Genomic DNA, 114,189 nt, shown 5'->3' with positions numbered 1-114,189 from the left:
AACACTTGTCATATTTTTTATGAATTTATTAATATATTTCATAATGTAAATATGAGCTTTGAAGCTCAATAGCTTCCAGGTTAGGTGACCTATTAACTCAAAATCACTGCAGAACAGTCTGTGGACACCTGCTGTATGAGACACACTTCTTTTTATAGAATTTTAACACTTCACATGTTTTTTTTATTTTTTGTTTTTTTATATATTTCATAATGTACATATGAGCATTGAAGCAGTGCAGGATCATACTTGTTCCATGAGACACACTCTTTTTTAAATCAAACCATTCTTCATATTTTATAAATACACGTTTTATATGTTTAACACCCACGTCTTATTTTGAAAACCGGAAGTGTCCACACGCTGCAGTAAGCTAGCGCTGACTTTCCGAGTCCCAGTATTTGCCATAAAGTCGGCAATAAGGGCGCACTTGAAAATGTTGGAGCGGCTGACGTGACCACGCGAAAACGAGAGACGGCTGGCGTGACCGCAGTCCAGTAGACAGGTGCGTTTTAGCCAAACTGCAGTACCCCGCCCGGTCCAGCGGTGGCGCTGTGAAGACAGACAGAGCAGAGAGCAGCAGAGGTCTGTCTTGAGTTTGACACGCTGGTGCGGGACAGCGGAAGCGCTCTATATGAAGTGATGAGCACGCTGCTGTGATCACTGTGATACTGTACACTGTAGTGTGACTCAATGAGAGCGTCACAGCTCATGACTGTGATCATAAACCGGACTGAAGACTAACGAGCCTGCTTGCATTGAGCTGCAGATGATGGACAGAGGTAACGTGCTGCTCTGTTATATGGACAATGTGATGCCAGGTTTCATTCTGCATGTATGAAGGCAGTCCTTGACTCACTGTTAATGTGTGACTCTCTTTGTGCTTTCAGACTCGGCCGTCCTTCAGGGGGCTTTCCTCCTGGCTGATCAGCTGTGTCTCCCCTCCTCCCTGTCCTCCCTTCAGAAAGCTGACTGGAGCAGGGTGGGACGTCCAGTCCTGGAGGCACTTGGAGAAATCTGTAGACTCGGTGCACACCCCACGACGACAACTATCAGCTGGACGAAGAAAGTCATTTGCGTTGTGTGGCTGAAGCTGCTGTGCAGGGAGACTGGAGAGGACCTGGAGACGGGCTGGAGGGAGAACCCCTTTTTCCCCCTCCAGAACGGCCTCCCTGACGTCAACTCCGCCGTCCTGCTGGAAGTGGTGAAGTCGACGGCGGCCGCTCAGACGTTTGCCCATTTCCTCTTGTGTCTTCCTCAGTCTCAGATCTGTGCCGAGCTCGAGAGGCTGGTGCAGCACGTGAGGAGCAGCTCCACCGCAGAGGACGATGTCCGGCTTCTCCTGGAGGTGTGGTGGGAGCTGTGGAAAGGCAGAGATGAGCAGAAAGCCGGAGAAGGGGAGAGCATAGAGGCGATGTTTGCTCGACAATACACTCGTCTCCAGTCTTCCAGTGTCCCCCCACAGGCTGCCAAGAGGTTAAAACTGGACCCATCAGAACTGAAGGCATCGTCTCCAACCTCAGATGTCCTGCACATTCTGCTTCATGCACTGAAAGACATTAAAGATCACATAACTACAACAGAGCTTTGTCTGCAGGCCCTCTCGGTTTCTCTTGATGCTCTTTACACATCTTGCCTGATAGACCAGGCAGTCGCACTTCCACCCAAAGAGAAGATCCGCGTCCTGTCTGTAATTGTCAGTATCAGAGAAAGGAACAACGAGAAACTGAGTCCTGAACTTATTCAGGAGGCCGTGAGAGACCTGCACGCTTCTCACACACCATCTCAGTTTCGATACAGCAGGATGAAGCTTGGCGAAGCCTTGAAAAATATAACGGAACTGGCTCGGTTTTGGCAAAGCAGCGAGCTCCTCAAAGTGTGTGACAGCACTAATCCGAGCTACTCAGCATTCAGACTGGAACAGAGTGTCCGTAGAGTCCTTGCAGCTCTACAGAAAGTGCCTGAAGCTATGACTGAAACAGACGATCAAGAGGCTGAGAAGGACACGCTGAGAGGTTTGCTAGAGTCACTGGCTCTCCCTGTCACAGAGAGCACCCCAGAGGTGAGCGCGAGTGTCACCGCGATCATCATCAGCCACCGCCTGGACGACTATCAGAACTTTGCGGCGTTATTTGCCAGCGAGGAAAGCTGGGCTGCCTGCGAACAGCACTGGATGGACTGCCTGGAAAAGAACCAAGCAGCCTTCCAGCAGTGCGACACGCTCATCAGACTGACCTCCACCCTCATGCGTAAACTCCAGAGCGAGAGCGCCAACGTGAGCCACTGCAAGAAGCTGATGAAAGTCATCACAGACATTTTCTCTGCACTTTCTTTAAAAGACAAGAACACAGCGTTGGCTGCTATGTTAAGGCTCTCCATAAGGGGGTTCTTCGGACGCTGCGTCCCCTCTGCTGTGACTGAAGGGTTCGAACAGGAGCTCAGCATGGCCTTCAACTGCATCATCCAAGGACGGGGTGGAGCGTCAGCAGCGGCGCTGCAGGGCAATCTGAACACGGCGGCTTCTTTGGTGGCGAGAGTTGCGTTTCAGAACCCGGAGGCCGCTCTGAGGTCTTGCTGTCATTCAGCTATTTTCAACAAAGGTGCCTTCTCTCTCATGGCGAAGATCCTGCAGCAGCTGCCTGGACTCAGGGGCGAAGAGGAAAGTATAGATGAAGGAAATGATGCTCTGAGTGGTGGTAGTCTGCTCTGCAGGTGTCTACAGGAGATCATCAACACCAAAGCACTGTCGGCCAATGAAAAAGAGCAGTTCCTCAAGTACGTGGGTCTGCTGATGAGGCCTGTCATGACAGGCGAGGTAGAAGGAAGAAGGCGAAGCTTTCTGCCACCTCAGGAGGTCGTGAACATCTTTGTCCTGCCGAATCTCTCCACCACGGGTACGTCCTGTGATCTCCATGCTGTGAAACTTCACCTGTGTTGAATGAATTAAGAATCCTATGTGGTCACAGATTCTTTTTTTATATATATATTGACACCAGCTTCAGCCAAGACAGCAATGGTTTGATAGAATGATCTTAAAGTCCACTCACTTTTTCTGGAGCTTTCAACCACATCTCACAGTCTTCATCAACAAATGAAGTTTGTCTAGTTATCCTGGACATTGGCTTAAATCGAGGACATGGTGACAGTTTGATTAGTGTTCTTAACGTGGTTTTAAACAAACATTTGCTGGGGTGTCGATTGCCTCAGTTGGTAGAGCATCCGCCCAGGGTTTGAATCCGACCTGCGGCCCTTTGCTGCATGTCATTCCCCATCTCTCTATCCCACATTCCTGTCACTCTTCAGCTGTCTCTATACAATTTAAAAAAAAAAAAAAAAGAAAGGAAAAAAGCTTGAAAAGGCCAAAAAAAAATCTTTTAAAAAACAAAACATTTGATGAAGATGTGGTTAAAAGTCTCTGAATCTTTGCAAACATACTTACACTAGATAGACTAAACTCTAGACACTGAGCAACAGTTGTGTTTATTTCGAGGCGATCACAAGTCAAACATTCACTCTCCATCTTCTCTGTGTTTTATCTCTGACACCTCCTGTGGTAAATTTCTAGCTTTTAAGTTGACAAATGTTCCACAGTGTTCAGCAGCTGGTCGCTAACTTTGTCTGTTTGTTGCCTCTGTGCTGGGCAGGTAGTGCAACATGTTGTAGTTACTGAATCCACTGTTGATGTAAGATGTTTTGGTCCGCTGCTCCTTCAGGTCAAAGCTCCTTCGACATAGAGCTGAGTCTGCAGCTCCTCCACACTGCTCTGTCTGTGGACGTCCAGGAACCAGACGGGTCGCCTCACTGGGTGTTGGACTGCTCTCCCTTTCCCCTCCTCTATGTCCTGGCTCAGTTCCACAGCCAGACTCTCAGGTTTGTTTGATACATGGCTGAACTGTTTACCTCTTTCAGTGTAACCAGCCTTTGGTTTCAACACATCTGTCAAACTCTCTGCAGTTGTTGGGAGCAGCCACCAGATGGTGCTGTCTATCACTGGTCAATGGACCTGAAGGAGCTGCTGGTGTCTGTGCTGACCACCCTGGGGAACGTGGTGGGTGCAGAGGTGGCGGCGGTCCCCAGCAGCTGGTCCAGAGCTCTGTTCTGGCTTTACAAGAAAATGGAGGATCTGGACTGGACCGTTCGTTTCCACCTGAAGGCTGTTTGGGGGGAACACTTTAAAAACGAGGTTCCCTCGTCCCTGCTGGCTGTGTGTGATCTACCTGAGCAGGTAGGGCTTGACTTATTCATCAAGTGTGTCGTGTGTTGAGTGTGAGTCGAGCACAGCTCCTCTGTTAAAGGTTTGTTGGAGAATTGCAATAAAATAATAGTTGATGATAAGTGGTGTGAACTTTGTGCTTTGAGCTGGACCAGACCAGCTGAGCTGACAGCTCACACAGTGTTCTGTTACTGAATAACCCACAGGAGGAGTGATTTGTGTGTTTTTGTTTCTTCTTTATTTCTGCACCCAAATATTCCTGCTGATAAATATTATATGTTCACTTCCTGTCTGGTCCCGTCTCCCCCTGCTCTGTAGGAGTGGTCCAGTTTGGACCTGCCTCAGTATGGTCAGGGTACAGGTCTTCTGGCCTGGATGGAGTGTTGTTCCATATCCGACTCCCTGCAGTCCACCATGCTGTCCCGTCTCTCTCTGGATCAGCGTCAGCTCGACCACGTCAGTATGTTCAGCAAAGGCCTGCTGGTGGCTCTGGCCCAGATCCTGCCCTGGTGCTCCATCTCCCAGTGGACCAGGCTGCTGAGAGCCCTGAGGGAGCTGATCACCTCAGGCCGCCTCCATGTGCCCTTCTCACTCGAGTATGTGGACTACCTGCCCCTGCTGGATCTAAGGAGGTTTTCATGTGAGCTCCGCCTGTCTGTCCTCCTGCTTCGAGTCCTTCAGCTGCTCTGCGGGTCCAGCTGCTCCGACTGGCTGTCTGCGGACGGCTGGGCACACGTCGGCAGGTTATATTCCCACGCTGTGAGGGAGATGATAAACTCAGTAAGAGACAAGCTGCCTCTTCCTTCATCCGGTGCTTTAACGTCTCCTAAAACACCAGCGTCTAAAGACTCTGACCCATCGTGCACTTCCATCACATCTCCTAAAATGTCCAAAGACTCTCAAAAAGACCTGAATCAAGCAGACGGCTCACAGGTGGAGGAGGAGGTGGGGACAGTTCCCAGCCAGGAAGTCCTTTTTGTGCTCAGCCAGCTCTTTTGCCATGTTCAGCACATTCAGGTATGAATCAATATTTTAGATGTAAGATGCCAGTAGATGATATTTTGATGTCAACTTTAGAACAGGTGTATCATTTATCTTTGTTGTTGTTCCCAGGTGATGATGCCAGGAGGTCAGTGTGAACCACTCTTCCTGTCCAGTCTGGAGATCCTCAGCCACTACGAGGCCATCATGGCCGCTTTCCCCGACAGCAGCAGCCCGCTGGAGAGCGACAACACCCGGCACTTCTTCTCCACCATCACAGACAACCTGCAGAGCCAGGAGATGAAGTCTGTGCTGCAGCAGAAGATTGCTCAGCTCGTGTCAAAGGCAGCCTGAGTAACGCTGTATTAACAGTGCTGATACAATAAGGACATCACTTCAGTTGTCAGGATCATACGCTGTACTTAGCTGATTTAGTGATGGGTAATGAGAGTGAATAAAAATCAGATATTTCACAGCAGATGTCTCTTGAATTGTTTCAGGTTCTTGAACAAAGCGTGGAGGCTCAGAGGATTTGCAGTTTATCTAGTGCACACCTGGTACATATGCAAGCCCATTTCCGCTAGTAAAAAAGAAACATGAAAACATACTCTTGATAAAATAGATAAAGATGTAATTATGAGATAAAAAGTCGAAATTATGAGACAAGAGCAGCTCTTTGTGTGAATTCTCCTAATCAGAAATGGATTGCGAATACATTGAGGACTACTTTAAACGTGGCTTTACAACAGATGAAATACTTCATTTGCTTCCTGATTCACATGGGATTGTATTAATCAAACGCACCCTTGAAAGGATTTTAAGCAAGAAGCAGCTTTGGCGTAGAAAGAATAAAACTGATGAGGCCGAGATGGCAGCCTTCATTGACCAGCAACCAAAAATGTTGGTTACACGGAATTGGTGGCTGACAGAGAAACAGTTTGAATATTGTTAGTTATTGGATGGTGAAGGTGTTGATCTGAGGTCAAGAAACAGACTGCGAAGGTGTGGTGTGTACCACAGCTGTGGTCCAAACTATGTCTGGCACATTGATGGCTATGACAAGCTTAAGCCATTTAGAATTCCATCGTTTTTTCTCATAAATTTGACTTTTTATCTCATAATTATGACTTAGCATGTGATTAAAAAAAATTTTTTTTTGCACTTTAAAATCAAGTTTTCATAATTCTTTTTTTACTGGCGGAATGGGCTTCCATAGGTACATGCTGCTGTCATCAAACAAAGAAAACCATTGTCAATGTCATTTTTATTAGTTTATTCATTAAAAAGTCGACACAAACATATTCTCTGAAAATAGTAAAGATTTAACAATGTAACAACTGGAAGAATTCACACAAAAGATACAATATAGTGCACAACAAACACTCATACTGTGTGAGGACTCTGCATGATGATGTATTAAGGCCACAAATAAAGTTTTTAGGAAAAAAGTCAGAATATTCTGACAAAATTAAGAATTTACAAAAAAAAAAGATTTCCTGAGTTTTAAAGAAACAAAAGTCCAAACATTTCTAAGAAAAATGACTCTGAATAGTGCAATATGTCACTCTTTTTATATAAAGTAATGACCCGTTTTCTCATACAATTACAACTTATTTCACAAAATATCATGAATTATTATTATTCTCTTATCCTCACAGTGGCTCTCATACTCTGTCATGTGCTCAGCTTCTGTGTCAAACCACTCTTTCATTCACAGCTGGACTCTTCAGTCTGTCTTTGGCCTGTCTTTGTCTCCCTTCCCTCTCTTCTGTCGCAGGTACAGTCTGTGAGCTTTCCTCAGCAGCAGGAGAAACCAGTAGATCTGCGGAGCCAGGATCGCCAGATTACCCACGTTGCACTGCAGCGGCAGATGGAAGACCACTCTGTGCAGGGGAATCCCAAACTGCCGGCCGTACATCCAGTACATGAAGGGGAAGACCAGGATCCGACACATGAAGAAAGTCAAGAGGACGACGACGCCGTTGATCCTGTGCAGCCTGCTGTCATCGAGGCCCAGCTGGATGTGAGGGGAGGACACGTTAGAGAAAGAATGTGAACAATAGCTCTGACAGTCTTCATAGAGATGTTCAGGTGATTTACCTGGATGAGAATCTTCCCTATGGAGACGAAAGGAGTGCTGAACTCTGTCATGAACAGGCAGCCGACGAAGAAATCTCCCAGTCCTCTTCTGAAGAACTGAAAATGAGACAGTCGGCCATTGCGTGTCTGTGAGACCAAACCCATCTATAAACACACATTCCTCTCCAGACCTACCACAGTGATGGGCATGAAAATGAGAAGCAGCACCAAGTGATGGAGGACCAGCATCTTGTCCTTCATGAGGAAAGCCTTCACCGTCTGAAGAGAGTGGCCGCCGGTCTCACCTCCTCTGACCCTCCGAGTGTGGTAGTGGCTCAGATACATGGCGTAGATATCGTGGGCCATGTAGGGAGCTCCGAACCAAACAAACCCGTCCGCCAGCCAGTGACTGAGGATGTGAAAAGACGGTAGTCCGATTTATTTTACGTTGTTATGCCACAAAAGTCTTCAATGCATAGCATGTTGACTGATTACCTGTCGGTCATGGTGTCCCTGCAGGATGTCACAATTGTGGCTCCAGCTGCAGTAGCCAGAGACGCATGGATGGCTGAGACCAGCCTGAAGAGAGTCAGTCAATATGATCAATACTACACATCCCGTATAGAGAGCTACATAAAACTCCATGTTCATTTATGTCTTCTCTTGCATCCATGTGTCAAAATACTTCACAGCCAGTGGTAGAGCTTGGTGTCTTCGACAGACAGATGCGCATTTAATGTTACAGGAAGAGAATAAACCAGCTCTTTATACACGTTAATATAAGTTAGTAAGTAACTTTTCAGAACAACAAAAATATCTCATTTGTTATATCGCAATTGTGTGTGCGTGAGTTGCTGACCTCTCACTGACAGTAATCACGTCGGCATCACTCCACTGTGTCAGAGTGTGTTTGAGCACTCTCCTGAAGCTGTAGAAAAGCCCGGGAAACGCCACAGCTCCGCAGACCAAGGCGCTCAACATGACCGCAGCCGCCGCGCCGCCGCCCTCAAGCTGAAGCGGCGTCAGTAACAGGTTAACGAGCCCCGCTCACGGAAGCTAACGCGGATAACAACAATCCACAGTGGTTATGTTTCATTAGGACGGATATGATTGGTTGAACGAGAGGCGCTTTGAGCCAATAGGAAGGACTGACCTTTACACGGAAGGGTTGACCTTACCGTGACCGTGGAGCGCTTCCTCCGTATAAAATGAATGTTTTAGGTCCCGCCCTACGCCGCCCCTGATTGGCTAGTACTGTTTGCCAACATATGTTATTGAGAATTTAATTTATGTATATTTTTATGTTATAAACATTGCAAACAAACTAATAATATACATGTTATAAATCCATAATAATGTAATAATACATTAATGGCTGCTATAATATAATATAATATAATATTTTAATCAAATATGTTGGGAAAAAAGTGCCAATCAGTTATATATTAGCAGTAATACTTATTTACATACATAAGAGGGCCTTAATATTATGTGTGTACATTATCTGCACTGCTTTTCGTGCTTCTGGTCAGAGGTTCACCTGCATTGTGTTGTCTCAGTACTTGTACTCTGCACGATGAGCTTAATGAAGTTGAATCTAATCAAATCATTGAACACCTTTGAATGGGATGTATCCTGTATAACACCACTATCTGGTATGACCTCAAAAACAAGCATAAAGTAAGATTATTATCTCTGTGATAGTGTCAACAAAACAGGACATTTATGAGTCTTGTAAATCTCTATGCAGTGACTATCTGAATGTTTTTATTCATTTATTTCTGACTACAGGTAGCATTACAGTACATTTACTGCCCTCTCCCTGTATTTTAATGTCGTTGGAATACCACGGAATCATGCTGAAGATCAACTTCGTTAATCATATATCATACAAAAAGGTGTTTTTAAATATGACTGAACTTTATTGTCATCATAGACTTCACACGTTGGACAATCTTTAATATGCACACTTTGTAACAAGGACGACTCATGTATTTTAATATATGCAAGGCAGAATTGGACATAAACCCAGTGGCATCAAACATGATCACCCTCTATGTATACATATTTACTTTTAACACAAACATAATTTATACCATAATTATAAATCAGTAGAAATATTAATTCTACAAGCCAGTGACAAGAATGAGACATATGCCAATAGATCAAAACTTGACAGACGGGGGTGATTAACTGGAATCAACTGAAATAAGTACTATACTTTGTCACCTCTTTGTCAGATGGTGTGTTGAAAAAGATGAATATAATATCTCTCTTCCATATTTTCTTTCTTTGTCATATTTCTACAGCTCCTCCACCATCTGCAGCAGCTGATCTACTGTGTTTGTATCGAATACGTGATGCCGGTCGTCACATCTGTCCAGCACCCACTGCAGAGGCTTCCCCTGCTCCTCGATGTGTTTCTCCACTGCCCTTTCTCTCAGCTCTTCAGCATAGGTGAACAACACCACGGTGCTTCTCCACACATCATTCCCCAACACGCTGAGGTACGTCTCCACGGCTCTCCTGTCCATCTCTGTGAACGAGTCCACGGGCAGAGCCAGCAGGTAGCACACTTTGTGTGTGCTCCTTACAGGGCAGAGTGAAGGGCTCCGGCTGATCTCTGACATGACTTTCTTGGGATCAGCCAGACCAAACAGACTCCACCCGGGGGTGTCCACCACTGTGACAGGCCACCCTGATACTTCACCATTGCTGACAGAGCACCTGGTGGTCTTTACGGCCACCTGAAACTCTTCTCTTTGCATGATTATGTTGCATGCTGAGGTTTTCCCTGACTTCCTCCTTCCCAGCAGGATGAGGCCAAGAGCAGGTTTGGAACCGCCTGTCCCAACTGGGAATGCTGCAATGACACACATATTTTATACATTTTATTCCAGTTATTTTTCTGATTTTATGCAACGTTAAAAATATGTAATCAAAGTTCCTCTACCTCTTAGCATAAATGACCATCTTGAGGCCATCTCCTGCCTTCCTCTTGGTCTCCCATCTTGTACATCATGCATCAGTGTCATTTCGATCTCCTCCTGTCTTCCCTGCTGCCTCCACTCCATCGTCGTGCTCACTTCTTGTCTCACCTGGGTATACATTCTGTACTGGATCTCCTTGGGACGATTGTTAGCCTTCACAATCTTCTGGATCTTCGCAAAGAGCTCTGTAAGCTGAGCCTCTGGGGCCAAGGACTGGTTGGGCATAACCTGGTACCTGTTCCCGCATCGCTCCAGCAGCCAATGAAGAGTCCGACCTTGTCGCCTTATGTGCTCCTGGATAGGCAGGTTTCCTGCAGGAGAAATAAGCTGAATGGTTACGTTAAATCCCAAAGGACGGAGCCAAAGCACCATTATTTTGAATCTGCAGCTAAACTGTAACATCAGCATGCTAAAATGAACACAATGATATTTTTTATATTGCTTGCATGGATTAAAAAAAAAGCAAGAGACAAGGCAAGGGAGAGGGACAGCCCTTAATCATGAACTGAAGTACTTTGAGTGTTTGCTCATTTGTTGACTGGCTAGCCATGTAGAAAGGAGCAAGCCATGATAGAATTTTGTATGAACTGCTGGAATAACCTCCCCGAAGAGAGAGGGAGAATGGATTCTTAAGAGAGATAACTGGCTGTTGTGCAAAATTCAAAATACAGAACACCTGACACACATCACATCAAACTTTAATGACCATTAGTTTACCTAACTGGTCTCCATACGTGAAGAGGAGCATGGCTCGCTGCCAGATTAATGTTTGGAGTAGTCTGAGTTGAGCCTCCATGGCCCTCCACTCCTCTTGGCCGAAGGTGGAGGTGATGGGCAGCACTAGCAGAATGACATCAGGCTTGGAGTGGCAGAGAGTCAGACCTCTGCAGAGCTCCCAGGACACTTTGTCTGGAGTAGTGGAGTGGGAGAGCCATCCTGGGGTGTCCACCACTGTCACCTGGGTGGTCAAAGACAGAATAAAGACACGAGTAAAGCGTAGGTTTAGATTAAAATGAGAAAATACAAAGTGCACACCTGAATATTCACCTGTATTCCAAAGACGGTGCCATTCTTCTTGAGGCTGCGAGTTGTTTTTTTGTGAAACGCTGGTTTTCCCAGGATGGTGTTTCCTGCTGAGCTCTTCCCACTTTGTTTCTCTCCCAGCAACAGCACAACCACATGGGAGAGGCTTGGATCTGGACCTGAGAAGCATTATTGATCTCCTGTTCACACATACTCAAACATATTTCTTTAAAGTCTTTTTAAAACTACTTAAAAGTAACTCACCATATGAGGCTTCCATGTAAAGGTTCCTGTTTTTTCATAACCCTCGGTCAAAGCCTCAGTCTGAAAACTCTCTCAACGGCCTCTTTTCTTTTGTCCGTCCAGTTCTGCGTTTACTTACTGCTGTTGATTCTGTGCCATTCTGTTGAATTGAATAAATGAGTATGAAGCTTTTGCTGTTATGTGGTAGGACCAGGCAGCATGTTTACGTCAGCGTTAGTTTCAAAGTTCACAGCAGGGAGATTTCTGAGAAGAAAGTAATAAAAATGACTCAGACCAAACATGCGCAAACACACACGGCAGTGATTCTCTAAAGTCATCTGGTTTGGTGATTTTTAGTATGTCTCTTAATATGTGTGATGTGATATCACAAATGTCACTCATCACGGACTCTTTGTCTACCTGACTCAGCTACTGATGTCTCACACCTGCAGCACCTGCCTGCCGACACTTCTATGATCAGCAGGAATTAAAATAACCACAAAGTAGAGACCTAATAACAGGATGATACAGCTAATTGACAAAGATATAGAAATAGTTTTTCATATAAATGATCAGTTCTAAAATGTTATTAGTCTTTTGCAAGTGTCAGATATGAGGAGTTATGACCACATCACCATCAATAAATAACACACACACAAGAGCTGGATCTCTGAATGTATGTATGAATGTAGTATTCACAATAAATTAAGTTAGAACAAAAAGGCCTTCTTTATTTACATCTCTACCAACACAATGCAAGTGTCAGTGCTTTATGTTCAGTGAATTTCTTTGTGCAGTTTTCACTCAAATTAATAAAAACTTTTATCAATATTAGAGAGTCCAAAGTGTGCGTCAGTAGTAGTGATGAAAACAGAACAGTGACATGCAGACGAGGCCTGCTGACCTTTCACATGTTCCCACTTTGTACCTGACCCTGACCCGGAGAAGAAGTAAAAGAAAAAGCAAAAAAAAGAAGGAGGAGGAGAAGAAGTAGTAGGAGAAGAAGAAGGAGAAAAAGGAGGAGGAGGAGGAGGAGGAGGAGGAGGAGGAGAAGAAGAAGGAGAGAAGGGAAGAGAAGGAGAAAAGGGAGAAGGAAGAGGAGGGGAAAGAGAAAATGAAGAAGGAGGAAAGGAGAAAAGGGAAGAGGAGGAGAAGAAGAAGGAGAAAAGGGCAGAAGGAGGAGAAAACACCTACATAGAAATGCCTCCTTCTGGACACCTCTGAGGCCCCTGCTGGAGGACCTGCCTGAGCCGGAGCCGGGTAAGTAGTAGTAGTAGTAGTAGTGGTAGTAGTAGTAGTAGTAGTGGTAGTGGTAGTAGTAGTAGTAGTGGTAGTAGTAGTAGTAGTAGTAGTGGTAGTAGTGGTATCATATGTTAATATATAATTTGTGTAATTTAAAAATTGACGAGTTGACAAAGTTTGGGTGACACTCAAACAGCTGGGACAACACAAACGGTCAACAACAAGCCCTTTCTATGTTCAGCTTCATTGCTGCTTTTGATTTTCTTGTTGCCATGAAAAACCTCCTCAAACCACTTGTTTGTTTGTCCTACAGCGCCTCCACCTGGACGAGAGGAGCAATGAGCAACAGTCAATTGAACAACTCACAGGTTTTTCTGTCAGTGATTCAATTAACTTTATCCAGACGAGAAAATCTTGAAAACACCATACAACTTCTGACAGTCACCTTTTTTTCTGTTTACCCCAAACAGGACATTCAATGAAATGATTTCTGAGGGATTTCTGTCTGATTTTGTGTCCTGCTGTGTTACTTCACCACGAGGTCTGTGACCCCTCAATGATTTCTTGTAATATTTGCCATCAGGTAGCTGTAAGAAGCACTAATGCAGGAGCTATTCTTCATTTGTTTTGTGCAAAGTACCTTATTTTCATCACAAGGGTGTAATATAGTTCTGTTTCTGTTTAATTGGTAACCACCGAGTAACCTCCCAGCACCAGGTGTATGAAATAAGGTGAAAATCAGTGTGAATTCAGGTCCAGGTGAAAGCCAGTTTATGTTAAGCTCCAGTCAACATCAACCTGCATGGTGACGTTCTGTTTTCTCATTTTTCTTGGCTGCAATAAATGGGAACCTCACCCAAAAGAGAACAAGCCTTGCACAGTATTTTGTTTTGCCTGTTTATGACATGCTCTCAAAGAAGTACAGAAGAGCTGCCCAGAAACTGACACAGTTAAACGCAAGTGTTAATGTGAGTTAACAGGTAACCATAAACTGCTATAAGAGAATTATTATCTTTAGATTTGTGGGCACAGTAATTAAAAAAATAGTATACTACAGGGTGTCCGTGTGGTATTAAAAGGTAGTAAATCAACTTAGAAAAAAGACTTCTGTCTTGAAGAGAGCCCGTCACTTTCTGGAGTTGAGGAAACCAAAGAGCCTTCAAAAGACAGTGACAGTGATATACAGCCAGATGATCCACCGTCATTTTCAGAGTGTTCAAAGTAGGCCAAATAAACAAAGAACTGATCATGGTGATCAATAAGGCAGAGTCTAATTCAAATCAAAGTTTTGCTTCTATTTTTAACATCCAGATGAAATGAACTTACCATGCTGCTCTAAATGTATTCCAGATGCTGTGCTTCTGTGTTACTGATAGCAGCCTTTGTTTGTTTCACCACCTGCAGCATTGTACTATCATCAGTCCTTTACCCAGTTTACAAATGTCTATAGATAGATACACGTCCATATATATCTATATTTATGCAAATAAATTTCAACACTTTTGCAGCACTGCTTGCTTGTACAGAATGGAGAAGAAAGCCACTTTCAAACGGTTAGATCTCAGACATTCAAGCACCTGCAGTGTTTTGCAAGATGTGTAGCACCTCGTGCACAAGTAAAGGCTCTACCACTGTTCAGTGGACACTTGAAAAATAATATCAAGGACCTGGCTCATTAAACTTATTTTGTAGCTCAGTATTCATCTACGTGGCTAAATTAATGACTATTATGAGTGCAACAAACAAGAGACTCACCTCTAGGTCTCACTAACAACTCTCATTGATGTCGTCATTTATTAGATAACCTTAGATAGCCTGTTTGATAATGTGAGATAGTGTCCGAGAACACTAGTGGCCTCAGCAGGGGGCAGGGGGTTGCAATCACCCCTCCTGGTGCCTACATGTTTAAAAAAAATGGAGCAAAAGTGTCCCACTGGATGCCCGTATGGTAGATAACGTGATAAAATGCCCTCTGGGGTGCTAACCTTCGCTAAGCTCCTCAATATACAGCTCATTGAGCAATGTCAGCTCACTGAGTGTATGTTGAAATAAATGGTTAAATACTTAATAATGTATGATTCTTTTTTACAGAGGTGCAGTTGTTATATTCACCCAATAAATCTTTCTGCACACTGGTGCCTGTTTTATATTTTCACCAGCAGTCCTCAAAAGGCCGGATCCACAACTGCAGGAGAACATTTAAAAATGTTGTTTTTAAAGAGTTCTGTTGGATGTTTGTACTGATACGAATGAAAGATGAGTCATGTGATTTTTCAAGAGGGATGACTTGCAACAAATGTCCCCAGGCTGGATATGTTTTTACATTTTTAAAACCCCTAGGCCACCAGGACACCATTTCTTGTTACTCTTTGTAGTTGTATTGCGAGGAGAAGACAATGAATGACTCAACATATGAAGAATCTCTTCAAAATGCACATGACTCTTGAAACTAACTGTACATATGTATTGCAGCTGTCCATTTAATGTGACTCAGACTTGAGCTCTGTTAGAAGTGTTGCTGAAATGTTTATAGGCCCAGTCTTGATAATTGCTGTTGCATTAATGCATATGTGAAAGGAGTGCAGTGTATTGGTCTGCTTTATATGTGCATGGGCTTCTTTTCCATCCACATCAGAGACTTTACTCTAAAAACCTAACAACGGAGAACCATATTTCAACACATTTACCAACAAAGAGCTTCATTTGAAATGTGTTCATGAAGAGCAGAAAGTGAGAATATTTGTGTATTACTGACAATCCTGCTGTCCAGAGAGACTTAATAATGCAAAACCCGAGACAATGCGTGAAGGAAACAAAACAGCTGCCTGCATAATCCTAACTGAATATTCTCTATTTCATATTCTACAACACTCTCTGCAGTTTATCTGTTATCACGCTCTCCAAAGCCATCAGTATTGACTAGTGCTAAAAATGTTTTTATAGCACAGAGTGAATTATTATTGCAATACTGAATTACCATCAAAGATCGCAGAATTACACTGAGAGAGGCAGAGAGGGAAAAGTGAACGGGAAGGCCTGCAGTCTCTACTTCAAAGCCAAGCACCAGAGATACTTGAAGAACACAAGAAAAGATGTGCTACTTGCACTGTTTCTCCTCACGACTTCAGCCATGGATTCCTGCTGCTTGCACGGCTCATCCTCACATTCGTCATCATGGCCGGTGATTGTATGGGGAGTCTCTCTCTCTTGAGCTCAGTGGAAAGCTTCAGGTTAAGTGAGATCTGAACACTGAGCTGAGTTTTTAGCTCATCCAGCTTTCTCCCAAAAATCTTCTCTTTCTTAAAGGCGTTTTGCTGCAGGACAGTGATCTCCTCGCTCCTCTGGTCACCTTTTGGCTTCCTTGGGCTCTGCATTTTCTTTGGCTGATAGAGTCTGTCAGTAAGTAATGCTGTAGGCTGCAGTTGTAGTTGCTCTCTGATGAACAGATGTATTCTGTATCAGTCGTTTGTCTTTTGCAAATTCTCTTTTTTCACATTTTGTGATGCACGTTGTAAGGTCTGAAATGATCAGACTGACTGAAGAGCCGTGGCCTTATATACAGACCTGAAGATGTCCGAATGTCACTTTAATGAGTGGTTCCATTCTATTTTGCTCTGATCTGTTTACATCCTAAATCACAAGCTGCCCCACTCTGGTAGGGCTGCCAACATGGCAACCAGAGTCAGTTCAGAAACCTGTAGGTGACATCACAGATACTACGTCCATGTTTTATACTGTCTATGGTCTGCATTAATGCATAGACTGCTATGAGACACCTGACACAAATTGACATAAAGGGCATCAAATAAAAATAGCAAATGTGAAAGAACAGGATTCCATTGTTACAAGGCTCTGTGTATCAATCCTGAAGGAGAAACCAGTTTAATGAACACCTGCGTCCAGTCCCAGTGCGTTTTTCTGCACTTTACAACACAACAGTGCATCTCCACTAGAAATACACTACTACACAGCAAAAGCATTCCAAAATATTTCATGGTTCCTATCAAAACTAAAATGTTTTCCAAATTACAACATTCTATTGTGTGGTGTTTATTAGTGTGACAAAGAACGTCGTAACAGCGATTGGCTCAGTTTCTCAGAGGACCAAAGACCCAACAATTCCCAAGTCCTCTGCCTGAACAAACGCTATGCTAATTCATGTGTCGTGGAAAACGAACACTCTTTTTTAACTTAACTTTTAAACAAAAAAAATGATTTCATAAACAACTGTACATACAGCACTTCACATTAAAGTTGCAAAAAATTCACATAACTACAGAATACATTTTGCCACAGAAATGTTGGCTTGCTTGTGTATTCAGAGAAATACACAATCTGTTTCACTATCATTCATCTTTTTACTTATTCGTATTACTTTACTTACCATAGACCATTGGAGCGCAGACCTCCATCCCTTTGAGATTTAAAAAAGAAAATAAAGAGTGCCTGAACAGACATTATATTTGAATCAATAAACATAAGATATCAACTAAACTACTGGTTTCTGTGTTGATTTATAACTCACAACAAGCAGTTACTTGAATTATTCATGTCTTCCAAATACAGAATTTTTAGAAATACACAGTGTTTCTCAATCTTTTTACTTACTGCATAGGTGACTGATTGGCGATTCATCCCTTTGAGATTTAAAAAAGAAAATAAAGAGTGCGGAACAGACATTACATGTGCATCAATAAACAAAAAATATCAACTAAACTTCTGGTTTCTGTGTTTATTCATGACTTACAACAAGCACTTAAGAGCAGTGCTTGAATTATTCATGTCTTCCAAATATTCAAAATATCCCAAAAGTGAAACTTTTTACATACAAACTCATAGACCTGGGAACAGCTGTGAACACTGAGTAAAGAACACATGCAAGCTCTCATCTCTAAATTAAACACAATTAGAACAATCAGTGTGTTCAATGATTAGTGATTTTCTAATAGAGGGTCATTTTTTTTTTTTTTTGTTTCAAACACTCACCGGGTGTTGGAACATCGGTCCTTGAATCGCCTCGCCCTCCCGTTTGTTGACAGCAATGAAGGCAGTGAAGGCACTGCTCACTCCTGATTGGACACTGAGCTCCACCACCTTCTTCTTCACTCCTCCATCTTGCTCTCCTCTGCGCTCTCTCTCCTCCATCTCCAGGGAGCGAATCAGAGTCTGAGCAGCCAACCTGTGGACTGTTAAGGACAGAGAGGTAGACACATCTGTACACACATTTGCCATAATATAAGAACCCTGCTCATTCTGTTTTTCATTCATCTGTTTTCTATACCAGTGTTCAGGAGGTCACCCACACATCATGAGTCTATAGGCCACAGCTATCCCTCTTTCATCCCACCCGTGGTTCACATGCTCAGTCCTAATGTCTGTGGCCACAGAAGGTTTCTAACCAAAAAAATAATGATATTTTGGATCTTGAGTTTGAGAGTGATTTCCATGGGAAATCGAGGATATATTGAAATCCTCAAGACTAAAAAGATGGCATTAGCCCACCTGTTGGACACTAAAGTAGAAAGTGCTAGAAAAAGAGACAAGGACAGAGGAGACAGATCCATTCTCTGCTCTCAGAAACAGGGCAGGAGCTGACAGAGCCGAACCTGATCCGACAAAGAGCTGTGGAGTTTTGCTCTTTAAGATTTAAAAGTGAATTCAAGGAGAAGGAGCAGTTGACAGAAGAGGTCTGTGGTGGATTGCATCAGATGTCCAAAGAGACCAACTCACCCACTGACTCTACAAGAGGCTCCAGACACTGACAGTGGAGTTCTGCAAGGCATTCTGGGACATCTTGGCCCATGACATCGTACAGAGACTCAACAATTCCCACCATGAGCAAGCACTTGATGACAGTGGCAAGAAAAAACTTCCATTAAGAGGGAGATGCACAGCACAGCAAACATCTCATTATTTATGAATGAACCCAACTTCCGAGTTATTTTTAAGTAAGTTTACTGGAAAGACATGATTTATTATTTATTATTAAGATATAATTTGTTACTCGATTTAGTGACTGTGTTCAATCAGTGCATTTTAGTTAATTATTTTCAGCTAATTGCTAGATCAAGAGTCCTCTAATCAGAGCACAGCAGGTCAACTTATAAAACACAATTCAACGTGATGAATGTTTCTTTTTTCTCTTTCATAAAAAACAAAATGAAATGTATTCGTGAGTAATAAATGAATCTGTACTTGAGCTTAAATTGAGTTTTTCACTCAATTACATTGCTACTTTACAATTAGTACCAATTTATGTTGTTCTTGAGTTAATTCCTTTATGTGTCACACTGAACTCCCAGCAGAGTTCATTTCATATCTGCACTTGCAGTGGACATCGTTCTGCGAAATAAGGCAGATTATGTGTCACCAAGTGACATCATTAGTCTGATGATAGGATGTATGTTCCTCCCTAAACATCAACTAATCTAAGATGAGTGAGTGTGTCACTGTATGTGGATCTTTTTTTCTTTCTTTTTTTTCAGATAGCTGATGAGGCCTTCCTCTGAGATGTGGGAGCCTGCGTGATGTCAGCCTATACAACTATTCCAGGCTGCCACCGGACCGTTTCATGGCATCAGATCACACTATGAGGCTGCAGAGCTCGGACCACAGAAATAGGCCATGTACGGATAATGGAGCAGCAGGAAGTAGGCCAGGCCGCAGCACTTCCATAATGATTACTGAGCGATCCATCAAAAGAAAAATGGTGTGTCTCTGCGGTGTTAAGCTGATAAGAGAGCCGGTTGAGCTGTCTCTGCCCAAGATGAATTATATCACTGAAGTGTGATTCTACTATGTGCAGTAGCTCAGCGTCATTAGAAGAAACTGGCAGTCAAATGATACTTTCAGATTCAATCAAACTCTTTTAGTCATTCTCATCAGAATATTTTGAATTATCTGTGTTACTATTAGTACTAGTATTTAGTTTCTTTTATATTTGATGTTTTTATAGTGGGAAATGTATACCGACATGGCTGGAAACTGGATGTTAAATTTACTGAGATGGTAAGCAGCAGAGGCAGAGATATTTACCTTGCACCCCCATGTGAGTCCTGACCTGTCTGAGTGCAGTGTAGACTCTCATAATAAAAAAAGACACCAGACTCAAAGTAAAACCACTGTTTTGTTAACTTTTATTCATATATATATATATATATATATATTTATATATTTATATACTTGACTGCCACTGTTAAAAAGTGTGACTCATCACATTTTCACCTGTAAGCATAAATAATAACTTTTTTTTCTCTCTTGAAACCTGGGAAATAAACCAACTGAAAACAGTTATGGGTCATTTTCAGCACCATTGAATAGTACATTCTCAATATTGCATCAGGATATAAAAATATACAGATATAGTGTTTGTTTTTTTTCTTTAAAACATTCTTTCCGTGTTGTTCAATGGCATGAAACAAGAGAGGAAGAAAAGACCTCATGCTGACGATGAGGATTGTTACCATTATTTTTGTTTATCTTACTAATCCATAGCAGATCTGTACTGGACTGTCCATTCATCCATTCACAGCACTTTGAAAACATCAGTAGCAGCCACACATGGGAGAAACAAATGAAATAAAAACACATGTTGGAGTGTTTTCCTCTCAAGCATGTGACGCTCACAGTACCACTGGCCTCCCATCCACTGTTTAGACAAAGAAAACAAAGTGAAGAAGATGCTGACAGAGACATGGGGAGTGTTGTAGTGCAGTGGAAGGGAAAGCTGTGAAAAGCAGGCAGGCCGGTGGGCTGTAAGCTCCTCGTAACCGTGACCAGTCCTCTTACAGTCACACGCTAAGCACAATGAATCCACAGTCCAAAGTGGTGGTGGTGACGATGATGCTCTTGGTGCTGAGGTGATAACCCCGCCCAAAACAAACAAACAAACCAAAAAATAATAATCATGAATTCAAAGCAGAAAAAAGTCAAAAAAATTGCAACAAGTCAGTTTTAATGTTTTGAGGCAAACGTGGAGACAGCTGAGGAAAAAGAAGCGAAGGTGTGTTCAGGAGGAGAGTTTGGTTTGCAGTGCATAGAGAGGGACTCTGAGATGGAGACTGATTCACTGGTTGGTCGGGTCGGTCAGATGGGATTATTGCCCTGTGTCAGCCTTGCACACTCACACACAAACGCACGCACACACACACACACACACAAAGTAAACACACATCTCCACTCAAAGTGAGCAAGACACGAGAGTAAAGACAGAGAGGGAAAGAAAGCCGGGCTGGTTGATCAGGTTCCTGTGGTTTCCAGAGTGTTCCCCGCTCCAGCTCCCTCTGCACAGAGGAGCAGCCTCCAGGCTGGTGGGGGTGTGTGCCTTTGTGTGTGTGCGTGTGTGTGGGAGTGTGTGCGTGTGTGTGATATATGTCCAAATACAAGTCCAAAATAGGCCTGGCTCCACCAACACTCTTATTTTCCATCCGTCTGTCTGTCCGTCAGTCAGAGTGGTGCTGTGGCCCGCAGTCCTGCATGAGGCTTCACATCCGCGAGGCTGAAGCCAGCTCATAGAACAAGACGTAGGCGTCGCTGCTGCGCACTTGGCTGGAGGACATTGGCGTTACTCTGGAAAGAGAGAAGAGAAAGAGGGAGAGACGGTGAGAAACGAGAGTAATAGTAAAGACAAAGATGACACGGCCTGCTTTGAATATACAAACTGCATTTTAAACTCTAGCTGTTTAAGCTCTTGAACCATCAGACTGATGGTGTAGTCACTACATGTTGTATATTGGTACTACACAAATGTTTTTTTTTATGTCTGCAGGTTTTCAGTACACCAGATGCATACTGGATGTTTCAGACAGTGTGAACACACACAAAGCCTACAAAGCTTACAATCAGTGTGCAGTCTGGATCTGGGAGTGAGTGAACTGGGGACACGTTGGAGTGCGTTTTAGTCTATATTACTTCACATCTTGGGGAGTCAGGACGCATTAACCACGTCAGACTCTTCCTGTTTGTGCTGTAACTATATATGTTGGATTACTTCCGGCGCTGAAGAAAAAGTCCACATTCAGTGGTTATGAGGAAACATTTGGAGGTTTAGGAAGCACCTCATTTAACTCTGACTGCAGTTGCATCGGTGCAGCTGTGTTTCATTAAAACAGAATTCCATACCTGACAAAACATTTATTACATCTCCCTCAGTGTTTGAGTGTACACAGCATATAGTGTATATGACACATGTTCAGTCACCACTGACAAAGAGCTGGAGGAGCACACACACGGACATGGTGTGTGTAGTCGGGTGAGGAGGAAACACTGTATGGTGGTGTCCTGACGCTCTGCTGCTGTTACTCCAGATACAATAACGAGGTTGGGGAAATGTGTGAGTTGTGTAATATACATGGTCCAGTCAGAGGTGGCGTGGTGTGTTATGAATGAGCGCAGCAGAGGAAGCCTGAAGGGAACGACTGGATGCTCAGGAGGCACCAAAGGAGATAAAAGAGCTTCTACTCTGTCAGTTACCATGACAGTGTGGTCATGGTAACTAAAAATGATTTAAGAAAATGACTAAGAAATGAGTTATCTCTTCATATGTAACGAATACGTAATTAACATGAGATTGTACACCTGATGATTGAGTTCAGTTACCTGGAGTCATTAAAGGTGTACCATTCTCCCGAGTTGGGATTGCGACAGTAGGCTGTGTAGTGACCGCCCATAGTGGTGCCTGAGTGGTTGGACACTGCATACAGGTTGTACACTGCATTTACTATAAGAGGACAGAAGAGAGAAAAAACTCAGCTCAAACAACACACACAAAAACAAAGATCAAACATCTATATATGTTTATTATTCTCAGAGTGAAGACAGACTGATGAGACTTTCTCTTCGTGATCTAAAGCTTTGTAAGACATCCAGCACAAGGAATGTTTTAGAATCTCGGTGTAAACAGAGCTGCATCTCAGGTTTGGTACTTACTGCTGTTTTCCGAGGCAAACTCCCGCAGGTCGAGATCCTTCATGGGGAAGTTAACGAAGGTGGACAGTTTGCTGGTTCTTCGTGCCTCAGAGAAACGTTTCAGGTCTGGATGAGCGGGAGAGTCAAGGAACAAGTGCTCTGTGTGTACATTTAGCTACATGACTGTGTACAAGGTTTCTTTCTGTCCTCAGACATCTTCACTCGCTGCATAGACGAGTCAAGAAGCCAGTTCTACTCCACTGGGCTTTAAACACATGTACTGTACATCGGACTGCAGTGCTTTCACACTCAATCCTCTGCATGGATGTGTCATGGAACATTTTCCCAAAGTGTTTGCAAAGCACACGAAGTTGTATTTATTCATATTATTCATAGTTCTGACAAATCTAATGCTGATTACACATCCATGCAAATGAATGCAAAACAGTCATGAGTCACTTTGTTCGGGCCTCGAGTACATCTCACTGTAATTCTTGAAGCGCTGTCGACTACAGTGTACGCTGCCATATCCTCACTGATACAGACACCTTGGTGCTCCCACAGCTCCGGGCTCCCTGCAAATGTCTAATTAACACGTCTGTATTAAACCCTGAAGTCCAGAGGAAAGGATACGCAGCACTAAGATCTTGGGGAACTTCTGTATTGTGAACTTCTTAGTGCATCTCCTCCTGGCTTTACACCTGTAGCACGTCTGTGGAGAGGAAACAGAGTTAGCTCACTCACTGTGTACTGTGTAGCTGCTGATTTGAATCCATACACACATCTACTGATATAATACTGCAATCACATGACTAATAGAAAAACAAAACACAAATGGTCAAATGAAGTGAAACATGGTTTGTAGTTCTACTAAACTGACTCCAGGAAGGATTCTGTTCTCACCGGCTTCTCATCCCCGTCGAGGACGTCTTCTTTGGTGAAGAGCCGCATGCAGTCCATCAGACTCACCTCACCGTAGCCCTTCTGAGCACAAACATAGATGCATTTACATTAGCATGCACACAGACACACACACAAAGCACACACACAAAGCAAAGCAAAGCACAAACAGAGACAAGGAGGAAACAAAAGAAGCTCATGTTAAGAGCTGCAGACAGAAGAACAAACAGAAAAGTCACCTCTGCATCACCTCACTGTTCACCTTCTGGGACTTAGGTTATGTGAGGATGATCGACATCCACCTGTCTATGTTACATCTGTGTGTGTGTGTGTGTGTGTGTGTGTGTGTGTGTGTGTGTGCGTGTGTGTGTGTGTGTGTGTTTCCTAACCTTGGCGATAGGTAGAGAGAGATCCCAAAAGGGGTCGAAGACAGTGGAGCAGAAACCACAGTGGCTGCAAGTCAGAGAGCTCTTCAGCTGCCCCACAAACAGGTCTGCAAGAGCCAAACAAAAACACCACGCTGATCATTGCATCAACATAAAACAGATTAGGAAAAGATATTTATGTATCAGTGACAAGACATTAATATTGCTGCATTTCTACTCACCGACTATCTTGCTGTCCTCTCTCTCCAGATATTTGCTCCACATCTTCTTCCCCTTCTCTTCATCCCTGAACACAGAGACAGACATTACACTGTTGTCATATAAGATAATGTGACGGGTCACAGCAGAAAACAGACACTTTTTAATGGAACACTTTAAAATGTGTTATTTTTTCCAGGTTTAGGCCGAGTGGACTTGTTTTGAGGGTAATACTGAAAGTTGCAGAGATTAACTGTGACCCTTAAACAAGCCACGGTTAGATAACTGAGAATTATATCTAACAAGAAGTGGAGCATTAAGCTGATCTGAACAGCAGAGCGGCAACGACTCAACACAGGAGGTCAAACTGTTCAACACTTCATGATGGAGCCCTAATAATGCCTGAACCAAAGACACATATACAGGCTCCTGTGGCCCTGATGTTTTTACATAATTAAGTTACAGTGTCTCAGTCTGCTCTTTCCTGTTCGTGTCTTTCATCACTTTAAACAGGTTGTTCATGGGTTAAAAACATTGCTAATAGCACCCAAACACATTCCTCAATTTAGCCTTATATCACATCAGCTAAACCTGGCCACCGACGTGTACAGGGCCAGACACACACACAGACACAGACACACAGACACAGAGACACAGAGACACAGACACACACACACACACACACACACACACACACACACACACAGTCTGTCAGGCAGATTACTTACGGCAGGTGGTCGAAGTCCTCTACAGTTCCTCTCGGCCTGACAGTGACCCTGTTGACCTCGTTGTGCAGACCGTCCAGGAGGAATCGCAGGAACTCCTGAGCATCCTGTTGGCTGTAAGACACAGAAGACAGAAACATCAGCTGATGTTGCTGTTTTCAGAGAGAATCATGATATGTGACACGCGCAGCAGCTTACTTGTATCCCACAAATCTGGGAGCATATCTCTGGATCTGAGTTTTGAATTCAGACGGGCTGACCGCCTCACTGCTGGACGACGTCCACATGGTCTGTATCAGCTTGGCAAATTCTACCAGAGCAGAGACACTCAAGTTACTCACACACTGGAGCATACACTTCACAAATTTTACAACTGTAACAGTGTATTCAAGTTGACTGTGTCCTGAAGGTAAATCCCTCGCACTTAAAGACCTAAAACATTGTCAGTGGGCCTACAGGAGGAGAACCAGTCTGCCTCTTGTCCTCGCATGTGTTCTGAAGGATGCAAATCTAATCCAGAGGTAAGGAGGTAAGAGTGTGTTGCTTGTGAGCAGCTGTGAGAGCTGTTTGTTTCGGACTCTAGGGGGCCTGTGTGACACGTCTCTCACCTTCCATGAGGGCTGTGTTGGTGCGGCTGTTGTTGTTAAGGTCTCTGCGGTGCGAGTTGTGCAGGCAGTAGTCTCGCAGGCTGTGTGTGTTGCTGAGACACTGCAGGATACTGTTCATGAAACACTGCAAGAAAAACATCACAGACAGTCTGATTCTCTGACTGAAGAAAAGACATCAAGTTTCAGTATCCTCATTCACTGATGGAAAGAAATGAAAAACTCCTTTTACACTTCAACTTGATGCACATTGACCACACCAGTATCTAATTAAAAACTTGATGTATATTTGACCTGCTGGTAGCTGATGATCACACCTTCATAGCTGATTAGTAGCAAACTAAAGGAATAGTTAAACAATAGTTGAAGCTACCAATGACAGCTGGTTAGCTTAGCTTAGCATAAAGACCGTAAACCGCTAAAACAAGCTGAGCAGAGGGTTAGCCTAGCTTAGCACGGAGGAGAAACATCTCATCTGTTTAACCTGTGCAAAACCCACTGTGTGGTGTTCTCCACTGGTTGCCTGGCAACCTCACTGCGAGAACAAAAGACATATTATTACACCAGTCCAAGAAATAGTCCTGCACAAAACCTCCCAATACCCACAGTGCTGTTTTTACAATTGACTTCTTGTTTGCATTTACAGTTTATGCTAAGCTAAGCTAACTGGCTCCAAACTCATATTTAGCGTACGGACATGAGAATGCCGTTGATCTTCTCATCGACTGAATAATGTCAATCTGCCAAAAACATGTTTATGTTCCTGTACTCGAACTCTTCCACTTTGTTGTTTATGTGTCAACAGATGCATCTGAGTGATTTCAGGTGATTGATTTAATGGGCCGCTACAATATGTGATTAAAATATATAATAAACTGCATTTAAAAAGATCTGCAGATCACAGCACTGTGTGTACTGCTCCCCCTGTGTGCCCACATGAGCCTCATGCAGTTCATTGTAGGATCAAACCAGTCAGAGAGAGAGCGTGTCCACTCCGGTCCATAGTTCAGAGCTCTCTCATTAGGTTACTGTACACACACACACACACACACACACATTAACAGAAACACACACACCACAGCACACATCGTTTATTTTAGGAGTTCTCTTTCTGCCTGTTGCCTGGTAGACTCAAACTCTGCTGGACCGCCACTCTCGTGTTTAATCCATCTGATATACAAAGTCTCAGTGTAACACCAACTGGATTATATAGGAATTTAGAGTGAGCTCTCTCTGCTGTGAAGAATACGATGCAACTATTGCAGACTTAAGACACTAGACAGATGTAATTAGCTGTATATGGTATGTTGCGGCTGTACTTACAGTGTTTCCTAGGTTCTTTAGTCCCACCAGGCCTTGGGCACTCTTTGAATTCTGAAAGACAAAGACACAACCTTTTAATCTTTTTTCAGGACAACTAGATTTATGCATTTCAGTCTACCCAAAAACAAAGAAATGTTCATCCTGACAAAACATTTCAATGTGCTGAGCCTGTTTTGAACAGTGAAACTGTAATGTCACATTCTTAAAATACATTTTTAATCAGAACGTTTCATCAGGGCGTGTGATTGTTTTGAACCTTTATCTTCTTTTGTCTTATTCCTGTGTTTGTGTGTAGAAATGTTGTTTTACCTTGTAACACTTCACAGTTCTTTATAAGACAGATGCAGACACTGAAACCACTTGTTGTCCTATCACCATATTTAGTGCTGTGTTTCTCCTCCAGGCTGGGTTTGTACTTTAACAATATCTCACGTGACAGAGATGTGATATGTACACTCTGCAATTCAGTATGTGTGTTTTGTCCGCCTAGGGATGACTGACAGGAGGCCTTTCGTGTTGAGCATTATCTTTAGAGAGGAACTTGTTTTTGTTATCTCCTGTAGTCATTTCCTCTCTTGGTAATCACTCCCGGATGGCAAAGATCTGATCAACAACAGCAGATAACACGGAATCACTGCACCTTAAGGAGTTTCTAAGCTAAACCGAGAAACACTGTACACACACTTTATCTCAGCGAGGCGTGACGGATGGCAAAGCGTGTAATCCTGGTTTCAAAACCTTAAAATGGTACAAAATGTTTTACACAACTTATGTCATCACTTGCTGCGGTTAAATTGCATTACATAAGTTGAGTGGTTATATAATTGAGCAGCTAGAGGAAGAACTAACAAAGAACATGGGGTGGATAAGGAATGCACTTGTGCCCTCTTCTAAGGAGCAGAGGCAGCAGACAATTATGCTTTAGAAAACTTGAAAAAACAAAACAAAAACAAACTGAATTCATTTTTCACATCATCTGCCTTCATGCCCTGTCAAAAGATGGCATGTGTGTGTGTTTTATAGTGGTGGTATTTCACAAACAATCAAGAACAACAGTTAAACAGTTGGACTCCTCTACCAATCTTTTTGTCAAATAATGTCTGTGTCATAACAAAGTATGTGCAGAGCAAGATAAAAAGATGATTCGAGCAGCTTCAGTTTTATGTCTAAAAACAAGCTGACTAGTGGCCCGGCAGAGAAACTCACAGCGTGGTAACTTGAGCTTGTATTTTCTAGGCAGAGAGCAACTCTGCTGGGCCAGCAGCTTAACACCAGTCACCTGATCTCACTGGCAACTGAAATCTATCTTACCCACATGCCCCCTGTTACCCTCACCTGTGGTGAAGCTAGGGCACACTCACTGAGAGCCCTGTGTATCAGGACCACCATGAAAACTGTCTGAACCCGAGGAGAGACGTGGTGATGAACAGGACATGGGTTTTAAAGGATGCTCATTGGACTGGATACAAAGTGGTGGTGATAACTTGTTCTCTTCCCATTTTTTAACAAATAAATTAACATTTCTCTACAAAGTGACTCTCAGCTCCTGGATTTAACTTCTCTGAACGCAATTACACAGTTCAATGATGTAACATCAACAATACATGCTAGAGAAGCTGGACACAGTTCACCACACCTCACATGTGACCTGACATTCATTCATTATCATACAGTACATGAGTGACCACAAACGGACTCATCGCTGCGATCATAGTGTTCAAAAAGGTATCAGTCGTCTGTTAGTTGGGGGTATTATGTGAGTGTGCTGGGAAACCTGTCACAGTATCCTCAGCCTGCTGTGCATCAACATGAACAGTCAAACTAACACAGTTCAGCTGACCTGGAGAGGGTGATGTGAGGCACAATTTTCTCATAATATCTGTGAAATGGGGAAACTCTGGATCTAATAAAAAATGAATATAAAAACAGAAAGCAGTAGTCTGAGCAGGCTTCCTTTCATATCTTCTCATGGATGTATTATTAGAACTTATAAAAAGCTTTTAATAATTCATACATCCACAGGTAGATGGTGCTTTTATAGCGTCAATCTCTTTCATAACCTCTACACTGGAGCAGGTTAGGCGTTCAGCATGTTTCCATGGCGATACCGCGGTAGGACTGACTCAGTTAATCCTGAACTTACCTCGCCTCAGAAACCAAAGTGAGTGTTAGCCGTCTGCTATACATGGCGTGAGCATGCTCATCAGTAACATGAGCCTGCAGCTTATCTAGTTATGAGGACTGATGCAGGAAGAGCTTTTTACTATTATATAAACAACCTCTGCCATCTGTCTCTTATTCAGCAGAGAGAGAGAGTCAGCACAGCAGGGAGGGAAAAAAATCTACAGTTTAATTAACTCGGGCTTATCTAAATCCTCCTCTCTGTAAATTCCACTGTAGTGAATGAAACACTTCATTAGCCACAGCCACAGAACAACGAACAACACACACACACACACACACACACACACACACACACACACACACACACACACACACACACACACACACACACACACACACACACTTCCTGTCATGTGTAACTCAGTGATTACTCCTGCAGGACAAACCATCTCTGGTCACCTAAGATTTTAATACACACACACACACACACACACACACACACACACACACACACTGTTAGAATGTGTACATCTGACTTTGCTGCACTCTGCTGAGTAACGCCACGGCCGGCCCCCCAAAATAGCAGCTTTGCTTTTAATAACGCACGCTTGTCCACTTGCGATTGGCTCTGCTCCTTCGACCAGCCTGCCTGACGTCACGACGATGACACAACGTTGCCATCTCTGTCTCCGTAGCAACTCTATTCTCGTTTTTTGCAGGATGGGAAAGCTAGAGGACATGGTGACATCACAGTGACAAGGCTGAGCGTGGAGGGAGTGTGTGTGACTCAATGTGTGAGGGAGAGTTGAGAGCGTGAGGATTTGGGAGTGAATGGTTTGGAGCAGACGTGACTTTTTGACTACGAGCGTCATCCCACGTTCTAGAATCTAGATTCTAGCTCTCTACTGAAAGTCACACTAACGACACTAACGACTTTATTTCTGGTGAGTTGGCATTTTCTTCGGGCAGGGTGAAGCAACTTTTATTGCAGCTTTGACACTGTTGAAGAAAATCAGCCACACCACACTGGAGATTTTTTGACGAGAGCAATCTAACACATGAAGGCACAATGGTCAGGGATGATCTATGTTTAGACTGGAACATGAAAGTCAAGTTACTTTATATCTAAAATAGCAACCTACTGTGTTTAAATGAACTGTTCTGTCTCATTTAATCCGACTGCCTCTATTCATTTGACAGACACTGTTGTAAAATGCAAATATAATCCAAGTCATTAAGTCCTGATTTCTAAAGCGGCGTGTCAAACAGGATTCTTTAAGGCATGTGTACAACGATCCATGAATTAGCTACTGGCTCAAGCTCTGATCCCAGCCCGTAGCATGACTATAATGACAGCTAATTCCAACATGCAAATTCAGCTGTGAGTCATCTTCATGTGCCGTTTAAAGCAGCACAGTGGGTGTATGATGAATCGACGTTATGCACAAACAGTAAAGCTGCACTACTCTAACATTTCAGCAAAATAAAAATAAAAAAGTGACTAAGGAATGATCCAACTCTTTACACATGATGATTTTAAGGAAAGTCCATCATCAGTCAGTTTGTTGCTGTTAGCAATGCGGTTATACGAAGCAGCAGCATCTGTGGCTGTAAAGTGAGGTGCCGAAAACTGCACTTTATAAAATAGCCGCTTGAGGCTTGCTGCAGAACACAGTTTTGAAAAAGTTCTGATCTCTATAGCCAATTTCTCCGTTCATAACAACTGTACTGAGGGTGAATTTATTTACAACTCACATGTTCAAATTTATTATATATTATATTGAGGTTAGCTGAGCAACCAGGCATCGTTCAACCTGCCCCAACTCCACCCATGATCCATGTCTTTGCCCATTTTTGGATTTGTGGGGACCAGGTGGAGGCAAGACTGCCAAGACAGTACGCACACTGAGCTTCACAACAGCTCTCCAGAAACCTGTGAGTGACGCCATGGAGACTACGTCCATGTTATATACAGTCTATAGTTTTACATGAATACAATATTTTCTACCAACGTTAATAAAACTTAAAATATCTAAAGATGTTTTGTCAGTGCAGTAACACTTACCAAACTAATATGTTGAACTTTGACAGCAAGAGAAGCAAACTGTGACATTCAAATCACATTTGCACTAAGCACATTCATACCACCAACATAATGTTATTGTATCTGAATATGACTATTCACAAACACCAATACACTGGAGGTTTTTCTTACAGATCCTGTGACTGCTGGATCACATGCTCTTTGGATACATACCCACCATTTTTCCACATCAGACTACCCCACTGTCTGCATGAACAAATAAAATACTAAAATAAATATATATCTTTCATGTATCAATGCCTGAGCAAACAACAACATTACAGATTTAGGATTTTGGTTTGGCTATTACAAAAAAACAATGTGAACTTTAAAGTGATGCTGTAACCGAATGTAAATGCATTATAAATTACTCATTCGACCCAATTTATCAACTCAGTGTAACCCACAGCAAACCCAAACAGCAGAGGAGCAACTCTGCTCTATTATTCATCATAGGTCACTTATCAGCCAATGGTTATGCACAGTCCATGCACCCACTGTGGTATTTAATATAAGGTGGCCTAATGATCACCTCCATCACAGCCCTAATATTTATTGTCACTGAATTTATGAAGCACAGAGGAGAATCGCTGCATGCTGGAGAGGGATATTTTGTTTTTTGTAGAGACAGAGATGAACAGATGGGAGGAACAAAGCAAGTGGAGGAGTAGAATAGAGATAAATCAAAGCGACAGTCACAAGAGGGAACATACATCCACGTTTCATATTCCCAGTCGTTCCATGTGAGGAGGCTGATACGTAGTGTACACAAAGAGGCAGCCCAGGGGGATAACTTTGCATAAATGCTCTATTCATAAATGTCAGAAGAAGCTCAGGCAACTAGTGAGCTACTTTTGAAACCCTACTCCTCTGAGGCTGGAGAGGATGGTAAACGGAGAGGCTGCATTAAAAAGCATTCCACAGGCCAGCTTCAACTGCTTCCTAAAGCCGGGAATAAGAGACAGCGGAAATGTCCCTTTGGCGTGCAGCCAGCTTGGTGGAGGTAAAATCTGTCCATCCACTGTGCTCAATTAATTCAAACACTGTGGGACTGTGGGCCTGGGGGAGGGAGCGTGGTGCTGGAGCAGAGGAAATGGGTCAAAGCAAGGTGAGGAGGCTGGAAGAAACGGATAATCCCTCATTATGGCTTTGCTTTCCAGCGTGACTTCATATAAAAACAGAAGGTCAACAACTAACTATGAAGAAAGAGAAGGACAGATTGAAATCCTGAAATCCTTTCCTTATCACCGCTCACCACTCCGTGAACTTTAGCCGCTAGCAGGCAGATGAAGCCGTGTAGCATGCATTCTGTGTTGCGTCAAGCTTAATCTGAGGAATGTAGAGTGGGACAAATGCCTGACATGCTTTACTTAAGCGTCTGACATCAGCTGATATTGATCAAAAGGTGATGGCTAAAAGGACAGGCTCCACTGAGGCCACATTCTTGTCACGGGGAAACATCTGTTCATGCATTTTGACTGCACTGGGCCTTTAAAGGTGCACTGTGGAGTTTTTGACAACTAGTAGCACTATAGAGCTGTTTTTATGAATGGGTCCCCATTGGGTTTGTATTGCACACAAACACTAACAAAAATACTCCAGGTTCATGGTATTCCACTGATCAACAGCCAAAGAAACACATGCAATGCACCATCAAAGGAAAGAAAGAGCAAGACTACAGCTTAGCAGATATGAAGGTTAACTATGCACAATTCAAATAGTCCATAAACCAGCTTTGAAAATGTTTTATGTATTCAACATGTTTGTTAGACAGTAATGCGGTTCTGATGAGATGCACTGAACATAATGGTTTCAGCAGATGTGTCTTTTTCTAAAACATTTTACTACTTTAAGTTTTATGTGTTGTGAATTAGCTGCTAGAGTGAACAAAACCTCTCTTCCTTTCTTGTTTGAACTAAAGTAAAGTGAACATTGGAGCAAGCATTTTAAAGAAAGACTTCCTTTGAACAATCTGCTGTACACCTGTTGCTGTAGCAGCTCCTTAGTAATCTAAACCTTGAGAAGACGAAGATGTGGGAGAATAACAAGCTCAAAGCACAAGCGATATAGCCTAATGAAATCCCAGAGGGAAGCGAATTCCAAACGATAAATGAATGCACAGGAGCATTCTGATCATCTCTGTACCATCTGCTGTGATATTGGGTTTTCTACGGGTCAGGCCACAGTCCAAAGACATGCAGTTTAGGTTGACTGAGGTGTAAACACGAGTATGAATGGTCGTCTGTCAGTGTGTCAGCCTTGTGATTGACTAGTGACCTGTCCAGGTGTAACCCGCTTCTTGCCCAGTGTCAGCTGGAATCAGCAGCTAACAAATGGACTCTCTTTATAGTGTATGTGAATAAAATACAATGTATTAGCCACTTATTAATCAGGCTTGAATGATGTGTGAACAGAAACACTGATATATAAAACAAAATCAGTACTGTGAACTGAGGGGGCTGATTCAGAATCAGTGTGGGTGATTAATATCTAATTGCAATATTGGCTCTGCTCTAATATTATGCCTCCAGCAACAAAGCAATAACAAGTGCCACTTTCCTCCTCCCTGCTCTGCTTGTGTCCCTGGGGCTGTAAACTAAACTTCACACTACCAGCAGCAGGATGCCTGGGTCCACCTGGCAGTGCCTAATGCCAACTGCTGATTGGCTGGCATGCCAGCGTGAGAGAGAGCAGCAGAACAGTCTGTTCTGACCTGTCTCTCTGTTTGGCAGACCATCATAAACAATCTCTCTCAGTCTCTATGAGTTTTGTCGAGAGTCTCCCATGTGAGCAGAAGTGACACTTTTGCTCACACGCAAACTTGTTTGTGTGTGTCAGTGAGTTCACAAACACACACACAAACACTGAGCATTGGCACTTGATAGGTAAAGAGAGACAATCTATTTATTTCTCCCTTCTAAAAACGCACACAGAAGGATGGAATCAGTCATCAGCACTTGTGGAGCTGGTGTTGGGTGACGTGAAGGCACAGCTCATCTCTCTCACACATTCACTTGCAAAACAAGTAAACAGTGAGAACCTCTCACTGAGAAGAATGGCTGTTTCCCTGAGAAACACAAATAAATATAGCCTAAGATCAGCTGAACCGGCGCCTTGGTTGCATTTCATTGGATCAAAGAGAAGATGCTCTCCACACACGCCGTCTTCGCCCACCGGGGGTGTCACACTAACATCCAACATTGTATATATAACATCTTGAGCACATGTGACCATAAAGCAATGCGCCGGCTTCTTATGTAAGAGCTCTGTTCATCTTCACACATCTCCACTGGTATGCAGGGAAAATATCCAACCTCAGCGGTAGAAAAGTTAACTTCTAGCTAACAGGCTTGTGTTTATATTAGACTAAAGCCTGGGCTTCACGTCCCCACATACTACACTAGAAGATCACCCCATGGGCCTCGACAAGTAGATGGAAAATAACCAGATACGAAGGTGTAACAAAGTGCCTGCACCACAGCACTGTATACTGTAGAAATACCACACATCAAATCCGCATATGACAAATCTAATGCAAAGTTACTCCCACTCCCATTCCACTCAGGCTCTGGTCTTTGGTATAAAAAATCCATATGAACAGCATTACATCTCTGAGTTAACAGTCCAAATGGATTGGTTACAATAACAAATTACAAACAAGAAAGGTTACATAAGTGAATAAGTGATGAGTTTATGAGGAAAATGGAATGTTTTGACCAGTAAGTGTAATGATAGGAGTTTTCCACACCTACGTTATGGATTATTCTCATTATACATACATTTGTTGAACATTTATTCAAATAAGTGTTACATTAAAATAGTAAAAAGAAAAGTGAATTACAAGTTCCCAAAGCTCAAAATGAAATGAGCATTATCAGTTTCGTGAGTTAAAAACCTGTCGTCCAAATAAATGATTCCAAGCTACGTGTAACAGAGCACAAATTAGAGCTTTGAGGGGTTTGTATGTGTTAAGATTCATGTAATGCAGCACAGATCACTGCACTTCATGTTATTTTCATACATTTCTATTGTCATTTTGCATACACCTGACATATCATAAAGTGTTAAAATCAGAAAAATATTCTAATCATTATTGTGATATTGATTCTAAACATATCGCCCAGCCCTTCAACCAACAAAGACTTTTTTCTTGATAAATGTCCAGATGATTAACGGATGATTAAAATTGTGGGCAACTGATTTTCTGTCGAGGGTCTAATCAATTCATATATCATTAGCTTTAAAAGGTCCAATTTGTAACATTTAGGGGGATCTATTGGGAAATTTGGAGTATAATATGTTTATGTATAACTATGTTTTCATTAGTGTATCAGCACTTGTTACTTTACATTGAGCCTTTTATATCTACAGTAGCCCAGAATGGACAAACTAAACAACAACCACTTTTTTACAAACACTGTAGTTTCTCCTTGATGCAATCAGGAACTACACTGCTAAATGCCACTAAACACACACTGCTCCTTTAATACTACAGAGCAAGTAGAGTAGTAGAGTAGTGGAGTAGTAGCAGAGTAGAGGAGTAGAGGATGTAGAGGGGGAGTAAGAAAGCGACCTTTAACCTTACAGCTGTCAGTGATGGTGTGCTGTGAGCCCGCTGTGCATAAACATGTGCATGATTATACATAACCACACACACACACACACACACACACACACACACACACACACATTTATCCCATGTGCAAATTCACATACGCACCCACTAAGAGAAGGCCGAGCAGCTCTTCATGCATGTGGTGGTGTGTGGGGAGGGAGGGAGGAGTAGAGGACAGATGATGAGCAAGAGCGGAAGGAGAAGGACAGGACAGGAGGAGCAGGTGGATGGTGACAACAAAACAGAAAGCGTGCCAAGCTGCCTGGCCTGGCCGGCACTAAAGTGTATTCTAATGGGATTTCTCATTACATAACAGACACTGGCACACAGCAGCTCCACTCTACGCTGTAGCCTTGGAACATATAAACACACACACACACGCGCGCGCGCGCGCGCGCACACACACACACACACACACACACACACACACACACACACACACACACAGAGTGGTGATCACAACATAAAGGCTGTTCCTGTTCATTGGCTTTTCTTCCATGACAATAATTAAATGTAAACATAATTCATTAAACGTGGGGGTAAAATATTATACCTTCAACCAGGGGAGATATTGAAACATGAAAAATGTAAATTAAATCAACACTGATGACAATTTTCAATGAATAATACTGCTATAATCCCTTCATGTAAGCTCTCAACTGTCTTAAATTCAATCATTTTCTCTACATTTTGTTCTCAGACCTACATGTATGTGTGTATGTGTCCGTATGGAAACAGCCAGAGGCAACATTCATATCCTAGATATCGTAGTGTATAAAGAAAGCCCTGTCAGAATGGGTTATTTCTCCATTTATTTCCATTATAGCCTACAGTGAGATACATAAGAGCAGTGTAGTAAGAGCAGCTGTAGTGTATGAGGGGGATTAAACGGTGGTTATATAACCAGTGACCTGCCAGTGCAGGCCTACTGATCCTGGCACAGCGGAGTACAGCGGCTTAAAAGAGCGGCTTACCTCCGCAAATGACACACTTCAACGTTAAACTGACATCATCTTTGACAAGATACATAACTCTGTCAGTGATATAACCGTCTGTGTCCTCTTTAAAAAGTCACAATTCCTCGTTTTCAGCCCACAAGACACCTGAACTCTCCTACAAACAGACATTTTGACATGTCAGAGCGGGAGCTCACAGGTGTGTTAATGAGAGCTGCCCCTGACACTGTGCGCGCGGACTCGCCGTCACTGTCACGGGGACACTTTATGGAACATTTAGTCCACCTGTGACAAGTCAAAATGTCTGCTGTGCAACCAGTCCATCTATGCTTACACTGACAGAACCTAGCAGAACATAAAATATCATAAAAACATATCGTTTGATCAGTAAAAAGTAACGAGTCTAATATAGTCTAATATGACACTTGGTTTACTGTACATGTATACTGCTCGTTACCACCCGCCGCGAGTATTTCGGTGACAGAAGATAGTGAATAACCTACCAAACACGCACCAATTTCACAATGCTAAATAACCGCTATTATTGTATTATACACGCCTTATTTCATAGTTAATACCGGGCATTACACAAACCATCCTAACTGTCGCCTTGTAAGTTTTACAATTTTTAAATATTAATGCGATATAAATGTTAAATTGGCTGATTTTTCAAAGGAGTTTGGTGTGACGTTCTTTGAAGCGGAGATAGGCGGACGCGGTTTCTTACCTTGGCTTGGTTTATGAGAAGCCCTACGAAAGTTGACACCAGCACCGAGCCGGACATGCTGCCTTTTCGCCGCATCTCCTGCTTCAGGAACGGGAAAGCTGCCGCCGGTGGTTCCTCAGGTACGGTCACCGTGTAGGACTGTCGCATGCTCGGCATGCTGGCGGAGGAATGAAGCCGACGACCGGGTGCGAGTTATTCAGACGACAGCGGAGGTTTTCTGAGCGCTCCTGCGGCTCGGTTCTTAGTTCGTTTTCTATTTTAATCCGTTTCTGATAGGCTCCCTGCCTGTTGTTATCATTCATTCATTCATGTAACGGCACCGACCTCACAAATCACGCCGAACAAAGAACAAACCTGTGGCTTTCCCTTTAAATGACTTACAGTATAATAGCCCGATAAGACACAGGTAACACGTATAAAAAACACTAAATAACGACAGAAGAACTACTGGCTACTGTATCATTCTACGCAGGTGTAAGCGCCGAGCGTGTCCAGCCTCTAGAGTAGCTCTGTAAACGGTATTAAGTGTATATTGTGCACCCACTCCGTTTTACAGGACCGGAGGCCCGCCCCCTTTGGCTCGGGTTAGTCGGCCTACAACAAACGTCAGCGAGCGCCTCTTGCCGTGCTGTCTACGTCAGAGTCCATCCCTAGCTGCTGAAGGACTAATGCTGTGGTCCAAGGAGACTACTCATCTCCATAATGAGCATGGCAGAAAAACCAACCTATATCATCTCTTTTTTAAAACAATGTAACTGCATGAAAATAGATCCATCAGAGTCACACTGCTGTATAAATGTGACAGTAAGGGTGTGTGCATTTACAGTCTGACCCAGTGGTTTAAAATTTGATTCTTTAGTCCTAAAAAAGGGTCTGCGATGAGATTCCAGTGATTCACCAGCAACACAAACTACTGATGTTCAGTGGTTTTAGTGATTAGTGTGACAATAACAGGATGAAGAAGCAATCCTAGCTTTTACCAGCATTAAGCAAGTATGGGTAGTTTATCATGCCAAGTAGTAACATTTAGGGTTCAGAAGTAGCAGCCTATGAATTATTTTAAGATAGATATCTTGCTTTAATTTATGTTTGGCCACTTGGGGAGTGTGGAAACAAGCTGTGAATACAAAACATATCATCACCTTTTTAGTTCAACTTAATTAAGCCTCCAGTACTTGTTTGGAAAATACGCTGATGAAAACGTTGAGACTAAACCAAAATATTAAAAGTTGCAGGCTGGAAAAAAACAAAACAATGAGCTGAAAGACACTAAAATGCTCCATAAAGCAGGGGGAGGCAGGGGGGCCTCAGGTGATAATGAACCCATTTTGACATGAAATACTAAGGTGCCAATAATACTAATTAACATTTCATTCCATTTAGTGCAGGACAGCTTTTCCAGTAAGCCAACATGACCAATAGCACCACCCTGACACTGCCTGACCTGAATGGAACTGAACCTTCATTAGTATCATTGTTATCTCCTGCTGTGTTTACCAACTATTTCATGTCAAATTGGCGGCTGTGAAAAAAGTCTACTGTTTGTGATTTCAAGTGGAAAATTCATGTAGTTGTTACTGTTTACTCAGAAATGAGTAAATAAGGAGCAATGATAGAGTAAGAACAGAGACTACTAAATAAAAAAATAACACTACACACTTCAACTAAAAAAGGATTCACTGTTAAGTGATGCATCAGTGTTTTTTAGTTCCATCAGATCAGGTGATACACAAAAAGTGTAACTGAATCCGATATGAGTCAGAAGTACTTGGCAATGTGATGTTATATCAGAATTTAGTAAACAAGGGTTACAGGGTTTCGACATTTCGGACAGTCCAAAATAAAATTGATGAGGAAATGTTAGGTGTAGCATGTTATACTAGCCTGCTGCTGCTGGCAACACAAGGCTGTTGGTTACAATCTTTAAGAGAAGTTTCTAAACTGATGGAGCTAATTAGCAAGGAAGACAACAGAACGTGCTGTGCCTTGCCTCGCCTCGCCTCCCACTTACTGGCAGCATAGTTCAGGGTCACTAAAATAGCAAACTTGCAAAAATTCTGAGAAAAACAGTGGGCTAGCTCCATAGCTTTACCTTTAAAAGCATCGACAATGGACCAGTATCAGTGCAACATGCACTTCTGCACCCGTCTTCTGTCTACGGTGTGGGTGATTTTAGCAGAACAAATGTGTAGAGTTAAAGGAGTGCAACATGTCCCCAGCAGCAATCTCATGACCCGGGCTCTAGCGTGTGTACACAACAAATAGCCAAGGAGTACATTCCATTACCAGGCTCAACGTGTGTGTGTGTGGGTCTGAATGTCTGTATCCTTGAGGTGGAAAACTACAACGTAAGAGAAGGGGGCAAAGAGGCAATGTTTGTTTTCTGATTATCTGATGCAAAGAGCTAAGCAGTCTGGTATAAAAATGGGACAAAAGCAGCCCCGGAGCAGTGTTATCTAGGAGAAGTCAGAGTAAAATTACCTAGGGAAGGCTGTTCTATTCCCTAAGCTAAATTAGGCACATTAGACTGACAATCTCTTCACTCAAGTGTTTAAATTTAACCCAGGTACAACAGATTCATTTGAAGGGCAATTAAAACAATTCATTGTTCCTGACGGCAGACCTATGCCCTTATTCTACATTGCCGCAAGCCACATAGAATTCTTTAACTTGCTAGCGCTGATGCTAAATGCTGACATCACCTCGTCCGTAGCATGCGGGAGAGTTCAGGAGTGTACGTGGGAGAGGTCCAGAACAGAATGAACCGTTCTGTGTCACTGTTCCAGAACAGGATGAAGGCTTCTGTACAGTCTCTGTCGATCTAGATATCAGGTAAAGTCTGAACTGTCTAACTGACACTGTGGGCCACACCATAGGCAAATTTGAGACAAGGGATTACCTTTGGGATGTATGTACGTTATATTGAATTAAACATAAATATGTTTATCATGTCTGTGTGTTCATATCTGAGGTATGACTCAGTTCAACTCTTCTGCACCTCTGGGGGAGGCACCCAACAATACATACTTAGTTCCATAGCTAGTAGGTCAAAGACAACTGAGCAATTCCTCACTGATGATGAAGACCATAAAAAGTGGCTGAAAGAGCTATGAAGTGAAAGATTATTTTGTCAAACTACTAGCCTATTTGCAAATCTCAGGATTAGTGGATCAATGTGTTGGATTTGGTAGCATCTTGTGATAAAGGTGCTGATTGCAACCCGCTTGTTTCACTCTCTTCTTCAAAGCACAAAGGAGAAATTGGTGGCAGCAAAACACATGAAAAACATAAAAGGCCCTGTCAGGAGCCAGTGTTTGTCTGATCTGGACTATTGCAGAAACATGACAGTTAAACATGGTGGACATAGTTATGTATATTATTTTACAGCCACCTAAACTTCAATATTTCCATTAGGGCTAGGATAAAATCAAATAATATAAAGTGTGACTGGGCTTCACCTGCAGTTATTCTTCCATTATATCAAACTGTGTGCTGACCCACAACACAAAGCTCATGATTTATCGGTACACCTTCATCCTAAGTAAAGTTACGAGCTTTGGGTAGTGACCCAGAGTGGATGAGATAGGAGCCCTACGCTGTTGGCTAGACTCACTGTGCACAAGTGGGTGGGCTTATGCAATATGAGAAAAACTCGGCTAATATTCAGCATCAGACACATGGCTTTATGTGGGTTAGACGCCTGATAAAGAGCTCTACCGAGCACACATGAACACATAGTGAATGCTGATTTCCCAGCTGGCATAGATGTGTTTAGGAGAAGTGGAGGGTGTCAAAAAGGACATCTGGCCTGCTGCACACCACGCTGCCACCGCGACCCTGTCCTGGATAAGCAGCTAGAAAATGGATGGATGAATGTTACTCCCTTTCAAAGCACTGTGTGGATATTATTAAGATGTTTTGATGCCAGTATTGATACTCATGCATACAGTGTTATATTGACAAAAAACACACAAGGACCCACAAACCCAACCATGCAGACTCATAACTGCTAAAGCACGCTAAAGTACACCTCTTACATGCCAAAGAACAAAGTAAGGCTCCACCAGACTGCTTTTTTTTCAATCAAGCCATAAGCTGTCTGACCAAGGTGGTGAACTAAGAGTCATGCAGTCTAAAAAATATTGTTGACTCAACAGAAAGTCTAGACACAAAGCCTGAGCAGAATAACTTTGGGCAAAATCGAGGCAGCTTTCATTCAGGCGTGCCATGCTGGCCCTACACTGCGGCTGTTTGTTTGTAGAAGCCAAAGAGCAAAAAGTGAAAGTGTGAGTGAAAGGTTGTCTGTCTTTACAAAGAGCTGGCTCCAAACTCACGGTGAGGTAACATTGTACCTTGTCTCAGGTTTATGTTTAAGTCACACATCGCTCCAGAAAAACTTAAAAAGTCTGGATGGCAATAAACAGGACCGAACTGAGATTGAAGCCCATAATCTGTAAACAAGCCAACAGTTCACTCAGATTATCTAAACCACTTTATTTGGAAGTACAACTGAATATGACTGAATACGCAGTGTTGTCAATAATACATCATTGCACAATTGTACTCTCCCCTTCCAAATAAGTTTGACTTATCCAAGAGTATGATCATCTGAACACTCGTGTTGATTGCACTGTTGGACCTGTTTTTAGCCAGAGTATGAATGTATGAATATGATATGGAATCATAGCCAGGGCTGAAAAAATAAACCCAGGTTGTAATAAACTGTAGTTTTCTGCTTGGTTGGTAAAGCACAGCTGTAAATCTGCTTCGTAAACCCACTGAAGAGCTTACATCAGATGTTTTCTTCTCCTTCATACTCTGGTCTGATCTGCATACCGTGCATGAGAAACAGGGAAAACAGGAACAATAGTCATGTTAAGCAGCTTGCTTGCTTACTCATGAACATGGCACAAGATGAACAGGACCATGTGGCAATGCCAGCTGCTATTTTTGTGTTGTAAGCTTGGTCCAGGTTTACTTTGTTTTGCCAACGCTATTTCAAGACACCCTTCAACAGCGGCATAAGTGAGTTTAAACAACCATAACACAACTACTAGTGTTGTAATATGAATGAGTTCTAATAGAGAACTTGTTTTCTCTGGTCATTGTGAAGGACTGGTATCATCACATCACCACACCTCCACACCAAGACCAATGTGTCTGTACTACTGTGTCAGCAAGTGGGACAGTGATATACAGAAACAGCATTCAAACACACAGCATAGTAAAAGTTATGATATTAAATTGGGCATCAAAATACTGATATGTAACACCAACATTACATATTTAGGTGTTTGATTTAAGAATGCTTGTTCAACTGAGAATTCACTTAGTGGTCTCAGTTACCTCATGGCACATTCTATATAGAGCTGAACTAGACCATACTCTTTATAGAGACTTAACAGTCCCCACCATGAGCAAACACTTGGTGACAATGGCGAGGAAAAACTTCCTTTAAGAGACAGAAACCTTGAGCAGAACCCAGATCATGGTGGACCAACTTCTGCTGCAACTAGGTGAGAGAGAGACGATATTCTAAATCGTTACAAACAAACTGTTTAACACAAGTACAGCTCGAAGTACAGCTCCAGGTTGTTTAAAATAATATTCTTTTGTCTTATGTGGCAGTTAATTCGCGGACTTTTGATCAGATATGAAAAATTTTGGGAACTTGTGATGGCCATTTTCCATCGAGTTGCAGCCCTAACAATAAGCATATCTCTGACTATATGCTCAAAAATGGCTTGATGAGCCACTGCTGGGTGGAAGGTGGAGTCTTATAATCATCAGCAATAATAACTTTGATCATCCTGAGCACCACAACAACAAAGCTCCTCTAACCATCACTGTTACTAAGGACGGCTGGCCTGAAACGACATAAGAGGCTCATGAAGTAGTCATCCCGACACTCATCAGTCATGAGATCATTGCTGACATTTTCACCCGAAATGTCTCAGCACACATGCAAGCGCGCACGCTGCATGCGCACACACACACACACACACACACACACACACACACACACAGAGTTTTGACACATGTCATTCTCTTGCTTGGAGGCATGTTTGCTGATTAGTAAGGAACTGCTGACTGAGCGCTCTATGGGTGGAGTTTACTGGCACCATCCATCCAAATCAAACACAATCTAGGGTTGCAGCTAATGATTATTATGTGATTAGTGCATTCATTGTTTGATCTATAAAATGTTTAAAATTATGACAAATAATCATCAAAGTTGATTTTACGTAAAGAAACAGCTTGACATGATTGAAAATATGCTTTATATGCTTTCTTGAACTTTCCAAGAGTTTGATGAGAGGAGTGATACCGCTCTCACGCCTGTGTGCTAAATATGTGGCTGGAGCCAGCAGCTAGTTAGCTTAGCTTAGCATGAAGACCAGGAAACGTGGGGGAAACAGCTAACCTGGCTCTGCCCAAATGTAACAAAAGATCATTTTAGCAACACCTCTTAAGTTCACTAATTAACACGTTACATCTTGTTTGTACAAAAGCTGAAGTGCAAAAACAATTCTCCAGTCTCTGCTTGTTGCCTGGCAACCTCTCCCAGATGGAAAATAACCACCTAACCATCCATAAAATAATATATGGTTATATTATACAGAATGACAACTAAATTATATGATTTTTCTGATCTCTTACAAATTCATGCACACTTAAGAACTTTTGCCCATACTTGGTCCGGTAGGACAAGTAGCTTATGGTGGTTACTGTTATCTAATGTTAGCAAACCCTAGATAGATAGTAGAAAGGATATTTCTGAGTCACTTAACTGATCTGAATACTTCTTCACTAAACTAACCACTATTCCATGGTCACTTGTGGCCACAGTGGTTTCTTGTCTCATTTCAACTGTCCAAGTGTTCAGCACTACACATTACCATTATGAACTCAAACAGGATCCTGACTAAAGCTGCTTTCTGCGGACTGTGCCTTAAAATGTTTATCATTGCAGACGCAGAGCCCTGTGGGAAGATGTGCCTGGAGAACAAAGGACTGAGGTTAATTAACAGTACAAATAGCCCAGCTGCTGACTTCAAGTTAAAGCCCTACGCTTCTCGACCCGTGCATGATGGATAGGTGTTGATTACTTGATAGATTAAATAAGAATAGAAGTCAAGTTCAAGCTTGCCAGTTCCACTGGAGGATAGGCTTGGTTATATTTTCTGGCGATAAAGCGAACGCGTTTGACTCTTGGTGTCTCAGGTCACGGTAATCCATTTCTGAATGGAGCTAAAGTGGAGCACCTGACTGATTAGAAAATGTACAGCTGAGTTTTTTTTTTTCTCTGTATACCTCGTGATGACAGCATGCAGCTTCACCACAAGACCAGTTACTTAATATTGTTAACCCTATCTTATTCCACATGCTAGAGACATCGGAGGGCACACGGCAAGTCCATGTGTGTCATGAGGGTAACAGCACACGGTATATCATTCAGCATGAAGTCTGTCTGTCGACTAATTATGCAGTGTTTTCAGGAGGCTGACCCTGCACACACACACCACACACACAAAGGGGTGATTTTCATGAATTTGCCTGACTAAACCTTTTTGGCTGGGTGGGTGTGTACAGACACTCGGATTAGTACGTGGTGCCTGGTGACCTCACATAATTCCCAGCATAGCAGCACCCACTTTGAACCCGGGGGGAAGTCTAATAGGTTAGAATAAGCAAGAGCGCCTCTTTATAAATGATACTGGTACTGAAACACTTGGGTCTAAAAGACTTGAATGTTACCTAGACAACAAAGAGTACAGCATATGTTGGGCACAGAAATGCCTGCACAATGTAATGTGAGCAATATCCAGCGATAAATGTCAAGTTTATAATGTTTGTCTTTTGTTGAAATGATGTAAAAATGGGCTGAACTCACTCTCTGGTACATTTTTAATAAATCAGCTTGGATAAGTTTGTGCATGGCTGCAACAAACAATTATTTTTATTATCAATCAACTGATCAACTGATTGTTTTCCCAATTAACCGATTTGTTGTTTTGTCAATATAATATCAGGAAATAATGAAAGACAAATGCCGATTACATTTTCCCAAAGCCAAATGTGACAACTTTAAATGTTTCATTTGTCAAAGCCATAAAATTTTCCCTTTACAATGATAGAAAATTAGCAGATTGTCACAACCAGAATGAGACACAAGCACAAATTTTACCAGAATTGGTAATATTTATTATTACAGTATTAATTATAGTAATTATAGTATTAATTTTCTTAATTTCTGGGCCTTCCTTTTAGTGCTGTTTCAGAGGAATGTCAGTGGACTTGTGGTCGTCACTTCAGTCTGACACATTATGTTCACGGAGGCCAATAATAACGATGTTTTACCTAAAGTGGTACTCATAAAGCATTAATTAAATGAAAACTTTCCACTGATTGAAAAGTGTGTTTCATTATATTTGAATCAGAATAAAGTCCTCTAAACGCACTGAAAAGCACTTTCAACTAAGAAAAAAAAAAGTTTCACCTAAATTTACCCTAATTCTCTCCTCCATTCTCCCCACCCTCGTCCATTCATGTAAGCGGTTATGGCGACTAATCCTAAGTGGAAATGGGTCAGTTGTGCTTCCTGACCCGCATAGAGGAAGCTCGGGTCATTAATACTGAGCTCAGAGACGAGGCTAGTGGCCTGCGGGTGTACCTCATCATAACCAAGCAGCTCCTTCTGAGAAGCATAAGATAGCTAATTGCTAGGTTAGAATGGGTCAGGTGTCCATGCTAAGAGCTCATTTGTCAAATGACCACGAGCACTTACGTACACTGGAATAATGACTCACATTCGCATGTCACTGGTCTCTTATTGTGTTCGAATAATCAGACACATATGGTAAGTTTTAGATTGAATGGATCAAACAGTGTATGAACATGTTAAAGGCATGTGAGAAAGTGTGACATGGACCGTGACTTCAAGTGCATTGGGATTAATTTGAGCAACAGTGCCCCCATTTGATAAAAAAACAGTACTATCACAAGCCACAAAGCATTATGGGGCTTTATTGTGTGTGTGTGTGAAAGTAAAGCAATGAAACCAGTGTGCCTCTATGGTGTCGAATGCAGCTATGACTCCATTCAGGCTTACTCAGCCCCCTAGATATTGATCCCTCTGGAGCAGTACATCCTCAGTAAAAGCAGCAAGCTTCAAGCCAGCGAGTGCAAGAACAGGGGATGTTCTCTTACCGTGGAGTCCCTGGTGGGGGAGTTGGACAGCCCGTTACTGCTCGGCTCCCACGTCGAAGAGCTGTATGCTTTGCTGCTGCTGCTGCTACTGCTGCTGCTGCTGAAGGCCTCCTGGGTGGAGCTCCGCGAGAGGGCCTCCTGAGTAGAGCTCCGCGACAGGCCCGTGTAGCCCAAACGGGAGCTGGTGCCATACGAGTTGGCTACATCGCTGGTCCGATTGCGGTAGCTCCGCAGGGCACTGGTGGAAGAGGACGGGGTAGAGGAAGAGGAGGAGGTGTCACTGAGCCCCAGAGAGGCCAGGTCCCTGCTCAAGTCACTCTGGGATACAGATTTTCGTCGGTTGAGCGAGATGCTGGAGGCCACCGGTGAGGAGAGGTAGCTGGACTGGGCTGAGGACGAAGAATAGGAACTGTACCCGGTGTAGGTCGACCCCCCACTCAGCCCTGACCCCCCATAGCTCTTGACGGGGGTTCTACTGAGGCTCTCGCTCCGGCGGCTGCTGCTGCTGCTGCTTCCGAGGATGTCGGTGCGTGGGATGGTTCGACCCCGGTCTCGGTCGGGGTCTGAGGAGGTGCTGTAGTTGCGGCTGCGGGCGGCGGAGCTGCTCAGAAAGCTGGAGGAAGAGTAACCTGAGGAAGAGGTCGATGGGGACTTGTAGGTGGACAGCCTGTCCCGCTCGCTGTAGGAGCTAAGGCCCGGGGTCAGGGAGGAGCTGTAGGAGCTGTAGTGGCTGGTGTAGGAGGGGCCAGCGTAGCGCTTGGCGGTTGAGGAGACGCGGGACATGCTGCTGCTGGTTTCTCAGCCACAGGGAGGGAGAGCCTCTGGAAGACTGCATCGACTACAGGAAAAAGACACAAGTATTAGTTCATCAGCAACAATCAAATCAATACCTACACTCAATGGAGGCAGCAGTTAGGGCATCGTTTATCCTCGCTACTCAGGATTAATCTGGTTTTAAAGACACAACATAAGTCAAGAATGTGCATCACTGACGAGAAAACTTCCACCTTTTTGGCATAATATCATAAAGTGGTATATTCTGTGTAACACATTACCAAATACCAAGCACTGACCCTAACTCACACTCACATTAAATCAGCAGTCTTTCATGTTTCTACCCATTTTATACTACTTTTATATTACTGCACTCCATTTCCAAAGCACACTACACAGTTTTTTTTACTCTCATGCTAAAGGCAGCCATTATCCTCCATTCAGTGCACTACTTTATCGAAATCAACTTCCATCATTTCTATGATTTATCTGAGTGAACATCAAGTCTCCTTTAATCGTCAACAAAGTTGTGGTTGAGTAGTGAGTGCAAATTGATCTGAAATGTCTCCACTCCATAAAGATAATGGTATTTTTTCAAACTTTAAAGTCAGTTTATTTCTCACTCAGGCAGCTCCTTGTGGTGTCATCACGAAAGACGCCATGGCAGACTGTATTTCTTTCATGGACACTGACAGCCTAAGATAGACAGGAAACCATGGAGAGAGAGAGGGGGGCAACTTGCCCACACTCCAACCAGGTGAGCCACCAGAGCTCCTGGTTTTTAAAGCAGACTTCTTGTTCAAATATGTAGTTTGTTGATATGAGCCTCCCAGCCTCAGACAGATGGTGCTGGCCTCACTACAAAAACATTTTGTCCCATCTGACAATAGTGTTCCAGTGTAACAATTCTATTAATACAAAGTGTTTTTATCATCAGAGTTTATCATCAGAGTTTTTTCATCAGAGTTTGATCAAGATCAGGCAAAAAACTCTTTGAACCTAAAACATGGCACAAGTGGAATTATGTGCGAGGATGTGAATCATCCTGTGGCATGTCAGACTGTCTCTGCTTTTTGTTTTCTGGGTGTTGAAGCTGCTGATCTCTCTCAGGGATGGTGCTCTACAACCTTGAGGCTTTAATGAGGACTTATAAAATTATGTTATAATCTATAGTCAAAACTTGTACTGGGAGATGTAACTCTGCCAAAATGTTACATTTTGGATTGTCCTGAAGGTGAACCGTGTTTTCATATAATGTGTATATAATGTGTGTGTGTGTGTGTGTGTATATATATATGAGTCACCTCAGGTGTGTTGTTTGTTAATAGATAGTTAAAATAACTTTGATTAGTCCAATGTGGTCTGTGGAAACATGGAGGACAGCCTTGATATTTATAGTTTACTAACGGAAGTGGACATAAACAGAAGAGTGGAGGCTCTGAACCACCCGCATGTCCTTTAGAACTTTCATCCCTGGTGCTAAACGTGTTTCATGACAATGTGTTAGGTTGTTTTGTGAGTCAGTTTCTAAGAAAAATTCTGTTTTTTTGTGATAGTGTGGATGGTTGCACATAAATGTGTAGTTTCCAAGCCTGAACCAAAAGTACTCAAGTGATGTGACTTTTCTCAGAGCTAAAGTTCTTCAGAGATGCAGCAGATATCATTTAATAGTTTCCACAGGCTGAGCAGCACTTCCTGTGACTATAAAATCATACATGTAAAATCAGTGGAGAGCCTCTTTAATTTTTCATTGTTACACTTTTATTGCTCTCGACTGGAACAAATCAAACTGGAACACTGTATACAAGGCTGTGCACGTGGCTGTGAGTCTATCTCGGGCCCAGTGACACAGAAACCCTGCATTATGGTCTGTACTGCCTATCTACAGGCTTTTACAGGTTACCTAAGCCTGTGGCATCCAAGCATAGCAAAGAGAGGCCAACAACATGGATACTATACCAGCGTGATGTGTGCCCTTATCACGCAACTCTGTGGAACGTGATTTACAATCCAGTAGAGACAGATCTGTAGTGATACAATTAGCACTAGCTAGCATGCTTGCTGATACACCATTTAGGCGCAGCATCTTCTACTTCTCCCAACCCCTGCTCTAAAACCAAGAAGACAGAAATACGGAATCTCTCTCCCGACTGTTTCAACATATCAAATTGCAAATCCCCTCTTTTGCACTACACCAGCCCACCCTTCCTCCGCCTGGTTCTTGGTATAGAGTGTGTCTCTCACGGCTGGGTGTCGTCCAGCTGGGTGTTGGAGGTAAAGCCGTGCAGGCTGCACAGTGTGTTCCTGCGGCGGCCGACGCAGAGACAAGCTCTTGTTCACATGCACAGCAGCGTCTGAATAAATAAAAGTATCTGGTGTTGCTGATCCGTGTTGAGTTCAGTGAAAGAGGCTCCTATTTCTCTAATCTGTCTCTTACTTGCTCCCTCTCCTCCCTTGCTCTCTCCCCCACCTTCTCCCCCCCGAGAGCACCTACTTCTCCCCAGTGTAATTTCCCTTCCTTCTGGGTCTCTATCGCTTTCTCCCTCTCCCTCTCTCTCTCTGTGACCACAGGTCTATCAATAATTCAGCATATGGATCTGGAGTAGGCAGACAGGCAGCGTGCTGGAGACAGGCCAACGCACACTGTTGGCCAAAACACACAGAGGCAGGCCAGGCGGCTGTGGCCGTACGGTTGAGTACTGCTAAGCCAGCCGGGCCAACAGCACCAAGAAGCTGGCCTTGTTTGAAGTCATCCAGCTAAAGCCAGGCTTAGTCCATGTACATGGTTTGTTTCTAGACTCTGCCAGTGCTGGTACTTTGGAGGGTTATTTTGGTTTTCTGACGAGGAGTGCGCCTGGATCTGGATTTACTCTCCACCAACACTTCGCTCAGTTACTGGAGCCAGAAAATTACAAACGCTTGGGCAGCGTGGCAGGAGGCTGAACAGATAAACAACTCATGCCATGGGTTGAGTCACCGGGCATGGAGACAAATAAACCCCAAGACATCCTTCTCTTTAAGACTAAAGGAGATCAGCATATGAATGCATGCACTGTAGCTCCCCTCACTGGTGAGTGAAAGCACCGACAACCCACTGTGAGCTCAGCTACAGCACTTTAATTCTGGTTCTGGGCACACTATGAGTCCACAGAAACAACCCTGTCCTTTATACAGAGCTAGATTTACTGATGCTGTATGAACCAGTTTGAGGCAGCACCACACAAACGCACTTAAACACACCAAATTGCAGTGGTGTAACAATGTAATGAACACTGACTGAACTCTTATTATGATTATGTGGTCCTTCAAAAACACCCAATTTTCTTCCAACATTCCAACAGTTTTTCACATGACAGAGGGCGTGGCTCAGTTGGAAAGAGGCGATGTGACACGCTGATGCATTAATCAAGATCGAAACAGAACAACTGCGGGGTTGTTTGATTTTGTTGCCTGGCAACTGTCAGTCAAATCTGATCAAATCCTACTCACACAGTCCCGATGAAGCTGATTAGCTGAGGTTTTTGGCTGTTAGACGGTGACACCCACAGATTCTGCTGAAACACAGCCAACATATGTACAGCTCGAGGGTGAGGGGACACGGGGGAGATCTTGCATTTCTGTGTTTTTGTCCTTCTCTAGCCACTGAACAGATTTATTCAAACCAGCATGCAAATTCTGTTTAACACCTGACAAATCATGAAAGAATAATCCCACAATAACTGCCATCAAGACAAAGATTAAAAGAGGTGATATAAGATACTGTAACTCTAACACGTATTATGCAAGTGGAAACCTCCATGGCTGGTGTGAAAAGAAGCCAACGCAGAGGTGGCAAAAACTGCAGTTCCTCAAACGGCCACTTGAGGCTGGCTACAGAACGAGTCAGTCTCTGTAAGTCCCCATGTTAAAATGTCCAACTTCACAACATGTTTACAGCTAATTTCCAGTAAAAAACTGTACTGAGGGTGGATTTTTATAGAACTCACCTCTTCAAATTCTATTAAATCTTAAAGTTATGCATTATTACCAGTGTGGCTGCTTTGATTGACAGGGAAGTGCCATTACAGATGGCACCCAGGCGTCATTTAGCCCGCCTTAGGTCCGTCAATGATCCACGTCTTTGCGTATTTTTAGATTAGCTCAGAGAGCCACCACACTCTGCGCTTCACAAAGGTTCTTTGGAAACCTGTGAGTGACGCCACAGATACACTGTCCATTCTTTATGCTGTCATTGGCATTATAACAGAGTTATATTCAGGAGTGGAATTTGGTGTTTTTGAGGCTAACTGATGAATCGACGACAGCCAACAAAAATCTAAAATGTTTGTTTATGTTATGTGGATATTTAAAAAAAATTAAAAAAAATAAATCAACATCAGCAGTGGCCACAAAAATCAGGCTCCCGTGTTCTCATGTTTATTTCCACGTTGCCTTCAACATTCAGAATTCCTGCATCCATTACATTTATATTGAATGTACAGTAATGCGAACAGACTCCACTACTACACCACCCCAACCCAAAACTTCCCTCCAGATCATTTTTTGCAGTGCACATAGTTTTGGTAATTTGACACCTGAACGCAGTGGGGACACGAGCCAAGCAGCTTTTTAAAAGCCGGTTATACCCAACTTTGAAGCCGTTGCTGCAAAGTCCACTGACTTACAAAGCTGCAGCTGCTAAGACCACCACATCCTCATCATCACTCTCACTCAAGCCTTCATCGTCTGACTCCTCACCCTGTGTAAACACGCAGATAAAAAAAATATGTGTGGGTGAAATTACAGTGAGAATCCTGGATGATCCGCTGCACCATGAGTTGTGTTTTCTCTGACAGAACTGTCAGTAAGACCCTGGTATAAACATGGCTCTTCACTGAAGTGCCTTTCAAATTTACAGTCCACAATACACATCATTGACAACAAAGAGCAGTTGTTGTCATATGAAGGCCTATGTTTTTTTCTGGTGTTTATCTGAGGCCCTATGATATGTTGGATTTCTACAACCCTCCAGTAAAGGTTGCTTGTACAACCCCCAACTGCATCACCTTGGCCTTTAAACCTCACTCTAACTGCCTCATGCATAGCCCTCTGTATCCCCACATCTGTGTCACAGCCAAAGACCCAGGGCAGCTGAGTGAAACAAGCTCGGACTAGCCTAGTGGGCGAGCTGCTCAGAGTGAAGTGCAAACAGCAAGTCACACCCGTGGGAGTAACACCACACAACAAGGACACAGGATTGATAAGATGATAGCGAACTATGGATTTTGCTTGTGAGAAGAGATGTCTCCACGGAAACAACAACAACACACGCACAGGTGCGAGCATGCGGCACAAACACACACACACACACGCACACACACAAGTTTGCACTGGCTACTCTGCATTTTCAGCCTCCCCTGAGGTTGTGCTAACCAGTGGTTACCATAGCTACCATGGCAACGGTGCCTTTGTTTGCTTGCTACCGACGCATTAAAAGAAATAAAAGTAGCAGCGGGGCATATTTCATAGAAAATGTACACTTACTATCAGAGCTACAGGCCAGCGGCTGCACTTAATGCTCTGAATTTCTTTCCTTCATCTAAAAAATAAAACAAAGAAATGAAAAATAGATCTGCCTAATGTTCCTCTGCACTGCTGGAAACAGGATAAAATAGACTCAAATATGAGAGGGCAAAATGAAAGCATAGCAATGTGAAAATACAACACTGTACGACTATGCAAGAGCTGGTTGGCCTGCCAAGCGTCTTCTAAATCTGTATTAAGAGAGCTGTCGACAGAGTGGCAAAAGTGACTGCATGAGTGCAGTGGAAGAGAGGATTTTAGCAGCTGACTGCTGGCAATCCTTGGCAAAGAGCTGGAGAGATGGGGTTTCACTTACTGGGCAGGTTTCAGGAAACCAAGCTAAGAACTTTTAGGGAACCTCACTTTCACTACCTGGAACTGGATTTAAGAGCAATCTAAAGACAAGGACAAAAACAAGAGAAAACAACTAACAGAACTAAAGAAGATAGTGGTCACAATCTTAATTTACACAAACGCTATACACAGAGTCACTAACTTTTAATTTTAAAGCTGCACTATTCAGTATTTTTATCATTAAAATGGAATAAAATGATTATGTAAAATGTAAAAGGGGTCGCCTGTAGCCACCCACAGATAAATATAACTCGACCCTGCAGTTCCCCTCAGCTCAATGTTTTAGCACCTTTCAGCTCATTGTTTTGGTTTTATGGACCGCAACTTTAAAGTTTTGGTTTGCTCTCACTGCTCGTATCAACCTATTGAATACTGGAAGTTGGAAAAAGCTAATAACTTGATTTTAAGGATCTGAAACTACAGAAAAGTAACTTAGTACTAAAAAGACAGAAATGCTAGGTTTGAATGTATCCATTCTAAAATATTGTAACCATAAGATGAACTAAATACAGCATTATCATAGACAAATCTGTTTGTACTTGTTGGCCGTGTGCTTGTGCGTCAGACCAAATCCATCATTTTAATCAGTCAGTGAGTCAGATCTCTGACAGTACATACTGTCCTCCTAGGTCTCCCCCTGGCCTATTAGAGAGCAGAGCTGTATCGGTAAGTGCTGTACAAGTGTGCTTCCGTGAACGTAACATCGGCACTGATGCTCTCTGGTGATTTGGAGTGAGAGTATGTGCGTCCGTGTGTAGTGAACGCTACGCTCACCCTCGGCTGAGTCAGTGCAGCTTCAAGGCGAGCAGTGTGACTGATGATCAGAGTGGATTGTTGGATTTCTTTCACCTCCCTTAGTCCACACCTCTCTCTACAGACCTCATCAAATCAATAAATTAAGCTGAACAAGAAAATAGGTTAAATAAAGGTTTGACAAAGACAGTAGGCTCCACCTGTCAGTCATTGTGGAGGAACACATATCTAATCCACATTCAAACTCACTGTTTTTCAGCCATTTGTCTGCCCCGTTTTTTGTGGCTGTCACTACATATCTAGCTAGCGAACAAGGATTATATCCTTATTCTTAATCCTATCTATAAACTCTGTTTTAAGCTGGGGAAACAGCTGTCAATGAGCACAACACCAGACTTATTCCTGATGAACTAATCAGAGATGTAGGTGGTCATTTAACCAAGCTATATATTATTGCAGTATTTACCATGTGGCAGATAAACCACATCACAAACAGTGTCAGTTAGATCAAATCAGATTATTTCGTTCTCTAAGTAACAATATTATCATTGTCACTATTAATCAACACCCCAGGATGAGCTGTTCTGACAGCCATGTAGTAAACCGTGGCAGTTTACACCTGCATTCATAGATCATTTTGCTACTTGGGGGCTGGAAACACAATACTGACATGTTACCTTATAAAGTGAAACAGCTCACTCTGTTTGATGGCCTCTCTATGACACCTAAAAAATCCACAGGACATTCTAGTATTACCGTCACTACAATATGAACCAAAACAGCTGTAGCAGCACAAACAAACACACACTGGACCAAAAAAACAAAAACTAACACATTGTAGAAAGTGTTGTTCTCATGGGGAATTATGTTAAAAATCAACACGGGGGCTTATTAGGAGGTCTCTGAGGGGCGCTGGGTTTGGCTTGGTCTTACAGGGAGCTATATATACCCTGAAATGTGAGCAGATAAGAGTCCTAGTGATGTCGGTGAGGGCCACACTGACGCCTCTGCCCTCCCTCTCTGCCCGTTACAACTAGTCCAAGCTGCTTCATATTAAAACTAGGCTTGACTGCTTGGCTATTCGGATGAGCCATAGTTGAACCTTCTCCAGCTCTTCCCCTAGATACTGGTTAGATGCCATTCAACACCTCTGCTTTCCCCCTTAGCCAAGCTTAGTATGCGGCAGTACAATGCTGTATATAATGCAACATTTACAGCTAGATACAAAGGAAGAAATTAAACGAGCTACAGGAATGCGCAGTGCTGGCGTAGGAACACATAGTGCCACATAAAACCACGAAATTGATTAAATATCCATGATTTTGCTTGTAGCTCTTCAAGCAGTGCCTTCCAAAGCTCTGACTGTATCGGCCCCGTCACCTCTCATTTTCCATCACTTTGCAACATGCTTCATTAAACTTTGAGAAACAGTTCACACCCTGAAAACACTGTATTCAGACTGCAACTGTGCATTTTCTGCCACAAGGGAATCCACTCCAGAACTTGCAAAGGTACTCAGAAGGCTGTATGTGTAACTTTATGTTCAATCTTACAGACATATCAATGAATAATCAGGTTAAATATTCCTTTACATGTAAAATAATTTAACATATACTTTATTAACAAATTCTAGATGACACTGCTGCTCCTCTCTTACTCTGTGCTGCTCGCCACAGTATTATCGCACTGAGCTTCGCTGGATACGAGCATTTCTTTCTGCATTATATATCAGATAACATATACATCGATACCAATATGTCTGAAATAAGCTAACATCAGATAGCTGATATATGTGTTGGGGCTCCTTGTTATGTTTTTTTTCACTATACCACCAAGTTTTTACAATCTGAAACCTGAAGAGGAGCAGCCAATTAGCATTTATCATTACCATCATCTGTTGGCGACTCACAGAAGAGGCCATGAAAGCAGCAGTGACCTCAGAGAGGTCTGAATCTCTGCAGTGATTGATGCTCTAGTCTCTGCAGCTGACTGGTATAATTCTTTATTCATTAAGTTAATCATTTTGGTCAATTAGATACCATCATTATTTTAAACACCTATCAATCTCTGCCATTCCACTGAGTGATCCTGAGAGGCCCATTAGATACACACAAGTAGCTTAAAGCAACCAGAGGTTGAATGATTCATTCATACTGATGGAACAGTTTCACTTCTCAACACACCTACTTCCTGTCTGTTTGCAATGATGATTTCACTGATCTAAAAAATTATACTGTGAATGACATTTTATAAATATTTCCATCTGGACAAATTCTAGAATACTATTATACTAATACTAAATTCAAATTTAGTTTCCAGCAACAGGACAGCACTTTCCTTTATATCACAAAGGACATTCTGGTGTGAGCGTCTGACATCATTAGGCCCAGAAGGTGGGCTGGGATACCTGGAACCAAATACGAGTAGTGATAATCCTGCCAGACCAAACGTTCCATGTCTCCACGAATGATCATGTTTCATCATCAGCCCTTTAAAAATGTGGTGTGCCACAAAGATCCTATTTTGGTGCGATCCTGTTCTCATTTATATAATTTATTTATTTATTAAACAAACTGAACTGTACTTCAGACAGGATTAAGAATGTTAAATCTACCAATGACGCTAGATCACAAATTACATAAATTGAAAATTAACTGAGAGGTTGTTGACAAATTCACATTTGCAAACAGGTCTGGTGACGTCAGGTTTAATTGATATCAATGTGTGGGAGTTAAAAAACATAAAATAACATATAAATCTGATAACAATGTACTACAAAAACCTTCTGTTGGACAATCTAACACTGTTTAGCATCACAGCTCTACCATGTACTGTGCTTATACAGTTATGCTTCATCTATTGAAATACTTTCTGCCTGCCTGCCTTTCTATCTTAACTTCAGCTGGTTCCGTGCAGTGAGTTTTTTTACGAAAAACTAAACATAGATCATCAACTGCCAATATTATTGACATTTTCATTATCATTATTATGATCACCATCCTTATTAGTCATAGTTCTATTATTGATGGCAGATTACAGATGGATACCACTAGAAGCCGGGTTCTGCTCAGGGTTTTTCTTTGTCACCGCCAACAAGTGTTTGCTTATGGTGGGATTCGTTGTGTAATAATGTTATGAAGAGCCTCGACCCGCTTTATATGGAAACTGTCCCGAAATGATTTGGCTCTATAGAAATAAAACTGAATTGATAAAGAAAATTAATAGATCATACATTACACCTGCTTCTTTTCTCCTTTGGCTCACTTTTAATAGAAGTAACTACATGTCTGTATTAAAAGGAACTAGGGATGCACCGAAATGAAAATTTTCGGCCAAAACTGAAACTGAATAAAAATTAAATGGTTGGCCGAATACCGAAAACCGTATATGAAATGCGGTTGTTACATTTTTCACTATTTTTTTTACTATTGCATAAATAGCCTAGAATAAATTTGTAGACATGTTTTTTCAAAGAAAGTAAATGTTTATTTAATATCCTTCAAATATTCCAGTAGAATTTCCAGTTAGTATAATTATTATTTCATTTATACTGTTAGAAAGCCCATGTTGTTTTAATCACTGTTAATTTGTTCTTGAAAGAAATACTATTTAGTTTTATTATATTTCCGGTGAATTTCCATTTTTCCCACGTTCATGAACGCATCATAGTCATTCCGACGGTCATTGAACGCACCTCGCATGTGTCCACTGTGTGGCCACTTCACCGAAAGCCGAAATGCACTTTTGGACCATTTTCGGCCGAAAATGGTCGGTGGCCGAATTTTCGGTGCATCCCTAAAAGGAACTGTTGTGCCCTGTGACCTCCAGATCATCAGAGCAGGGACTTCTGACTGTTCAACGGTCAAGGCTGCAAAGTAAAGGTGATCGTACTTTTGCTGTTGTTGCTTCTCTCCACTAACCTCCTATAATCTCACAGAATCCAAATCAGTTCACGTCTTTAAAAAAAAGTTGTTTGTTGTCTTTGGCTTTGTCTCAAATCCATCAGATGAACTGGTCTCCACTAGAAATCTGGACATGTTACCATCACTGCATTAAATGACAGACGCATGGCACTTTCGGAGTGTCATGCAGTGGATATGTGTTGATGTGTGCAAACACAACTGTTGAATGTTGTTTTCCAGTGATACTTACATCATCAAAACCTTTTAGCCGTGTACACCTCAATCTTAACGTCCTATTAGTGTCATAGTCTGAACGTCTACATGGCAGTGCTGCTGTAAACTAAGAAGGAACTGACGCTCAGCATCAACTTTTAAGTTTAGTTATTTCTGTGAGTCACTCCTGAAAAAAAAGCTGATTTTAGAACTTTTTATAACTATGAAAGAAATTGCTCAAATTTGCTGCGATACATCTGAACCATGCAGTCAGTGACGGTGTACTATGAAGTAAAAAAATGCAAGAATACTGAAGACAGCTGCTGTGTGTATATGTATGTATGTGTGTGTGTGTGTGAAGTAGTTACCTGCCGTATTTGTAGCGCTGTGTGTCAGTCCCTGCAGACTGTGTTGGCTCTGGGGCAGCTCATTCTACTGTTGCTACCCTGCAGTGTACACACACAGGCTTTGTGACACTGATCAGTCCTGTGGAAACACACGGACATGTTACATGACATACCATTCCATACAAAACATCAACATCATACACATCTTTTTTCTGTTGACTGGGAAATTTGATTTAGATAAGTGTAATCCTAAACAGGCAAATACATCCAGCATCACATGTTGCACATCTAGTTGCATTAAGGTGCACTTGGGAAATATCACATTGCCTAGAGGTCTAAGAAGTGACAAAAATAGCAGCAATAAATGTCTCCTTGATCTGGTTTGGTCTCAGCAAACTGTTGACTGTACGGAAGACAGGTTCAGCATGAAGTGAGCATGGAGGCCCCCGGTGCAACACATTCTCCGGATTTTGTGTCCGACTATTAAAGATTGATGATGCATCCTTCAGCTCGTATTATCAAATCCGGAAAAAGTTTCTCAATTATAAAGCTGAGGGAAGGAGAAACGTTGATAGGTTGACTCCTCCTTGTACAGCTTCATTATGTGGCTCGTTCAGCACTTGTTTCAAAGATCAACAGCTACCATCACAGCTACTGGTCATTTTTTCACTCAACTGGTGATACCCCGGAGAGTTGCTCACAGTTTGTCTACCCGTGCTAGAAAAATCCAAAACTTTCTTGAAACTTTCTGTTATTCCACGTCCTCTATCATTATCTTCTTGTGGAAGACGTACCCTACAGCTGAGCAAACAGCCAACTCCGTAGGCGTTTAACTGACAAGCAGGTAACCTAAAGAAAGAAAAGGGAGGAAGGCGGTTAAGTTAGTTTGTAAGAGGCTCACCCTTGTTGTTTCTGAGCTGGCCAGGCCAATAGACAGACAGCAATGGGGTGCTACTTGAGAGGCTGTGGTCCCAGAGTGTGAGAGGATAGTATGAGCACAGCGATCCAGAATGCCACAGATCAAGTTACAGAGCCAGTAAATATAGCAGACGCCTATGACCTCTACAGGTCACTCAACACTCAGTGGTATTCCAGTTTTCTTTTAAAGGACTAGCATTAAGGCTTTTTATAAAGCCAAGCCGGGTAAGCATCAAGTCCAGCGCACTGCTTTGGCCAGCAGATTTGCTGCTTTCACAGAAATTAAAGTCTGAAGTGAGTGGCAAGCTTCGCTGGATCATGATTCACCCGCAGGCGTCTCTGGATTCCTCCAGTAATAATAGTGCCACTGCAGGAAAAGGCATAGATACTGTGTGCATATGTTGGCTCTGGACATGTGCTTTTAAATTGAAATTTAAACACTAATTGTCACTAATTCTATTTCTTTATGTGACCTAGAATATCAATTTCTTCACAATTAAAAATCATATTTTATCACAGTGTGCCATTCTGGCCACACATATGCTGCATACAACAACACTGATGCATGCATTAGGAGCAGATCAGCACATAAAATCGAGTATTTGCTTGCACAGACACAGAGAACAGTTGACGTATGTGTGCAGGACAATGGAAAAAGACAGACGTAGTCCTGTGGTGGACGCTCGCTCGCTCGCTCTCTGTGAGGGGTATAGCATTACATGACACCAGGAGGAGGAGATGGGACGACACTGGCACAGGAGCCATAGTCGGTGCACTGCAGTGCGGCCGTTTTCTAAATGCCTCTGAACACACCTCAACGAGGCAAATATCACCGTGTGTATAGAGTCCGCACAGAGTATATGGGTAACGTTACTCCACATGTGATTAGATAAGCGGTCAGACCCCCCGGGAGAGGAGCTCGGTAATGGAAGCGGGGCAGCTCTGACAGAGTGCTGTCCGCGAAGGGGGGCGGGAGAGGAGAGACACGGCGAAAACTTAACCGTCCTCAAGTCTCTCGGACTGAAAGAAAGCGGAGTACAGAGTTAACACGAGTCGTATTAACTAACCTGAGCGGTGGCTTCGTGTTATAGCCTCGGTGAACGTGACGCACTGGTTAGTTAACCAGCTTAGCTGCCTCGGCACTACTAGCTAACTCGGCGTTGCCAGGACAGCAGCGGCGGCGTTACGCCAGCGTGTTAACGGAGAGCACGGCGCCGAGATGTGCCACTGCTCAGTGATGAACCGCACACATTTCACCGACAAGAAGACAGCTACGACCTTTGAACTCTTCAGGACGCCTCAAACATAACTATATCAAACAGAATAAGCGACAAAAAGCTGAACTTTTAGACTTATTTCGGATGTTATTCTTCCTCGAGAACACACACGCAGGGCAGCTTTTGTGCCTCAAAACTTGAATTACACAGAAATAAAGAGCTGTGTCGCAGTCATGGCTTATACTGAATATTTTAGTGGTTCATTGTGGTTTCTAAAAATGTGCTCCATGGTGACTGGTAAGGAATACATTCATTCTTGACAAGCCAGACCTTGGCGGTAGTTTGGCGTTGTGCTTCGGTACAGTAGCCTACCTGTCAGGGTTACGGTGGCATAAAGGTAAGCTAGTTTAACTGCATTCACTCACCTCACAGTTGGTCATCCCGGTCCAAAACGGGCAGCGAAACGCCCCCCTCCCCCCAAAAAAACTATCTTAACGACTGCTTTGTGCTGCTTTTTAGACTGTGAATAAAGTTGCCGTGAAGACTGGCCGATAATGTTGGACAGAAGACTACACCGCCATGGACTAATCAAGACTACGCCGGTATTCAGCCATACCTTCTGTCCCTTTGCAGTTGTAGAGTTCAGCAACCAAGTAACGGTTCTGTTCGCTTTAACGGTGACGTCAGTCCGGCAGCAGAGCTGCTTTTTGATTGGTTCGTACCTCTCCGTGAGCGTCACCAGCCAGAACAGCGAACCGCCTCCTACACCGTCGCCATGGTGATGAACGTAAACATCAGAGATTTCTTTCATTGAAAAAATGCTGCGTTCAGGCACATGGGAAAGATGGACACTTGTTCATGTTTCGCGTCAGCTTTGTGGTCCAAGTAGCATCAGAAATAAGAATAAGAAGAATAAGAGTAAGAATACATTTTATTTTATAGGCGCCTTTCTGTCACCCAAGGACACCTTACAATAAGAACCAAAAAAGTATATCAAATTACAAGAATATAACATTAAAAACAGGTTAAAATAGGACAATGCAAATAAATCAGATGGAAAAGGCTATTTTAAACAGGTGGGTTTTAAGTGCAGACTTAATTGTGAGAGTGAGTTTGATCTTTTATATACATTTAATGTATATATATATATGCTTACTTGTTTACCTATGTTGTTATTCTTTTTTAGTAGTACTATAGGAACAATATTAATTAAAATAAGCAAATAAAAATAAATAGTTAATATGGAATAAGTACCTTGTAGCACACGTCATTTGTTGCCATCAGAGTGCAGTTACATTTGTTTTACATTAGCTACAATGCTGCCAAACTCTCTGAAAACCCATTCTTCAAAGACATTACCAACGCTTCCTATTTTTGGATGTTCTGAATACTGTTAAATAAATACAAAAAACATATAATAGTATTTTTCCATATTACCTTTAAATTCTCCTACAACCCTCACATTCATTCTAAAAATATATTTTGCTTTATTAATAGCTGGATGTAGATCTAATAGATTACAGCTGAGATTGTTTGTTTCTTCCAATTTCCAGCACTCGTTGCTCACGCTGGAGTGTGCAAGTAACTGCATCAAAGTGAATGAGTCATAGAGTCATAATATCATACTGCAGTGCCTGTAAGCGCCTGTACCATGAAACCCATCCGGACTCCTGACATGCTTCCAAAGCTGCTGCTGTGAATGAAACAAAATGTCACATACTGAGGGGGGAGAGTGCCATTTATTACCATTCAGTGATGCATCTTCTCTACATATACGAATACAAGAAAGATGACTCATTCTGTTCCATTTAATACTTCATATAGGTTCTTACAAAAAAAAAATGTATTCATTTAATTGCCACAGATTATGAACAGTCCTGTGTTACAATAGTTGAGTGAACTGATTAGCTTAAATACTGGTGTATAAGTGTAAGCGGGGGATAAAACCTGCACATTTAGTCCATCAAAAATCTACAACACTATAATCAGAGACAAATATAGTCCATCTGAGATCCACGTGAGCTCAGGTGCACTCCTTTTAGAGGCAGACATTGACTCAACGTGTGTATTTACTGGTATATTCAGACTTGCAAGTATCTATTTAGTTTCACGGGTTTCCATTCAAACAGGATGTGCTGTGCTGAAGCTGCCAGATGTCTTTATTATGTGTTGAGTATTCAATTAAGCAAAGGATATGTGGAGCTTATCAATGTATGAATTATCTCCATTGCAGGGGGCAAGGCGTGATCTAACAGAGGAGTGTTTCATTTTTTTTAAACAGATCTGATATTGCACTTCTGAGTGATCTAAACTGTGGGCTTCTTGTTTGCTCAGATTTTTACAATATGAACAGACTGGTGGTTGTAATGCATTCTGATCTATTATCGTCATCTCTGTCTCTAATTGTTGAATGATAAATAAAAGGGGGCTGTGTAAGGCCTCACATCAGGATTCTGTGGGGCTGATAGCAAAACCTGATGTTTACTATTGATGGGCCAGACAAGGCAAAAGAAAAACCAATTACAAAGTGGTGTGTTATGGAATCTTTCTTTAAAAGGTCCAGAGAGTCTGTTTTCACATTAACCTATGGGATAGGTGTTTGAATGAGTTTCAGTTTGTGATGGGTAGTAGTAGTAGGTGATGTCACACAATGTACCAATCAGAATTTCACTCAAAACGTGATGGCATCTGTTGATAGTTTATTTCTTCAGGCCACTGTCAATCAAATCTGATCAAACACAACCACATACTCTTGATGAACCAGATTAGTCGAGTTACGCATCTTTTTGTTCCTAACTTTGATTGTTGCTTTATTAGTCATGAATCTTTAATGTTACAGGGAAATACTTTCAGGGGCTTTAAGGGCTGTAAAATGCCTTAGCCAAAATGTTATGGCTTGTAGCAGGTCAGACAATAAGCAATGGACACAATTAATGACATGATAACATACTATTATTATTTAAAAAAACTAATCAGGATGAACCCAACAGGTAAACAATACATTTACATCAAGACTTCAAATATTTTTATGGGCTTAATGTAAAACAAAATTCCATCAACTTCATTATTCCATAAATCTACTCAGGCATAGTGACCACTTTCCTCACAAACACGTGAAGTTAATAAATAACATGCATACAATAAATAAATAAATAAATTAATTAATTAATTTAAAAAAGAAGAAATCACCCACCCACATGTTCTCACTTCAAACAAATCTCACACTGATTAGCACAGACCCTATAACTCAATACTTTAGTTGGTCCCAGCATTGCACTGCTGCCTCCCTCTGTGCTGGTTTCTATGGCTGTGGTTCATGCTATGCTAACATTTATTCAGCACTACTGTGATAAAAATAAATACAAAACAGGTCCCCAGTATCTTAACTCTTTTCATCTACCCTGCTGTGTGTCGTTGCTACACCTTCATACTGATTCAATAGTCTTATTCTATCACACCCTCTAGTATTCAAGTATAGCAGTTGTGTTACTAAATAAAACAGATAAATTAAAACAGTAAAGAAGGAAATATTGTGGCATTTACATACTTGAGATATTGATACTTTCGGAGGGTAAAACACTTAAAAAGAGCCGAGGCTGTGGCACACTGAGCTGTTTCCTATTAACAGTGGATGAACTGAGAGTACAGCCCAAACACATATTTGTTTCCTAACAGCCACTATATGTCAATATTTAATTTGGATGAATCGGCGGCATCCATAGTCATAACACTGCGCACTGTCAGGAACCCCATACTCTGCTAAGTTCTTTGCTATAGGAAAAATCAATAGCACTAAAACATCAAACATCAATGCTTCTCTTATAAAAGGTGGAGGCTGCATAATAAAATTAATACATTATTATATTGTCTATATTTCATAATAATAATACCTAATGAGCTATCTTTGGTGGAAGTATTTCTGGGCAGGATGGAGTGAAATGTCTATGGTATAAAATACCATATACTATAGAATATTTTACTGAATAATGGGGAATTTAAATGTGCATACACATACACTAAACTAAAAAACTGCCTCTTTCAGAAGAATATTCAACTATTTAAAGAAATTATGTAATGATTTAACTTACATGAGAAAAAAAATGGAATGTCAATATCTTAAAAGCATAGAAACTATTCAGAAATCAATAACGGAAAAAAACTTTAAAATCACATGGAATTTGATGAAACCACATTGCTACAACGTGCCTTTAAAATGACCATAAACACACAAGTTAATGACAAGCTCTCAACCTCATCCTGCTCCCGAAAATGTACACAGATGAATTAAAATGATCTGAATAGGCAGGTGTACTTAATGGATAGATGGATAAATATATAATCGTATTTGCACTTATATGATGTTTTAAATACACAAGTTGTGCTCCTATACATAATGTGCATGATAGATTGTCTTTTGGGTGCTCTCCTGTGTGTGTGTGTGTGTTAGTTCTTTAGTGAGGTTACTGTAATGGCAGAGCACATTCTTTATTAAAGACACTGTGATGCCTGTAGAGGGCAGCACATAATATGACACAACAGCTGCTTTGTGGCAACCTATGTGTGTATGTGTGAGTGTATACATCTGTGTAGAAGGTGTTTTGTGACAAAAAAAAAGCGCAGTAACATCAGATCTTGGTCATTGAAAAAGGGAACCATCTTCTCCTACGTGTGCGGGGTCGGCCTCTGCTGGCAGCAGGCTAAGCAAGGTAGTCCAGATGTCCCCCTTCCTAGGGATGCTCCGCAGCTCCTCCTGGGGGGATTCCCAGGCCTTCCCAAGCCATATGAGACATATTATCTCTCTGGTGTGTACTGGGTGTATCCCAGGGTCTCCTACTCTGACATGCCCAATAAACCTTCAAAGGAAGGCGTCCAGAACAATCAGGATTCCGCTGTTTAGATGCCCAAACTACCTCGACTGGCTCCTTTCAGTGTGAAGAAGCAGCAGCTCTACTTCAAGCTCCTTACCCTATCTGAACCATACACCACTAATTCTGGCCGCCTCGTATTTGCAATCTCATGCTTTCTTTTAGCACCCAAAGTTCATGACCCTCACGTGAGGGTTGGTTGAACATATATTGACTGGTGACTCGAAAGCTTTGCCTCATGGCTCAGTTCCCTCTTCAACAGCAACAGTCCAGTACAATGCCAACATACATTGCTCCAAATTGACCTGTTTAACTTTTACCCTCACTTGTGAACAAGACTCTAACATACTTGAACTCCTACCCTTTGGGCAACAACTCACTATCAATCCAGAGGGAGCAATCCACTCTTTTCTGGCAGAGAACCATGGCTTCAGACTCAGAGGAGCTGACTTTCATCCCAACTGTTTCACATTCGACCGCAAACTATCCCAGTTTGTGTTAAAGGTCTCAGTCTGATGAGGCCAACAGAACCACATCATCTGCAAACAGAAGAGATACCATTCTGAGGCCTCCAAACCAGTAACTCTCCTCAACTCAAAGGTGATTATACATTTCTAACTTTTCGTTTGTGGAAAAACCATATTAGACACAAACTATCATTTAGAAAAATGTGGTGAAAGACATACCTTCTCATTCAATGTTTTTTTTTTTGTATTTTCTACATTGTAAACAAAAAAATGTAATCAAGGAAAAATATGTTTTTGACAGGTTTGCACACTTCCGGCATTCTCTTAATCAGCTTCATTAGGTAGTGACCTAGAATGGTTTTCAATTAACAGTTATGTTGTTTAGAGGTAGTGTTCGTATACAGAAAATAGCCTTATTTGACTACTGCAGTAATCCATATTATGTCAAGAGCCATAACCCTAACCCAGCTAATTAAAGAGAAACAACAGTCCATTATTATTTTAAGACATGAAGGTCAGTCAGTCCAGAACATTTGAAAAACTTTGAATGTGTCTTCAACACCCAGACAAAACCCATTAAACTCCAGAAAAGACCAAAAAAGAGTAAAGAAAACCAAGAGTTACCTCTTCTGCAGAGGATAAGTTCATTACGGTTACCAGCCTCAGTTATCACCAATTAAAAGCACCCCAGTAAATGCCCACATAAATGCTTAACAGAGTTCAAGTAACACACCTCGGCATCAACTGCTCAGAGACTGGGAATCAGGCCTTCATGGTCAAATTACTACAAAGAAACTACTACTGAGGGAGACCAACAAGAAGAAGAAAAATGTTTGGGCCAAGAAGGACAAAGAATGGACAGTAGACCAGCAGAAACCTGCACTTTGGTCTGATGAGTCCAAATTGTGCCTGTGTGAGATGCAGAGAAGGTGAACAGTTGCTATCTGCATGTGTGGTTCCCACCATGAAGCATGGAGGAGGTGTGATGGTGTGGGGGGGATTTGCCGATTTATTAAAAATTCAAGGCACACTTAACCAGCACGGCTACCATAACATACTCCAGCTACATGGCATCCCATCTAGTCTGTGCTTAGTAGGACTACCATTGTTTTTTCAGCAATGACTCAAAACACACCTCCAGGATATGCAAGGGCTAGTTGACCAAGAAGGAGAGTAATGGAGTGCTGCATCAGCTGACCTCCAAAATCACCCAAACCAAACCCGAGTGAAGCGGTTTGAGGATGAGTTGGATCACAAAAGAGAAAGAAAAGCAGCCAACAAGTGCTCAGCATATATGGGAGCTCCTCCAAGACTGCTGGGAAACTATTCTAGGTGATGACCTCATGAAGCTGATTGAGAGAATGTCAAGAGTGTGCCAAGCTGTTATCAGAGCAACGGGTGGCTACCTTTTGTTGGAGTTTAAATAAAAAACACATTTTTCTTTGTTCACGCTTTTTTGTTTAACACATAATTCCATGCGTGTTCTTTCATTGTTTTGGTGTCTTCAGAGTTAATGTATGATGTAGAATAATAAAAATAAAGAAAAAACATCAAATGAGAAGGTGTGTCCAAACTTGGCAGGTACTGTACGTCTTAAAATGTCCAGTGTGTAACATCTAGGAGGATCTATTGGTAGAAATGGAGTATAATATTCATTACTATATTTTCATTAGTGTATAATCAACTGAAAATAAGAATTGTTGTTTTTTTTATCTTAGAATAAACTTGTTATATCTACAGAAATAGACTCTTACACGCAGTCTGCCTACATTGAACCACCATGTTTCTACAGTAGCCCAGAATGGACAAAAAACAAAACACTGCTAGGTAGGGCCTTTTGCATTTTTTGTGATGTAGCATCTCATAACTCATCTCATAACTTTGGCAATTATACACAGAAATGCAAAAAAAAACCACCACTGAACAACAAAATGGACCGAAAAAAGCTTGTTTCATCAAGAACTCCTGCAGTGTTTTAGGCAGGATTTTTCCTTTAGCAACTGCTGCTCAATCCTGACATTGTGGCCACTAACAGTGCAGATGAGCGCAGCACTCTCTCTCTCCACTCGGCAGCACTGCTTCACTACTAATCTGTGTAGCTTTTGCGAGAGGGCAAGCCAGTGGTGATGGATACTTGCCTATGCAGGTGCTATTGTACATGCCGTGTACTAAGAGATGGAGCTGCTTTGCTGGCACAGCAGTGCCCTCCCCTCTTGCTTAAGCTGCTAGCTGACTGCGAGTTGCTCTCTCAGCTTGTTCTCCAGTGTGACAGATTTGTCCACTAACTCCAGTGGATGCCCTCAAATAAAGCTGAAATAAATAAAGTCCTTAAAATTCTCTGGCTGCATTTTTTAGCCGGAGCCTCCCAGCAGCCCACTGTAGTCCACTGTGCAGTCTTCATGATGATGTTCACATAATATTTTTGTTTTACTCTCTCTATTCCAAGTGGGCCACTGATGCTGTCCCATATGCATTTCCCATTTATTTTGTGACTTCAATTAACCAATCAACAAATAATCCAATCAATCAATAAATCAATCAATCATTCAATGAGTCAATCTAATCAGCCAGTAGGACACCGGCTGTTCATTTGGTCTTAGGCACCACAAGTATTTCATCACCATCTTGGATGCTGTAGGAATGGAGAGCCCGGGTGTTGTACTTCATTTCCTCTGGGCCAAAGGCGCTGCATTTGTTGATGTAATAGATCCTCATGCTGTTGGTGGACAGCTGGACCACTGTTGTTAGCTGTTTCTTTAGTTCAGCTACTGTCTGGTCCAAACGGATGTTCAGCTGAAACAAAGCCAAACAGATTCGACATTTTAGACATGACACTGACATCCATTTCACTCAGAATAATAATAATTATGTTATTAATCCATGTGGGGGAAATCGTTTTTATATTCTGTTGTTAATTCTTTTACACACATATTCACAAACACGCAGGAAACGTATACACTTTTAAGTTACTGTACAATAGACTTGACTTTGCTGTTGGCCAACTAGCTAATATAAAACAGAAAATCCATCAAACGTTGAGCCAAATGTAGAGTTAAGCTTGCATTCCTTAATCTCTTGGTCATGGGGGCAACACAATGAAATAAAGTTCTATCTTTTCTTAAATCAATAAGCTGAAAACACAACATTAATATCTTATCACCCTCTAAGGTTGATGTGACAAAATATGTTAGCGAACACACCAGGATGACATGGAGCAATGTTAACATTCATAATGTCCAATATTCACAAGGTTTAACTGCTTTGCTCTCCTCACGCTCCACAGAAAAACATCTATCTCTTTAGCTGGTAATTGCTTCCATATGTTCAGGATGCATTTGGTGCTGAGCAGGTAGTGCAGTGGTAGTGTAGGGTTGGTTTATCTGAGTGTGCTAGCTCAAAACAGCTGTCTGACGGTAAGAACAGTGAAAGAACGTTTATGTTGGCAGCTAATAAAACAAGGCAATGAGCTTGAAAGATGCCGAAACGCTCTGTAGAACTGAGGGTAAAGTGCAGAGTTGGATGACTGGTACTACAAGCAGCACCTTTGACATTGTGAGAGCTATGTATATTCCCTTGGTGCACCAATAAGTCAAGGAGCAGTGTCCTTGAGGCAGAAACAGTAATTACGTTTACTAAAAAAAAAAAAACTCTAAACAAGACAAACAAGTATGAATGGAGGAGTGACAAATAGAAGTAAGGTTACGTGATATCACTTAAAGCCCTGCCCTGTAGTTATTCTACATTTACATATACCATGACGTGCTTAACGTACCTGTTCCACTTTTTCCTCACAGTGAACCTCCACCTGGGCATGGCAGCGAGGTCGGAGGTCAATCTCAGCGAGTGGTTCCAGCTTTCCATACTTGGTTACCAGTGAATGGTATCTGAGGAGGAAATGAGCAGGTTGTGTTGTCAGCAAAAACACCCACAACAAAAACATGTGAATTGTACTCCACTGTAGTCTGTGGGTACAGACAGTGGGTGCAGCGTACCTGTAAGGCAGCTCCTCCTCAGGGTAGTCTAAGTAGTAACGGATGAAAAACCTCTCTGCGTCTTCCCTCTCACTGTCAGTCACAACGCTGCCATTTAGCAGCGATATTGAAGGAAGCCTGAGTGGAAGCACGCACGCATAGTATTATGCAGTGAAACAACCTCTCTGTCTACTAGAAAAGGAGGTCCATTCTCTCTGATGTTACTGATGGGACTCACTGTGCTATCATGAGGCTGCGTCGCTCTGCATTGGTGTAGGCCTGTAGTAAGGGGATGCCCTGCAGCCGCACCTCCTCCAGCTTCGGGAAGAAGTTCAACTTCTCAATGTCGTCCCATCGGTTGAGACCTGACAACAAGCACAAAGACAGGGCGTGTTAAAAACAGCTAGGATAAAGAAACAGTGATAGTAAACAAGCATTGGAAGAAGGTGTATGGTGCACAAAGTCATAGCAAAGACAGAAATCTGATGACAGTTGGTGGATTATTTTATTACAAGCTATCTACTATCTGATCAAACCACATCCACACAATTCAGATGGGTTTAGGGGTTTTAAACTTGTAATAAATACCACCTGAAGATGTTTTTATGTCCAGTCTAAGTTGTCCCAGATCCACATTCCTAACACCTAAACAGTTGGCAGCTCACATACAGAACTGAATGTACTAGATCTATCTATCTCACATTTCATCCTTTGGTACTGAAACACAGCAGAGTTTCCTGACACTCGGTCACAATCGAGCTGATTCAGCTGGCTGCGTGGCTGGTGACATAAAATGACATTTGTTTTCAGAAGTTCTAGCTATGCTGGCATTGAAATAGGAAATAAGAAAAACTTTAGATAAGTAGCTTTTCACCTGACAAAGCTAAACACTAGTCCCTGTCCTTCAACTAGCTGGCAGGTGAGAACTGTGCCCCTGCTTGAAGAATATGTCTGGTGATATTCCATATTTTACTTTTTGTCAAGAAATACAAGATATGCAAGACAAGATGATAACCAACAATGACTGTATCTGATATGCTGTATTCCTTTGTGCCACAGAGCTCCAATGGTGACCAAAAACTATTATACTGTTGCACTGAAGGACACGACGCTTCATTACCATGAACACACTTACATTTGCCTTGTCTCAATCCCACACACACTGTCCACCTGCTGAAAATACTCACTGGAGCGCCAAATGTGGATTTGTCCACCACTGAATATAGTCTCCAACAAATCCCCTATTTCCTCCTGTTTGAGTAATGTTAGTTTAAAACTTCAGTGCCCTGCTGGTTTAGGGAATCACTGAGCCTCTGAACTCCCACTGAACTAAATCTTCAGTGGGAACTGATGGGTGATGGGACTGAGAGCCACAGACAAGGCAGGGAATTTAGAAAGAACACAATTCTGGTTTTGGTCTTTTTATGGGATTTGTTGACAGTAAAAAACAAATCATTATCTTGTCAAAATCTTAATCCCAAACCAGCTCCTTGGTGCTCAAGTCTAAACAAGGGAAACTACACTGGTGAAATTATATGTGTTTTTGTTAACAAAGAAAAATAAGTCCCGAGGCAATAAGCTGAGACAAAACGAATTGCAAGATGAATGTTTTTCTGTTCTCTAAGTGAAAGAGGTATGATAAAGAGATACGTTAAAGTCAATTTGAACCCATTGTTGGATATTGTTTTCCCCTGTACTCTCAACAGAGCTTAAAATAGATTCACTGCTGACACCCCCCAAAAATAGAAACGATTCCTGAGATACGAGCTGGCGTGGAAAAGAATCTGTCGTAATGCTCTACAAATAACACAAAGCTTTTAGGATACAGTGACATGTTTTCTTATGCTAATTTTATCAGCTGTTATGAAGTCACTGCACACAAGCTGATGCTGTCATTCTGGACGGACCCAGAAAAACCTGTAAACTGAAGCAATCCAGTGTTCCCACCTAGAATGAAACCATCAGAGGACAATACAACATATATTCAAATTGTTTAACTTATACAGATGCACACACACACACACACACACACACACACACACACACACACAAGCCAGCACTCATTTACACTGACCTGAGTTGTGCAGGTTCATGCTGCGTAGGTTGGGGAAGAGCCGTTGCAGAATATCCTTGTTGTCCTGAATGGAAGCCAAGTTGTTGTTGGCCATGACCAGAGTGTCCAGGCTAGGGAACATGAAGCCAAACTTGCGGACTTCAGCCCAGTCCTTGAGGCTGTTGTCGGTGATGTGAAGCAGGCGTAAGGTGGGGCAGGCCACACTGGAGGCACTCACACTACTGTACTCATTAAGGCACAGGAACAACTCCTCCAACCTGCGGGACAACACAGGAAACAATCGGGTGGAGGGTGACGAGGACTGCTGTGCTGGGTAAAATAGAAAGGGTTTGATCTGGCTCTTCTGAGGACAATGTGGGGACTTTTTTTTCCAGCAGGAAAAAGCTCCCTCACAACTTATGAACCCTGCCTTCCTCCACCTAAAACGTACACTTGTACCATACATCTTCCTGACTTCCACCCCTTTATTCACACTACACAACATGGTCGATGTTTAGTTCTGGACAGCAATTTTAATAAGGTGGATTAGATAATCCACTCACCCACTTCTCTCCTTCTCAACTGTCCAGTGTTGTATACTGCATAATTATTAATAGTATATTACTAATATACAATACCATATTTTTTGTTGTAATCACGACCACCTGAACTGAGACCAAGTTATGATCAAGACCAGAGTGTACCGAGACTGAGGCAAGACCAAGAAGTAGACCAGGACCAGACAGCATAGGTAGCTGTCAATAATTAATATCAATACATTTATTTCAAGTGCCTTTCAGGACACCCAAGGTCACAAACAAATATGATTAGAAAAATATTTACACATATTTACCAAAGGTTTGAGTATGGGCTGACATATGTGCCACCAGAAACTGAATTTGAATCATTTATATTTGAATTTGTATTGTTCAGTTTGAATCATTGCATTGGAAAACTGAATCCGAATTGTAATTTGAAATTGAATTTATTAGTTTGGAACTGAACATTCAGTTCTCACAATTCAATTTTAATTTTCTGTGACAAACATCCGGGTAGTTGAGGCAGAGCAATTAAGCACGGATACACAGACCGCCTCTTCGGCCAATCAGCACCTGTGTGCGTGTGTGTGTGTGTGTGCTAATTAACTTTGCTACCATCACATTCTCTTAGCTTTTGCTCTCTTCTTGCTTCTTCTAAGTACTGATAAAAGTTTGTTTGAGTGTTATGTTGTGTTGAGTGTGCACACAAGTCATGTTTCAAACAGTTAAGACAAAGAAAGTAAACAAGGTGTGCTAAGTCATAGCTTAGCTTAACCCTAACTTGTTGCTGTCAGCTAGGTCTGATCCTGGTCTTGACTCAGTTTTGAGCTTGACTTGGTCTTAACCCCTCAAACTCTTGGCCTTGTCTCTTTCTCGGTACACTTTGGTTTTGTTCGTGACTTGGTCTCAATTGAGGTTGTCAAGCAGGTTTTACAGACTGCTGTATGTGTCCTTTTGGACGCTGTTTTGCAAATGAACTCTTTGTGGTTTAATGTTTTATTACAGTAGATTTGGTTGACGTCTGACTCTAGACAGACTCAGCTTCTTCTTCTTCTTCTGTCTCCCACAATCACTTTCATGTGAATATGAAATTTTAGGAGGTGACAGAAAATGCAGAGACAACTAAAACTATTTGCATGGATGTCCCTTTAAGGTCAGCAGCCCACAGTGGTAGTGAATTGACAGTCTATCAAGAAAATGCTGATTTTTGTGTCAAACAAGTGAGTTAGTGTAGCTCCTAAAAGCTTGGCTTCTTTGAGACGCCCCAATATGACCACCCAGAGCAATCAACTATTCTTACTCAGGTATCTCCCTGGTGAGCTGCAGCACGGTGTCCCAGGACACTTGAGTGTTATTGAGGACGAGGCGTCGGACTCGGGAGAAGGCTTCAGCACACCGAGGCTCGAGGGACATTCCTGCCAGAGGGTTGGAGCTCAGGTTCAGGAACTCCAGGTTGGGGATGCTGGACACGATTTTACTGATCTGAAAATGACACAGTGATGTGTGTTTATTGTTGTCTGTGGTATAGTCAAAAAAACACAAATTCAAAACAGAAAACTAGAAGACTGATTCACTATTTTAGACGACAGTACAACCACAGATCTTTACAAATACACCTTTTGTGATTTTTCCTTCCCTGGTTGGCACATTTATCTGGTTACCTTTACAGGATAAGCCTGTTTCTGGACAAAGTTCATTAAAAGACCAAAACCAACAGTTTGTTTGTGGCACTCCAAGCCATATATAGTCCCAATATATTTAAAAATGCTCACTAATTTCCTAAAATAGGTGTTCGCTGCAGCTTTTCGTTAACGTTGCTCAAACAGGAAGAAATAGTGCATTTGTTAGTGAGTATTTCTGGAAGCAGGATTGAATCAAAATAAACTGCAGTGTGTGACTTCATGGTAATTAAGTAACATGTCACCCAGTGCAACAGTGTGACTCACCAATGTGTTTTTTTGGAGCTCTCTGGCACAGAGGATATCAGACGCCCCAGCCAATACTTTTTTAGTAGTAGTTCATTCATTCATTGGTTTAGGTCTTTTCACTGGATTTGTTGACAATACATAAAAAACAGAACTGCTGTATACTTTAAAATGCAATAATCACTGTAATAAACCCAGAGATTGCACCTCATGCCAGTTCTGGAGCTTGTTATGAGACAGATCCAGCTCAATGACGTGGGCACAGAAGGCAGCAATCTCAGCCTGGTCTCCCGCCCGTCTGATCCCACAGTTATTCAACACCAGCACACTGGGCAGGTTCAGGCGGTCTGGAGGTGAGGTGGGAGATGATGGGAGGAAGAATTAACGAGAATTAGTCAGACAGAGGGGACGGTTCACACGGTAAGAGGTTTGGTCTTGAAATGAAATGTAATGAGTCACAGGAAGCTGTGATCTGGAACACCAAAATGTAATATATCAGTGCAGGCTATCGCCAACTAAAAAATAAACAGATCTACTTTATATACGTGCATATACCCTGCACTACGCCACTGGCTGTGTGTAACATACAGCACCTATCTGTTAGTTCAACAAAGCCAGTCATTATTCACCTCCAGCATACCTTTCATAGGAGAGCCCTGAGGAACCACAGTGGGCACCACCACAACCCCCATACCAGGCCCTCTGCGGTATGGAAAGTTCTCTGGGCTGTACTTTTCACTCATCACCTCCACAAAGGTACGACCCTCCATGTCCTCTGGTGGCTCCATGGCTCCGAGCCGCTGAACAGCCTCCCCCTCAACTGGTCGGCAGAGAGAGGAGTCAGCTCGTACATTAGAGCACTGTTTCAATGTGTAATCTGAGCACATTTGCTAACACAAACAATAAAGGTTTACACAGCTGAAAAATGAATGCAAAAAAATAAAACATCACATTAGGTCACATCCTAAAATCTTGTTTAACAGTCAAAATAACTCAAACTCAAATAACTTAAAATGATATAACACATAGAAAGGCAGCACATCATCATATTGGAGAAGCTGGAACCACAGAATCTTACATTTTTGTTTGATAAGTGACCTAAATGATTAATCAGCTGTTATAATAATGCAGATTATTTTCTGCCGATCACTAAATTGATTAATCCACCAATCACTGCAGCTGTAGCCCAGACTGGTTATAGTATAGCCATGCATATGGGTCTTTCAAAACAGAGCGATCCACAGAAAAACTATGACATTCAACATAATTGGCAAAAATATAAACAAAAGACTAACTGTGCAAATTCTCTATCCACTTTGTCATATCCTGCAATATCTGAACTGCAAAAATCTACTCATGTGTCAAGGGTGTTGTTGTGTTATGGGTAATGTAGGCACCAGCTTTGGAAGGAAGAAGAAAGCGATGATATTTCTGATTCTGCTGAATGGAGTCTGATGCTGTGACTTTCAGGGCACTGCAGCTCAGTGTTTTGACCTCAGGTTGCATTTTATCACAGCAGAACACTGATCTAAAGTTTCAATTTGGGGACAATGACCAGTCTATTCAATTCAGGAATCCACTTGCTTTGCTCATCCCATAAAGCAGCCATTAATAACACATTCACGTACAGACAGTGCAGTCTCACAGAAAAAAAAGACCAGGTCTAATAAATGACTGTGTTTCTTTTTAAGAGAATCATAGCAGAGCAGCAGGGGACACAAGAGGTGTCCTCAGCTCTAAATCAGCAAACCACAGAGACACTGTCCCATTTAAATATCCCTGAATTTGCCCAGAGGACATAAACATAAAAGCCGAACTTTTAAGAATAAAATACAACGCAAAGAAGGCCCTCATAACCTGACTCATCATTTAGGTTTCTATAATTAAAATGACGAGTAACTGTGATTTCAAAAGCTCTGTGAGCAGGGCTTTGCTGTGGAATCTGCTGCAGGCGGGCATGAATTATGTAGTGGTTTTTGCTGAAATAAAAAATAAAATGATCCTGTTACAATATCTTACGTGACAAAAACGGGCTGCAGTTATTTGTGGTAATGCATGAAAGCACTTTGTTACCTTTTAGCTAAGTTATTTACTATAACCACACACCACAGCTATTTTTTTTTTACACAAATAAACCCTGACCCTTATCTGGTATCCTGTTTGAGAGAGGTCACACCTATTTCTAAACGGTTTCGTAATCTCTGACTCTGTATGGTTAAAGCTAAACAGAAATGGCTGAAAGCATCTTACCCGAAGAGACGTCTTCCTTGATTTGACCACTGTCACTGCTCACTGTCTTCTTCTGTCTTTGCACAGATGGCCTGTCAAAGAAATCAGGAGTAGCCTGATTCATTTTTTGTGTCCACTGACAGATATGTTTATGTTCATTCATTTTAAACGCAACTGAAACTGAATATCATTAACTTTTAAGACAAAGCTGTCTACTACTTGGAATGTGAAAGACAAGGTCTATAATCACTGTCAGTCGTGTCTTACTCCAGAGTGGCTGGTAGGGCTGATGGTCTCCAGACAAACTGTTGGTACCCTTCTTTGGTCAGTTGTCAGGATTTGATCTGGACCAGGCCAGAAAAGGGAAGACTCGGGAGTGCATTCACCACATGACACTGATAAACAGACAAGGTCAAAGATCAGTTTCTGCTTTGTTATGCATTTGAAAAAAACAGTGAAGACTGGCTACTGCCAGCAGACAAACTGCCCCGACAGTGCACGAGACAGGAATTTACCCACAAAGGTTAACAAAGTATCTGTTAATGACAATATAAATATACTCAATGACTGATGGCTATGGAGGAAGTTAGCTTATCAAAACAAGAGGTTGGAAATAAAGATGGAGATAAAGTGGTTCTGACTTGTTTTTTTAAGTATGAATGACCTACTGAAAACTCTAAATTTGATGTGTTTGTGTCTATCAGCAAATGCACAACTCAAGCAGTAGAAATCCATTAAGTATGAAGCTCTCATTAACTGAGCAGAGGTTTTATTGACAAAGCAAGAATATGATTTGAATGAAATGTCAACTTTTATAGGCAGTTTACCAACTGGAGCCTTTACTTATTCTATTACATTTAATATGCGATGTGTAACTCCTTGTGTTGTTGTCACAGGCACGCACGGGCTCAGACTTGGCTCGTCCTGGTCTATGGTGAGCCCGCTATGCCAAACGCCGTTTAAAAGTATCGCACTTTTATCCTTCTTTGCCACTCAGTGAACGTACACATCTGACTGTCAGTTAAACACGACGACCTGCGATTCAGCACGACATTACCTTAAACTCGGCATACATTTTTTCGACATATGTTTTGTCATATAGACAACATGTGAACTTTTATACGTGCAGTACTAGCTACAGTCCTCTACCAAGTAAGTAACGGCAATTTGATGAAACAGGCAAGATTGACTATTAAAGTTGATATTTTATTGTTGTAAGTGATACTTGTTATTCTATGAAACTGACGCCGAACTCGTGTCTCACTCTGTGTGAGTCGTGTCAGGTCTTACAGTGGTGTTGTTAGGTTATACACAGGCCGATGAGGCACGGACAAATACAAATGGACAGATTTGTGAATGCAGTTTGGTTTTATATTAAAACAGCGGATAGATAACCTGCACAGACAACAACAGCACTTTTTCCCTTTTATATCCCCGGCTGAAGGAAACCAGTTAAACCACTGAATAGTCACGACTGACTGATATAAACTGTCTGTCTGTCGTTGACAGCCGAGTAAGCGGACAGTGTCCAGTCCAGACTCAGTATCAGAGTGACCCCCAGCAGCAGCTCGATGGAGCCCGACATGGATTACAGATGGCAGCGGTATAAATATGCTGTCAATACCCGCGAGCTCATGACAACATGCCAACAGAGCGCGTGTCATGAACTGATAATATGAAGGCTCGTGGGTTTACATACCTTTGATGTTTACTCTGATTTTTCCTTGTTGATAAAAACAAACCAGCTGTCATTTTGCTCTCCCATACATCCCGGAAGTGACGTAGCTTGTTGGCTGAAAACGTTTTTTTTTCTTCTTTTAATTATTTTCTATACATTATACATACATATATTTATATTTTGGTCTATTTTTACGGAATGTTATCGGAATGAAATAAATAAATTAAACAAACAAATAAATAAAAAAAAAAGTCCATGACGTCACTGTGATGCTTGTGTTCTGCTGATAATGATGATATTTGTCTCGTCCTGTTTCGCAGAACTTGCCTGACACGCTGCAGATGTTGCCCTCGTTATGTTTGTAAACATCTTTCATGGCCGACATTTTGTCCGGCACGTGATGGTAAGGGAGGCACAGGTGTAAATAATGACACTAATGAGGTCTGCGTTCAATCCAGGCCCGTGACGTTCACTGGAATGACTTACTGTAATACTTAATGACACAGAGTCATCGTTCATTTGATCCGCTCTGTGCTTCCTGCTATGATAAGTCAGAATGTCTGTAAAATAAATAGCAGCACACCCAAGAAACGTATCATATATATATATATATATATATACTGACATATATATGCTGACATTTTTTCCCTCCTCATCTTTTCTGACCAATTTCTCATTAGTTTTGCATTTGGCTAGAGTCAGTATCACTACTGGTTGCCTGGTGCAGTACCTGGACCCTACAGAGGTTGCACAGGTAGTCCAACTCCTCCAGGGTGGGACATCAATATGTGTCATTGCTAGAAGGTTTGCTGTGTCTCCCAGCACAGTCTCAAGAGCATGGAGGAGATTCCAGGAGACAGGCAGTTAATCTAGGAGACCTGGACAGGGCAATAGAAGGTTCTTAACCCATCAGCAGGACCAGTATCTGCTCCTTTTTGTAAGGAGGAACAGGATGAGCGCTGCTAGAGCCCTACAAAAGACCTACAGGAGGCCACTGGTGTGAATGTCTCTGACCGAACAATCAGAAACAGGCTTCATGAGGGTGGCCTGAGGGCCCGACGTCCTGTACTGGACCCTGTGCTCACTGCCCGGCACCATGGAGTTTGACTGGCATTTGCCGCAGAACACCACAATTGGCAGGTCTGCCACTGGCACTCTCTGATTTCACAGATGAGAGCAGGTTCAACCTGAGCACATGTGATAGACGGTTCAACCTGAGCACATGTGATAGACGTGAACAGGTCTGGAGACGCCTTGGAGAATGTTATGCTGCCTGCAACATCATTCAGCATGACCGGTTTGGTGGTGGGTCAGTGATGGTCCTGGGAGGCATATCCCTGGAAGGACGCACAGACCTCTGCAGGTTAGACAATGGAACCCTGACTGCTATTAGGTATCAGAATTAAATCCTTGGACCCATTGTCAGACCCCATGTTGGTGCAGTGGGTCCTGGGTTCCTCCTAGTGCACGACAATGCCCAGCCTCATATGGCAAGAGTATGCAGGCAGTTCCTGGAGGATGAAAGAATTGATACAATTGACTGGCCCCTATGCTCAACTGACCTAAGTCAAATAGAACACCTCTTGGACATTATGTTTTGGTCCATCCAATGCCGCCAGGTTGCACTACAGACTGTCCAGGAGCTCAGTGATGCCCTGGTCCAGATCTGGGAGGAGATCCACCAGGACACCATCTGTCGTCTCATTTTGAGCATGCCCCAACGTTGTCAGGCATGCATACAAGCACGTGGAGGCCATACAAACTACTGATTGTCATTATGAGTTGCTACAAAGACATTTTGGCAAAATGGACTAGCCTGCCACTTATTTTTTTTGCTTTGATTTTGGGGATGTCTTTGAATTCAGCCCTCTGTAGGTTGATAGTTTTCATTTCCATTAATGATGTGGCATCCTTTTGTTCTTAACACATTACCCAGTCCATGTCAGGAAAGATATCCAGCGTGATTTCTTTTCTTGTTGAGAACTGATAATGCAACACACAAACTACAGTACACCCCAAGTTGTTAATTGATATGAGGTAATTTTTTAGTCACATTTCTTGTCTGTATAATTGTTTAATACATCGTCCTTGGGACGGCCAAATGTGCATTAGTCATATACTGTTTAAGTGAGATTATGAGATTATGAAATCATGCAATAAAAGTCCTCACTGCTATTTCATGGGGGACCTTAACAGTTTAACCTAAATCTGTGAAATGAGATACAAGATAGGCCACTTGTAGACTTTAAAACACTTTTTCCATTCAAACAAGTGTCATGGTTTGTTTTTTATTTTTATTAATGACTAATAAAGCTTTATTTGTCAGAAAATGAGTGAGTGATGTATTGTGTGTTTGGAGTAATGATCATTATGACAAAGAACGAGACAATAGCACCACCTGCAGAAAATCAAAAGTTATCAACAGTAAATCCAGGGGGAAAATAATATGGTAAAGATTTGAATAGAATTTAACTCTTACAATGGTTTATGAAAGAGAATTGTGTAGAAGAGGAAAAGAGGATGTATAGCAAAAAATAAAAATAAATAAAAATGCTGTGGCACACTTTCTGTGGCCTCTCAGCTAGTGTGCCACTGTGCACAAGAACCCTCTAGTGGTTGTGTGCCATCATTGTCCAAAGTTTCTCTTCAATTCTCTGTATGTCCTGTACATATGGCATTGATAATAAAGTTGACTTGACTTGACTTGAGATTTAACATAAATAAATGCAAAAAGACATGGAACTACACAAGATGAATATAGTTACGTAAAATGGAGATTTATTGAAAATACTGGCATTGCAGAGAACACATCAGTCTTCAAGCTACAAATGGAAGAACAAATGTAAACAAGTTACTTTAAGCTAAACAGTCTCATCAAACAACTAGGTTGACTTCATATAAATTATTATATATTATATATAGTTTTCAGCTGAGTAATAAATAAAATCACATAGCACATGAAGAATTAGTTCGATTTAGCAATGTTTAAGGTGGCTTCATCTTACATGAGTTGGAGAAAATATTTAAAAACCTTTTGTTACATAACTAATTTTGTAAAGGAATGTTTCTGTAATAAAAGCAGCAGCATGTTGTGAGAGAGTTTTACCTGCAGAACAAGGGTAGATGTACTCTGTCTCAGCCTGGTCACCTGACAACAAACAAAACAGCGAAAGCTCTTTCATCCACAGACCAAAATATTCTGTTTGTCATGGACAGGAGGTACGAAGGATGTAACAATATTATGTTTGCTATACTTTGCTATACTTTGATTTCCAACTTCTTTGTGAACCTGTCTGAAACTATACTTACGTTTGCATTTAGTCATTTAGCAGGTGCTTTCATCCAAAGAGACTTACAGAGAAGGGAACAATCAAGGTACAGTGCGATAAGAAAGCGTTAGTGCAACAATAAGTGCTATGACAATTCTTAAAGGGGGTAGCTTTCTCATGTTCAGTTGTAGGTAGTGCTAGGAGAGAAGGTAATCTCTGAAGAGCTGGAGGTCTTCAGGAGGAGATTTTTAAAGGTAGAGAGGGATGCCCCTGCTCTGGCAGCAACTGGTAGTGCGTTCCACCAACGGGGAACAACAAATGAAAAGAGTTTGGATTGCCTTGAGCGAACAGGTGGTAGAACCAGACATTGGTCATTGGAGGAGTGCAACGGTCGTGAGGTAACGTATGCCTCTACAAGGGCGTTCAGGTAGGTAGGTGCAGTACCGGAGACAACTTTGTATATGAAGTGCAGCCTTTGTTCGTTTAATCACAGGGAGATTATGTGCTGGATTCTTTTTGTAGGATTTGGTAGTCTTGGTGTGAGGCTTGAGTATCTGTTTTACTTGTCTGGTAGTAGTCATAGATCTTGACCACGGCTGGCTTCAGGTTCTGCACTGGGAGCTCCTGTATGAGCTCTAAGCTGTGGTTGATGGGTATGTCCTTTGGTAACTGTTGGAAGAAAAACAGATGAAGTGATCAGTAAGAAACCAAGAGAGCATCATCTGATGTTCCTCAATGTGAATTCCTCTCACCCCCTGTAGGTACACGAGGACATGATCTTCCTTTTGTTCAACGCGATCCACCAGCAGGGCACCTTTGAGCTGTGAAGAAACAAGAATCAGCTGGGTCGTTCAACAACAGAGGTAAAATATTCCATTTCCATTTAGGATTAAGTTACTGTAATAACTCACCCTCTTCAAAGACTCTGGGTCTGGGACAAATCCAGAGAGCATTTTGATGTCCAGGATCACCATGTTTGTGCTGGTCTCCTTCCCACTATATCTGAAATTCAACCATAGAAATGTGATGTTACTCACACGTTCTTTGTAGTTCTACTGGTTGTATGGAGAGACACTTTTTAATATGAGCCATCAGAAAGGCTTTGTCTACAGTGAAGATATGTTTAAGTATTTACTGCAAAGTTGAAAACATTTCCCATCCACAGAAAGTGACTAAGTCCAGGCTGGTTGATACAAAGTATCATTTGTTCAGATTTTCAGTATTCTTCTGTCATTGCTGTAACATGGATCTAGTTGCTGATGATTACTTACACGGACTGCATCTTCAGAGAGAGTTTGGGTCTGTGAGATGTGTTAGTGCAGTTGGCCTCTGGTTTGACCTTCACACTGAAGCTTGTGACCTCAGTCGGAGTTGGGATGTTATAGTGAAGAGAAATCTGGGAAAGAGGTACACAAGGAAGGTTTAATGTTGATAAAAGTAATAGTAGCATTTATTCACAAGGCAGAGCTGCCTTCTGTCTCTCCTTCTTTGTGCTCTGGCAATGGAGTCTTTGACTAAATTGCTTTAAAGGCAAATGCTGCTTTTGAGCATGTTTCACTTTATGCTGATGACACATTATTATTTATAACTGACCTTTTCTTAAAACTCCTGGGAAAAAAAGTGAAATACTTGGATACACTGTTAATTTATAGAAACGGAACAAATGCCAATAAGAGATATGACAATAGGGCTCTTTGTTTCAGCTCAAGTTAAGATTAATCTTGATCACGCATAGCTATGATAAAATTCATGAAACTGAGTTTACTCTTTTTCAAACTGAATTAAGATGTTCGGTGATGGGACCTGTTGGCTTTCTCCTTGGGTGGGATATATATTTCCTTCTTTTCTAAACCCATTTCTATTCCCTTATCTATTTTTAACAAAATCATGTTAATAATAATTTCATTAAACATAGCATACTACAGGAACCTGTTAAATTAGAGGTATATCTATATGTTCTGTATTACAACATTAGGGCATAATTATATGAGTGTATTGTTATGTTTGTGGAGGTGTATGCATATCAAATAGAAACAGGAAGAGATGCAGTGACTACTGACCTGCACTGAAGCACATGCAGTACCCTTCACCTCCAGGCTGTGTTTTCCTGTCACATCCTTCAGCAGCTCCTCCTGGTAGAGCAGTTTGTTGCTCTCATTTATATCAAATGTCAGCTGGCTACTAGGAGACTGGACTGTCACTGTGCTGGAACCCTCCGGACTGAACACCAGAGTGGAGTAGAGAGCCAGAGCCTGAAGAGCCACCACTGTATCCTACAACACACACACACACACACACACACACACACACACACACACACACACACACACACACACACACGTTTGTTTTTTGTTATTATTGCATTTTCATTGTGAAGTAATGACAACAAAGACAACAAAAGCATACTTGACCTTTGCTGTTACAGACATTAAATGCCTGTTTTACTGTTTAGACATCTATAGGCACTAAAGACTTTTGTCATCGTACATTCTTCAAACAAAAAAACCTTTTTGATATCAAAACTGCACCAATTCTTTAACTTTAACTAACACGGTGACTGGGCAAGTTTGTGGAGGTGAAAGTCGGCAGGATTTGATCGTCTTTCTTGACCTCTCTTTTCTCAACTACTTTGTCTTTTTTAGTGATCATCATCATGACAACTGCCCACAAGTGAAGGGCCTTACCTGTGTTTGTTAGATTCATCATGGATATTAACTCAGGATTTATGGCTAAACTGTCAACTGCATTGTCCTTTAAATTTGTCTCAGTTCTCAAAACCCTCTCCCTTGAACACTGTTCGTCTCCTCTCTCCCCTCCATGTGGGCAGCATGGTGACTCAGTGGTCAGTACTTTGGCTATACAACAAGAAGTCCATTCCATTCCATGTGAACTTTGTATGTTCTCTGTGTGTTTTCTTCCACTATTAAAGAAATCCTTGGGGTTAATACATTACAGGAACCACAGGGGGATGATGACACAGCAAACTCAACTGTATCCCTATACTTTAATCTCCTTCATCCCTCCCCTCTGTTGGTGAGAACATTTTTAATCAATGGTCAGTTTAGTCAGTGTAGGGAATTTTATTGAAGCTTGATCAAGGAGAATAGAGGATTCATCAATACACTTCTAATGACATGATGCTGCCTCAATTCTGTCCTCTTAGGCTCTACAGTGCTGCTCATAAGTTTACATACCCTTACAGAATTCATGGTTTCTTGGCCATTTCTCAGAGAAAATGAATGATGACACAAAAACCTTTTTTCCACGCGTGGTTAGTGGACAGTTGAAGCCATTTATTGTGAAACAAATGTGAGAACTCAATTTAAACCAAAATAACAACAGAAATGACCCAAATTACCCTGATCAAAAGTTTACATACCCCAGTTCCTAATACGGTGTATTTCCCCCTTTAACATCAATAACAGCCTTAAGTCTTTTGTGGTAGTTGTCAATGAGTCTCTTAATCTTTTCAGATGGTAAAGCTGCCCATTCTTCTTGGCAAAAAGCCTCCAGTTATTGTAAATTCTTGGGCTGTCTTGCATGAACAGCACGTTTCAGGTCTCCTCAGAGTGGTTCAATAATATTGAGGTCAGGAGACTGAGATGGCCTTTCCAGAACCTTCACTTTATGCTGTTATGCTGTAGCCACTGACTGGTTGTTTTTGCCGTATGCTTGGGATCGTTCTGGAATGTCCAAGTACGTCCCATGCGCAGCCTCCGGGCTGAGGAGTGTAGAATTTCCTCCAGTATTTTTTGATAACTGGCAGCATTCATCTTGCCATTGACACTGACCAAATTTCCTGTGCCTTTGTATCTCACACATCCCCAAAACATCAGGGATCCACCACCGTGTTTCACTGTTGGAACTATGTACTTTTCATCATAGGCCTTGTTGATGCCTCGCCAAACATAGCGTGTATGGTTTTTCCCAAAAAAGTTAAATTTTGGTTTCATCAGAAGGTTTGGGGTTTATCTCTGTGCAGTGTGGCATATTTGAGACAAGATTCTTTGTGGCATTTGCGTAAAAGTGGCTTTCTTCTGGTAACTCTACCATGCAGCCCATTTTTCTTCAAGTGCCTTCTTACAGTACTGCTTGAGACATCCACATGACATTCTTTGAGGGAGAGTTGAATTTCACCTGATGTTATTTGAGGCTTTCTTTTTCACATCCCGAACAATTTTCCTTGCAGTTGTGGGGGAAACTTTGCTTGGTCTACCAGAACGTGGTTTGATGTCTACAGTTCCTCTTACTTTCCATTTCTTAATTAGTGTTTGAACAGTGCTGACAGGCATTATCAACTGTTTGGCAATTTTCTTATATCCCTTTCCTGATTTGTACAGTTGTACTAGCTTTTCTCACAGATCCTTTGGCAATTGCCTTGCTTTTCCCATGATTCTGCATCCAAGACATCAGAACAGCACCACATGAGCACCACAGCACCACATACAAGGGTTTCTCAGGAGTCCAGCAACTCACTGATTTTTATACACACCCACTAATTACAAGCTAACAGATCACACGTGAAGATAGTTACCTTTAATAACCATTCAATCCCAACTGTTTCAAGTTAGGTGCAGGTTATCAGGCCAAATTATAAGGGTATGTAAACTTTTGATCAGGGTGATTTGGATAGTTTCTGTTGTCATTGTGCTCTAAAAAGAGTAAACACAGATATTTCACAATACATGGCTTTGGCCAACCACTATCCAAGAGTGAAAGAAAACCTCATCCTACATCCTACAAGTCACAGAATCACAAAAAGGACCTGAGACATCAGTAATTAACTTGGTCTTCATCATGTGTGTCCCAGAAGGGAATACTGTACCTGTGTGGAGGAGAAGCCTCCATAATAGTTCTGCTGTCCTGTGAGCCATTTGACGATGCGGGTGGCGTAGCCCAGGTCTTCAGTAGTAGGAGAGGCACTGAGTTTGGCCAACATCACGTATGAGCTGATCTCCACAGACAAAGAGGCTGATGTTTCTGTTGCTGTCTGAGACCAGTGAAGCAAACCTCCTACAAACAGACCAGCAGGCACAAAGTGAGCTACATTCACAGTCATGAAGCCAGAGTGACTTCCTCTGAGGATGACCCACCTTGGCTTACTGAAACTGTGTCTAGGTGCTGCAGAAGATGAGCACGGGTCTCCATGTCTCCTGCCAGGGTGAAGACGTACGCCATTAGAGCTGTGGTGTAGGTGTTGCTGAGGTCACTGATGGACTCTTTGAGGCAAGACAGGCTCTTCTTTACCACTGGAGCCTATAACAGATTAATAGACCACATGATAAACAATAACTTCATCACATCAACTGACTTTATTGATCTAAACACAACACAGTTTATTTGATTTCGGGATCATTTTGTATTTGAAAGCTGTGTGAAGAAATTCCTATATTCAGGGAAACTGAAAAAAAAAGAACATGAATGGAGGCAATAACAGTAAACAAAGTGATCTTCACAAAGTGAGGACACAGCAGAAACAGACCAGGAATCAGGTATTTAACAGTACCACTAACCTGAATGCAGAAAAGTAATTTCAAATTAGTTTTTAGAATAATTTATTTTACAATAATTATCAAAGAAGTACACCAACTTCTTTTGCGTTTGTTCTTACCGTCAGTGTAAAAAGCAGTTTACAGTTCAGAAAGCATGAGCTATTTGTACTGCAAGGAGTCAAACTTACAGATACATTCATCTCCAAGAAGGCAGCAGTGATGTAAGCACTGAGAGTCACTTCATCGGACACACCACCCTGTGGAGAGGAAGCATCATACAGACATGATCATCACTGTACCTCCAACACCCTGATTCAAAAAAGTGTCTTTAAACACTGCTAATGTAATGGGGAATGTTCAGTTTAATAAAGTCTGTGTAGTGTTAGTAAATGCAGCACCACACAGTGGATCTTGTTTTCTTACCTTCATTCTGTTGTTGAAGAGTTTTCCCAACTGTAGAAAACAGCCGTTTTCTTGTTGTTTGCTCTCCAGCCAAGTCTTAGACTCTGCAATCTTTTCTGGGTCGATGTAGATGAAAGACTGTGCTTTGGCAAAAGATCTCAGCACAAAAGCAGTCAGCCTGAGGATATTTAAACAATGTTAGACATTTCCTGTCAGAATGAAGTGGAGAAGAAGCACTTGATCTGTGTAATGTAGCACTTCATGCTTAAGGTCATTAGCTAAGATAATTTATGCATTAATTAGAAACCTGTGTTCCTGTGCACATTACTATAATTAGTGGTATTTCAGTGAAGAACCTCTGAGTTATTAAAGGAATAAAAGGAGGAGTGAAATCAAATAATTCGGTGCAGTCATATCATCTACTCTGTTTTCTTGAGGTACTGCATGTCATGGTATAAAATGGTAAATGTTGCACACATGTACAAATGTGGATGATTGGTCAATAATGTTCTCACCAAGTGTTCCCATCTCCTGTTCCAAATGTGCTGTAAGCACCACTGTCATGTTTGTAGTTCAGCTGTCTCTGGTAGCCTGTTTAACAACAGAAACATGGTTATTATGACATTAATAATACTGTACACATGTATCAGAGGTTCAAGGGGGAGTGAAGCAACAAAGGTTGCTCTGGTGGCCTTTGGGTTATGTTTACACAAAACAGATCTTCTGCTTTTATTTTATTCAGTCAGCACCAGATTGTTACAGAGGGTAAACTTGACAGATCTGAAGATTTTAAATATCAAACCAACAGAGACTCACCACTAGTCAGGAAGTTGGTAGCCTTTTCCTTGATAGCCGGGGTCAGCTGCTGTGTGTCTTTCAGGTATTGGAGGATGTAAATGTTGGGGGCCAGAAGAGCCATGTTCTGCTCACCACATCCATATGGCATCTGCAGCAGCCCATCCAGGTTCTTCAGGGCTCGGCCCAGAATGTCACCTGCCCAAAAAAACGCTGACTCGTTACAACATGGAACTGACCTGACATTTAGATAATAATGTTGCAGAGAGGAGTATGCAAGTTAAACAAGGGTTCATGCAGGACACATACACTGAGAATGGACTGCATGCAAGGTCTGGTATATGATCTTTAAATATGCTTTTCTGTTACATAAAAATACAATGGTTTATACAATAGTATATGTTATGGTATGGACAATCTAGCCAAAAAAGTGCAATTGTATTACTGAAGCCCTTTATAATGAGGGAGTTAACCTGTCTGAATCTGACTAGTTTACCAAGGACAGAGAGTAAAGCACGGGCAGATCCTTCAATCATGTTCTCAGGGAGTTGTACGTCTATTTCCTCTATCAAAGCTTCTCCTGTGTACAAAGACAGAGAATAAAGGAATTCAGAATGTCAGACTTAAAATAAGGCTAATCTCCAATGCTTTAAAATTGGTTTTGACATCAACTGTACCATACCATACCTTTTGGACAGAGCAGCCAGTTGTGGGTCTTTGTCAGCTCAGTTCCCTCAGCCTGAGAGGGAAGGAAATAATGTGTGAAATGGCAAAAATGCTGGTTAATAGACAAACTTTTTCTTTGTCATCTTGAACCAACCTTTACGATGACAGATCGTGTGACCACGTCAATACGACCTCTGTCTGGCACACTAACAATCTCATTGTCACATGAAGCTTGGGATGCCACAGCTTCAGCGGTCACAGACACATTCACCACTCCTAAAAAAGGTTAACACACACAACGTGAAACTTGATAAAAAGAAAAAAAAGATTTACTTGTACATGGATTGCAGTGATGGTACCATGAAATTTGTTCTTTCAACTCTTCTCTTTCCTACCAGACTCATCAATCTGTAAACCTTAGTGTGGTCTGTGTGATACAAACCATCCAATTTGACTTTCTTACTCTTTGTTGTCCATTTTGTATAAGCTAGCAAACACTGACAAAAAGTAATGGTCAAGCACCATTATATCGTAAAAAGTTACCTTACTACCCCTCTAGAACACTGCACTCTCAGGATGCTGGGTATCTTGTGGGTCCTATGGTCTCCAAAAGTAGATTGGGAGCCAGAGCTTTCAGCTATCAAGCTCCTTTTCTGTGGAACAAACTACCATTTTGGGTTCGAGAGGCAGACACGGTCAACACTTTCAAGAGTAGACTTAAGACTTTCCTTTTTGACAGAACTTATAGTTAGGGCTGGCTCAGGTCATCTCTTAGTTATGCTGCCATAGGACCCACCACCCCTGTCTGTCTCTTTCAAGGTTATACCTAGTCAGGCATGGTATTGGTTGAAGATGAAGTCACATCTCCCTTTACTGAAAACTCAACTCAAACCCTCTTTCTCCCTCTCCCTCTCCCTCTCCCTCTCTCTCTCTCTCTCTCTCTTAAAAGAAAGTTTTTCCTTGCTATTGTCGCCCAGTGCTTACTCATGGTGGAACTGTAAATAATATTATGAAATTAATATGTGTATATCCCAAAATGTAGAACTATTCTGTTAATGTGAGATTCAAATAACTTAACAAATAGAGAGGAAGAGGACCTAGGATAAAGCTTTGAGGCACACCAGTTATAACTGAACTGGAAACTGGAAAAATCCTCATCCGATACTGGAGGCAATGTCATGTCATTAGCAAATAACTGTAGCAAACAAAAAGATCAACTTGCACCTAGTTTCCACTGGAGTAAGCACGGAATCTGGATTGAAATTAGTTAAAATAGTAAATAATCATTAAACAGAAGTTGTGAGTTGATTGGCTTTAACTAGGCTTGACTCATACAGAATGTTAAAAGATGTAATTGCTGTCAAGATTTATTTTAGTTCTTCAGAAGAGGTTTAATAATTGCTTATTCAAATACAGAGGCAACGGTGCCAGTGGTGAGTGACTTATTAAAAATCAGAAGAGCAGGAGGAAGAGGGAAAAGCAATTCAGCCACCCTGGCAGCCTGTAAACCTTTTACTTGACTACAGTGTGGATGAAAGCCTCACCTAAGGCTGAGGGAGCCATGGTCCAGCTGAGGGTCTTGCGCTCATTGCCACACAGACAGGATGTGTACTGGTCACCAGAGAGGGGGGTGAGGGTGTAATCTAAGGAGGGTGCTGGAGTCACAACGATCTGTTTAAGAAAGATAACAACATATTTTATAACTGGAGATATATTAAAAAATGCAAATAATCATTCAATATAAACAAGATTTCAGAACTGTTTACTCTTAATTAGATTGATAAGGATTTAATCTGGAAAAGATGGCTTCATATCTAGGGATAAAATGTGTCTTGGACAAAACTGTTACTTGTTGAGGTATGTTGTGGTTCTTATGTTGTGGTATGTTGTGGACAAACTATGCTCAACCTATCACCTGTTGGCTATTGTATGTGTAAAAGCATTTATTACCATGATGCAGCTGGACAGGTAGTTGAAGACGGTTGCCTTCAGTTCAAAGTGCTCCCCCCGGATGATGGAGTAGGGCAGGCTGAGCTCGAGGAAGAACGGCTGGAAGACTGTGATCTCTTTACGAGGGGCCAAGCCAAAACCCTGAGGGGACAAACAGAAAGCCTCCGTCTCCCAGGTGGTGATTGTGTCTGGGACAGTGACAGGCACATCCTTCGTTCCAGACTCTCTAGATCAACAAATACACAGAGTTATATTCATATACTGTGAGTTGGAAAAAATCCAGGAATCAAGGAACAAATCAACAAACATTTTCTTGAATATACATGCATTTCTTCTTTATATTCTCCTATTACAGATTAGCGTGTTCAGTGGTTAGTTTTTTCTTTGTCTTGTTTTTTGTTTACACGTGTACTGCCTTACAAACCATTAATACAACACAGCATTGTATCACTTAATAAAGTCGTTGGGGTGAAATGTCAACAAACAATGCTATTAAACAATAGAAACAGAGCACTTTTTTGGAATCATATTTTTATCCACAAAACCAATCCAAATTAAATATTCACTCTCTTTTTTGTTCTGTTTTGGTCTCCATCAACTCTAGGCTCTTTTACTGCCAAATACTCCTTAATATTCACCCTAAGTAATTAACTTTCTCTGTTTTTCATACTGGGCAGGCTACAGTCGGTTTAGCTGTGCTTCTTTTTGGTGCAAACAGCTGCCTGCTTCTGCTGTAAATGAGAATGCTGATGGTGTGATGGAGTGTACCAAAACAGTAAATCTTCAAGTCATAAAAACCAAAACAATGAGCTACAAGATGCTAAAATGCTCTGTAGAACTGAGAGAAAGTTTCAGAGAAAAACTGAAATAATTTTCTGTGCATTCAACACTACAGGTAAGCCCTTTCAAATGACACATTTAGTCAGTTCTAACATGGAAAAATGGTTAGTGCCATTTTAAATACCGAAATGCTAGAGTTAAGACACATACTATGTAACCATCATATCCCCAGTTAGATTACAGCTGGGGAATCTTTGTTGCGTGCCTAATAGGGCAAAATGTCTAGGAAAAATGTTCTTAATCTCATTCAGGTATAAAAAGTAAAACTTCTTTGTTTTGTGTGCAAGTCTGATGATCGAAGCTCACCCAATTTCCACCATGTCCCATATCCAAGTTTCAGGGAAAAAGGTGCGAATCGTCTCTATTGGTGGAGGTGGAGGTGGAGGTGGAGTTGAAAGAGTATCTGCATTCAAGTTTAATCGAAGCATCTTTCTCCTGAAAGGTCTCACTCTCTTCTTACTGCTCAATGTTGTGGGTACATGCCCATATCGAACACCTGAAAAGACACCACACAATATTTAACCAGAGGCAAAAGCCAACAATGACAAAGTTAACTGAACTCATGCTGGTAAATATTAGCACTACAGAGCAAATAAAAAATAAAAAAGTCACCATATAGAGAGAATGGGTTGCGGTGGTAGTCTTCTCCTCTAAACTTGAGGCATGTAGGCATTCGAACAATCAAATTAGTTGCTAGCTTCAGCCCTACATCCTAGATAATCCAACAGCATACATACTGAACGTTAATCAACTGTACAACAATAAAAACTTTAATGTTTTCTTTTATTAGTTATATTGTGTTACATATACTGATAAATGAAAATGTTAGACTTACCTGAAAAACCTCATGAGCATATTTTTTCTCATCCCATTCAGAGTATGGCAAAAGCTGTCTTCTAGGTCTCACATGAAAGCATTCATCAGGATCTTGAAGCTCATATGAAATCTGGGGTGCTTTTTTAAGAGGCAACAAATCAAATATCTGAAAAGAAAGATTAGGTTCAAGTCTTTAAAAAACAAATGTTTGTTGTTTGATAACATGCCTGCAGTTAGAGAACTGAAATGAAACAGGAAAAAATAAAAGTGGAAAAATAAAATGAATGGGGATTGCATTACAGCAAGATTAGTGGACACAGTTACCTTGTCAGCATTCAGAGTTTCCCCAGGCTCTTTGATGAGGACGCTTTGATCGACAGCACTCACACCGCACAGAGAGTCTGGCTGGGCCGTCATCTGCATGGTGGTCTCCTCTCCTGGAACAGCTGAGGATGGAGAAAACTCCAGCGACACCTGACACACAGGGAAATTGACAACATGACACGTGTGTATTGTACTTGATGGTTAATTCAATCATTGACCTGTTGAGTTGATATCATTAAGACCAAATGTTGGTAATCCTCTTCTCAGCGGTTTTCTTTTGTGCTTTCACATTAACTTGGTTGTGGCTGTGCTTCTCATTTACATAATCCATGTTAATAAATATCCCTAAACGTGCAGCAATAGAACATTTTTCTGCCCTAACAGTAACTTTAAGTACACACGTGGACAAAATTGTTGGTACCCTTCGTTTAATGAAAGAAAAACAATGGTCACAGAAATAACTTGAATCTGTAAAAAGTAATAATAAATAAAAATTCTATGAAATTTAACCAATGAAAGTCAGACATTGCTTTTCAACCATGCTTCAACAGAATTATTTTAAAAAATAAACTCATGAAACAGGCCTGGACAAAAATGATGGTACCCCATAAACTTAATACTTTGTTGCACAACCTTTTGACCTTTTGAGGCAATCACTGCAATCAAATGATTCCTGTAACTATCAATGAGACTTTTGCACCTCTCAGTAGGTATTTTGGCCCACTCCTCCTGCGCAAACTGCTCCAGTTGTCTCAGGTTTGAAGGGTGCCTTTTTCAGATGGCATGTTTCAGCTCCTTCCAAAGATGCTCAATAGGATTAAGGTCAGGGCTCATAGAAGGCCACTTTAGAATAGTCCAGTGTTTTCCTCTTAGACATAGAGCTGATGCGCCTTGCCAAAAAGTTAAATTTTTGTCTCATCTGTCCATAGGACATTCTCCCTGAAGCTGTGTGGCTTGTCAACATGTAGTTTGGTAAATTCAAGTCTGGCTTTTTTATGACTTGTTTTCAACAATGAGGTCCTCCTTGGTCGTCTCCCATCAAGTCCACTTTGGCTCAAACAACGGCGGATGGCGCAATCTGACACTGATGTTCCTTGAGCTTGAAGTTCACCTTTAATCTCTTTAGAAGTTATTCTGGGCTCTTTTGCTACCATTCTATTATCCGTCTCCTTGATTTGTCATCAATTTTCCTCCTGCAGCCACGTCCAGGGAGGTCCCATGAATCTTAAATTTCTGAATAATATGTGCAACTGTTGTCACAGGAACATCAAGCTGCTTGGAGATGGCCGTATAGCTTTTACCTTTAAGATGCTTGTCGATAATTTTCTTTCTAATGTCCTGAGACAACTCTTTCCTTTGCTTCCTCTGGTCCATGTTGAGTGTGGTACACACCATGTAACCACACAGCACAGGCCCACTGACTGATTACCTGTGATGATAATTAGTGGATACACCTTAAATTAACATGTTCTTTGGTCACATTATTTTCAGTCTTTTCTAAGGGTACCATCATTTATTTATTATTACTTTTTACAGATTCAAGGTTTTTCTGTGGCCATTGTGAGTTTTTCCTTAATTAAACGAAGGGTACCAACAATTTTGTCCACATGTGTAGATAAAATAGATCCTAAAGCTTCCGGCTGAAATCCTGAAAATGTTATACGACTGGAGAAGCTGTCCTTGTGCTTTACCCACAACGTGAATTTATTTCTGTTGATCAATTAAACATTTTTACATCAAGAAGGTCATTCAAATTGGAGTACACTAATGATCAGCTAATGGAGGAATAGCCAGAAAGACAACAGGACAATCCCAAAAGATTAATTTAGCATCAGAGATGCCTCATGACATCTTGACAAAAAGACCAGCATTGCCAGAGGATTTCACCCCGAAGACGTCGAAAGACATATTCCATGATGCTTGTTATAAAAATTTGTAATATACTGGGGTGCAGCTGTTTTAACTCATATAGATAGTGTGTGTATCCTGTCTTTACCATGTCTCACATACCTCCCTTAGTTGGCCTCTGATTTACTGAGGCTAGCAGGAAGAGACAATTATAATTAGTAGTACAAGGACAGGAGAGACAGGCTAGGGGAGTACCATGTGGATATAAAATATAGTGCTAATTTCTGAGCAGTAAACCAACTAAAGGAATGTTATAATGTTATCTGTATCAGTGGGGAGGTGTCCAAGACAGCCCATTTTTGAACAATGTATAAGAACCTATTGATAGTGCTCCTCAGGGAGCCTTTTCACTGTAACCCTTCTCTGTGTTGCACGGTTAAACGCTCCTTCTTGTACAAGAATAATAAATTCAACTTAAACTTTGATAGTTTGAATCCAGTCCTCCTTATTCAAGGGTTCTTCTTTAAAAAAATCTCGTAACAATGCTGACCCACAGGAGCACAAACTGTTCTCCCATGCACAACGCATATAAACATGGCAAAGTGAAAGAGGTCATCGATTTCATCAGGTAGGAAAGGTTGGTGCCTGGCATCTTCTTTTGGATTACTTATGTAACCAAGTTCAGAGAGACGGCAAGCAAATGGTCTAACACCAACTTAGTCTCTATGATTCCATTCCCAGTGAGGATATCTCAAAGTAAAATATTGTCTAGTATGATCCAAGCATCAGAGGTAACTAAATTGTAAAGGGCATACTTGAGAAAAAATGATCAGCATTACCCACAACTTATTATCAGTCAGCTCATCCACCTGACAACAGGCATAGTACTAATCTACGATCAAATATGTTCTAGGTTAATAAATGTAAGGCTGCATATTGACCTGCTACATCTCAACTGTTAAATCATTTCATAGCTACATCTGACGACACACTCACCTTGTGACTAAAACATTTCTCAGTGGAGAAGTCAGAACTGTTGGCAATCACAGTCTCACTGGGGAGGACAGCATAAGCCACAACCTGGACTACTGGTGCTATCTCTGCAGACACTTTCAACTTAAAGGACACCTCACCCTCAGTCACTGAAACAACAGATCAGCGGTTAATGGATAATAATCATATTTACAGATCAACAGAAGTAATTCAATATGTATGTGTTGGAGTTTATTTCATAATCCATTCAACATGTCGGTGTAAAGAAACAAACATTACATACACAAACCTTTCTGAACTACACAACTATAAAAAATGGAAAAAAGCTTTGATCTGAGAAGTGAGAGTCCTTGAACTCATGATTAATGCCAGTCTTTGCCTACCTGATTTATCAAGCACTTCAGCCTGTTTAAGTCCTTGCATGACAATGGCTCCCCTGGATAAGACCTGGGAAATGTGACAGAAAAAATTAAACAAGAATCAGAAATATTCCCTCAGTATGAAACCTCATTCTCTTTAATGGTAGATTACATACAATCTTTCATGTGGTGTGGTTTTTCATAAAAATATTAGTATGGTATGATGTTCACTGAAATTTTCAGACATTTGGTCAGACTATTTCTGAATGTTGAACATTTTTAATATTTAAACTTATTTTATTATATTTGAACATAAAAGGAAGACAGACAACTCATATGAGTGATCTTTGCTCATTCAAGTCCAGGTTGAGTCTCAACTCATTTATTTTCTGTCTAATGAAGTTACAAAATAGTCATCAAAATAGTGACTTGAGTCGATTTGACCAAGTCCACATCTCTGGATATACTTCACCCACCACTCACCAGATACATGACGTCCACAGAGCCCTGGGCCTCTCCAACTACAGTGTATTTGATAAAGATGTCTTGATCACTGTCACAGGGAAGTGTTTTTTCTTGCCTCTTCACCTCCAGGGAGCTCATAGTTTCAGTTTCAGGAGAAGAAGGCCGGGCCATAGACAATGTGTGATCTTCAGTGAGATAAAATGGAGTTTTAGGACTCTGGATCTCCGGCTTTAATTTTGGGCTGGCCTAGATTGCAGGAAAAAAAAACTTATATATTATAAATCAGTTTATGATGGTTGAACATATTCTCACATGAGCTCATGTTCCAGATCTTTACCATAGGACAGTGCCTAGGCCTCTTTATTTTATATATGTAAAATTAAGATGGTCTATAAACCTTTAAAGCCAACATATGACTACTGCTAGGGAGGTGCAGACACTGATACTGCAAACAGAGAGCCTTCAAATTTTGATTTTTGCTGACCTCTAGCGGTTTAACTTCTCAAATGACTGTATCAACTTTATTGTTTTAGTTCACTCTCATTGCTTTCATCTGTGTCACTTTCAGCAGCTACCTGCTAAGTAATAACAAAAGACAAATCTAGCAGCAAGCTGATGAACATAGTGAGGCTAAGAGAGACAGATATGGAGTTGGTGGAGACCAAAATGGAGCTAAAGGGAGAGTGAATGTTGGAATTACATTCATCAAGTAACCAGAAACATGACTTAAGGCAATGCTAATGTACTCTGTGTCTACTGAATATGTGTCTGTTCCCAGTTATTTCTGTTACAGTAGGACCTTCTACTCATGGCAGTAATGCATCTTTATTTTTTCAATACGTCACTGATCTGTTCCTGTCTGCCTCGACTGGATGCATAGACCCATTTCAGGCTGCCTCGCCTTCACTCACATGACAAATTCACATTTAAGGTGTAAAGAGGTAATATTTATACAAAACTATGTACTGTATATGTTTTGCTTTCAAGGTAGTTAATCACTAACATGGCATAAGGATCTATTTTAGAATCGGTTATATATATATATATATATATATATGTTTGAATATGATTGATATGTTTCAATTGCAAGGTGTAGGTTTAGTGCTGCCTCTTACTTACAAGGAGGCGGATGTCCCCATTCACATCAGCTGTGCTAAATGAGAAAGCAGCGACACCATCGCTATCTGTTGTGAGGTTCTGCAGTTTTGAAAAACTTGAATTCCTGATGTGCAGATACACCAGCATGTCAGGAATAGGTCTATTATTGTAGAGGACCGCTTTAATCTGTTGGAATAACAAAGTTCACTGACAATGCACATGACTCCATTTGCACTGAATCACACTGAAGAAGTAAAGACCACATGCACTTACTTTTCCCTCCACAGTTGATCCTTGGTCATAAAGCTTGGGTGTGTCAATGAAGGACAGCTTTCCAACAACAAAAGAAATCTGTATTTTTTTTTCTTGTGAAAATGAAATACCTGTAAGAAAAAGCTCCCTGTTACAACTATGTGTTAGCCACATTGTTTAAATAAAGTAAATTATGATTTTATTTTTTTATTTTTAAAAAAAAAGACAGTATAAAAAGACTTGCCAGTTCCCTCCTCTTCTACTTTGGCAGAGAGATCCAATATGCTGTGCATTAGCCTTTGGTCCAGTTTTTTGAAAGTGGTCATCTTGATGGTAAAAGTGGTGCAGCCTTTCATGTCTGCCTAACAAGTACAAAAACAACAGAAGTCTGTTATCACCAATGTAAGTGTGGTATACACTGCAACCAATACATATATACAGTACATGTGTTTGTATATGAATGTATGCAGACTGATGTATTAGGTTAGGTTTACCTTAGCTTTCAGTAAAATATTAGTTAAAATACATTAAATTGTGTATGGTTTGCAGTATCACATTTCTATGCAGTGTTCTCAACTAGTCCCATCTGATGTTGGATGTTATTGCATGTTTTTCATGCTATGATTATTTCTGTTTAGTCACGTTTCCACTCAGCTGGACATTTCAACCATTCATCTTATATTACTAGTTAGTTACTTTTAGTCAACTATTTTTATCTGCTTACTTTTAGTAAACTATTTCAACACACTGTCAGTGGCAACTAGTGGTGTTCAGCTGTTAAAGCTAAGTCAGGCTGGTGTGTAGTGTGTAGTGATTTTTGTAGTTGGTAGCTGTATCAAAAAAGGACCAAATATTACAGTCTATTTGATTGTTAATTTGCAAAGCAATATCACATTAGAGGGAGTGCTGTTGTACTGAATCTAAGCACATAGCTGAGTTGCTGAGGTAAACCACAGCCATTCTAATATTCAGTATAACATCACAGCCTTGAGTTTGATATTGCTTTTAACAAATTACAAGCAGCCTTTATAAGTTTACAGTATTTCTTTGTGTATTTAAACATTTATTTGGCTCAAATGGTTCTGCAAATGGATTGTGGCTGTACAAAACACTATTTATTTATTTTTAACACTAGCTTGTTGGCTACTTTGTGTAGGTTTACACATTATCACGGGCCACCTGCTTTGGATCATTGGATCATAAACTACTTGTAGAAAAATTTTATCTTTAAGGTACAAACTTTGTTACAATGCAGGATATTTGATGACCATCAATGCAACGTTAATTTAATGTCACTAGAACACCTTTAAAGAAGATTGATACATGTAGTTAGTACTGTTGTGCTCTATATCAGCACTCATGGAACGACTCCTGTCCAATTAAAATACTTGGTTGGTACTAAGTGATAAAGACTAGAGAGAGAGATAGATCTTATATGAGCTATTATATTATGACTAGAGATCTTATCTATATGATTATAGATATATATGATAAGGATATATATATTAGCTTACATGTGTTATTGGTTTAAGATTTAAAATTGAAAAAAAAAAAACAACCTAGATTTTTTTTTTTTTTTTTACATAAGTGAACATCACACCACTCACAACTTGTACTTTGGACTGATAAGATAGATGTATGTCATACACAATATACAAACATGTCTGCTCAAATTAGGCACAATGTTACAGTATGTACAGTATACATATTTTCATACTGTATAAGCATATGTGAGGTCTGCACATTGTTTCAGCAGAGAGTGAGACTGTTACTATAGCAGCTGTACCTGTTTTGTCTCTTTGTAACATGTTTTATCAGAGCGCTCAAGAGGTCGGCACACCTGAAGATCAACACTGCCCGCAACAGACTGTCTATATGTATATCTGATTAGATGAGGAAAGAAAATCATCAGTTAGTTGTTATGAATGAGTCATTCACTCTGCAAACTATTTTTTGTTTATTTAAAGGTATACATTTTTCAGCAATCTTACTTACTTTGCACATACTTCAGCTTCAAATTCCTCCTGTATAATGCTTATTTCATCAGGTGCATTTATTTTTACGTCAAACCTTGGCAAAACTGGGAACAACATGTTGTTGTTAGCCTTCTGGCTTATTTCCAAACCATGACTAGTAACCATGGAACTGTAACTTACCATATTTATCCACCTTGAAGCTGTGAAGTGTTTTCGTTTTATTAACTGACACACTAAGGATGTAGATTCCTTCGTTGGCCTCAGAGTGTAAGGGGTAAGAAAGCTGTAATATTTTACCATTTGACATTTTGTTCAGCCACTGTCCAATCCTGTTTTGGTGAGCATCCTGTAAATAAAATACATGGGTAAAATACATGGGAAGAACAGATGACAAAATTAGTATACAAGGGGAACATGTGAGGCATTAGTACTAACCATGCTTCTCACTGTTTGTTTTCTTTCTTTAACAAGACTGTGGATAAAACTCTTTCATCAATATATTAATATAATATTTTCATATATATCTGACCATTATCTTTCAGTCAAGTGGAAAATTGTTTATCCTCACATTTGTTTTTATTGATTGCTATCACATAATAAATTCATTTTCAGTTAAGATTACTCATGTTTGATATTATATGATCCACTTCAAGTGTGAAATATCCTGCCTCGGTTATTGTCACAACTTGTGATGTCATGGATTTTTTCTTTGGCAAAAAGATGTGCACGTTTTTTTAAATAGCCCTAAAAGTCAGTAGTAGTCGGTCCCTACACTCAAGTGTTCACATCAGGAATCAATAAACACTTGAAGGCAGTGATTCCCAGTCTTCTTGGCTTGTGATTCTCCAAAGCAAAGCAATTTCCACTGATGACCTTTTGTCAAAGAGAATCTTTTGGATAAATCATTATTATTAGAATCATAACTTAGAGACATGTCTGGAAAATAAAGTTTTTCAAGCCATGCTTGGGTTAGGGTTGATATTTGTACAGAGGTATTCATCAACTTTTTTTCACTTTACTGCCCTGAACAAAGTGCAAAAGACCTGAACAAAGTGTAAAGGTGAGAAAAGTCGTTTTGTTGTTCAGCTAAATTAACTGTTGACAGAATATTGGCAAAGTGTCAATTCCTTGTTCAAACTAGGTACAGAAGTTAAGTCCTTTGCATTGTCTTCATTATAATAAGGGGTCATGACAAGGCAAAATGCATTCACTTCCATTTCTTCTTTCATTTGATTAACTGATTGAAATACAAAATCAGTAAATAATAATAGTAACATCTATATTAAATCTGGTGATCATGGCACAATTATGCTTAATATAATATAAACTTAAATATAATATAATGTAAATGTGAATTAATTAGCTAAATTAATTTGAAGAGTTTGAAGGTCACACAGTTGCTTACTAATACATCAGGGTCAATCTTAAAATGGGCAGAGGACTAATATCACTGTTGTACAGTACAAGGTTATGTTGTATGTTACATAAACTAGCTCCAAAAGTGCTCCCAGCTGAGTGAATTTTCTGTTCTAGCATGCCACATGTGAAGTTTGCTTCAAGCTTGTCAAATTAATTTAAAATTTAGAATAACTTTTTTTAATCCCACTGAGGGCAATTCGTTCAGAGCAGCTTCTCAAGGACATATACTATAGACACATAATACAACCAAATAAATATACAAGGGAGTTAAATGTGCAGCAGTCTATAAATAATTTGATATATAAACTTATATAAACAAACTATGAGATAGTTAAAAGCAGCTTGTGTTGGTGTTAAAAAGACACTCACATAAATAAACCCATCTTACATGAAGCCATTCATATGAATCAAGTAATTTGTGGATATTTTCATTTAAGTCTTACCTTAATTTCAATGATATTGTACTGCAAACAAAGAAAGAGAGACATTTGTTAAGGACAAGTTTGTTTGCGTCCTGCCCATCATACAGTGTCATCTTTCTTAATTAAGAAATGAATAATGCCCTGATGTTTTCAGCAGCTAACTCTCAAGTTGAGTACAATCATGAGCTCCTAACATGTCTTCTCTTTTTTTATATATGTACTATTTAAGCATATTAAACAAACACTGACATTAAACTTTTTTCTTGGAGTATCTGCCTTACTGAGTAATATTTTTTGTAAACACATACACGGTTCCCTTTAGTGTTTAAAATTGTGGTTAAGGCTTGTTTTTTCCCCCACTGTGCTATAAAACAGTGTTGACAGGAGTTGATAGATTTATCACAGTGTCAGCAAAATTGTTGGAAAGCCTTCAACACAGCACTGGCAGGTTTATCTAAAGGGCCTGTGGTTGTACTATTGACTGGGAGCTTCACCGGGAGTTCATATTCTTGTTCACCCTGGTGACTTTGTGACTTTGGGCTATACAAATAAAATCTGATTTGATTTGAAAGTAAAACCTACTCAGTTATCAAAGACTGTCACTAATACTATGGTTCATGAATGTGATCTAAAAGAAAAGACTGACAGTCCACTCACCAGCTGATTGGCAGGTCTTAACTTGGTGTCAAGTGTGATGACTCTGAAATGGACTGAAAGAAATGCAAATAGCTCTCATGAAACTTTTACAGCTCATCTACAAACACATACTGATATTTCCGTCATTAATTTTTTTTTAACTTTAGGTAACTTCTTCCCATTTATTTGTGTTCAGTGTCAAAGTGGAGCTAATTCCAGCATGTAGTAGGCTACTATAAAATCAGTTGAAGGTTACCTGTTTGTCCAGGCAGGTAGATTGGTTTATCAGTTTGGATGAATGTCATTGGTTTATAGACTCTGATCATGACTCTCCTGACTTCTGTTGAGTGAAATGTATCGCCTCGTACGTCCACCTCAAACTTCTGCACCACTTCCTTCTGCACTAAAGGAACCTGTGACAGAGAGATTGTTTGTAGACACCAAGAGAACCATTAACAAGTCTGACTGAAAAAAGTCTTCATTTTATTTATTTGAACTGTTAAACCTAAAATTACAAATAAATGCTGCATTACAAAACCATTTGTCGACTTATACTATTGTAACTGGATTTATATTTTGTGTTTCAAAATGTGTGGGTGTCCCATTAAGCTCCTTTTAAGTTTCCCCAGTTGAGGGAATGTTGTACACACATTTCCAGAGAATGCTGATGGAAATGAGAAAAGTCCATGGCTAAAACTGACCTTAAATGGAACACAGATGTGAAACTCTTCACTGGACGTCTTCTGGAGGAGGGTTGTGTTCTCATCTTGAGACATCAACGTGACAGTCATGACCAAAGCCTCCTTGGGCTGCAGGAGACTTGCACAGAATTTGGTCTCAGCTCCAGCTTCAAGAATCGCAGGAATGGCTACCATGTACTGCCTACAGACAAACACAGACACACAGCAGACACCTCACTGGATCTAACATGGAAGAAACTTTAACCTAGAAGTTAATGCATCATAAAGTCATTACAAAGTCATGTAAATGCACCGACACACATTATTATTATTCTGTTAGACAGCACAGGTAAAAACTTACGGTCCTGCCACTGCTTGACCCACAGACATCCAACTCAAGAAGACACAAAGTGTCCATGTCCACATGTGGATCCCAGGACGACCCATGACTGACTGAGATGAGCCTCAGAGTCAGCAGCTGTTAAATAAACTCTGCTACTAATCTTTTGGTCTTTCACCCATATGACACAAATACACTCATCATTTCTGGGTATCCTTTAAGTCAATCATTTACAGCGTAGACAAAGGCAAATCCTGATGTTCAGATGGTTGGTGTTAGGGATAAATATTTCACCAGTAATACATGTGCTGCATTATATCAGAAAACAATGAGAGTTACTTAACATAAGTGTTATGATGCGCTCACTCACATAATAATTGTTGGCACTGTAACATCTGAAAATACAATTCAACTCTGCTGTTAAAATCCTAAATAAGTTAATGAATGGATTTAAATCCAGATGGCCTGTAGCTCTGTTCCAGTAGGAAAGTGTTCTGTCTGTTGGAGAGGCTTCTGTGACCTCCGAGTTCTGCAACAGTTACCTTTAAACTGCGTGGGATGTTTGTTTTAAACAGTGATTATTCTGAGTACACCATTTTCTAGCAAACATACATGTGGACTCTTCCTGAAATAATGATGACAGGTTTCCAACACACTCAACTGCAACACTCACACATCTGGCCAACACAGCATTGCTGTCCTCAAAGACAGAGGCAGAGGTGGTTACGATGCAGACTGTTCTGACGACAGCAGCATTGATGGAGATCCACACACCAGTGCTGACAGTGCAAATGTTCAGAGTTCAGCTGATGAAGACGTTATACAAACATCCAGCATGAGATGCTCTGACAGTTTTCCACCTACTCCTTTGTGTGGAGAAGATTTATCAAGTTCAAGTAATGGACACTCAGAGGATGAGATGTTCAACCTTGATATGTCAGCAGGATTATCAGCCATCAGTAGTTCTCATGATGGAGTCAGTGAGCGTAGTATTCTCTCTTACTAAGAGTCTGGTGCTGCTCATACTTCAGCTCAAATCTATGAAGTTACTGACTGTGGGCCAATTGCCACCGAAGATAAAGCTTCAGCTGTGGTTGACCCAACTGATGGAGCTGCAGCCAACATCTCCACAAATGATGGAGCTGCAGCTGCCACTCAGCCTACTGTGCAGAAGAAGAGGTTTCGCAATGTCAGGAAATTCTTCTCCAGAATTCAACGACGAGTTGTTTCCTTCTTTAATAACTAAGCCACATATTCTGCACATGTAAATATGTAAATACTCTCCCTCCCTCCCTTTCTAAACCAAACTAGCCTCCCCTCTCCATCCTACTCCCATTCCCCTTTCTTTTCCATTCTTCCTTCCCTTCTTTCGTCTTTCACTTTCTCTTTCCTTCTTTCTCTCTTCCCTGTCGCCTTCCTTCTCACTTTCTCTGTCTTTCACTTTCTCTCTTTCTATCTTTCCTCCTTTCTCCCCCCAAAGAATCACTACCTTAACATGATGGTGGGGTTTGCGTATCTCTGTGATCCTGGGAACTGTCTTGTCTGGGGCAATAGTCCCTGGTAGGGTCTCCCAAGGCAAATAGTTCCCAGGGGAGGGATCAGACCAAATGCGATTCACAAAGGCCGCGATGATGAAGAACACAAGGAGCTGCATTTTATCCATTAAACATTTTATCAACAGTTTATACAAAATTTTATGTTGATTTCTGGTAATTATTTATAATACTTATGATATGTGAAGTGATTACATTTACATAAGAGAGGATAGTCTGCCCTACTATGTTTTACTTAAATTACTTAATTGCAGCGCACAAGGTAATGATTGGTCTTAAATATGACCAAATAATATTGTAACCTTGTGGCTCAAATGAACATTATTCCAATTTTCACTTCCTTTGGTGATCTGTGCTTTAAAATCCAGAAATGATATTTGGCACTGAGCGTCAACTTGAAATTACAACTAAATAAACTATATGTAATCCATCTGTGATCAAAAGCTCATTTCCATGTGGATTTCCTGTTGTATATATTCAAAGTATTTCGAATATTCTGATATGAATCAAGTTCAAAGGTCACACATGGAGATAGCTGTACAAAAGACCTCTCACATTCTCACACTTCAGTCTGCATAGTTAGGCTGTGTAAAATATGTTCTCTTAAAGCCTTGTGTTACAGTCTGGCTCGTGGACTGCAACCAAGAACGGGAGAGGAGACAAGATTTAACTACCACCGTGACATGTTTATTATGACGTCAGAAAATTAAGCAAAAGATCAGTGTCTGTAATCAGTAGTGTAGGTGTGCATAGATGCATGTGTGCGAGTGAGTGCGAAAAACAAGAAAGAAAACAGTAGAGCACAGCCGCGCCGTGGCCTCCTCCTCAGACGGCGTGAATGGAGTGAGCCCGAGAGAGCAGCTAGCGTGGAGATAAATGCGCTTCACCGGGCCCAGGTGTAGCACATCTCCTGATGATGATCCCACCTCTGGTGAACCTGGGAAAACAAAACAGACCAACCAGCAGCCTACCAATAACACCCCCAACATAAAGGGCGGGGCCGTCACACTTGTGAATATTGTTTTATGGTACTATTACTCTCATAAATAGTGTTCAGTGTCTATTGTAGCCAAATACTAGTTACACCAACCACCAAACAATAAATCTCACGTGAAACCATGTCTTGATAGTAGTAATAAAAACCCTTTTTAATATCTAACATCAATAAAATTTATGATTATTTAAACCTTTCACAAATTTGTTTAGCAGTTCAAAATAAAATACAAATTTAAACGCATGAAATCGACAAAAAAAGTAAGCCAAATTTTAAAATAATTTTCATTTTCTCTCCAGATAAACAGACTTCTATTTCAGAAAATTCGACTTTTTACACAAACAGGCAGACAAAGATTTCTGACACAGCAAAGCACTGGTTGTCCAGGCATTTAACAAAACAGATGCTGCTCAGGATGAGAAATGGCTTTATATTTGAGTGGATTTGTCACGCGGTGAGGTCAAGTTGGGTTTTTGTCCTGTCTTGTCATTTCCTGTTTTATTTTGAAAGATAACTCTCCTCTCGTTTCAGGTCACTTGACCTTCCTCATGTGTCACCGGTCTGATTGTCTTCCCCGCCCTGATTGTTTCCACCTGTTCCCCATTACCCTGTGTATATCTTGTCTGCGTCTCCCTTTGTCTTGTGCTAGAGTGTTTCGTTCTTTCGTTCACCCCAGCCCGTCATTTCCACAGATCTTGATCTTCCTTCCCTTGCCACGTAACTTGTGTTGTTGTTTTGCCTCCACGTGAGTGATTTTTTGTTGTAAATTTCATAGAATTAGGTGATTGATTTCTGTTCAGTTAGATAGCGGTTAGCTTTTTGTCCTCCCTTGTGGAGTGATTTTTTTTTTTTTGTTACCTTTTTCTTCTTTGCTTTTACGTTTTTCCCTCTTCTGAGTGGTTTTTGGTTTTGTAGAGTTTATTCTAGAATAGTTTCTTTAGAGTAATTTTCATAGTCTTTTTGTGTCGCTCAGTCTGGATAATTCCTAAAATAAAGTCCCATCCTATTGGTGAAATCTCTGCATCTGAGTCCTCCTTTGAGTCCAGGTGTTATAAAAATTAGGGTTACACAGTTAGTTAGATGTTTTAACTTATACAATGTTTGTTCCTATTTATTATTTGTCCTTAGGGCACTTCCCTTTATTGATGTTTTACTCAGACTGGCAGGGGAAGGTAAAGTTCAGGTTAATGTATAAATAGAGGGATTTGAGAACAGAGAGTCAGGGACAGGTCAGAGAGATGACATCTAGATTGGGGACATACTGGCTACTCACTCAGGTGATATGTTGAAGTAAGCTGTCTAAATGCATTATATGCAAATTGACTGTTGACAATTTACAGGGGTTGAGACAGCCCATCTTCAGGAAAATGTATAAGAACCAACTGTTAACGCTCCTCAGGGAGCCTTTTTCTCTGTAACCCCTTTAGTGTGTTGCACTCTGAAACGCTCCTCTTGTACAAGAACAATAAATTCAACTTAAACTTTGACGCTTTGAATCCGATCCTCCTTATTTAAGGGTTTTTCTTTAAAATTCCCATAACACCAGGCCTGACAGTACACTCTGGCCAGTATGGACTCAGCAGAGACCAACCAGCTGGCTGCGATCCTGAGTGACCAAGAGGCTCGTCTCTCCCGTCAGGAGGACTGTCGGTCGACTATGGCCGCCCAGTTAAGTCTGGTCTCGGCTCAACTTCAGAGTCTGCAGGACCAGCTTGCCCAGATGACCACAGCTCCTGAATCCCCGGCTGCTGCTGCGGCTCCCGCCCCAATGGTGCCTGTCTTTTGGTCTGGTAGCAACTTGGCCCAACCAGAGAAATTCTCTGGGGAATTGGGACTTTGTAAGACATTTCTCATTGATTGTTCAATTCATTTCGAACTATCCCCCCATGCATTTCCCACTGACCGGTCCAAGATAGCGTTCATGATGTCCCATCTGACTGGACGAGCCAAAGCATGGGCCTCAGCAGAGTGGGCTCGGGACTCTCCCCTCTGCAGCTCCCTCACAAACTTTAAAGCAGCCCTACTAAGGACTTTTGACCCGGTTCCGACCGACCGGGAGAAGGCTTAGGAGCTGAGCAGACTAAGTCAAGGCAGCGACACTGTCTGTGACTACGCCATCCACTTCCGCACCTTGGCGGCAGAGAGTGGGTGGAACTCCACAGCCTTCTATGATGTGTTCCTGAAGGGGCTGGCTGCCCCCATCCAAGACCTTCTTGTTCCTTTGGATCTACCCCCAGATTTGGACTCTCTCATCGCGCTCGCCATCCGGACGGACAACAGGGTCCGCCAACTCAGACAGCAACGTGCCTTTTGACCTTCGGAGAGACCCACACGCACCCAAGCACAGGGGCTGGCCGGCCCCCCGCCGTTCACCGCTAGAGTAGGGTCGTCACTCCACGGATGGTGAGGAGGCGCCCATACAGCTGCGAAGGCCTCGGCTGACGCATGAAGAGCGACAGAGACGACAGCAGGAGGGCCGATGCTTTTATTGTGGGGAGTTAGGTCACCTCGTCGCCGCCTGCTCAGCCAAGAGGCCCACAGTGGTGAGTCAGTTCACTGCGTCAAGTCCTGTCCTACGTACCCTAACCACAGTCAAGGTAATGCACCACACCTCCACAGAACTTGAAGCCTTATAGACTCAGGGGCTGATGAGAGTTTGATGGACTGGGGTTTAGCAGAGGAGCTGGGCCTCAAATCCGAACTCTTAATGAAGCCAATCCATGCCAAAGCTCTCAACGGAAAAGAACTGTTCACCATCACTCACGTCTCTGAACCCCTCAAATTGCACATAAATGAACATAGTAAGCTTTTATTTATTCAAGTCACCCACCCATACACTGATTTTGGGACAGCCTTGGCTGTATCGCCACAACCCGCATGTAAACTGGAGAACGGGAGAAATTATGGGGTGGGGGGAGGACTGTGTTAATGACTGCTTCGACATCCCCACTCAGGGGAGGGAGGTTACTGTGGCTAATCTTGCCTCTGTTAATTCTGCCCCAGACTCAGAGTACCCAGACCTGAGCTCCGTGCCGTCCTGCTACCATCACCTTCGTGAGGTATTTAGCAAAACTAAAGCCATGGCTCATCGTCCATGACTGTGCAATCGAACTGATTCCAGGCTCCACCATTCCCAAGGGCCGCCTGTATTCGGTTTCTGGGCCTGAGAGGGAGGCCATGCGGGAGTACATCAAGACCTCATTGAGGGCGGGGTTGATCCGCCCTTCATCTCCAGCAGGTGCCGGCTTCTTTGTGGGCAAGAAGGACGGGTCCCTGAGACCTTGCATAGACTACAGTCCTCTTAATGACATTACTATAAAGAATCGGTACCCACTTCCTCTCATGTCTTCCGTGTTTGACCAGCTCCAGCAGGCCAAGGTGTTCACCAAGCTAGACCTTCGCAATGCATACCATCTGGTTAGAATAAGAGGGAGATGAGTGGAAAACAGGGTTTAATACCCCAAGCGGTCATTATGAATACCTGGTCATGCCTTTCGGATTAACCAACGCGCCTGCAGTGTTCCAAGGAATGATTAATGCGGTACTTAGGGACTTCCTCGACCTTTTTGTTTTTGTGTACATTGACGACATTCTCATTTACTCCCCTGACCTGGACACACATCGAGACCATGTAACCAGAGTATTAAAAAGTTTTTTGGAGAACAATCTCTACGTCAAAGCAGAAAAAAGTGAATTCCATGCCGACACCGTCTCCTTCCTGGGCTTCATTGTAGCTCCTGGAAGAGTGCAGATGGACCCAGCTAAAATTAGCACTGTCACCGAGTGGCCCACACCTGATAGCCGCAAAAGGGTTCAGCAGTTCCTTGGTTTTGCTAATTTTTACAGGCGGTTCATCAAAGGTTTTAGCGCAATAGCTGCCCCTCTCCATGCTCTTACCTCTTCTCAGGTGCGTTTCCACTGGACTCCAGAGGCCGAGACAGCCTTCCAGACCCTCAAGCGTCGCTTTACCTCAGCCCCCATCCTCACCCTGCCAGACCCTCAGCGACAGTTCGTGGTCGAGGTAGACGCCTCCAACGAAGGGATCGGGGCGGTTCTCTCTCAGCGATCGGAGCAGGATGGTAAAATGCATCCCAGCGCATTATTGTCACGGCGGTTGTCTAAAGCGGAGCGCAACTATGATGTCGGCAACTGGGAGCTGCTGGCGGTCAAGATCGCCTTGGAGGAGTGGAGACACTGGCTGGAGGGGGCACAGCATCCGTTCATTGTGTGGACGAATCACAAGAACCTGGAGTACATCAAGCGGGCCAAGAGACTAAATTCACGGCAGGCCAGGTGGGCATTGTTTTTTAACAGTTTTCTTTACATTGTCCCACAGGCCAGGGTCCCGGAATGTCAAACCAGACGCCCTGTCTCGCATCTATGACCCTGAGCCTGTCGCCAAGGAACCAGAACCCATCCTCCCACTGACCCGTGTGGTTGGAGTGGTCACTTGGCCGATAGAACAAGAGGTGAACCTAATGGGTGCCCTGAGCATCGTTTGTTTGTCCCAGTTGCTCTGCGCCCACAGGTGATTCATTGGGCTCACACCCCGCTGCTCACTTGCCATCCGGGAGTCCGAAGAACCATGTTCGCCATCTCCCAACGGTTCTGGTGGCCATCCATGGAGTCGGGAGTCCGGGAGTACATCGAGGCATGTTCGGTCTGCGCTCACAACAAGACATCCTCCAGGTCACGCATGGGACTCCTGCAACCTCTGCCCATCCCTTCCAGACCGTGGTCAGACATATCTATGGACTTTGTCACGGGGCTCCCGATTTCGAAAGGTAACACCACGGTCCTGACCGGTTACCACCCGGAGGCCAACGGCCATACCGTCTTAACCAACAGCTGGAGACCGGCCTCCGTTGCCTGGTGTCTCAGAACCCGGCTTCATGGAGCACCCACCTGATCTGGGTGGAATTTGCCCACAACTCACTGCCCACCTCTGCCACAGGCTTCTCCCCCTTCAAGTGTGCCTATGGCTACCAGCCTCCTGTGTTCGCTGACACTGAGCCGTAAGTGTCTGTCCCCTCCGCCCACGCTGTGCTTCGTCGCTGCCACCGCATCTGGGCCGCCGCCCATCAAGTACTCATCCGTCAGGGGGACAGAGTCAAAAGGGCCGCCGACCGTAAATGCCGCCCTGCACCCGAGTATCGGCCTGGTCAGAGAGTGTGGTTGTCAGCTAGAGATCTTCACCTCAAGGTCCCCTTTAAGAAGCTGGCGCCATGGTTCGTGGGTCCTTTTCCCATCTCCAAAGTCATCAGTCCAGCTGCCATTCGTCTCTGTTTGCCCAGGTCACTCCGTGTCCACCCCACATTCCACGTGAGTCAGGTTAAGCCCACTAAGGACAGCCCCATGGTCCCGGCCACCAAGCCCCCGCCACCACTGGAAGCAGTCGATGGAGGTCCACTTTATAAAGTCAGGAAACTGTTAGCTGTACGCAACAGAGGCCGGGGAAAACAGTTTTTAGTGGATTGGGAGGGATATGGGCCAGAGGAGAGACAATGGATTCCACAGAGCTACATAGCTGACCCTTCTCTGATTCAAGATTTCTACCGAGATCATCCTGAGTTGCCTGGGCCGTCAGGAGTCGGCCCTAGAGGGAGGGGTACTGTCACACAGTGGGGTCAAGGTGGGTTTTTGTCCTGTCTTGTCATTTCCTGTTTTATTTTGAAAGATAACTCTCCTCTCGTTTCAGGTCACTTGCCCTTCCTCATGTGTCACCGGTCTGATTGTCTTCCCCGCCCTGATTGTTTCCACCTGTTCCACATTACCCTGTGTATATCTTGTCTGCGTCTCCCTTTGTCTTGTGCTAGAGTATTTCGTTCTTTCGTTCACCCCAGCCCGTCATTTCCACAGACCTTGATCTTCCTTCCCTTGCCACGTAACTTGTGTTGTTGTTTTGCCTCCACATGAGTGATTTTTTGTTGTAAATTTCATAGAATTAGGTGACTGATTTCTGTTCAGTTAGATAGCGGTTAGCTTTTTGTCCTCCCCTGTGGAGTGATTTTTTTTTTTTTGTTACCTTTTTCCTCTTTGCTTTTACGTTTTTCCCTCTTCGGAGTGGTTTTTGGTTTTGTAGAGTTTATTCTAGAATAGTTTCTTTAGAGTAATTTTCATAGTCTTTTTGTGTCGCTCAGTGTGGATAATTCCTAAAATAAAGTCCCATCCTATTGGTGAAATCTCTGCATCTGAGTCCTCCTTTGAGTCCAGGCCTGACAGGATTATTATTAACTCTCACTTAAAAATGTTTAATTTGTGTTCCTGTTTAAAAAGTCATCACCTGATAGATATTACACTGAAATATTGTTATCAACAATCTTAAACACTATTCGTCTGATCTAATGACACATACGTGATCAACCATTTTGTAAAACCACAAAACTTTCTTTTTTAAATTCTTGTCCAAGTTTTCCATGTTACCAAGATGTCAAACAACAGCTGAAGGAAACATATAAAAGAGTGAGAAGATAAAGTTGTAAAAAAAAAATGTTTTGAATAGTTCTCTCCAAAGCATGGCATATAATGATTTACATATATTCTGTTTGTATTCTGCATCTTCTTTGAAGATATATATAGTTTTCAGCTGAGTAATAAATAAAATCACATAGCACATCCAAGAATTAGTTTGATTTAGCAATGTTTAAGGTGGCTTCATCTTACATGAGTTGGAGAAAATATTTAAAAACTTTTTGTTATGTAACTAATTTTGTAAAGGAATGTTCCTGTAATAAAAGCAGCAGCATGTTATGAGAGATTACCTGCAGAACAAGGGTAGATGTACTCTGTCTCAGCCTGGTCACCTGGATGGAAAAAAGAGAATAAACAACATAGACTGAACAAACAAAACAGCGAAAGCTCTTTCATCCACAGACCAAAATATTCTGTTTGTCATGGACAGGAGGTACGAAGGATGTAACAATATTATGTTTGCTATACTTTGATTTCCAACTTCTTTGTGAACCTGTCTGAAACTATATTTACGTTTGCATTTAGTCATTTAGCAGGTGCTTTCATCCAAAGCGACTTACAGAGAAGAAAACAATCAAGGTACAGTGCGATAAGAAAGCGTTAGTGCAACAATAAGTGCTATGACAATTCTTAAAGTAAGAAACCAAGAGAGCATCATCTGATGTTCCTCAATGTGAATTCCTCTCACCCCCTGTAGGTACACGAGGACATGATCTTCCTTTTGTTCAACGCGATCCACCAGCAGGGCACCTTTGAGCTGTGAAGCAACAAGAATCAGCTGGGTCGTTCAAACAACAGAGGTAAAATATTCCATTTCCATTTAGGATTAAGTTACTGTAATAACTCACCCTCTTCAAAGACTCTGGGTCTGGGACAAATCCAGAAAGCATTTTGATGTCCAGGATCACCATGTTTGTGCTGGTCTCCTTCCCACTATATCTGAAATTCAACCATAAAAATGTGATGTTACGCGTTCTTTGTAGTTCTACTGGTTGGAGAAATGGAGAAACACTTTTTAATATGAGCCATCAGAAAGGCTTTGTCTACAGTGAAGATATGTTTGAGCTGAGTATTTACTGCAAAGTTGAAAACATTTCCCATCCACAGAAAGTGACTAAGTCCAGGCTGGTTGATACAAAGTATCATTTGTTCAGATTTTCAGTATTCTTCTGTCATTGCTGTAACATGGATCTAGTTGTTGATGATTACTTACACGGACTGCATCTTCAGAGAGAGTTTGGGTCTGTGAGATGTGTTAGTGCAGTTGGCCTCTGGTTTGACCTTCACACTGAAGCTTGAGACCTCAGTCGGAGTTGGGATGTTATAGTGAAGACAAATCTGGGAAAGAGGTACACAAGGAAGGTTTAATGTTGATAAAAGTAATAGTAGTACTTATTCACAAGGCAGAGCTGCCTTCTGTCTGTCACACAGTGGTGAAGTCAAGCTGGGTTTTTTGTTCTGTCTCCATGTCTTGTCATTTCCTGTTTTATTTATTTATTTATTTTTTTTCCAAATCTCTTTATTGAGTTTTTGCAGTCAATACAAAAAGAAATACAACAGTTCCACATGATCGACCATGGTGACTGTTTGAGTGAATTACAAAAAGAAGAAAGAAAAGATCAGACAAAAAGAAAACCCCTACCCGGATCCCCCTGTCCCTCCCAACAACCCATATCAGGAGTAGTCACAATAGGTGGTTAAGTTACATGACATATCACATCAACACACAAAAAACACATCACATAGTACGGTAGGATTTAAGAAAGAAAGACGAAAGGAGGACAGAATAGATAGATGGGGGGGGAAAAAAAAGAGACAAGAAGGGGGGGGGGG

The 114,189-nt window shown here is 41.7% G+C and overlaps 7 protein-coding genes across 13 annotated transcripts in view; 1 reads left to right on the top strand and 6 right to left on the bottom strand.

The window, feature by feature from the left end:
- Positions 1-564: 564 nt before the first annotated feature.
- On the top strand, positions 565-5,672 carry gemin4 (gem (nuclear organelle) associated protein 4). The gene is made up of 6 exons (XM_010733251.3): positions 565-782; positions 891-2,894; positions 3,714-3,870; positions 3,955-4,225; positions 4,532-5,230; positions 5,327-5,672. The coding sequence occupies exons 1-6, from the start codon at positions 770-772 to the stop codon at positions 5,546-5,548; spliced, it is 3,366 nt and encodes a 1,121-aa protein (XP_010731553.3). The 5' UTR covers positions 565-769; the 3' UTR covers positions 5,549-5,672.
- A 772-nt stretch (positions 5,673-6,444) lies between these two features.
- LOC104920868 (protein FAM57A) lies at positions 6,445-8,443 on the bottom strand. Its single transcript, XM_027280031.1, has 6 exons — positions 8,427-8,443; positions 8,133-8,329; positions 7,769-7,852; positions 7,469-7,682; positions 7,295-7,390; positions 6,445-7,211 (listed from the first exon to the last, which is right to left on the bottom strand). The coding sequence occupies exons 2-6, from the start codon at positions 8,252-8,254 to the stop codon at positions 6,921-6,923; spliced, it is 807 nt and encodes a 268-aa protein (XP_027135832.1). The 5' UTR covers positions 8,255-8,329; positions 8,427-8,443; the 3' UTR covers positions 6,445-6,920.
- A 664-nt stretch (positions 8,444-9,107) lies between these two features.
- Positions 9,108-11,757, bottom strand: LOC104920867 (GTPase IMAP family member 4). Its single transcript, XM_010733249.3, has 5 exons — positions 11,551-11,757; positions 11,311-11,465; positions 10,981-11,221; positions 10,227-10,574; positions 9,108-10,136 (listed from the first exon to the last, which is right to left on the bottom strand). Exons 1-5 carry the CDS (start codon positions 11,564-11,566, stop codon positions 9,577-9,579), a joined length of 1,320 nt encoding a protein of 439 aa, XP_010731551.2. The 5' UTR covers positions 11,567-11,757; the 3' UTR covers positions 9,108-9,576.
- Positions 11,758-20,122: 8,365 nt separating this feature from the next.
- On the bottom strand, positions 20,123-61,227 carry usp2a (ubiquitin specific peptidase 2a). 7 transcript variants are annotated; one of them, XM_010733246.3, is made up of 14 exons: positions 60,995-61,227; positions 58,456-58,573; positions 46,530-47,367; positions 26,815-26,865; positions 25,495-25,618; positions 25,085-25,196; positions 24,890-25,000; positions 24,185-24,249; positions 23,967-24,070; positions 23,581-23,661; positions 23,311-23,389; positions 22,699-22,803; positions 22,369-22,489; positions 20,123-21,339 (listed from the first exon to the last, which is right to left on the bottom strand). In XM_010733246.3, exons 3-14 carry the CDS (start codon positions 47,310-47,312, stop codon positions 21,255-21,257), a joined length of 1,821 nt encoding a protein of 606 aa, XP_010731548.2. In that variant the 5' UTR covers positions 47,313-47,367; positions 58,456-58,573; positions 60,995-61,227; the 3' UTR covers positions 20,123-21,254. The 7 variants fall into 7 exon arrangements, with proteins under 7 accessions (XP_010731548.2, XP_027135925.1, XP_027135924.1 ...); XM_027280124.1 differs by having other exon boundaries at positions 23,581-23,658; XM_027280123.1 differs by lacking the exon at positions 60,995-61,227 and adding an exon at positions 60,420-60,545.
- A 1,062-nt stretch (positions 61,228-62,289) lies between these two features.
- Positions 62,290-78,444, bottom strand: tbcela (tubulin folding cofactor E-like a). Its single transcript, XM_010733245.3, has 11 exons — positions 78,318-78,444; positions 76,886-77,013; positions 76,640-76,710; positions 75,030-75,209; positions 74,597-74,736; positions 73,765-73,946; positions 71,947-72,203; positions 70,111-70,237; positions 69,894-70,010; positions 69,674-69,785; positions 62,290-68,694 (listed from the first exon to the last, which is right to left on the bottom strand). The coding sequence occupies exons 4-11, from the start codon at positions 75,175-75,177 to the stop codon at positions 68,488-68,490; spliced, it is 1,290 nt and encodes a 429-aa protein (XP_010731547.1). The 5' UTR covers positions 75,178-75,209; positions 76,640-76,710; positions 76,886-77,013; positions 78,318-78,444; the 3' UTR covers positions 62,290-68,487.
- A 2,610-nt stretch (positions 78,445-81,054) lies between these two features.
- Positions 81,055-103,480, bottom strand: LOC104939506 (alpha-2-macroglobulin). Its single transcript, XM_027280810.1, has 36 exons — positions 103,360-103,480; positions 103,020-103,200; positions 102,575-102,731; positions 102,340-102,392; positions 101,704-101,724; positions 100,022-100,187; positions 99,861-99,945; positions 99,652-99,748; positions 98,110-98,227; positions 97,887-97,996; positions 97,635-97,799; positions 96,534-96,761; positions 96,075-96,138; positions 95,695-95,840; positions 92,851-93,000; positions 92,546-92,692; positions 92,323-92,422; positions 92,017-92,206; positions 90,871-91,096; positions 90,465-90,591; positions 89,075-89,196; positions 88,942-88,993; positions 88,751-88,834; positions 88,276-88,452; positions 87,975-88,050; positions 87,481-87,637; positions 87,246-87,314; positions 86,659-86,821; positions 86,391-86,578; positions 83,626-83,838; positions 82,837-82,961; positions 82,477-82,567; positions 82,318-82,386; positions 82,129-82,234; positions 81,403-81,444; positions 81,055-81,118 (listed from the first exon to the last, which is right to left on the bottom strand). Exons 1-36 carry the CDS (start codon positions 103,443-103,445, stop codon positions 81,114-81,116), a joined length of 4,356 nt encoding a protein of 1,451 aa, XP_027136611.1. The 5' UTR covers positions 103,446-103,480; the 3' UTR covers positions 81,055-81,113.
- A 2,103-nt stretch (positions 103,481-105,583) lies between these two features.
- LOC113746147 (pregnancy zone protein-like) overlaps positions 105,584-114,189 on the bottom strand; it is a 41,786-nt gene continuing 33,180 nt past the window's right edge. The window contains exons 5-6 of the mRNA XM_027280784.1: positions 112,647-112,688; positions 105,584-105,828 (exon numbers count right to left, since the gene is read on the bottom strand). Of these exons, the coding sequence (XP_027136585.1) occupies positions 105,623-105,828; positions 112,647-112,688 (248 nt within the window). The 3' untranslated portion in view covers positions 105,584-105,622. The remainder of the gene's footprint in view (positions 105,829-112,646; positions 112,689-114,189) is intronic.

The sequence above is a fragment of the Larimichthys crocea genome, chromosome VII, assembly GCF_000972845.2.
Source record: "Larimichthys crocea isolate SSNF chromosome VII, L_crocea_2.0, whole genome shotgun sequence".
In the NCBI taxonomy this organism is placed as follows: Eukaryota; Metazoa; Chordata; class Actinopteri; family Sciaenidae; genus Larimichthys; species Larimichthys crocea.
Note: the sequence above shows the minus strand (reverse complement) of the source record. Positions and strands in the feature narration are given on the sequence as shown.

Coding starts and splice junctions, on each gene's coding strand:
- gemin4 (XM_010733251.3), top strand. Junction 3,871..3,954: donor TTCCACAGCCAGACTCTCAG/GTTTGTTTGATA, acceptor AACTCTCTGCAG/TTGTTGGGAGCAGCCACCAG. Junction 4,226..4,531: donor TGTGTGATCTACCTGAGCAG/GTAGGGCTTGAC, acceptor CCTGCTCTGTAG/GAGTGGTCCAGTTTGGACCT.
- LOC104920868 (XM_027280031.1), bottom strand. CDS start 8,254: ATGTTGAGCGCCTTGGTCTGCGGAGCTGTGGCGTTTCCCGGGCTTTTC. Junction 7,683..7,768: donor AGGGACACCATGACCGACAG/GTAATCAGTCAA, acceptor TCACATCCTCAG/TCACTGGCTGGCGGACGGGT. Junction 7,212..7,294: donor TAGGGAAGATTCTCATCCAG/GTAAATCACCTG, acceptor CCTCACATCCAG/CTGGGCCTCGATGACAGCAG.
- LOC104920867 (XM_010733249.3), bottom strand. Junction 11,222..11,310: donor GCACCGTCTTTGGAATACAG/GTGAATATTCAG, acceptor TTGACCACCCAG/GTGACAGTGGTGGACACCCC. Junction 10,575..10,980: donor CACGTATGGAGACCAGTTAG/GTAAACTAATGG, acceptor TTTCTCCTGCAG/GAAACCTGCCTATCCAGGAG.
- usp2a (XM_010733246.3), bottom strand. CDS start 47,312: ATGTCCCGCGTCTCCTCAACCGCCAAGCGCTACGCTGGCCCCTCCTAC. Junction 23,662..23,966: donor TCTCTCTACCTATCGCCAAG/GTTAGGAAACAC, acceptor GTTTGTGCTCAG/AAGGGCTACGGTGAGGTGAG. Junction 22,804..23,310: donor CCCCAAGATCTTAGTGCTGC/GTATCCTTTCCT, acceptor CCGCTCATCCAG/ACCTGAAACGTTTCTCTGAG.
- tbcela (XM_010733245.3), bottom strand. CDS start 75,177: ATGGAGCCACCAGAGGACATGGAGGGTCGTACCTTTGTGGAGGTGATG. Junction 72,204..73,764: donor CTCACCAGGGAGATACCTGA/GTAAGAATAGTT, acceptor GTTGTCCCGCAG/GTTGGAGGAGTTGTTCCTGT. Junction 69,786..69,893: donor GAGGAGGAGCTGCCTTACAG/GTACGCTGCACC, acceptor TTTCCTCCTCAG/ATACCATTCACTGGTAACCA.
- LOC104939506 (XM_027280810.1), bottom strand. CDS start 103,445: ATGGGTCGTCCTGGGATCCACATGTGGACATGGACACTTTGTGTCTTC. Junction 92,693..92,850: donor AAACTCTGAATGCTGACAAG/GTAACTGTGTCC, acceptor CTTTCTTTTCAG/ATATTTGATTTGTTGCCTCT. Junction 82,568..82,836: donor TCTCTGAAGATGCAGTCCGT/GTAAGTAATCAT, acceptor GTTGAATTTCAG/ATATAGTGGGAAGGAGACCA.